Raw genomic sequence first — 144,179 nt, 5'->3', positions numbered from 1 at the left:
GAAAACTGCTCAGTACAAATCCCAGCTACCTTTCATGGGTTAAGAAAAAGGTTGCATTTTCCTACCTTCTGACACCTCAAAGGGTGAATCTCAAAATGTAGCTATGTCAGAGAAGGCTGAGGAAATGTCCGAGTGGGTCAAGCAGATACCAGTGATAAGGAGCAAGACGAGAGGAGGTTCTGGAGACTGTCAAGGGACTTCTCAAGTAGAACTGGAATAGCATCAAAGAATGCCAGCAAAGCAGCCAAGAGGACCAAGGGAACATAGGATACATAGTCACAGTTATAGAGATTCAGGCCAGAAGGAACCACCAGGTTATCTGGTCTGACCTCCCATCTCTCACGGGCCACCAGCACCACTCAGCCCCTGCACACTAAACCCAACAACCAAAATTAGAACAACATCTATGACCAAGCTAAATGTTTATATGAAGATTTCTGACCCCAACAAGACTCTAAACAGGGGCTCTATATCCTTTATAACAACCATTCCACCTCTGGCTCACTAAATATTCTGGGGCAGATCCTCAGCTGATGCAAACTGTGCAAAAAGCTATGACAGCCTACACCAGCCAGGAATCCGTCTATGCAGCAAGAGATCCAGAATCCTTGTGAATTGGTCCAGCTCATTTCTGCCAAGGAAACCCTGCCACGCTAGCTTTTAAGGGCTGATCCAAAACCCATCGCCATCACGAGGACAGACCCTCAGCTGCCGGCATTAAGTCAGAGGCACAGAGAGCTGATTTACACTGGCTGAGGCTTTGCCCCAGTGACTGCAGTGGACTTTAGACCAGACCCTAACAAAGCTTCACTGACGTTTTAGAAATGTGTTAATTTCATCAGTGCTGTTAATGCACATAGAATTGTATTATTTGAATTTACGTGAAGGTAAATTTAAATTGTGGCTACGTCTTTACTTAAAGAAAAGGAGTACTTGTGGCACCTTAGAGACTAACAAATTTATTTGAGCATAAGCTTTCGTGAGCTACAGCTCACTTCATCGGCTGCTACTCTGAAACCTATCTTTATTTAAGGCAGCCACCCATGCTTTCTAAATCAGCTGTTATATTTCAAACAATGAACGATGGTTGTATTTTCCTTTCAAGCTTTGAAAATTAACAGCTAATTATTCTTAACCTGAGGGAATAACACTTAAACAAAAAATAAATAAATAAAAGCTAATAATGTCCTAAACTGAATTTAGATGAGTGACCATCTCCATAAACGGCAAGGCTAGAATTAACGAAACACAAAGGCATTCATTCAAGCTGCAGGATGAATTAACATAAGAAAATCAAAATCCATTTCACAGCCGAGCCAGATACAAAGGAATCAGCCTCATTCCCTTGCCTCTCTATTAGTCTGGCTTGTAAGCAGCTGTGTAATATATCTCAGTTGCTCCAGAGCAAATTAGTATACCCAGAATGATAGGCTTGTGGAATTTCCATTGTCCATGGAACCTCTGGCTTAAGACTTCACTGAAGACCCACGGAAGAATTATTTTCCTTTTTCATGACAAGATCCAATGGCTGGAAGGAAATGTCATTAAAGTTCAAACTAAAAATAAGATGCATATTTTTAACTGAGAGGGTAATTTGCCATCAGAACAAATTACTGAGGGACATAGTACATTCTCCATCAGCGGGAGCCTTTGATTAAGACTGGACCTCTTTCTAAGCGATATGCCCCCATTCATTGTTGGACTTGATGCGGGAATGGCTAGGTGAATTTATAGGGGCCGTGTTGGCGCAGAGCGTAAATTTTTGAAAAACGGCTAAGCTATTTCAGAGTGGAGCTGTGCTAATCATAGATTTTTCAGTTCACAGGCAATACTTGGCGGGGGAGGGGGGGTGGAAGGTCAACCTGAAACCAAAATGTTGACATTGTTTGCATTTTGGAAAAAAAAAAAAATGTCATTCAATCCAAAATGTTCCTTTGACAGAGTATTTTAGTGTTTTAACATATTTTTTTAAAAAATAAATATTAAGGAAATCTTTATATAGAAAAGTCATTTTGAACTGAAAAATTGAAATGTTTTTACTTTTTTGGAATTTTTCCCCTCAACACAAACAATTCACAAATTCATCTCAGTTTTGCTGAAACATTTCAATGTTTCTGAATCTGCATTCCTTTCCAAAAAGGGGGTTTTCCTGAAAATTTTTGCCTTAGCTCTCCTTAGGATCCTAAGTTCCATTGAAAATCATTGAAGGTGCATCAAAAGTCAATGAAACTTAGAAGTCACTAAGGTGCATTTGAAAAATTTACCCCTACATCATCATAAAGATCCCTTCTAGCTTTAAAAAAATCTATGAAGCTCTTTTGCTCTTTCTAACTACACAAAGGCATAAATCTGTTTCCTGGTAGATATCCAATTCTTAGGGTCTCTCTCCAGATGAGACAGGTGCCTTTAATTCTTTTAATCAGCCCTGACGAGCATACAATCGTGCTATGAACAAAATTATGGCAATAAGACATCTGTCTGGTAATAGGACCAAAATCCACAGTCTGTGTATAACTTTAGAAACATCTTCATAAAACATAAGCTGCCCAAATACAGTGCCTGCTGGGGAAGTGATCCTTGTGCTTTGTAACTGACATTGTTGTCTTCATGGTCCCCATGAATGCTTCCCAGGAAAACATCCTTGCTGCACACCATTTGACACCTTAATTCTGATGTTAAAGCGGCAAACAAGACACTTGTCTTTTTCTTGGCTTCAGAGAGGTCTGTCTCAACCTTGGGATGCCAGGCTCTGTGAAACAAGCTGCTTCTGCATCCTTCCGTAGCAAGTGGCTGTCACTGGGAGACCTTTCCTGCAACAAAAAAACAGCATGTGAAGAATCTCCAGATCAGAGAAGACAGAGATGTATAACTGTGACATCTGTAGTTTTCTTTATTTCTAAATCAAACTCGTAGGCCGGGCTTGGTGCCAAAAGACTATTCTCAAAATAGGAGTTTCCACTCCCTTAACGTCAGGCAGCAAACTGCACTTCCAAACTGGGAGACGTGCTAATATTATCTTTTCAGATGTTCTGGAGCTCTCTCCTGAGTTGTTTTGGTTTTTAGACAAACTATTTTTAGAGCTAGCAAGAGGTTCGGGAGCCCAGAGACTGAAACTTTGATAGCTGCTTTCAACTACCTGAAAGGGGGTTCCAGAGAGGATGGTTTTGACTATTCTCAGTGGTAGAAGAGGACAGGACAAGGAGTAATGGTCTCAAGTTGCAGTGGGGGAGGTTTAGGTTGGATATTAGGAAAAACTTTTTCACTTGGAGGGTGGTGAAACACTGGAATGAGTTACCTAGGGAGATGGTGGAATCTCCTTCCTTCAAAGTTTTTAAGGTCAGGCTTGACAAAGCCCAGGCTGGGATGATTTAGTTGGGGATTGGTCCTGCTTTGAGCAGGAGGTTGGACTAGATGACCTCCTGAGGTCCCTTCCAACCCTGATATTCTATTCTATTCTAAACCATCTAAACCATTCTAAACCACAGAACAGCCACAGCCACCAAAGTAAGTGTGCTTCAAATTTCTCCTAGAGAGAACCCATCTAGGGATGATTGGGTAACTTAGAGAAGAAGAAGAAGGGATGGACTTGTGGTTACAGCATTGGATTGGGACTCAGGAGTCCAGGATTCAGTTCCTGGCTCTAACACAAACTTCGGCATGTGACCTTAGCTGAGTCCCATAACATCTCTGTGCATCAGCCCCTTATCTGTAAAAGGAGGATAATATTATGCATCGAGGGTGTTGGTTGCTGCCTGCAATTTTGTCTTAGATCCATGGGCAATCACAGACCTCCCTGAAGCTAATGAGTACTAGCCGCCTTTCATTCAGGCTAAATGAAGGGAGCAATTTAACACCTCCTTTGTTTAGTGATTGCTAAAATAACAGAAGCCACCACGCAAGGCGCTGGGCCAGATGGAAAGGCCCGAGCAAGAACTAACTCAGAGAATGAGAGGGGTAATCTGGGGAATGATTACAAATGCAGAGGTTGGGGCATCCACTGGTGAAGCTGGGTGTCTCAAAAGCAGAAAGCCAACCAGAAAGCAAGCAGACAAGAGAATCAGTGTGAGAGTGGCCCAGAGAGATCATAGGGCACAGTAGGGGCTGGAAAGTAAGCCAGGGGCTGGAAACTATCTGCTCCTTGTTCCTACGGTGTAATTCTTTGTAAATGAGCAGCATTACACGAGAGAAACACCTGACTCATAGAATCAATTTCTCCTCCTCTGGAAATAACCTGATAATGCCGCCAAATAATGGCTAACCACTGAGGCTGAGGGGCAACAATGGCAACACTGTCTCCCCCACTATTTGCCTGTCTCATCTCTTTAGACTGTGAGGTCTTCAGGGCAAGGAGGTATACACGGATGTACAGAGCCTAACACAAGGGGACTGTGATCTTTTTTATTGCCTCTAGGTCAGTGAAACTGAGGTCTGGTCTACACTGGGTGGGAGGATCGATCTAAGTTACGCAACTTCAGCTACGCGAATAACGTAGCTGAAGTCGACGTACTTAGATCTACTCACCCCAGTGTCATCATTTCAGTGAGTCGACTGCTGATGCTCCCCCGTTGATTCTGCCTGCGCCTCTCGCTCCGGTGGAGTACCGGAGTCGACGGGAGAGCGCTCAGCAGTCAATTTATCGTGTCTTGACTAGACGAGATAAATTGACCCCCGCCGGATCGATCGCTGCCCGTCGATCCAGCGGGTAATGTAAACAAGCCCTCAGCAGTTCAGCAGCCAAATTAGCAATTACCATTACCCAAAAGAGCCACAGTAGTGTGAATTCATTGTTTTGTTTACTATATATTCATATTTAAACAGTATGATGGGAAAATATTTAGTGTATATATTATTCTCACAGCAAAATGACTGACCAAGTATTATTATTTGATCAACGGCAATAGATTAATAACATAGTAAAAGCACCCTGACTGGTTAATAATTTACAGTAGATTGGTTAATCATTAAATGGCACAGTATTTTAATATCCTGGGCCGCTAAGAGCCGCAGGAGACACATTAAAGAGCCACTTGCAGCTCGCCAGGCTCGCTCTAAGTATCATTCCTCTAGGTGCTACCATAGCACAGGTAATAAATAGCAATAATAAAAATGTCCCCTCGCTGGTCTCACCGCTGCGATTCCCTGTGAGTGAGTCGTCGATGGTGGCAGCTTTAGAGGATATAAACGCTTCTCTACTACAAACTGGAGAAAGGATTATCTTGTGTTTCATTTGGCAATTATTAGCTGTCATAAATATAAAGGGAAGGGTAAACCCCTTTGAAATCCCTCCTGGCCAGGGGAAAGCTCCTCTCACCTGTAAAGGGTGAAGAAGCTAAAGGTAACCTCGCTGGCACCTGACCAAAATGACCAATGAGGAGACAAGATACTTTCAAAAGCTGGGAGGAGGGAGAGAAACAAAGGGTCTGTGTCTGTCTGTAGTCGTCTTGGCCGGGGATAGACCAGGAATGGAGTCTTAGAACTTTTAGTAAGTAATCTAGCTAGGTATGTGTTAGATTATGATTTCTTTAAATGGCTGAGAAAAGAATTGTGCTGAATAGAATAACTATTTCTGTCTGTGTATCTTTTTTGTAACTTAAGGTTTTGCCTAGAGGGGTTCTCTTATGTTTTTGAATCTAATTACCCTGTAAGATATCTACCATCCTGATTGTACAGGGGGTATTTCTTTATTTCTATTTACTTCTATTTTTTATTAAAAGTCTTCTTGTAAAAAAACTGAATGCTTTTTCATTGTTCTCAGATCCAAGGGTTTGGGTTTGTGGTCACCTATGCAAATTGGTGAGGCTTTTTATCCAACATTTCCCAGGAAAGGGGGGGTGCAAGTGTTGGGAGGATTGTGCATTGTTCTTAAGATCCAAGGGTCTGGGTCTGTAGTCACCTAGGCAAATTGGTGAGGCTTTTTACCAAACCTTGTCCAGGAAGTGGGGTGCAGGGTTTTGGGAAGTATTTTGGGGGGAAAGACGCGTCCAAACAGCTCTTCCCCAGTAACCAGTATTAGTTTGGTGGTGGTAGCGGCCAGTCCAAGGACAACGGATGGAATATTTTGTACCTTGGGGAAGTTTTGACCTAAGCTGGTAAAGATAAGCTTAGGAGGTTTTTCATGCAGGTCCCCACATCTGTACCCTAGAGTTCAGAGTGGGGGAGGAACCTTGACATTAGCATTAATCGTGTTTATTACAGTACTGCCTCGGGATTCACCCAGATCAGTGGTAGGCACCTCACAGACACAGAATAGTAGATTGACCTTGCCCGTCTCTAGGGGAAAGAGGTCTGATGTGCAAACCAAAAAACGTCTTTTTTTCTTTCTGACGAACAACCTGGGCTGAATTTGAACGCGTAACCTAGCAGGGTGAGGCTACCCATTATCCAAGTCTCTCAGCCATCTCACCCTCATGCTTTATTTGGCTGAGAACGTCAGCCACAATCATGCATCAGAAATCCTTAAGCACTACGTTACAACATTTTGCATAAAATGCTGAGGATTCCTTCTTCACAAGCCTCATATTTAACATCCTCATTATTGTGCTTTAGGTAATAACTTTCACTGTGGAAATCAGCTCTTTGCCTTTAGCTCCCTTCCTGCCGGATTCTAGGATTTTTAAGCCATATTTGCAAGTTCCAATAGCAGTTCCAGGAATCTGGGTGTGAGGAAACGTGTTTAAAATCACATCTAGTCTTTTTCATCTATATTTCAAGTCCAATATTTCCTGCCGGCAGTCATGCTGAAGGAGGCAATTTGTCTTTTAAACACAGCAATGCTAAGAAAAAGGGATAATCACCTGAGTTTATCTTTCTTCACACATTGTATTACCCAAAAGGGCAAGAAAATTGCCTAGAAATAACGCAGTCGGTGGGAGAGAGAACTTGCAGCAAATACTAATCCTGTGCATTTCTAAAGCATCTTTCACTGGAGGATTTGAAAGGGCTTTATAAACATTAAGGGTGGGGGGTTTAAAACTGCTCAGCATTGACCTAAGACTGCTTCTACTGAAGTCAATATTTAAACTCCCACGGACTTTGATGGGAGCAGCAGTAGGCCAATGCTGAGTGCTTTTGAAAATACTACCTTAATTAACCTTTATAGTACCCTGGTGATGGTTTTAATTTCCAGGACTCAGTTTCCCCACCTGTAATATGGGGATAAGCGATTTCTCCAAGATCAAGCAGTAGTAGAACCCTGGTGTCCTCACATTACACCCCAGTTCTCACCACTAAGGTCCTGCCTCTCAGTCCTCTAACTGCCAGCTTTCAGGAACAGAGACCCCACATGGGTGCAGGGATCCATGTCAGCCCATTGCATTACACAGGATTTTGGCCTACGGGGTCTAACAATCCTACTGAAATCAATGAGACTACTCAAGTGCTTAAAGCTAGGCACGTGCTTATGTACTTCGCTAAAATAGGGCCTAAAAGAACATTGGTCTATTATAGGAAATTGTCTTTAAATGCAAGTACCAATGACCAGTGTTCACCTCATTAAAACAGAATGCAGATGTAACTTTACAAAGAATTCAAACAAGAGCCTTGGGATGTTGGATTACATCCCGTTTCCATGGTTTATTCATAACATGGGTGTTTTATTCCAAACGAGTTTCTTTTTTACAGGACCTTTTAAAATCCATGTGACAGGTTACAGCTAAACCTAAACTCTGTAAATGTCAGGGTTTTGCAGTTTATGTTTCTGAGTTTAGATAATACAGTACAATGATTTCTTTTTTTAAAAGGATTTTTAGGACCCTCTCCATAGACCATTGAAGTCAATGAAGAGACTCCAATTGACTTCAATAGCCTTCTGGATCAGGCCCTTATGGACAGGCTGGAGGGTGATAGAATTCTAGACTATGCCTTGGTACAGTCACGATCAACTGGAGCATTCTGCCCTCTAGTGGTTTGTTGCACTTAATAAATGTAAACCGTGTCGTACGAAAAATTACTTGCAGCTGGCTTAGAGAAAAAATCCCAGATGTAGTCAGCAAGTTGAGAGAGGAAGAACCTCCAGTAACAGATAATGAAGGCTTGATTATTAACACAAGAACAGACTAACCCCACACTATCAGCAAGGGCAAAGTTATAATTGTTCTGAGTTTCTTTCCTGTGATGATTCCAGCTGTTGATCAGTTCAGCCGGACCTCTTGATTTTGGTTGGCTTTTTCAAAGCGGTGTAAATGAGCAAGCTATTGTTGTGATGTTCATAGGATCATATAGAGCTGTCCGATAACGCTGCAGTACCGCCCTGAACCTACTTTTAATGGAGACTAATTGCCAGTAAAACACAAAATTAGTTCCCCAAAAGGCCACAGGTCCAGCGCTCTAATTGGGCATCTCTCATTGAAGCCCTAGGTTCTGACCTCTGAGGCTTCTCCGGGGTTAAAGAAGTGGGAGTTGCCATGCTGAAGGAATATTCATGAAAGAGGTCATGCAAGGCACTGCAGATGAACTCTGGTGGATGTGATCATTGTTGTCAAAATTAACATGGGGATGTCAGAAGTAGAAAACGGGCTTGAACTGCAGACCCAGACTTCCACCAAACGCTGTGGTATTCAGATTCATGGCATCGATCTGGCCCCATAGTAATCCCTAGCTCTTATCTAGTGCTTTTCATCAGTAGATCTTCAAGCACTTTACAAAGAAGATCAGCATCATTAGCCCCATGTCACGCAAGGGGGAAACTGAGGCACAGAGAGGGCAAAGTGTCTTGCCCAAAGTTGATTAGCAAGCCAGTGACCGAGCTGAAATAGACACTAGTTATGCTGATTTCCAGTTCAGTGCTATATCCAGTAGGCATCTCTGCCTCCCTTAATTTTTCCTCCACTCCATGAGTCTGAATTCATACACCCCCACCCCCGCAAGTTTGGGAGCATAGGGGCGTCACAGGGTCCGCACAGGCTTCCACCTCCTCGTGCCTGTGCTGGCCAGCCAAATAAAGAGCCCCAGCGCCTTCTTTGGTGTTTCATCCTTGTGTCTTTATTTACAGTGCAAGCATGTAGTCCCTTTTATTCCCCCAACAGCTATTCCCATTCTGACCCTTCCCAGGGTCTCCTTGCCTTTGGTGCAGAGACAGAGCTGTAAGCCTCCTATCCCCTCCCAGGCTAGCCTCCTGCTTGAGCTTTCTCCAGGGCTTTTATAGCCCTTTCCTTCCTCAGCCCAGCTGCTGCTACTTAGCTCAGGTCATTGCTGTGAGCCAGCCCTCATTAGGGCCTGCAGCTGGGCTCTCTGCTCGCCGCCTGGGCCCCTGCACCTGGCTTCCCTACCAGAAAGCGGGGCTTAGCCAGCATTTTGGCAGGGCAGTCAAGGGGTTTTACCCCTGCCCTGCCACATGGGGTCTAAGGTTTCTATTCCGGTCCACCTTAGATTGGAAGTAACTACTGAGGCACACAGCCGACACATTACTTAAGCCCTTCTTACATTTTGTATGATGGCATAAATGCTACCTGGGCCTTGTGCTATTCCCTCTTCACAGCGTGAATTTCACCCAAAGTGAGAGAAGTTCTTGTTACAATGGAGATCAGGTGAGCAAGAGTCTGAAACAAGAGGTGTTCTTTACTCCATTTTGAGGAAGTGAAAAGTCATATAGAAAAGTCTTTCACAAATGACTCTTCTCTTCCATGTAAAACACTGACTCTCCCTTGAGGTCAGCAGAGATAACCCCACACACAGACCAGCCTTGAATTTGGCCCTAGGTATCCTAATGCCATCATCCTTTCAGGGCTACGCTATATGCAGTTTGAGCACTGATCTAACTAAATCGGTTTGCTCACGTTGGGAAGGACGTGACAAACTCAACTGAAATCTGCAGCAATTTTAACTCAAACGGTTTAGGTCCATTTAAATAAACCAGTTTAATTTGTGTCTAGACAAGAGGTCGGACATTCCAGCCCCTTAGCTCGGAATGAGCTGGGTGACTCTTATTCCCAAAGCTCCAGTAGCTGCTGTCATCTGATGACCGGTTCAATGCATTAAATTTAGGAACATGATGATTGTGTTTCTCAATAAAAACTAACTGAGGGGGGTTTTGCCTTCAATGGAAGCAGTAAGCAGTGCTGAGTGCTTTTGAAATACCATTTTCACTAAACAAATAAGAGGGGAGAAATGCATATGCCCCTGAAAGCATGTGCCCAGCATTAAACACATGAGGAGTTTCGCTAACGTCAGTGGGATCAGTCAGATCTTCGGTTGAAATCCTGCAGTGTGCGATCAGCCAGCATAGATCCCTGCACCCACTGCCTGAAAGACCTTTAATAACAGCAATATGTAGCTCTTACATAGAGCTTTTCATGCACAGATCTCAAAGCACTTTACAGAGGAGGTCAGAGTCGTATCCCCATATTAAAGAAGGGGAAACTGAGATACAGAGCAGGGACGTAACTTGCCCAATGTCCCCAGCAGGCCAGTGGCAGCACCAGGAATAGAATCAATAGCTGGACCAAAAAATGGGCACTTAGAGGATTGAGATGTATGGGTTAAGGTGTTACTTGTTAGAGCTGGGCGGGGGTCTAAGGGCTTGTCTACACTGCCCCGTAATTCGGATTGCAGGGGTGTGAAAAGCAGCGTGCACCAAAGTTCTGCACTATAGCTCCCTGGTGTGGACACTGCAGGTGCAAACTACAAGGTTCCTAGTTGGCATTACTGTAGTTCTGTTTGAAGAGGGTTTCTTTAATGTGAACTAGGAACCTTTAGTTCATGCCCACAACATCCATATGGGGGAGCTACTATGCGGTACTTCGGTGCACAGTGGTATTCACACCCACTTAGTCCTCAGTGCAGGGCAAGATAGACATAGCCGAAGAGTGAGGAATTCTGGGTTCTATTTTCCAAGCTCCATTTTTCCTATCTCCTCTTATTTGGGACAGGAAGATGAAAGGCAAGGTGTAATATAGTGGGTGCCAACCATTATTCTCTCGGCTCCCACGGGTGGAACATAATATGGTTTTATGGGCACTTCAAATACTTTACAAGTCAGCACCCGCACACAAATGCATTACAAAGAAATGATCCAAAATCAGATTTGTAGTCGTAACACGCGACGGATGAAAACGTATCTGCCGTAATAGCTGCAAGTGGAGACCTCCGTCACAGAACAGTTTCCCCCTTGACTTCACACCCAATCTGCCTTGCCAAGGCAGCTCCCTCACAGCATATGTATTTGTGGCCCAGATCCTTCTCAATAGCTCCTCCCAATTAAAGCCCATTGTGAAAGCATGCAGAGGGTCAGGTGTTGTCCTATTTGTTCATGGCCACTTCCTCTTTCACACCTGCAGCGCTGCATGGTTGTGGGAGTAATGTTGGCTCCCTTCCCTGCATGAATCATTAATGTTGGACAAAGAGGGTAAAGCTCTGGGTGTTAAACCACAGGACAAATGGATTCTGGAGGCGGTAAGTGATACTTTTGCTGCTAAAAGCACCATTATTATTCATGGCTTTGTTGCTCTCAGCTCTAACTGAAAAACAAACAGTTTAGAATTATTTTGAGCTAATTTGTTCTGGTCTAAGCCCCCTCCCCTCAGAAATGTTTAATAAGAGCCAGGGGAAAAAAGCCACAAGCCACATTCTATTATCAATCATAGTCATATACATCTGAATTTAACTCCATTAAAGCCGATGAACATTTACATCAACATAACTGAGATCAGAATGTGGTGTCAATCCAGAGTAGCTCCTTTAAAGCTGATTTACACAAGAATAGCTAACATCCAGTGTGAATCTGGATTAACTTTCATAAAGTCACTAAGGTTTTACAGAAGTATAACAGATCAGAATGTGGTGTAACTCCAGAGTAGCTCCCTTAAAGTCAATGAAGTAAGACACGAGACGTAATTCTTCCGCTCTACTCTGCGCTGATTAGGCCTCAGCTGGACTATTGTGTCCAGTTCTGGGCGTCACATTTCAGGAAAGATGTGGACAAATTGGAGAAAGTCTGGAGAAGAGGAACAAAAGTTATTAAAAGTCTAGAAAACATGACCTATGAGGGAAGATTGAAAAAAATCAGGCTGCTGATCTGTAACTTTGACCTGGTGTTCAAGAGAGGCCTCAGTACAGGAGATCAAGGAGCCAGTGTTAGGCTGAGCATCTGGGCTTAAACTTTACAGCCAGTCACCCCAAATGAAAGCATTACGGAACTGTGTCAGTACCAATTCAAAAAAATTAGAGCAAAAGGATGCTCTCGTAGTTAAGACAGGAACTGGGAATCAGGAAACCGAGGTTCATTGCCTAGCTCTGCCGTGGAATTTCCTGCATGACTTTGGGCAAGTTCACTTCATCTCTCCGGGCCTCTGTTCCCCATCGATAAAATGGGGGGTGGGGGTGGGGAGGAGAGCACATGACCACATAATACTTCTTTTGTCTTGTTTATTTAGATTGTAAGGTCATCAGGGCAAAGACTGACTCTCACTACGGTTGTGTAATGCCCAGCACAATGGGGCCGTGATCTTGGCTGAGTGCTACTGAACAACGAATATGTAATAACAACAACCTAGGCTTATACAGAAGCCTAGCTGTGCTTATTTTGTCCTATCCATGGCCGTCCCTTCCTTTATTCCAGAGTTGAAGCCAACACAGCTTCATAAAATCTGCACCAAAAATGCTCTGTGACTAGAACTGGACACGAAAGGATTTTCCCATCCTGAGGAAATTGTTGAGTTATCAAAAAAAATAAAAATTCCCCATCCTAAATTGGGATAGGAAGTTGAAATCTCGAAAATTTTCACAAAGCAAAAATCCCCCTCCAAAAATGTCAGTTTGGGTCAACAAACAGTTCATTTCAATAATTTTGCCAGGAAAAAATGCTCTAATTTGCTTCAATTTTAAACCAAAAGTTCATTTTGAAATTGCTGAACGAAAACAATCCCATATTTTTCGTTCAAATTTTTTTTTTTACTTTTTTCCTCCTTGAGAAGTTTCTCCAAATAGACCCTTTCCCGCCAAACATTTGTTTCAACCAATCAGCAGCTTTCAATGAAAAAACGTTTTGTCAAGAAATTCCCACCCAGCTCTCTGTTTGACAGACCTCTGAAATCCACACTGAAGCTACTGTTGTTCTTGCAAACATATTCACGGCGTTAAAAATCTATTGAACGTTCTAAAATAAAGGCACGATGTTCTGAGAGAGGCAGGCTGGTGTAGTGGGTAGGATACTGATGGAGAGGCAGGAAACCTGGGCTTGCCATTGACCTGGTGTGTGACTTTTGCCACGTCACCTTGCCTCTCTGTGTCTCAGTTTCCCATCCTGTGTCTATTTAGATTATAAGAGCAGGAACTCTCTCTTACTATGCGTTTGTACAGAGGGGGCTGATCTAAGTTGAAATTTCTATCTTGATGCTAAGGTAGTAGTACTTAAAACCCCAAACTTTCCAGTTACAAGCAGCAGAAGAATATTTATCCAATCCTCATCTTCTCCAAGCTGTGTTTGTCCTAAGGTTCCCCCATCAAGTGCTTGAATTTTAACAGGAAGCAGCAGATGAGCATAAGGTGCCATCTCCATAGCTACCGATGAAGACTTGACAGCAAGAGGTGATGAAGAGGCTCTTACCCCGAGGCAGCAGTCATTAACATTCACCATAACGGCCTCTCTTGAAAGGACAGGCCTACAAAAGAAGAGGAAAGAGATAAATCTTCTCTCTTGCCATGGGGAACCAAATCCTTCTGGGTGATATTGAGTCTACACGGCACCTTTCAAAATTAAAAAGGAGAGCTAGGATTCTGTAGTCCACCTATGATCGCTATATACGTGGCCGTAAGACAAGGAACATCGTGAATCAGACACAGGCAAACGATCACATTATAGCTTCTCATTCCCATATACATCACCTCTTTCCCCAGGCAGCAATGCCTAAGGCAATATGATTTAGTACATAGGGCACTGAATTGGAAATCAGGATATCGTATTTCTATTCCTGGCTCTATTTGCTGTGTGACTTTGGGCAAGTCACTTTTTCTCTCTCTGCCTCTGTTTTCCCCTCCCTTTGTCTTCTCTATTTAGATTGTAAGGAAGCAATGCCGCGATTTCAAAAAAAAACCTTCCCACCTGAAACTGAATGAAAACCAAAATTTCCTGCAAATCAAAATTCCAGAATGTTTTGGGCCAATGGGAACATTTCATTGATAGAAATCAAAACATTTCTTTCCAATTTTGACCTTTTAACAACATTTACAAAGGTTTAATCTGCAGAACAGTGAGTTTCATTTAGACAAGTAATTTCAAAATGAAACAGCAAAAGGTTCCATTCTGAAAAATGTCAAAATTCAACCAGGTGTTGCCCCAAGTTGGCCCAGATGGTGGTGGAGAGTATGGGTGCCACTTTCACTCGGGCTGGAAACCCTCCCACTTTGCAACAAGGATGCAGGCTAAACCATGCAGGGCCTTCCCACAAATCCCCCCGTGTGTCCAGAAGCGCAGACAAGTTCGCCCATAATTCACTGGGAAATAATCATAGAGTCACTCAGCTCACTGGAGTTCAAAGAACCTTGGGATATGCCCCCAAAATCATAGCAACACACATGGGGAAGCAGAGCACCAATGAGAACACAATAACTCAGGTAGGGCTTTGTGGTGCGGCTACTCACACCCAACCCAGGCTACCCTGTTTGCTCAGACCCAGTGCCGATCACCCCAGTTAACTCTGCAGTGTAGACATACTTTCACTGCCCTATCTACCCTCTCTAGAGGCTATTATATTTTTTTAGAAGTTCCAGTTCAGGGGGTTCATGATTTTAAACCTTGTGTTCCTTGCCCTTTCCTCCTCTTCAATAATATGTATTGCAGTGCAAGCTATGAAAATGATATGGGGCAATCAGCTCTCATGCTTCAAGGTCCATGCTGGTCTCCTGGAAGGAACATACCTCTCAACCTGCCAAAGCCCAAATGTATGGACAGTCCCAAAACGAGGAATGTTCCCTCCCAAAAAATGTTCACAAATGAAATGTTTGGGGTTTCTTCCTGCCGTGTAAATGACTCAGCCTCTTTTATTTTTAAATGCCTAAGGTACCTAATAATCAACAATGGGAGTGAAGGGACACCAAAGGGCAGAGTCTCAAAAGAGCCAGCACACTGGGTGTTGACCTGTTTGGAACAGCTGGATGTAAGCGTCACAATGGCACTGAGTCCCATTCCTCACTACGGATCCATCTACGTAGCACCTGGGAGGTGTAACTCCCAGTGCACGTTAACCTATATGCACTCGCCTGAGCAAAGTACCATCCAGCCCGACCCGTTAAGTACATATTTGGGCAGCTAGCCCAAGCCAGCCTCTGTGCTGCTGCAGCCATGCTGATATTTTGAGGCTCTAGCTCATGCAAAGCTAGCACCGGTATGTCTACACACGCTGGGAATTGCACCTTCCAGCTGCTGTGTAGACATCATCTGAATCCTATTTGCTCAGTAATGGTCAGGAAGGAATGCTATGGGATGTAGACGGTGAAAATCAGCCCCGTGGAGAGAGCCAACAGAATGCCTTTTGCACCACATAGATTTCTCTTCCTGTCTACAAGCTTCCAGCACAGACATGCAAAGCTGGAGACAGGATGGGAAAAAGAAAGCAACCCAGCCCTTTGAGTAATTTATGAGACATGTTTATAGCGGTGTTATTTATAGAGATCCAAGGGGAATTCATATTGTTCTTTAGCACCTGCCATTGTTTGGCATGCTAGTAGTGCCTGACAGGAAAAAAAAAATACAGCATCTTTGATTAATGCTTTCAAAAGCTAGGGGTGTCAGCAAGTCCTCCAAAAGACTGTCCCTGCTCTCCAACAATAATTTATGTCTGAAAGGCACACGGCTCTGATTAAAAGCTCTCATCATTGTAAATCTAATAGTGCCTCTAGGAAGAAAGGGGCATTTTTTCCCCCTTTCCAAATAACTTGTGCTTTTCTGGCATTCGGTTCTGCACCCACTGCAATAAGGAATCAGTGAAGATTACTGAAGTGCCTTGGGGGGGTGCTTGGTCTGGCTTTGCGGCGAGATGGAGAGTTTCCTTTCAGGCCTGTGCGTTCAATTTTTATTTTACAAGATTAATGAATTCCGAAGCAGTCAAAATGGTCTTCTGCAAACAAACACCATCCCTCTTAGCATACTGGAAGGATAAAGAATGCCATGTGTACAAGCACACGCTAAATGCTATGAACTAACCCAGACTGGTCTGTGCTTGTTGTAGCTATTTGAGGTAGCATTGGTCTAGACCAGCATAAGGTCAGCTGTACTTGTTTGCAGTTGTTGAACCTGCTGGAGAATATTCAGTGGGTTCTACTGACTCAGTGAGGCAAGCAACTTCTCTGGGATCTGACTGCAGAATCAGGAAATGATATGGGTGGGTGTTAGTGTGTCTATCCTACAGGAAGCCTACACAGATAATAAAAAAGGCCAATTAACCTTATAGGCAGCATCTGGAGGAGACCCCAGCCTTATAAAGCTTCATGGCTGATAAAGCCCAGCTGTGGGAGGAGTGGGGCTAAGTTTATAAAAGACAGGAAGTTGATGAAAATGAACAGCTGCACAAAGGAGCTCTGTAGTTGTTATTTAGAGAGGAGGAAGTTGGTCCTGGGATTTTGCTTTGTAATACAGACTCTGGTAAGAAGCTAAAAGGGGAGAAGTAGTCATGGAGAGTGGTGGATGCTCCAGAAGTGGGTTGGAAGAAAGGTAGGGAAGAGCCCAGGGAAATAGCAGCAGAGTTTGAGCAGACTGTGGTTGCTGGGTATTGGGTCCCTGAGATACAGCCTGGAGTAGTGGACAAACCCAGATTACTCCACTGACCACTGGGAAAGTGGCACAGACTTGGAGGTAGATCAGAAGACTGCCTGAGACTGCAGATAGACAGTTTGTCCAGTGAGAATTTCCTACCCTAGCAGAGGAGGACTATAGTGAGCTGGCCAGGGAGCTAGTCATGAAGAGGGAGCACCTTGAGAGACTATAGGGTGAGCAACTGGAGGAGGTGGCCTCAGACTGGAGGAGAGCTATTCCCCAGATGTAGCCCCAAGGAGGCACCTAACTGTGAGTGTTACCCATCATAAGGGGTAATCAGTGTTCGTGCTTCTAGGCTTCAACTGATTGTCTGAAGGGGTTAGGAAGGGATGTTTTCACTTTGTACAGCTTTGCATCATGTATGCATCATGGAATGTTTTCTACTTTTTTTTTCTGAACCTGTAGGTAATCTGAGTTCACCTGGTTTTCAATTATCACCCAAGAAGGCTTTCACAGTCAAAAAGCTTAGGATATCCTACTGGGGGGGTATTTATTGTAATGTAATCCTTAAAAGGCAAAACCATGCAGCTGTTCAGGCCAACTGCGCGGCACCTCTGTTGCTCAGTGTTGCCTGTTCTTCTGATTGTGTTTCAATTAGAGTGACCACTTAGAAAAAAAACAATTAGCACTGTGTAGTCTGGCAAGGTTCTGCCTCATGACCAGACCCAGAAGTTAGAGTTATTACGAGGACACCAGGATGCATGAGGGAGACAGTCGCACTTGGGAAAGGCATTCTGTCCTTGTAACATCTATTAGCACAATTAGTCAAATGACTAACCCGCTAACCCAGCAAAGTAGGTTGAGATAATACAGAATGGTTAAGAGGTCTGGCATCAGAGCAGTCCCACACTTGCACCTTCCTTTGTGGAATGGCCCAAAGTATTTGTCATCACCCTCAGCTTTGTCACCACCCATGGTTGTCATCCTGGTGTCTCCCAAGGCATACAAGCTGGGAGACAGCTTTTATATTGTGTGCTGACTCCCACTATGCCTAATGAATATTCAGTAGGCATTTCAGCCCTTCTTGCTTATCTGTATTTCCTCACCCTACTAATGGCAGAGTGCTCTTTTCTCACAGGTTACTAGGCCTTTTCTCTCGTGCTTATTAGCATATGTGTTCATTGATTACCATAGTATTCTTGTGGTCAAACATCTGCTGATGTTCCTAACTTAAAATAGCTAAAGCTGGTATAGCCTGGCATCTTGTGGTTACCTGTCAGCCGTTTAGCAACACTTGCGTATAACATCACTTTCTTGTGATCTAGAGTCGCTTATGGGTTAGTTACTTCATGTTTTTAGGCCTTGGACCTTAGTTTGGCTAAGCTATTGTCTTTACAGGCTTGAGCCCTATAGGCCTTTGCCTTACTGCCTTAATCCATACTCATATCTTACTTACCTATAGGCTATATCAGGCCTCTGCTTTGCTATGGAATTGAAAATAACATGCAGCATCGACCTTCATGTGATGGAGTCTGTTCTGTATGGGTTCTTGAACTGCACTCCTCACCATCGGTGCTCTATGCTTGTTGGAGAAGGCCAAGAAAAGCCTGGAACTTGTAGTGGAAGATGGGGAGGCTTGAGGTGGTCCTTAGTGGGAGTTCGGTCCCAGACTGTGAATCTGCCCCCAAGATGGTGGCTGTCTCCCGGGACACACTGTGGGCGGGAGATCAAAGCTAGCTCAAGTAGCTATCACAGTCAAGCCTCAGCAGCCAGGCACTGACTGCTTGTGTAGTACCAGGGATGCTGAGCAGGTAGGGCTAGCCTATAGCTTTGCGGCTATTGTTACTCGAGCTAGATCAAAACTAGCTCAGGTACAGCTACATGTACGGCAATCACCCCTCCTGGTTGCAGTGGGGCTGTACCCCTGCTCAGATCGCTCTTACCCATATGGTAGAAATAAGTTCTGCTGGGCCAGAGGAGCAAAGCTGTCAACCCAGATCTTCATCCCAGAGGTTTAGCTGGATTTTTTTTTAACACTCTGGGCCCAGGCTGTTGAATGACTTGTTGCCAAACCCTTGTAAGAATAGGTGCTCCCACGACAGGGAAGTCCTCTATGAATTAATAAAAGCTTTTGAGACTGTCTCCCACGGTATTCTTGTCAGCAAGTTAAAGAAGTATGGGCTGGATGAAGGCACTATAAGGTGGGTAGAAAGTTGGCTAGATTGTCGGGCTCAACGGGTAGTGATCAATGGCTCCATGTCTAGTTGGCAGCCGGTGTCAAGTGGAGTGCCCCAGGGGTCGGTCCTGGGGCCAGTTTTGTTCAATATCTTCAAAAATGATCTGGAGGATGGTGTGGATTGCACTCCCCGCAAATTTGCGGATGATACTAAACTGGGAGGAGTGGTAGATATGCTGGAGGGCAGGGATAGGATACAGAGGGATCTAGACAAATTAGAGGATTGGGCCAAAAGAAATCTAATGAGGTTCAATAAGGATAAGTTCAGGGTCCTGCACTTAGGACGGAAGAACCCAATGCACCGCTACAGACTAGGGACCGAATGGCTAGGCAGCAGTTCTGCGGAAAAGGACCTAGGGGTGACAGTGGACGAGAAGCTGGTGCCCTTGTTGCCAAGAAGGCCAATGGCATTTTGGGATGTATAAGTAGGGGCATAGCGAGCAGATCGAGGGACGTGATCGTTCCCCTCTATTCGACATTGGTGAGGCCTCATCTGGAGTACTGTGTCCAGTTTTGGACCCCACACTACAAGAAGGATGTGGATAAATTGGAGAGAGTCCAGCGAAGGGCAACAAAAATGATTAGGTGTCTGGAACACATGACTTATGAGGAGAGGCTGAGGGAACTGGGATTGTTTAGTCTGCAGAAGAGAAGAATGAGGGGGGATTTGATAGCTGCTTTCAACTACCTGAGAGGTGGTTCTAGAGAGGATGGTTCTAGACTATTCTCAGTGGTAGAAGAGGACAGGACAAGGAGTAATGGTCTCAAGTTGCAGCGGGGGAGGTTTTGGTTGGATATTAGGAAAAACTTTTTCACTAGGAGGGTGGTGAAGCACTGGAATGCGTTACCTAGGGAGGTGGTGGAATCTCTTCCTTAGAAGTTTTTAAGGTCAGGCTTGACAAGCCCTGGCTGGGATGATTTAATTGGGGATTGGTCCTGCTTTGAGCAGGGGGTTGGACTAGATGACCTCTTGAGGTCCCTTCCAACCCTGATATTCTATGATTCTATGAAAAGCAACAAGGAGTCCTTGTGGCACCTTAGAGACTAACAAATTTATTTGGGCATAAGCTTTCGTGGGGGTTCTAGCCACAAGGACTCCTTGGCGTTTTTGCTGATACAGCCTAACACGGCTACCCCTCTGAAACCTGTGAATTAACAGGGATGCAACTGACCGGGTTCTCTAAGAATCACTCTGAACGATAGACTCCAATAGAACTATAGTCCTGCTGTAGAATTCTGTAGATCAGTTTAAGGTCAACTGTCTATTAAATTCCACAGGATTTTTCCAATAAGGATCACATGATATTTCAGTTGCATTTAATCCAGAACTAAAAATATAAGAACCTGGTCCAGCAAAAAAGTAGCAGCAGAGGGGCTGAGTGCTGAAAAGCCCTCTCTTCAACCACCTGCTTTGGGAAGAGGTTTTGAGGCCGATCTCTGTGCATATATACATGCCAAAAACCACTGATTTGCTCTTGGAAGTAGTTTTACTGAAGTCAATGGGAGTTTGGGGAGGAAGATAGGAAGGCATCCAGGTTAAACAATGTATTTATGGTGCCCTCTTGTGAGCAAACGTCATAGTTCAGTCTTGCTTGGAAAAGGCAGGTTTTAAGATAGCATAAGTCCTTGCCCTAACAAGCTATTTGATCTGTTTGTAAAGCGCCTAGCAGAGTAGGTGGCTGGCACTAGGCACTACCGCAATAAAAACAGTAATATAAAATTTTAGCATGTAGTCTTATGGCCAAGTTGCCTACGAACATACAGTAGAATCTAAGTGTGATTAAAATAAAGCTTGTTTGTTTTTCCTGAAAATAGAACAAAAGTGGCATTTATGGCAATCTTCATTTTACTGAGCTGTACTTCGGGTGGCTTCATCTCCTGGCAGGAAGAAAAGCAATTGACCTAGTCGCTTTGGAAAGCAGTAGGTATCCTCATCTGGCAATGGTGTCTAGTTAACCACACAAGTTCAATTTGATCAACTATCCTTGCACTTCCATCACTTGACATATTAACAGTGCTGTGCAAACAAACAATTCCATGTCAATTCCCATTGACTTCGGTGAGAGCACAAAGTGGTTGTCAAACTCTACATGACACGTATCATCACAATGGTTTTGTTTAAACTGGACCTTAAACAATCTTCCCATCTTATAAGGATCAGGAAAAGTAAGCAATGTAAAGCTCTCGTTTAACATTTTGAAAAAAATAAATATTGCAGTAGCAACCAAAGGCCCCAATCAGGATCCGGGCCCCTCTGCCCAAATGTGTATAAAACTGTATGGGGAGACGTCCGCAAACCAATCAAGTGCCTGAAACCACTATGGCTTCTTGCTAAAAGCAGCCAAGTCAGCAGGCTGTAAAGTGGCCATGTAGCAAACTCAGCTTGACCAAGGAAGGATGGGAGGGGGTTTTGGGTGCCACAGAAAAGGCAGCTTGACCCCGCCCATCCTTCCTAATAAGAATTGTGTTGAAGTTGCTGATGCACGCATTTTAGAGGAGCGGGATGTGCCCCACAAATGTCTATTGGGGCCTCAGGGCTGCAAACTCTGGAAAAACCCACACCTGGTTAATTAATAATCAGATGAAACCTCTTGCTTGACCATTGAAACTGCTTACTTAACAAGTTTCCTTTAAGGGACATGTCATCCTATTGCTAATGTATTAATAAGGGGGAGAAAGTTTGAGGTAGTGGGACTCTCTTTGGACTCTCCCTCTGCATACATCTTGGATTCCCCACCGGCAGACGGAAGATTTGGCCACCGGCAGCCTGCTGTTGTGTCTCTCGAGAGCCACACTCAGCTTTGGTAATTATCAAGGGTTGGGGGAGTTTTACTAACCTGTTGCCAACATATGTAAGTGCTTGAGACTCAGTAAAGTTTAGCTTTAAGTAAAAGCACTCTGGTGTTGTTCTGTTTGTGCCAGCCATCTATCGGTTGGATGGCCGTGTCTCCCCTGATTGACTTCCTGACACCACCTCGCACAGAGTAAAAGTTCCCAAGAGCTTTGGGTTGAAAGAACCCTGGGTAACACAACGTGCTACATAATCCACCAATGTGCAAAAATTCCTTTCTATGCCCCTACGTGCGGAGGCTACCACGCTGTAATTACAGAGTAATTACTACAGACCAATCAGGGTCTGATCCTGATGCATAGAAGTCCATGGCAAAATTCCCAGTGAGTTTATTGATAGAGGATCAGACCTTACTAAAGGCATTTGTTTGCAGGGATTCTCTGAACTTGCTTAGCAGTGATTTGTTGACAATAGCAACATTTTGAATTGTGGGATTCACTTGAACCGGACTCCGAGCAGGGCTGGTGTGAATGCGTCTGGATCAAAACCAGAGTAAACATTCCCATGACCCTCTGGGCACCAAAACCACTGAGAATCTCTCAGCCCTCATAGCAACAAGTGTTGAGTACTGAGATCTGCCAGGCCTGCCAAATGGCTGCTTCTGTCTGGGTGCAAGGAGAGACCACTGATAGCACCCAACACCTCCCACTTTCCTTCTGGGCAGTGGAGACTAGGCAGAGAGAAATCCTCTCCCTTTCTGTGCTTTGATATTTAATCTGCTCCACCCAAAGATCCAAGAACTCCCTGGCAGCTCTTTGATATATCAGCTCAGACACCAATCCCCTAGGACACTTGCTCTGTCCTTCCCACTAATCTCCCCAGGGTTGCCAAAAAGACCCTTGTATATTAAACCAGTGTCTCATTACTCCAGGCTAGGATCACTATAATTCAAAGAAATAAACAGGATGGGGTTAGCAAGCAGGAGTTCCAGCCTTCATCAAAGTGCATCATGTGATGAAGCTCATAAATATTCAATGCAATTTTGGTGGCGGATCTATTTCTGTCATCACACAGCATGGTGTTCATCTCTCTCTCCACAGCAGGTACAGAGTGGAATAAACCCCGAATTCTCCTCTCCTAGCTCAGAAGTTGAACCTACCTGACTCAAACAATGCTAAACTTAACTCCAGATAAAATATCGGGCTCCTTAATCTGGCCAAGAAAGACATAACACAAACCAAACGCTAGAAACTAAAGCCATGCAAATTCAAATTAGAAACAACTTAATTTTTAAGTGAGGGTGACTTCCTTTGGTCCCTTGTTCTAGTGGTTTGTGGTGGACTCTCTCTCAATGTCATCAGATCAAGAGCAGAGGTCTAGTTCAGTGGCTTTCAAACTTTTCCACCTACCATCTGTGATGAGGTTCACTCACCACCATGGTGCTGCCTCCTGGCTATCCCGGGGATTAGTTCTGCTAATCACTGTACCCTTCTGGTGGTGTCTCACCACCATTACTTCTGCTCTAGGACCCACGTCACTCCTGAGACCAGAGTTCTTTTCATGACACAGCCCTCCGGCCATGTCATGCTCTGTTCTCCCCCCTTCAGGGGGAACTGCAGTCCGCTGTCCAGCCACTTTGCTGCGGCTATGGTAACTACAGCCAATTGTCTCACCACTTACTCAATGGTGAGGTGGGGGGAGTGGGCGGGCACCCACCTGCTACTCTAGGTCCTGGCCCAGGGACCCTGTAGATGGCCACCATTTGCTGCATCCCCTCCAACTCCTTAGATCATTTCCCTGGGCTGCTTCCCCATGGCCCCAGCACCCTCTTCGCCCTTGCCTCAGGGCTCAGCCTACGAATCCCTGTAGCCAACCAGGAGCCGTCTTTAGCTCCTCCCCCGGTCGCTGCTAGCAGCACTGCTCTGTCCAGGGTGCTAGTTCCCTTCTGCTTGGCCGGGAGCTTAGTCTTCCCTCACTGAATTGGTCAGCTACTGAACTTGCTGTGCCCTGCAGCTCTTCTTAGGCGGGCCTGCCCAGCCCTGATTGGCTGCTCCTCACAGCCCCTTTCCTATTGGCTGCTTTTTGCGCAGTCGCCCTAGGGCTCTATTAACCCCTCAGCAGGTGCCCCATCCCACCATCTTAACTAATTAAGCCAACCGATGACACACCAAGCTGGCATCCAAGGAGTGATACGTGTACTGTAGTTAGAAGCACCAATCTAGTTCAACCACAAATTACTGAGCTGAAGACAGGAAAAAATAGTTGAATTTCTCTGGCCTGCATTCTACTGGAGGTCAAATTAGATGATCTAATGGTCTTTTCTGACTTAAAATTGATGAATCTAGATCAGATTTAACTATTCATGGGCACCTTGAGCTCTTGGATGAAATTGTGGCTGCTTGCGGCCACTGCAGATCCCACAGCACTTTACAATGTTAGGCCAGGGTGGGAAGAGACACAGGACCAGGGGTGCTGGAATATTTTTTTTCGTGGGGGTGCTGAGCCATTGAACCAAATTCTAAACCCTGTATATAATGGAAGCCACTTCAAGCCAGGGGTACAGTAGCACCCTTAGTTCCAGCCCCTATGCCCAGGACACTAGTTTAACAAAAGCTGGCTGAAAATGGTGTGTACTGCTGGCTTTAAAAATAACACTTTAGCTTTCTCAAATATTCCCCAAAAAATTGTTAAAGTAAATTTCTGGATATTTCAAGGTTTGGCTTTTCAGTTTTTGGGGAGGGGAGGGAAACCTGAACCCCAAATTGTGGTTTCTAAAACAATTTTGTTTCCAGGAAAAAGCCATTTATTGTCAAACAGTTAGCATGAAAAAATTCAAGCAGCTCTAAATTTAACTTTATCTAAGATTGCAAATGCAACACTACCTCACCCTGTTTTAACTAAACTGAAGACCATTTGAGGCCATGTTTTGGGGTTTTTACTCCTGTTTTAGCACACATAAAACTGTTAACTAAACTAATTGTGATATTACACAAGGTTTGTTCCTAGCTGCATTTAACTGGCTGCTTCTAGGGTTAAACATGAGTAAAATCAAACTCCTGTATCCTGCCCACACTAAAATTAAGTCTCATCTACACTGTTTTGCCAGAACAGTTATACCAGCCCACTCTTCTAGCATAGACGCACTTATCCTGGCAAGAATGCTTTAGTTGCTATATGTTATACCAGTTCCCTATGTGAAATAAGCCATAGGACTTTCACGCCATACAAATGCTGCCCAAAAGAAAATCACATCCCTAACAGACCTTGTCATTCCAGCAAAAATCTCTAGTGTAGACCTGCCCTTACAATCATGCTTAAAGCGTGATTCAGAAGTGAACATATCCTGATTTGCATGGGGAATGGATTTTCATTTGTTTTCAGGATTATTTGCAAAATTCATCTATGGTCAGACACATCATATTAAGCAAACTGTGAAACAGTCCAGAGAATTAACTATCCTTGGAAAATGCAGTCTCTCCAGATCCGTTTCACTTTTACTCTAGGATTTCATCAGCCTCTCCGTGACATAAATGAAACCTTTGTAAAGACACATCTCTTCTGTAACTAGTCAGATAGCGAATGCTTATAGCAGCCTTTATTTTATTATAGGAGCACACTGTTGGGGCTTAAATTTGAATAAAACACAAGAATATTAACCTTTCAATACAATGAAATAGTACTACGAGAAATGTGGTGCATTTATTAATGTATGCATGTGTAATCTCCCTGTAAGAAGCCACGTGCATGTTTCTGCATTTATTATGTACTAAATGGAAGGGATTCCTAGTGTTACACATGCCCCAAAAGCCTAGGTAATTTCTGTTTTAATGTCTTGCTGCCATCTAATGGTATTAGTTGGGTCTACAAAATTCTTGAGCTGAGGATTATATCGGAATAGAAATCTGCTCAAAAATATTAAATCTGTGTAGCTACATGAAAAAAATAAAGTGAAAGCCTGGAAATTAAAGTTGGGAAAAAATCAGGAAATTCACAGTTAAGGTCCACGAATTAGCACTAGGCTGTCATCATGGCACCAACAAGTAATCCTATGGTGTACATACACATACCAATTGCAGCGCTGGTGAGAGAGATCTGACCTGTAATGTGGTTCAGATAGGCGCTGATTTGGCGGAACACGGAAAGCGCAGTGCTGAAGGGTCATGAAAGTCGATAGAATGCAGGCATGTGCTTAAATGCTCTGCTGAACCAGGGCCATAGTTCACTGAGTTACCTGGCTAGACTGGAAAAGAGAGGTTAATAGAATGAATGGAGGGAATAACCAAGTCAATCCTACACTGCATGGGCAGGAGAGGAGGCCAGAGCCCAGATCCTCAAAGGTATTGAGGAGGATCTGGGCCTGGCTGGCTCTTGCTGCCAATAGGCAGCTGAAATACAGGGGAGGGGATGGCGATGAGCCATGAGTGACATAGAAGGCTGATATATCTGCATCTAGCCTATTTATGGTAGCTGAGGATTTACAGTCCTGTTAGAAATGTGAGTGATCTGGCAGGACTGGTTAAGGAGCCTGTGGTGGGTGCTTCACCGGAGCATGATGGGTGAAGGTCACACAGTAGGTTTCCTCCATCCACAGTAAATGACATTCACCAAACAAGCACAGATTTCCCTTCCCCGGGGAGGCAAGCCAAGCAACCAAAACAACTCTCGGCCTTCCCAGGCTGAAGACAAAGCTCTCAACAGCCTGCAAGCTGGGCCATCCAACCTTCTGAGTTGTTGAGACCAGCATGTTTCTTGCCAGCCATAGCTTTCCTCTTCCTTCTGTTTGTCAGCATGGGAGCTGAAATGAGCCGCAGCTGGATGTGTACTGGCCCTAGTGTGTGACCCTGACCCAACCAATGGGAAGTCTTCAGAGAACCAGAGGGGTAGATATACACGGTAAGCTGTGGGCTAGAATTTCAGCTACTGGAAAGCCGCATAGCTCCACTGACTCCAGTAAAAGGACTGCTGACATCTACACGCTGGAACTGACCCAATGGATCCATCTAATCGATCCACTGGTTTCCTCTTACTATACTCAAACATTTCCTGCCTTAGATTCACGCAGACAGACCGTTGACTTGATTAATCCACATGGTCATAGAGCTATAGCACACTGCATTACTTCACTATTCTACCATGACTTATAGCATTACAATTGTTCTAATACGGTTTTTAACCCATCTCCCATGGGCTTTCTCTTCCTCTTTCAGAATTCTGACCACCTTTTTTGAGCAAATAGCAACTTTCTAGAGCTATCAATGGAATTTTTCAGTCAATGCTGGTGAGATGAACCAAGATTAAGGACGGCAGTCATGTTGTTTCAGTCCTATTCTAGCTCAGGGGTTCTCAGACTGGGGGTTGTGAGCCCTCTTGGTGTTGTGGGATTATTACGTGGGGGGCTCGCAGCTGTCAGCCTCCACCCATAATGGTGTTAAACATATAAAAAAGTGTTTTTAATTTATAAGTGGGGGGGTCGCACTCAGAGGCTTGCTATGTGAAAGGGGTCCTCAGTACAAAAGTTAGAGAACCACTGATCTAGCTCAGGATGTTTTCATCAAATAAACTGTCCCACATGACCAGGGTTTCTTTAAATCAACACTTTGAGACTCTCACTGCTACGCTTTTTTTGAGCTCTCAATCTGTTTAGTTTATCAAAAAGAAGATTGAGCAGTGACTTGATTAGTGTAGAAGTACCTCCCCAGGGAGAAAATACCAGGTTAAAAAGAGCTCTTTAACCTAGCAGGGAAAGGCATCACAAGAACCAGTGGCTGGCAGTTGAAGTCAGACATTTGTATTAGAAATAAGGCACTATATTAAGTGAGGATGATTATTAATCTACTACGGGAAGTGGCAGATTCTTCTTCTTTCTGACTTCAAGCCCAGTCCAGATGTTTCTAAAAGACGTGCTTTAGTCACCATAGGTGCGGGGCATGCTGGTGCCCCCTGGCTTGAAGTGGTTTCCCTCATCTACAGGGTTTACAGTTAGGTTCAATAGCTCTCAGCATCCCACTGTACAAATTGTTCCAGCACCCCTGTTAGTCTCACAAGTTGTTGTGCTCAATACAGGGATAATGGTGATATTTAATGGCCTGCATTATACAGGTCAGACTCTATCTTAATGGTCCCTTCTCCCTTTCAAGCTTCTGTCCCTCAGTTATTAATAGAATTTATTGAGCATGTCAGATCTTCATGAACACTCCAAATCCTATCCCGGCCTATGCTGGGCTCATTGAAAATCCTGGGATGGATTCCTTGGGGCCAGCCTTTTCTGTGGTTGAGGAGACTGGAAATCCCAAAATGACCACTCACTAGGTGGAAGCCCCACCAATGTGTGTGAACTAAATATTAATGCTAGGGGCTGGCTTCATAGTTCAGCCCTACGTTATTGTAGAAACACTTCAACAGTTGAGTTTATCTAAACCCATCTTCAGATAAATCCATGCCAGAAAAAACACCCTGGAAAGGTGTTTCCATATGTGCTACTGTCTAGTGTAAGGAGGTAGTAACCAAATTGTTGCATTTTGCTGAGACAAGAGAACATAAGCAAATTAGTCGAATGAAGGTCTTTGCTAGAGGGCTTTTTCCTGCCCACCTGCCTTTTTCAATTCCCAACACAATATTGTTAAGCATTGTTTTGCGCGTAGCCGTCCCTCTGTGCTTGAGAACCATGGGACTAAGACTCATAGCACGACTGGGGCAAAGTCTGGCCCTGCTGACAATCAACGGGGGTTTTGCCATTGACAACAATGGGGACAGCACTTCATGCTTGTGCTCAATTCCTATGCTACACTGTATTACCCCAGTGCTATATTACTACTGTAATAAAGGGTAGCTGCACTGTTAGGGACGGTACCTTTGATCTGAGACATTAAACCAGGGTCCCTCCTTGCCCCCGTGGAAGTTAGAGCCCATGGCATATTCTGAAAGAGATGGAGAGAACATAGGCAACCGAAAGATGAACGGACACCTCATGCTTCCTAGAGCTGCGTGGAGAAAGGTAATTCTGTTTCGTGGAGGATTTTGACATGGAATTTCATTCCCATTTGGAACAAAAACTAGCAACTTTGAAATTCTCTGCAAAATGGAAAGCGCTGGGATCGGAGAGTCAGGGCAATCTGCCTGGCTGGCTGCCCTGGAGCTCTGTACCTTGGAAGCTTCCCAGGCTTGTAGTTCCTGGAAGCCTGAAATCCCAGCTTGCTGAGGAACTGGGCTGGTCAACTGCCACAGAACCAGAAGGATTTCACAACCTGCCTGGCTTGCAAGATTCCACTGGAAACCTGCCTGGGTTCTACTGCAACTTTTAAATTGCACCATCTCTGCAAGCAGTTCAACTTTCATTAAAAATGGTTCATCAGCATTTTCCCCACCCACTGTGATGATTCTAGCTCAGTTCTCTGTTTGTTTGCGTGCTTCACTCAGTGTCTGTATCCTGCACACGGTCCAAATGGGCGCCTGTTGGAGGCTTGAGAGCTGTGCCAACCGCTTTCATCTCTTTGGTTCCCCTTTGATCAAAGCAGATTGCTGTAGATCATTGGCCACTGCTTAACTATGTAAACTGAGGGTGTTGTTTTCAGACGAATGATGGTGGGAATTCACACTTCTCTGCTTTGCCAGATGCTGCGTTTATCAGACACCTGGTATGAAAAGTCTCTTAAATAATGGTGTGAATTTGCATGTGAAAGAGGCTGGCTCGAGCACTGTGGAGACAAGGCCGCGAGTTACACAGTTATAGTAGAACAGTGCAGGGAGCAGTGGTGCAAACTGTCCCTTACTCACGTGCCTCTTAGGAGAGAGTGGTTGATTCAGTCTCCATGGACCACTCAATCCTTGGCTTCCCCACTGAGATGACAGAACGGAGCGCCAGCGGGATGGGTTTGTTTTGGCAATTCTTGTTGGCTAGGACTCCATCCCCTCGGGCTCCCTTCAGCTGTGACAAGCATGTTCCAAGACATGTCTAGCACGGGGCAGATCCTCAGCTGCTGTAAATCAGTCTTGATGTCAACAGAGCTATGCCAATCTATGCTAGCTGAGGGCTGCCCTCCCCACCCCCGTGTACACTCATACAACACTGATCACCTCAGGACGCAGACACACCTAGTGGAACCACAACATTTTGTCTTTATTAGGCGTTCCCATGGTAATATAACACAGTTTGTAAGGAATAAAACACAAGACTTTGGGGTGGGGTTTACCATTGTGACAATGGTCAAATATCAGTACTTTTTGTCTACACACATGATCATCTTTAGCACTTACAGCTCCTCCTCTCATAGTTCACAATCACAAATCCAAGGGTTAAAATCCAGCTAGTATTAAATCCTACATTGTTTATTTTTAGAGCTTCAAGTCACTGCGGTTAATAGTCAGTCTCATTTTTTTCTTTAAGCATTTACATATGACATCCATTAAACAGACACAAAGCAAATGAGCTCCCACAGAAAAACATGCTTACGTAGCCTGCAAAAATCTTTTTTTCCCCCCTTGTAATGAATGAACAAAACTACCTGAAAAGTCAGTGGGTGAAGGGAAAAAAAACAAACAAGGAAGACTCAAGTGAATACTGAAGAGCTGCGAATGTTTCGTAGAACTGAAACGACTGTTTTTTTTTTTTTCTCCCTAACTTGTTCCAATTTATTTTAAAGCACAGGTGGAAAAAACAGCTGCAATATATATTAGGTTTTACTGATTACTTTAACAAAAGTGCAATCTCTGTGAGGAAAAACGAAAGACCCAAGAGTTAAACCAAAATCAAACATGGCTGGACAAATAAACATACTGTCCTGTTTTTTTTTAAGGCTGATATTTTTGAAGGCGCCTGAAGGAGTTAGGTGTTGAGATCCAATGGGACTTAGGTACCTAAACTGCTTTAAGACCACTGGAAAATCCCAGCTTTGATACTTGACAAAAGCAGATTTGGTTTTTAGTTTTTAAAAGCCTGCATATATCTCTTTCCCTTAAGAACCTGTAAACATCATTTTAAGAGTTAAAACGTGGAAAATTAAAGTGAATGCACAAGCAAAAATACAAACAGAAGAAGCAGGTGACACCCCTGAATACCAGGGGACAAAAAAGACACGGTAGGTGAGGTAGTATCTTTTATTGGACCAAGATATTACCTCATCCACCTTGTCTCCCACATATCCTGGGACCACCAGGGCTCCACCAATGCTGCAGGGGACAAAAAGGAAGTGAAGATAAATGCTGTGACAATGGGTGAAAGATTACCCTCTGTGCAAAGAACCAGACCAAGGCCCCGAGCCCTCAAAATACAGCTTGAGAAGGACTTAAATGATGCATGTGAACCAACTGCCATCTGGATCTGAAATGAGGATCATCCATCGCTTGAGCTAAAAGATCAGCACCCAATTCCTCAAAGGCATCTAATGCTCACTGATTTACATGGGAATTAGGCACCTAAATTCCTTTGAGGATCTGGGCCTTAGCTCACAGGCACTAAGCAATCTCTATATGGGATTTAGCTAGTATGTAAGGACAAAGAACTACCACTGACCCTAAATTAGGGTGGGTTAAATAAAGGCCTTTTCCTGGGTGTTTCCGGTAGGATGAATTTTGCCCTTGTGCAATGATCTATTATATAACAATGTCATAAATCATTGGCAAAATCCTCAGCTGATGTAAATCAGCATAGCTACCACCAAGTTGCCATTTACACCAGCTGTGGCTCTGGCCCTGTAATTGGAATGGCCCTTAGTAAGACCTTTCTTGTCTGCTTTCACGAGGGGTCTTTACACGATACTAACAAAGTTTCTTTCTATCTTAAATGATGGCTCTTGTGAGGGCTACTCTTCTTCTGATCATCAAAGTGGGGGGCTGCGATTGAATTTAACATACTGCCAAATGAACCTAGTTTATTGACTAAAACCTCAGCTTCTGGAGTTTCACCTCCACAAATGAAAAGCCTGTTGAGGAAATGTTTTCATGAGACTTTGTTCCAGATCCTCAGCTGGTGTCAATTAAGTCTTAGCTTAGCTTCAATGGAGCTAGGCTGATTGACACCTGCTGAGGACCTGAGACTTTTTGAGGGAGATCATAGCTTCGCTTTGAGGCCTAGAAGCATCCATGAACTAACACAAGTATCAAGTGCTTGCTGAAATGATGCTATGAGCTCCTACTACCAAATGATTGTGGTGACGGTCAGAAACTATGACACGAATGGGGGAGGGAGGTCCACTCCTGAGATGAGACTGTGCAAACACAATGGTACAAAACATTTTAAAAAGTACTCCATTTTTAAAATTTCCTCAATGATCTAATTTGCAGAAAAATCCAGAAGGAAAAACAGCAAAACCTCAGCCCAACTGCGTAAGATGCATCTTGTCAATTTCTAACACCGGCTTCCTATTTGTACTAAGATACCCGGTGAGATCACAGAATGATTGTGAGGGGGGAGAATGTTGATATAAGTTTAGACTTGTGTTCCTCTGCCCTCATTTAGCGGTGCTGTTGCAGGTCAGGACCCTAAGGAATATCCAGTTTAAAAACCCTTTGAATGACTGCTGTGTTGGGCATCTCAATTTTTATTTTTTAAAAAAGGCAGCTCCCGGGAAATTCACTTTATCCTTCCTTTGTCAAGAGATGTTTAATGGGAGCAGAGGCCTCATCTCAAACACCCTCTTTAAACTGATTTTTTGCATGTCCAGCGTATCAAACAGGGGTTGTTTCTGTAAATGTGATGGGATTGGGGGATGGGGAGGGGGGAATTGAGTGGGATCGGTGACGATGAGGAAGATGGATTGAGGGGGACTGAAGTGGCGCCATAGCACACTGGTTGCCCGCAGTAACCGTCACAGGCTCTAAAAGAATCGAAAGGGCCTCCAGGTACCCTGCCCCCTCCCCTGGTCCGCTAGGCGGCCTCAGAGAGGTTAGTTCCTTAACCCAAGCTGGTGATGTTGGCACGTCCACCAGGTGGCGCCACTATGCGCTGAGTAGTGCGGCGGGGGATATTGTCATCGATCTGCGCACCTGGAAGGAGACAGAGAAGAGGCCATGTCAGTGCAGTGCTGGAGTTGCGTAGCTTTCAACGCAGTAACATAGACCCGTGACATTGCCGGCTGTCTGTGGGCTGCATTTAGCCCGTGGGTCTAAAAGGATGCAGCTCCACTGGAATTGATAATAGCCTCTTTGGCCAGGTTGAATTAAGCCCTATGACCCAGTTCCTCAGAAAGATATGTAGGCACCTGATTTCCACGGAAATCAATTGATTTCCAGCCTTGGGGAATCACGAAACAGGCAGCTGTTCTGCAAGGTGGGGAATCATTAGGTCCTGAATTGCTCTAATCCAAACCCACAGAGACCAGCACTGGAGAGTACAGCACGTTCTCTAGTGGAGTGAGTCCTAGTCTTCTCTGCTGAGGCCACCCCATTAATTAAGATGTTGGGTCCTGAGACGTGGATTAGATTGAGAGCTCGAGGTAGGTTGGTGGCCACTGGCTATCCATGCTAATGGTTTTGCGGGGGAGTGAGCAGAATGTTGAACTGCCAACCTAGAAGAGAGGTTCTCTATCCCCATGCCACAACGAGGGAGCACTATCTGGCCCACAGCGAAGCCCACAAGAGCTTTAACCTCAGCTCACTTGTTCTTGCTGCATCAGGTGCTCAGTGGAAGGGCTCTAAATTGGCTGCTTGGGATATAAAGGGGGAGAGACTGCTGAGCAGGAAGTGAAGGCTCTGTGCCCAGAGAATGGGGCTGGACATCGGACTGACCCCTGGGTTGCAGAACAGCAATACTAAAAACAGACAAGACTGTGCTACTGTTTCAGTGGAAGCTCTGAGCAGCAGCAGCGGCCCTGGAGCTGCCTGCAGATTCAGGGAAGGGGCACCGCATCGGTTCACGCTGTTTTGTGATGGTTCTTTGTGATCACAAGGGGCTAGGTTAGACTGTGCAGAAGCAGAGGGCACTGGGAAAGCTTTCAAGTGGCAGGCTGGTGAGTGGAGAAATTTGTTAGTCTTTTCCCCTTCTTCCCCCCTCCCAATGCTAACTTGGTTTAATTGCCGATTAGAAGCATCATCTTGGGAGGAAACTCCCTCTCCTAGCTTTCCCTGTTCTGTAGCTTCTGCCGAGGCATGCTGCTGGCTTACTAGCCCTTTATCAAACACTTGGTCCACCCACTCCTCCCAGCTAAATTAACTTAGTGGGAGACCTTGCCATATTTGTTGTGGAAGGAGGGATCTCATTAAATCATCCTTCTGATCCTCAACCAATTGCTTCAGCACAAAATGAGAGAGATGTGTAACACTTGCCTATGCTGAGAACCTCCAGCCACAAGTGAGTTTCACTAGAACCATGTGGAAGTACTGAAATAACTTTTAATGCTTGCTTTCAAGTCCACTAAAAGCACTGCAAGTCTCTCTGAGATGCCTCTCACTAAATAAAACTAATGCGTTCCTCTAAACTGCAGGCAGCCCACCCTGGTTTTGGTGAGGTGATTGCTTTGCTTCAGGGAGCAGAACCAAAGTAGCCGCACACTGCTCCACCGGCCAACATGAACTTCCCAGCTGTCTCATCAGAACTGCCCTCCTGGTTTCCATAACTACATCTTCAAGTTCAAACCCATCCTATTCTTTCATTGAGTTGTTCCAGCTTCCACCCTGTAATTCTGGCCTTCTAAGTAGATACTCTGATTTTGGCCTTCTCTGACCTGGACACCCACCCCACCCCCAAAATTAAAACTTTCTTTATTCCCTCGCTTTTGTCAGAAAATTTTGGATTTTCATTGAATTTTTTTTTCTTTTTTTACAAATCCAAAAAAGTTGAATAAGTTTTGGCTTTAATCAAAAATCTTCCATGCAGAGAAAGTGAATTTTCTGATCAGCTCTCAATTTAGCAGTAAGGCAGCCTTACCCCTCGTCTCTGGATCTATTATCTCCCAGACACTGAGTCACTGTCTCTTCATACTTCATCATTAAACCCTCTCTTCCCAATTCAGGACAAATCTTCTCTCTGCAGTATCCTGTGATGGTACACAAAACTGCCCATGCCCTGCAAAACTGCCCCGCTCTGCACTATATGGGCCAGATCCCACATACCTGGTGTACTCCAGCCTGGCTCCATAAAATCTGGCCCTGAATGTCAATCTTTGGGCCACTCAAGATCCATAAAGGAAGCTTGTGTAATTGTCTCCCATTCTGGCCAAGCTAATCGTGGCTGAAAAAACTCAGCCATAGACATTGCAAGATAAAAAGTGAAAAATACAAAGTGCCAGATCCTCAATTGGCAAAAGTCTACAATGGTGCTACCTAACTTGTATCCCAGCTTGGGGCCCTGCCCTTTGAAGTGGATGGAGATATAGATTCCTTTGCTTTGGCACTGAAATAAATCAGAATTCTAGCAGGGCTTCTATCCAGATTTTTCCTTCTGCTGTGAAATGAATCTCACTGCTGTTAACCCTCCCCGTCCCCGCCTCCTCTTGTTATTGCAACCGAACCCACGCCCCCACAAGAAAACAACCAAGATTTCAACGTAATAATTTAGCCATACATAAGTATGTACCAGACAAGCTAAATCCAGACTGGTGCAGGTTCCTGACAGGTGGGGCCTGCTGTTTGGCTGGAGACGTCTTAGCCGAGGATGCTGGTGTGACAGTCTTCGGTGTCACAGATACTTCGCAGACGGGCCCATCATACAGGCCCCGGGGGACGCCCCGCAGCTCAGCCAGCTGGAGAAAACACAAGCAATGAGCCTTCAAACAGCAAAGCTAAAGGCGGCATTAGGAAGAGACATGAACTGGGTCCAGATGTCACCAAGTCAGAGATGTTTGATTCAAGGTTCAGTTTTTGCACTAGAATTTAAAAGTCACATCTCTGCATGGTGCTGATGCTGATTGTGAACTATGGCTATTCAACTGCACAAGTGAAAGGGAGACCAGCCTTTGCCCCTTTGGCTGCAATAATTTATTTTGCACTGAATGTAATTTCACAAACTGTGAGAGAAGGTCAACCAGGCCTGGACAGGAAATCAATTTTTCTGGTGACCCAAGTATCCCAAAATCATGGGATTCCACATTAATCCTCCTGGGCCTCCAGTAGTATAAATCCATTGGCTTCAAAGCATTGCAAATCCATTTTTTCCCCATCAACATTTCAAAACACATTCACAAGGAGTCTCGCTTGCAATGAATACTTTGACAAAGTATAATCCCAAGCAAACTCCTCTGATTCTATCCAGCAGAGGGCAGTGTTGCAGATACATCAGTACAGCATGGAATATTTCCCTTAAAGATTTTGACAAGTTAACCAAAACATATAATTACGCGACTGTTCCATTTTGAAAGGCTCTAGGGACCAGATCCTCAGCTGTTGTAAATCTGTATAGCTATGCTGACTTCAGTACAGCTATGCTGACTTCTACTAGCTGAGGATCTCTCTAATTGCTTCTGTTTTGGCTTCGTATATCCTTTGAAAACCAATTTTTGCCTCAGCCTAAATTCACTATTTTTCAAAAGTAGAAACCCTCTCACTACATTTGTTTCAATTCAGAATAGAGTGTCTGGCTGGAAGGGACCTTGAGAAGTCGTCATGTCCAGCCCCTTGCACCGAGGGAGGACCAAGTAAACCTAGACCATCCCTGACAGGTGTTTTATCCAGCCTGTTCTCAAAAACCTCTAATGACCAGGATTCCACAACCTCCTTTGTCAGCCTATTCTAGAGCTTCGCCTTCTTTTCTCAAGACTAATTATGCAATTTGTAACCTTTCCCCATAGGTCAGGTTTTCTAAACCTTATATCATTTTTGTTGCTCTCCAATTTGTCCATCTTTCCTAAAACGTGGCGCCCAGAACTGGACTCGGTACTCCAGCTGAGCAGAGTGGGACAATTACCAACCGTATCTTACATACAACATTTCTGTTAATACTCCCCAAATTTTTAGCCTTTTTTTCCCCCAACCATCACATTGACTCATTCAATTTGTGATCCACTTTAACCCCCATTCCTCTTCAGCAGAACTATTGCCCAGCAGTTACTCTTCATGTTGTAATTGTGCATGAGATTTTTCCTTCCTAAGTGCAAAACGTACTAAATTAAATCTTCCAAAACTTTTGAATTTAAACCAACAATGCTGCAAACCAAATCGCAAGAGAATCAAACTATTTGCCTGAAACGAGCGTGACTAGCCTAGTTTCATTGTTTGAAGATCGATAAAATGCAAAGAGAACAAAGTCAACAACATAATTAGTTTTATTTTAAAGTGTAAATTTATCTGGATGATAGTGTTTAAGTTGACTATTTTCTTTTCCTATTGTGACAGGATGCTAGTACCTTGCAGAGTCATTTTGTTGACTCACCCTGCGCACCAGACCAAATCATTCTTACTAGTTCTTCTTACTCCTGTCTGTCTGTCTGTCTGACAGAGGGAATTTAGGAGCAGAGACAAAGATTCTGCAGGGATAGCCAAGCTCAGACTTAGGTTACAAAGTTACTTTAGAAAATAAAAGCCAACTCAGGGAAGAAAGTAAATTTGGACAATACCCACTGTTTTCTCTATGGAAGAAGTGGGGTGGGGATGTCACCTGTTCACCAGCTCCGTAACGTAGAAGCTTCATGAGCTAACTAGCATTCATGGACATACTCACCCTGCTCCTTGCTTTGATGCGCTTATAAACAAAGTCAGGGAATGGCTTCCTGGGGATGTATCGTCCAGAGCCCTCAGTTGCATGGAGGTTCCCATCCTCCAGCACAATCTTTCCCTGGCTGATAACCACCAATGGAGACCCACGGCATTCCATGCCTTCAAAGATATTGTACTCCAGAGACTAGAACAAAAAGAAGACATCAGGACCAAGTGTTCATCCCAATGCAAGATGCCATGTCTTAAGCTACCGCCGAGTAACAATTCCCTCCCACCCCCCACCCCCTGTTTTTTGTTTTTTTTTTTAAATAACAATCCACACTGATTCCCAAATTTTAGAGTTCAGGTGAGAGAGAGGTGACAATGTCGATGCACTCACCGCCAATATATGCGGTGACATAAAAGCAATAGTAACTAATGTCTTTACGCAGGCAGAACTCCCAATGGGGCACAAATTAGAATGATGAACAAATGCCAACAAGTTCAAATTTGGATGCACTATAGTTTAACACCTCTTAGGCTTGGAACCTCACAGGGCCTAGTCCATGGCTGACAAAGGGATTTAGGGGCTTGATCCAAAGCCCATGGAAGTCCTTCACTGTTGGGCCTGATTTTCAGAGGTGCTGAGTACCAGCCCTTCCTACTGACCCCCCCATCGTGGAACAGAAGGACTGTCACATGGTTACAGCCCTTGACAGGGACTCTGAAGGGTTCCATTCTCAGTTCTGCCACAGACTTCTGTCACCTGGACAAGTCACTTTAATCCCTCTTTTTGCCTCCATTCCCCCTCTGTAAGATGGGAAGGGTAAGTAGCGTTGCTTGTAAAAATTCAATTTAAAAATGCCAGGATCACGTTTTTCCTTACAAATTTTTCCTGTTTCATTTTGACCCACTCTTAGGAAGTTTGGTTTTTGCCCCCCTCCCGCCCTTTACTTATGTTGGTTTAGATTGTAAGCTCTTACTGTGTTTTGAGCAGTGCCTAGCACAACGCAGCCCTGATCTCGTCGGGGGCCTTGAGGTACCACGCTGATATAGATTAAGGCCTACATTTTAAAATAGTCATTCAGACACTTTTTTTAAAAACCAGATCCTGCCTGATTTAGCCCAGGATAGACCTTCCTACGCTACCTATAGAAATTCCTGCTATCTTCCCAGGTTTTTTTTTTAAAAAACTTACTTGGATATCATTAAATAGTATAAAGCCCTGAGGGATTAGCCTAATAATAAACAATATTTAGTAAATCAGTCCCTCTGACATACTCCTGCTATATCAAACCCGAACAAGCTTTTATTCTAAGTACATGTGAATAAAAGACAAAGATCATGTAAGAGAGAAGTAAGTAACACCCTGCTTTATGCTCAGAGTATTGTATGCATTATTATTAATCAGATTTGTATTCTATTATTGCCAATCCATCCTGTACCAGACCCTCTGAGACCCCCTGCTGGAGACCTCATGGCCCTGCCGCACCCCGTCCCAAAAAAGGGCAGTGGAGATGGTCCTCCAAGCTGCCTAGAGTGGCTGTGTGGGACACAACCAATCAGGGCCCAGCAGCCTAGTATAAGAAGAGCTGCAGGGCCAGAGGGAGTTCAGTTCCTTGCTGGAGCTGTAGGCATGTGGATGGCTGATGGAGCTACAGAACCCTGGACAGGGCAATGCTGCCAGAAGCCAGGGAGAAGAAGGAGCCCTGAGCTGGTTGCTGGGACTCCATTAGGACAAGGCCCTGAAGTAAGGGTGAAGATGGCACGGGGCCACAGGGAGGTGGCCCAGGGCATTAGAGAAGCCATGTGACATAGTTAAAGGGACACAGCGAACAGCTGCAATCTACAGGGTCCCTGGGCTGGGACCTGGAGTAGTGGGCAGGCCTGGGTCCATTAGCCAGTGGGGGGAAGTGGCCTGGACACTGAGGCACCCCAAAGGGGGAACTGAATTGTCGTGGCCCAGCTGGAGAGCTGAAGCCAGAAAGCCCCAAAGAGGGTGCAGACGTTGTCTCCAGGGAGGGAGCCCTAGGGCAGAGCAAGGACAATCCAAGTGTGTGCAGGCATGCGCACTTGGCCAAGCGGGCACTCACGAGAGGGGAGTGCACCCCATTACTGGTCCCAACTGAGACCAGAGCCCTATTGTTTTAGTTGAGATGCGTATCCTTGAAGCACACCTTCTGCGTAAGGTGAACAGGCTGTGAGAATTTGCTCCCCAGGAGGAGGGCACTGATATCGCTTTTTCCTAGTGTACTGTTTTGTCTTCAGGCAATAAAATGGCTAAGTTCAGTTATTTGATGTTTTGAGAATGAACCATGAGTGTAGTCAAACAATTGGAAACACCTCTGAGTCACTAATACATAGAGCAGAAGTATACAGATACTGCTCAGTGATGGTTAAAAAAATATATTATATATATATAAAATATATATAAATATATATATAATCCTAATTAGATTAAAGATAAATTTTGAGCTTTACAAAATGGTGTTCGTGTCAACATTTTGGTTGAGTTAGGGACGAGGGCGATCTTCTTTTACTCTAATAGGATTGCTCACTCTCAATTAACGGGATTTGAAATATTTGACTCGGGAGTGGCAACGGGAGGAAACAGGAATTCCAGGAGAATCACTGGAAAATGCTCCACCCCTTAACTGTACTGGCAGGAAGGGGTCTACTAACACGTTGTTTGGGAACAGGTATTCTTGTGATCATCTCGGCGGGGGGAATAGCAACTTGATCCAAGTCACTTTTGTGGAGTTCATGATGGAGTCTGCGCTTTCAGTGTGTTATAACTATGGGTGGGTTTGACTGCAGCTTTACCATTCGAATGGAGGGTAAAGCAAATGGGATCCAGTCTGAAAAAAGGCTGTGGCTGCCCAGAAGAGAGCTAGGATAAAAGCACAGGAATTAGGTTCGTTCCAAATACAACAGGTTCCCTCTCAAGCTTTAATGTTTCCTTGCCCGAGAGGGGCACAGCTGTGATTTCCTGAGAAATGCGGTGTTGCTCTAACATGTAAAAATAACAGAATAAGCTGGTGCCCCATAATTACTAGCTCTGCTTCTGCAGCAATTAATAGCTTCTCCTGAGTTTCAAACCAGCTTTGGTTGAATCTTTAGTAAAATGTTGTTCCTTTAAAATAAGGGATACTAATAATTCTGCACTTGTATCACTTTTGCCTCCATCGCCAAGTACATAAGAGGTCCTACGGATGCAAAATAACTAACAGATGCTATGCAGGGCAAGGCCCTGACCTGGAAAGCTTAATCTTCTGTCAAGATGCCACTGGGAGGGGCAAGATAAACAGAAGAGCATTACAATCATGTATGAGACACAGCAGTCACAGTTCACGGGGGCCAAAAGTCTATACAGCATGTAGTACAGTGGGAATGGGCTGGGGCTTCCAGTTGTTACTGTGACCCAAATAAGGGATGACAAAACCATCTAAAAAGTCTCCCTACAACCTCATCCTCTTTTCCCCCACCCCTCCATCTTTTTATAACCAAGTGTGGAAGCCTTTAAGGCAAGGGCCACCTCTTTACTTCATGTTTACACAGCACCTAGCATGATGGGGATTTGATCCCCCAACTGCAGCCTCTAAGTGGTATTGTAATATAAAAAATATTAATGCCTCCTGGGAGACTGTTGAGGCTATCAACATGCCATTTAGAAATGAACGTCTACTTAGGTACAAGCAGTACATAATCTGGACAGTGACAGGATCTCTGGATGGGTAGATACCTGCATGAAAATTAGATGTTTGTTGCTTATGAGTTAGTGGTTTGTGCTGTTTGTCTTCAGTTGAAGTCTCTTCTTTCTTGGGGTTTTAAAAGGTAGCTTTTGAGAGGTAATGGACTAGCAGCCTGAGAGAATGAAGCCCAGATTATCAAAGGTACGTAGGCACCTATCTCCCATGGATTTCAATGGAAGTTAGACCTAATTACCTCTAAGGAGGTGGGCCTGAGGTCTTCCATCTGCAGAGCTGATAGGGCAGTCTCACAAACATGCTTTAACCTGATATTGAGAGGCCATCTTTGGGAAGCATGAGGGTCACTCACTGGGCCCTTGACTGCCGACAAAGCCAGAAATTCACACACGCACACTAGTAAGTAAGGTGAGTAAGTCCTGTTGAAAAATCAAGGGGACTTGTGCTCCTAAATCAGTAAGTCTTCTGAAACTCTCTCCAGGGTGGGTCTGATTCTCCTCTGCTCTATTCTGGCTGTATACTACCCGAGCTCTCATGGCACTGGCTAATTGGAAGGAGTTAATCCTGATTACACTGCTGTAAATCCATGGAAAATCAGGCCCTGTATGTTTTGTGATATAGCCCCATGCCTTTTGGGAACCCACCATACTTGCATCATATAGACAAAAAGAAGCCATCGGGTGGCAAGAATTTTCAGATGCTACCAGCCAAAGCAGGACTTGATCCAGCCCCTAATCATCTATTGAGCCACTCAGTCCTTGTAAACTGTGTTTTATATAGGCTCTTTCATCCATCATAACAAAGCTATTAGCCCAGTTACCAAGTTAGACCGTGTTAAGGAATACAAAAGCAAGCCAAACTTTTTTTTTTTTTTTTCCCAAAGCCTTTGTTAATGTACCCAGGGATCCAATCTCTGGAGGAAAATTTTGCTTCTCAGCAGTGGAGTGAATAAAGCCATTCATGGAAAAAGCACAAGGAGGTTTTTCCAAGGAAACACTCCCTAAGTTTTTAGCCAGCAGCTAAACCAGTGGTAAACAGACCCACACAGTGGTTGTTCTCTCTCCTGTCCTCCTGCAGGGCCATGGGGAACTTCAGCTGGCCCTGCCTGCTGATACTGGTCCATACTCTCTCATTTAGAATATGAGACCTACTTAGTCAACTGCTGGAGCGCAGGCTTAAGGAGCTGGACTCTCAGCTGCTGTAAATTAATATAGCGCCAGGAGAGCGCAATTGATTTATTCCAGCTGACAATCTGGCCCATAGACTTTCAGGCCAGAAGGAACTACTCTCATTCAGCTCGTCTAACCCTTTGAATCGCACAAGGCACAGAAATCCCGCAGCCAGCGTGAAAGCTCCTGGTTAAACTAGGCTGTGTTTTTAACTGAGAGGAGTTCAGTCTGCAAAATCTGAATCTGTCATTCAAACTCTGCAAAGTTCAAGAGTACGCTTGGATCCAGATGTCTGATTCTGCCCACTGTAATGACTAGGAAGCCACTGGCAAAACTTAAGTCTCAAAAACCAGTTCATAACTGTGCTCATCTTAGGTTTAACTGAACACCCCTCCACCCCCATCCGCAAAAGAGACATTCCACCATTTATTAGCTGAAAAATGACCCCCAGAATGCAGACCGTCCTAAGTGTGAAACCACTGCTCCTAGTCCTATGTTTGTGGGCCAGCGAACACTTATTTGCTCCTTCACGCTACGGGTCCTGCTGTGGCAGTGTGCACATGGGGTGCATGGTCTCAGGGGGACACTACACGACAGTCATTGTAACGGTGGGTGTAAGTGTGAAGGATGTGGCTTTATGGCAGATTTTTCACCTTCCCCTGGAGTGCCAAGGAGGGATCATGCATCAGAATCAGGTGTGCATCAAACACTCTCAATCCCCTTGGATCAGAGGGAGCTGTTGGGCACATTACGGAGAAAACCAGACCAGACCAGAATTCTCACTATGCATAGTGCTCGGCTACAGAGGCCTGGTCTACACTTTAAAAATTAGCACAACCTGGCTTTGTTACCCAGGGAGGTGAGTATTTTCACACCCGGAGCACTGTAGTTAGGTCAACCCCTTGTGTAGCTGCGACTACGTCAGTGGAAGAATTCTTCTATCGACCTAGCTGTGGGAAGCCTCTGTACTACTGTACTACGGCCGGCCAGCTGTAGCGTGGTGCAGAAGGGAGAGCAGGCAGGGCTCAGCTGCAAAAGGTACTCACTATGTTATGAGTCTTGGCCGAGATTGTTTTGATACAGTCAGGATCCCAGATGACAAGGTCAGCGTCAGAGCCCACGGCGATGCGGCCCTTCCGTGGGTACAGGTTGAAGATCTTAGCAGCGTTGGTGCTGGTTACAGCCACAAACTGGTTCTCATCCATTTTACCAGTCACCTGGTGAAGGAGCAAAGACATGACTGCATTAGCAAAGCACAAACCTGTACTAACAGCATCTCCGGCCAAAAGCAGATTCCTGAGGGCCTTGTGCTAGGCAGAGATTTGTTACCATCAGATGGAGGAGGTGGCTGGCTTTGTACAGACAACATTACTTATTAATTGTAACAACCAAGCTCTGTTAATATCTTTCCTTCAAAGATCTAAAAGCACCATAATACCTCGTTCTTATTAGCAGTAGATCTCAACACATTTCTTTTCTAAAAACAAAAACAAAGAAGGTCACTGCTATTATCCCCATTTTCCAGATGGGAAAACTCAGGCACAGGGCAGGCAAGTGGCCTGCCTAAGGTTACTCAATGAATCAGTGGCAGAGCACCCTTGTCTCCCAAGTCCCAATCCAGTGCACTATTCACTAGAACACACTGCCTCCCTACAGCAGTGCAAATCTTAATCAAGCAGCACCCAACCTGCCTGTGGGATCAGTTTATTAGACAGTTTACAGAGGAGGAATCTGAGTCAACACAGAGAGAATAGAGGTGGAAAGAATTACATTTCCTCCGTGAGGGCTGGAGAACTTTGAGCCAGATTTTAGTCTCTGATTCAGCCCCTTGAGAAGGGATACCTAGGGCCCTACGTTCGACTCCTGTGCAGCCCTGGTATAGTGGCATTGTTGGGGCCGGGCCACAGGAGACATGCAAGGGACCAGAGGAAGAGTCACCAGCGTGCTCTACACTGGCAATTCTAGTCTACAAAGCAGCCTACAAGCAGCTATTAAGGGTGCTCTAACTCACACCAGCCCCCTATTGCAGCCCAGAGGTGGGAAGGAGCAAAGGTGGGCAGTCTACCTCTAGGCAGACAACGTTCACTAGATTCTGGTTTAAAGGTCACTTTCACTTTTTTTTTTTGGTTAGTGCCCTTTTTAGATGCTAAACAGGGGAATAAAAAAAGATGGGGGGGGGAGGCAAACAAAATGTAACCCAACCATGTAACCGAACTCCTCAACTAGAGAACGGATGGGAATCGGACCCCTGAGTGACCTACCACAGCCTTATCCCAGATGATGGACATTCTTTCTTCAGTCCCATTGGTTCCTTCAGGGATCAGGGTAAAGTTGTCCTTTCCAACAGCTTTCTGGGCAGTGTTGAAGGTGCAGTGGGCACTGCCAGTTACCTGCAGGTCTCCGCTGAAACCCAAATGGGGGGGGGGGGGAATTACTTTATTTTCACAGCAAATTAACAGCTCAAGTCCTCAGAGAGCCCTGGACCTCCTTCACCAGAGCTCAGCACTCTACCCCTTGAGCTCAAGATGGGGCTCGGTAACCGGAAGTTAGCTTTGGTGACCACCCACGAACAGAGTGTGCGTCCTGTGCTTAGGCAACATGCTCTGCGAACGCGCAGCCTCGTCTACTCACCAAGCCAGCAGGGAGTTGAGAAAATCAGGAGTGGTTGGGTCAGGGCTCAGCGGTGGGGAGGTGACAAAGGCTGCAGCCTTGACCCAGTTCTTACTCCAGTAATGCGATCCATCGGTCCCCAGGCTTGCTGTGATGGGCTCCCCATAGACCACGGTGCCTGTGGGGCAGAGACACACCAACAGGACAGCTGTAAGCGCCACAATGCCAGCAGAGCAACAGGCATCTCCACCCTCTCCGGGGGGGCGCCTGCCATCCTTCTCATTAAGGGAGAACAGGGAGATAACTTGCCCTGAAGGGACATTGGCCCGTAACTACAGCAGGATTTCTTACACCTTCCTCTGATGCAGCTGATTGTGGCCCCTGACAGAGGCAGGGGACTGGACTACATGGTCTGAAGCAGCATAGCAACTGCCCCACCCTATCGTGCTGCGAGACCCCAACCCAATCGATTTGTTACAACAAATTACATGATGCCAGGTGCTATAAATGCCCCAAAATTAAGGCTGGTGAAATCTGAACCAACACAAACTAGATGGTTTGGCCAAAAACTTTATCTGAAACAAAATTCTGCCCCTGCTACTCCCACCCCTTGTTTGCAGCATCTCCAGTATCCTGGAGTGTATTCAAATGTTAACATTTCATTGGTATGGACAAACGGCCGCACTCCTGCTAGTGGAAAAACACGATGTAAATAATCAGGTCAGCGCTGTGTATGAAATGCATATTTGCTGATGAGACTACAACCATACCATTCCCGTTTCCACAGCATCTCATGCTTGAGGGACCAGCTTAGATCACCGTCATTAGACAAGGCTGCCTGGTTGAGAGCTCCCTCAGAAGTACTCACCGCTTGCCATTACCTTACCTATGACCTAAATTTTTCACAAGCCACTGGTGATTTTGGGTGCCCCACTTGAGAAACCTTAATAATGATACCACCACCTACCTCTTATATAGAGCTTTTCATCAGGAACTCTCAAGGGTCAGTGTCATCATCCATTTTACAGATGGGGAAACTGAGGCACAAAACAGGGACGTGACTTGCCCAAGGTCACGCAACCGCCCAGTGACAGCAGAGATGGAAACAGAGTCCATGCCTCCTGCGTCTCAGTCCCCTGCTCTATCACTAGGCCTTTGGGTGACCAGACAGCAAGTGTGAAAAATCAGGACCGGGGTGGGGGGATAATAGGAGCCTATATAAGAAAAAGACCCAAAAATCAGGACATCTGGTCACCCTAGGCCTTATGGCCTCACAGAGGCCTGATTTTCAGAGTGTGGGTATTCCGCATTTTCTGAAACTCAGGTCCATTTATGGCATCTCGGGTCAGGCACCCAAAACTGTCAGTTACTTTTGAAAACATAGGCCTGTCAGTATTTGTGAGTTAACAGTGAAGGTCTTGTTCCTGAGGAGCATTCAGAGCAGCAAAAGTTGCCAGTTTATTAGATCCCTCATAATGGGACCGTACAAATAAGAGCTGGGGGGGTGGGGGGAGGGATCAGAGTGTCTGAAGGCCCATGACAGGATAAATCAGAAGGGATCGGATAAAAAATGTAGCAGAATGAAGATTTTGTTATATTTACAGTAACGCTGTCATAAACAGACTGGGGCCCATAGTGCAAGGTGCTGTACATACACACACAGAGAATCTCTTCCCAGAAGAGTTTAGAGTCTAAATAGAAAGGACAGACAAAGGGTAGGAGAAAGGAAGTATTATCCTCATTTTACAGAGGGGGAACTGAGGCACAAAGAAGATAGATGTTTTTCCCCAATGTCTGTGGCACAGCAAGGAAATGAAACCAGATCTCTTGAGTCACAGTCCAGTACTTTAACCACAAGACCTCTTTAGAGAAGTATTTTTAACCACAGGCGGGAACAGCCCATGTTTCAGGGCATGATGCTTTACGTGGGTGGGATACACGATCTGCATACAGAGCACATACTGGAGGCTGCAACTTCAGACGCCCTGACAGCTGCTAGTGGCTCTGAACTACTAACCAAATAAACCCCTCTGAGCTCTATCTATTGCACCCCTCACTGCAGCATCCGAGCACAGATCCTTATTGTGCTACTACTCATGTGCAAAGAAGGCATCTGGGGCTCTGTGGGTTTTCAGACACCAAGAATAGGCAAAAAGCGGGGCGAAGACCATCGAATCTGGCCACTTTCCTGTGACAGAGCACTGAAGGGTGCATCCTAGGAAACAGGCCTTGAATGTGGATCGTAATGGCTTGGCCTCCTACCCTATCACTGGGACTGTTTAAGAGACAACTCTCCAGCCGAAGAAGAGCCTGCCAGGGAGTACTTGCAGCAAACAGGGTCAGGGGTCATGAAACTGGAACAAGGCAAAGGGCACGCTGGATGTGAAAGGGAAGCCTGTTTATACCCAATACATTGGAGGAATTGTTCTCGCAAGCTATCTTTCATCTTGCAGGACTGCCAAGGACAGTGTCTGCAAGGAATATTCACCATGCAAATGCCATCATGTGCATCTGGCTTGACAAAGTTCCCCCCCATTAGGAAATCAATTACCTTTTGTTCATTCCTCTGGATGTTCTTCAGTGACTCACTCTCTACCCTCTCAGGATTGTGGGTGCCGGCTGTGTGGCTCTGTTGTGCAACTCTGCTTTGCATGCCATTTTTTTAAGCTTGTGTAAGGTATATAAAAAGTCACCTACTGGGGCAAATGCCATTTGCCCTGGAATTGTACATAAGCTACCACCAAAGAAAAAGAATGGCGTAGTAGTTAGGGCTCTCTCCTGCAAGATGAGACAGACCACTTCAATTGCCTGCATTACCCCAAACTTTCTGTGTGACCTTGGCCAAGTCACTTAGCCTCTCTGTGATTCAGTTCCCCAGCTGTAAAATGCGGATAATAATTTTTCTCTACCTCCTAAGGGTACTATGAAAAGACGGTGAAGCATTCTAAGATCTACTGAGAGCTAGCGAACAGGAGCAACAACCAGGGGAGTTTTGTGAGGAGCGACAACATGTTACCCTTGACGTGACTCTGAATGTTAGCTTATTTGTTGCGTGCTTGCTTGCCATGTGCCTGCTTGACGGAAGACTGTAGTGTTGTCTGTTGGTGGGGCTGGGTGCTAGGCAAGACTCAGAGCTTCCTAACAAGGCAGTCGCCATCCATCCATTAATCTCTAATGCCTTTCGGATCCCTTGACAAGGGGCCGCAGCTAACTCAGGGAAAACAGGGGCTTAAAAAGCCACCTCCTAAACCACCAGAGGAGCTAGTGAACAGGTGAGTTTTATGAGGAGGTTTAAAGAAGGAGTGGGAGAGCCAGATACACCTAAAAAACACTCTAAACTTAGGTCCATAAACACCACAACCCCCCGAAAAAGAACTAAAAGCCTGCAAGAGTAAAAATAATGCAGGCAGAAGTCTAGCAGCAGAGTGGGGACTATCCAGTTTATTGCACCGAACACAGCACATATGATTACCTGCCTGGTGGAAAGGTGGCATATGTCTGCGTTCAGTGCAAGCAACTCCAGGCCCTCAGAGACCGTGTACGGGCTCTTGAGAGCGGCAGAACTGGAGGAACTAATGGAGACAGAGAGGTACACAGACATGGACACATCAAAGTGGTCCTACCTCTGGGCTGCTGAGAAGGATGAAAGTCTCCAAGGAGAACATCAAGCTGGAGCAGAGGAAAAGGATCCCATAGTTGGGAGCCTCCCTCCAGATGATGTCATCATATCCTCTCTCACTGAGGATACCCCTCCACGGGAGGGGACCCCAGTTATTAGGAAGAGCCAGGTAATAGTAATGGGGGATTCGATCATTAGAAATAAAGATAGTTGGATTTGTTACAACCGGGAGAAATGCATGAACCGCCTGTCGGGTGCAAAGGTCGTGGACCTCTCGAGACATCGAGACAGACTTATGTGCAGTGCTGGGGAGGAGCCAGTGGTCGTGGTACATGTAGCTACACAGGGGCATGGGGAAAGATAGAAGACAGGTCCTGGAGGCCAATTTAGGCTCCCAGGTAAGAGATTAAAATCCAGGACCTCCATGGTAGCATTCTCTGAAACGTTTCCAGTTCCACATGCAAGGCCAGTTGAACAGGCAGAACTGCAGGGTATCAGTGCGTGGATGAGACTATGGTGTTTGGAGGAGGGATTTATGATTATTAGGAACTGGTGAACCTTTTGTGAAAGGAGGAGCCTGTACAGGAAGGATGGGCTCCAACTAAACCAAAATGGAACCAGGGTGCCGGCATGTAAAATTAAAAAGGTTGTAGAGGAGTTTTTAAACCCAGGGCGGGGGGAATGTCGACAGGGACAGAGGAGTACACGGTTCGGACAGACATCACTTAGGCAAGGATTTATTAAAGGGAATGCTCTATATCCTAGTAAACAGGAGAGGATAGAAGCTGATAAAGTACAGGTAGGAACTGAAGAGCAACAGTCAAATGAAAAAGAGTCCGATTCACTATTGACCAATTTTTTGAGTGCTTGTATTCCAGTGTTTGAAGATGGGTGAACTTGAGTGCCTGGTATTAAATGAGGATATTGATAGAACAGGCATCACAGAACCTTGGTGGAATGATGACAATCAATAGGGCCCAGTAATAACAGGGGACAAAATATATAGAAATGACAGAGGCTGGTGGGGCAGTGGTACTATATGTCAAAGAAAGCGTAGAGTCAAATACAGTAAAAATCTTAAATGAAGCAAACTGTATCACAGGATCTCTATGACTAGAAATTGCACGCTTGAACAATACGTCATTGGCACAGTATAGCAGTAGGAATATATTAGTGAACACCTGACCGGGACGGTGACAGTGACGATGAAATGCTCAGGGAGATTAGAGAGTTTACAGAAACGGAAAACCCAATATTAATGGGGAATTTCAACTCTGCCCATATCGACTGGGTGCATTGCCAGAAGTTGTGACCGGACGACAGAGGGTAGAACTCGATAAATTGCCCTGTTCTGGTCATTCCCTCTGAAGCATCCGGCACTGGCCACTGGTCCATCTAGATCAGGATACTGGTCTAGATGGACCACTGTTCTGGATGGTATGGGACATTAGTAACAGCCCCCAGAGCCTTTAATTTGTAGGTTGTTGGTTCAGTTCCAGGCCAGTTCCACAGCCACTGAAAGACTGTTTAATGGCCTGAGTGCAATGAATAGGCAGTTTTTATGGTCTATCAACCAGATTTAAAAACATGCTTTTGTCAGTCAGGCTAACCCATCAGCTAGAAAAACTTCACTGCTATCACACTGGGCACATATCTGGTGGTCCTCACCAGAGCGGAGGAAGATGCTAGAAGTGGTGCAGTTTTCTCTGTCATGTAATGTTTAAATGTTATCGGGCATCCAATCTGGAAGAACCTTAAAACCACAAAAAGGGCCCTAACTTGAAGAAACAGTCTAATTTTGACCGAAATTGGTAGAAAGCTTCTAAATACAACTGATCATGCAACCACAATATGATAATGCAAAATATTGGTCATTGTTTGTAGAGTGGACGGATTTGAGAAAAAGTCCAAAGACTCCTGCAGCAGCAGCTGATGTTAACGTGGTGTACGCCATGATGAAATACCTTCAAGATACGTTTCACTCTCTGGGCCAAAACTGGACCTAAGACGCATACGATGAAGGACTCTACTGCAAAGCACAGTTGATTAAATGGAGGAATCACAACGAATTTGACAATAATCTCCTTGAGGTGGAAGGCATGCATCATGCAAAGAATTTCATAGATCAAGCAGGAAAGTGAGTTTCAAGACACCCACATGGAAGCCAGCATCCACGATGCTTCAGTCATCAGCCATGCTTTAAGAGGAGAAGCATGTAAGTGCGGCGTTAGAATCCACAAACTTATGAGTGAGGCAACGAGTTGCTCAGCGATTCCATGAACAACGATGTTCTCCCAAAAGATGCAAAGACGTGCGTCTTAGAGAAAGCCTGAACATGAACTAAAGCATCTGAAGATGTGCAGAAGGCACACACAGGAACCAGAGTGGAAGCACAAAATGACCTGGCAGACTTCATGAACCATCATTCCACCAGCTCGTGGACACTTATGTTATCCGAGGAAAAAACTATTCAGATACATTTCTCTTCTGGAAAAACTATATAGGAGATTTCTCCCTTCTACCGATAGATTTCATAGCAGTAAAAAGAGACAATAACAAATTCATGGAGCTTGAGACATTTGCAGAAACAATTCCACTTGATGTCCAGTGTGGTCATATGAATTGGGCTAGATGGGATTGTGTAAAATGTAGCAGAAGCCAGACTTCTGGAGGAGGAGAAGCCAGATATGTATCATGCCCTGGCTGATAGTCAAGAAGCAGTATACTGGACTGCCAGACCCTTCAGAGGTGTCGGGTATGATATGGCCAAAGAGCAGTCTCTCAACAAGGACCATGGGAAGCATCAGCATCTTTGCACAAAAGGTAAGGCTCTGACCAGGGAATACCTGACTGCACATTTTATGGCAGCTTTAACAACTATGGCCAAATAAATGTGTGGAATGCAGCCTTCAGCAACAGAGCTCCACGAAGAAGCTGCCCCAAAGTGCACGGTTGCAAATGAAACTGCTGTCCGAGATATTATAAAAGCCGTGACTGAAAGAATGACAAATCCGTGTTGCACTGAACCTGGAAGAAGTCCAGACAACAGAGAGCTGCTTGCGAACGTTGCAACATCTTCTGTGGCCCCCACCTGAAACTGCACGAAGTTTGTGTGTGATAAAGAGAGAATGGCACACAAGGAATGAAGTAGCCTATAACCAGTAGGCTGAAAAGGGTTGAGGCAGGCCTCTTTGATCCCACAAAAAAGGCATAATCTCAAATCATTTGGTAACCTCAACAAAACAGATGAACAAAAGAAGAAACAGACAGCACAATCAATAACTATTGATAGTCAGCAAGCTGACAGGTATTGTCCAGTCCAGAGATGTTGATATCCAGGGTTTGATGAAGTATATCCTGGCACCTGTCCCACTTTCCCTCTTCAACTTGGATGGATCTCTAAGAACAACCCAAAAGAGCAACACATTGTCTGAGTGGAGAAAAATCTGTCAATGGTTGAGCTAGCCAACGTTAGCAATTATTGACCCCCTGATCCCTCTGCAGATGGCATGCCAACACTGCCAAGTGCAAAACTTTTGGCGAGCTGCTTGATCAGCTGCTAAACCTTATCCCTAGCCTAACATGGCAATTCACTGCTGCTGTTGGTGACAACTATGCAAATGAAGCCTCAGCCAAATCTGGTGAGCGAGCCTACGGGGGGGAATGTCCAAATGCAAGAAGTTTGAGACCCCATTGTGTTAACACCATTACCAAAGCAACGCTTGAAAAGCTCATCAAATTCAAAGAACAAATCTAACATTGCAAACTTCCTCTTCAGTGACTGGGTCGTGAAGTGTGAACAGAGTTGGCTGCCTGGTGCTGAAGTATACCTTGCTGGTGGGTTTCACGACCTCGCACGAGCAGTGAAAGTAGTGCCAGGCAACCATTCTGCAATACCAGAACTTGAGGCAGATCGCAAGGAAGCAGATTTGCGCATGGTTTTTGCATGTTGCTGATGAACACTTGGACTAAACAGGGTGCTAATGAGGAGCTTGGTCTCAGAGGTTGCATCTAGGCGCCCAAGACAGTGTTCTGTTCTTGGGGTAGATAAATTCTATTTCAAAACTGGAGTTGGCCCAAAGAGAGATTCATTCCCATGCACAGCGTAGTTAGGGTACGGGGAACGGACGTGTCTTATGTCACCATTCATGCTGTCAATGGATTTGACTCTACTTCAGCTTTCGGTAACATGGGAAAAAATTGGCTGAAGCTAGCAACGGAGCATCCGGAGAAGTGGGTGGAGAAGGAATTTAGAGCTCTTCTCTCCCTCCCCTCCCCCAGCCCTGGACAGCAGGAATGTGCAGGAAGGAACGCTCCAGAATGCCTCTCAAACCCCCATTTGGACACCCCAACCCTCAGTCTCAGGGCTCTGTGTCTATGGCGGGCATTGAGACTGCTTGATCTCAATTCCTCACTTGGTCTTGGGTGCGAAGGTGTGGCCTGTGCTGACGGTGTCTATTCTGCATTCCCCACCCTGTGCTTGTGGCATTCACAAAGCATGCCCCTTCTCAGCTCTCTTACCGTTAGAGATGCGTCTGTGATATGAACCAAGCACATCCACTCTCAGCAATCCCTCTCCTCTGGCCTCGGGGCTAATATGTCTGTGGCCTGCCCATTCTCAGCTCCCTTTCGGTCACAGTGCTCTTCGTCACGTCTCTCCCGCTGCATTGCGGACTGTTACACGCTCTCTGGCATTCCCCCACCATCACACCGGGGGTCACGGCCCACTCCTCGCGGGCTCATGCTGCCACGGCAGTTTTCCTTGCAGACGTCCCATGGCAGGACATTGGCCGGGCGGCCACTTGGTCCTTCATCCATACCTTTACAAACCATTATGTCCTCACCCATGCCGTGGTGGCAGATGCGGCTGTTGGCCATATCATCCTTCAGACTGTGACTTCTGGAGAGCCCTCGCACCCGCCTTCACGCTGAGTATTACTTGGTACTCTCCCAAGTCTGGAATCCACATAGGGACCAGCACTCAAAGAAGAGGAGAAGGTTATTTACTGTAACTGGAGGTTTCTTTGAGATGTGTGGTCCCCGTCTGGATCCCAATCCCCAATCCAATCCAATGCTCCATCCCCTCTGCTCCAGGCTCTCCTCCTGCCTGGTAAGAGGGAACTGGAGTGGTGTCCACCCCCATGGCCTCTTAAAGTCTTGGACACGCCACGCAGTGGACGCACGACACACGTGAGCGTCAACCAGCACCACTGTGAACAGTTGCGGCTCTGGCACCTGGCAAGAATGCGCACCCCACATTTGGAATCCGCACAGGGATCATCACTCAGAGAAGAACCTAGGAGCATTACTTTGAATTCATGGCATGGACTGAGCTGACCTCACCAGAGAGTTAATAAAGAACCAAAGAGTAGCTGAATCAAGTAGTCCTAGCTCAGTAGCAAGATTTGAAGGGAGGTAACTGCAGCTTTTTCAAAGTCAACAGTGGTATCTTTGGTGTCTCAGTGGTATCTTTACTATCCTGTGGTAAGAAGCTAGCGTCTAGATAACGTGTGCTACGAGTTCTTTCCCAAGAAGAACAGAACAAGTGAGCAACTGCCATCAACGATGGCCTCCTTCAGGCTGCACAATTAGGTGCAAATTATCAGCTATACATATGGACTCGTGCAACAGTTCAGTATCTTCAAGTGTCCCCTGTCAAAACCAGATGGGTGAGAAGATAGTACGGGACATCTTGTTCCTCAAAGACCGTCTGCCACCTGCACCAAAAGTCATCCTCACCTTTTTGGAAGCATAGCTGAGGAGATGCAAATGCCGCAGGGAAGATTTGATGGGATCCTATGCAGGCAACTGTGACAATGACGAGTGTAGAAACACAGTATGGAACACATCGGACACAGGTTGTGAGGGACAATAGAAAGATTTCAGCTATCTGACTATTTTTTTAAAGTAAATTATAGCTCAAAGTGGTGTGGCATTAAACATTTAGTAGCTCATAGTTAGTTACATGTAGGGATTACATCAGAGTACATGTTATTCACACAATATATTCATGCAGAACATTCTTCTGCTAAGAATCATTACTGTAATATAAGTAGTTTACATTTATTGTCATTGTATTCAGTGATACGAGTTTGAGCATTGGCCTGCTAAACCCAGGGTTGTGAGTTCAATCCTTGAGGGGGCCATTTAGGGATCAGGGCAAAAATTGGGGATTGGTCCTGCTTTGAGCAGGGGGTTGGACTAGATGACCTGCTGAGGTCCCTTCCAACCCTGATATTCTATGAATTACAGTTGTACCATGTGGGCATGAGACATACAGTTTTGGTGTTCTGCTCGGCCTGAGGCATGTTTTATAATTAGGGGGTAGGGGTCTTATTACCTGCATCATTTGATAAAAGCAGCAGACAGAAATCAGTCCATTCTACAAATGACGACAAATATTTTGTGACAGAGAAAAACTGACCCACTTCCAGCACCTACATCTGCCCGGAAAATCACCACCAGAAATGGACCGAACATGGTAGCAATGAACGTTTTTTTACCTGATGGGTTACTCCTTAATGCCCAAAATGGGTCTGGGCTAGTAGACTGCTAGCCCACATCCCCAAAACTACCACCACTATTGGCTGTCTTTACCGTTGTGGCCAAGGGAGGGGGGATGCTTTTTGTGGTTAGTGCACATGACTGGGATTCGAGAGAACCAACTTCAGTTCCTGATTCTGCCACAACCTCCTTGGCCAAGTTTTTTAATATCTCTATCACTCAGTTCTTGGCCTATAAAGTGGAAATCACACTTCCCTATCTCCCAGGGGTGTTGGGAGGATAAATTCAGTCATTTGTTGAGTGCTCAGACATACAGTCTCATCGCTACGTGAATTTATGCTCTCATTTCTAGGTGATCCCTCTCGGTCCCAAACGAGGCCTGATGCTGCTTGTGGATGAGGAGCTTGGTCTCAGAGGTTGCATCTAGGCGCCCAAGACAGTGTTCTGTTCTTGGGGTAGATAAATTCTATTTCAAAACTGGAGTTGGCCCAAAGAGAGATTCATTCCCATGCACAGCGTAGTTAGGGTACGGGGAACGGACGTGTCTTATGTCACCATTCATGCTGTCAATGGATTTGACTCTACTTCAGCTTTCGGTAACATGGGAAAAAATTGGCTGAAGCTAGCAACGGAGCATCCGGAGAAGTGGGTGGAGAAGGAATTTAGAGCTCTTCTCTCCCTCCCCTCCCCCAGCCCTGGACAGCAGGAATGTGCAGGAAGGAACGCTCCAGAATGCCTCTCAAACCCCCATTTGGACACCCCAACCCTCAGTCTCAGGGCTCTGTGTCTATGGCGGGCATTGAGACTGCTTGATCTCAATTCCTCACTTGGTCTTGGGTGCGAAGGTGTGGCCTGTGCTGACGGTGTCTATTCTGCATTCCCCACCCTGTGCTTGTGGCATTCACAAAGCATGCCCCTTCTCAGCTCTCTTACCGTTAGAGATGCGTCTGTGATATGAACCAAGCACATCCACTCTCAGCAATCCCTCTCCTCTGGCCTCGGGGCTAATATGTCTGTGGCCTGCCCATTCTCAGCTCCCTTTCGGTCACAGTGCTCTTCGTCACGTCTCTCCCGCTGCATTGCGGACTGTTACACGCTCTCTGGCATTCCCCCACCATCACACCGGGGGTCACGGCCCACTCCTCGCGGGCTCATGCTGCCACGGCAGTTTTCCTTGCAGACGTCCCATGGCAGGACATTGGCCGGGCGGCCACTTGGTCCTTCATCCATACCTTTACAAACCATTATGTCCTCACCCATGCCGTGGTGGCAGATGCGGCTGTTGGCCATATCATCCTTCAGACTGTGACTTCTGGAGAGCCCTCGCACCCGCCTTCACGCTGAGTATTACTTGGTACTCTCCCAAGTCTGGAATCCACATAGGGACCAGCACTCAAAGAAGAGGAGAAGGTTATTTACTGTAACTGGAGGTTTCTTTGAGATGTGTGGTCCCCGTCTGGATCCCAATCCCCAATCCAATCCAATGCTCCATCCCCTCTGCTCCAGGCTCTCCTCCTGCCTGGTAAGAGGGAACTGGAGTGGTGTCCACCCCCATGGCCTCTTAAAGTCTTGGACACGCCACGCAGTGGACGCACGACACACGTGAGCGTCAACCAGCACCACTGTGAACAGTTGCGGCTCTGGCACCTGGCAAGAATGCGCACCCCACATTTGGAATCCGCACAGGGATCATCACTCAGAGAAGAACCTAGGAGCATTACTTTGAATTCATGGCATGGACTGAGCTGACCTCACCAGAGAGTTAATAAAGAACCAAAGAGTAGCTGAATCAAGTAGTCCTAGCTCAGTAGCAAGATTTGAAGGGAGGTAACTGCAGCTTTTTCAAAGTCAACAGTGGTATCTTTGGTGTCTCAGTGGTATCTTTACTATCCTGTGGTAAGAAGCTAGCGTCTAGATAACGTGTGCTACGAGTTCTTTCCCAAGAAGAACAGAACAAGTGAGCAACTGCCATCAACGATGGCCTCCTTCAGGCTGCACAATTAGGTGCAAATTATCAGCTATACATATGGACTCGTGCAACAGTTCAGTATCTTCAAGTGTCCCCTGTCAAAACCAGATGGGTGAGAAGATAGTACGGGACATCTTGTTCCTCAAAGACCGTCTGCCACCTGCACCAAAAGTCATCCTCACCTTTTTGGAAGCATAGCTGAGGAGATGCAAATGCCGCAGGGAAGATTTGATGGGATCCTATGCAGGCAACTGTGACAATGACGAGTGTAGAAACACAGTATGGAACACATCGGACACAGGTTGTGAGGGACAATAGAAAGATTTCAGCTATCTGACTATTTTTTTAAAGTAAATTATAGCTCAAAGTGGTGTGGCATTAAACATTTAGTAGCTCATAGTTAGTTACATGTAGGGATTACATCAGAGTACATGTTATTCACACAATATATTCATGCAGAACATTCTTCTGCTAAGAATCATTACTGTAATATAAGTAGTTTACATTTATTGTCATTGTATTCAGTGATACGAGTTTGAGCATTGGCCTGCTAAACCCAGGGTTGTGAGTTCAATCCTTGAGGGGGCCATTTAGGGATCAGGGCAAAAATTGGGGATTGGTCCTGCTTTGAGCAGGGGGTTGGACTAGATGACCTGCTGAGGTCCCTTCCAACCCTGATATTCTATGAATTACAGTTGTACCATGTGGGCATGAGACATACAGTTTTGGTGTTCTGCTCGGCCTGAGGCATGTTTTATAATTAGGGGGTAGGGGTCTTATTACCTGCATCATTTGATAAAAGCAGCAGACAGAAATCAGTCCATTCTACAAATGACGACAAATATTTTGTGACAGAGAAAAACTGACCCACTTCCAGCACCTACATCTGCCCGGAAAATCACCACCAGAAATGGACCGAACATGGTAGCAATGAACGTTTTTTTACCTGATGGGTTACTCCTTAATGCCCAAAATGGGTCTGGGCTAGTAGACTGCTAGCCCACATCCCCAAAACTACCACCACTATTGGCTGTCTTTACCGTTGTGGCCAAGGGAGGGGGGATGCTTTTTGTGGTTAGTGCACATGACTGGGATTCGAGAGAACCAACTTCAGTTCCTGATTCTGCCACAACCTCCTTGGCCAAGTTTTTTAATATCTCTATCACTCAGTTCTTGGCCTATAAAGTGGAAATCACACTTCCCTATCTCCCAGGGGTGTTGGGAGGATAAATTCAGTCATTTGTTGAGTGCTCAGACATACAGTCTCATCGCTACGTGAATTTATGCTCTCATTTCTAGGTGATCCCTCTCGGTCCCAAACGAGGCCTGATGCTGCTTGTGCTGTCCCAGTTCTGTGACTAAAAAAGAACCCCCTCAATCCTTCTGACCAGCTCTGAATTAATTTAAAGGGAATCATGGGGTCTAAGCACTCATGAATTCTCTCCCCCTGCATTGGAGTTTGCTGCAGTAGGAACTAATTCTTCCAGCACCTTGCCCCCACATGGAAACTGATGTCATCTGTGTATTCGTTTGGTTTTATTTAGACTGCATCAAATTAAATCCAATCCTTGAATGCAAAGGGGAAAAAAATCCTCCTGCTTCAACGCCCACCCTAGATGATTTAAATGGAAAGTAACAAGGCTTTGGTAGCAGAATAAAGGGATGAAACCGGAGCTCTCTCTGCTGTTTAACTGTAATTCCACTGAGTCTGGAAATCAGTGATGTCATTTGCTTGCCTTGCTTAAGCTAATGCCCTGCTAAAGAGCAGCTCCACTCGCTTTTTCCTCCCCCATCTGTCTGAGAAGCAGAAGACGATGAGCCAAAGCCAATGCCAGCGCTGAATTTGGCCCAACGCAGCAATGTGGAGTATGGACATCAGGAAGGTGAAAATACTGCTCTCTGTTGTAGCTGCCCCTGGAATATTGTGTTTATTTCTGGGTGCAGAAGAGAGCCGTACCAAAGAAAGACGGGGGAGTTGGAAGGACTGAGTTACACGGAAAGAGCTTTGTGTAATATGACTAAATGATTCAAGGCGAGGCACCTGATAACTGTCTAATGGAGGAAATTACTGAGGGTAATGGGACAAATATTCAGAGAGAGAACATTTGGGCTGAAGATCAGGAAAAAACTTTCTGACAGCCTATCAGGCTTCCCATGGGAACTGACGCAGAGCCAATTGTTTGGGACATTTAAACCCCAGACTGGACAACGCTAGAAAAATGCCCTTCAGCGAACAATCCCAGCTTGGCAGGGAGATAGGCTGGATGATCTCAGAGGACTTTTCCATCTATGAATAACTTACCCTTTTTCCTGGCCTGAGCAATAACATCTGCGGCGCTTTTGCTCATCACCTTGGTGATGTACAGAGGGCAGTTGGTCTGGTTGGCGATGGTTATTGCCCGGTTCACTGCTTCAGCCTCCACCTAAAAGATAAAGCCAGCTGTACGTTAGAACACGCTCGACTTAGCGTGGCCAGCTCTTCCGACTCGCCCAGTTACAACTTTGTTTTCTTAAGAGCAGAGGGTGCAGGGGACTCAAAGGAGTGGGGTGGGTTTGGTGGCTTTAAGCCATTTAGATTCCAGGTGCTATAGGGATTGGATTGGCCCTTGCCATAAACCGGGGCAGCCTTGAGAGCGGCTCCAATTTAGAACCTCCATGCACAGAGGCTGCTCTGCAGCATCTAAAATCCCCATAGCTGGTCCAGGCTACTGCACCCAGTCCTGCCCCAACTTCATCCTCCCATGCCCCCTCCACTGGGGCTTTTCCTCAGTTCCTCCCCAGGTTGGATCCGGGCTTTACAGCTGTCATGACACTCTGATCCCTTTACTTGATTTACAGGAGCTGGGACCACAATGACAATTTCACCCACAGGATTTTTCCATGCAAGGACAGATCACATGCCTAATATTATCGTTATTGGTTGAGTGCGCTCAGTGTGCTCAGCACTGCACCCAGGTGATCCCTGCCTTGAGCACTTTACTATCTAACATCACGTCCTTCTGTGTTTCCTCTGGAAATACCTGAGGCATTGGAGAAAAGCATGTTTCTCCATAAACGATCCAACAGTCATTAAGTGCTCTACATGGGAGAAAATTCCTTCCTGACCCTTGCTGGCAACACACCCTGAAGCATGAGAATTGATTGCCCTTATTATGCATTACTACACATTTTAGTCAGTTTCTTTATTCAATCATAGGCATACTGGTGAAATTTGCCCTTGTGCAGAGGGCCAACACAATGCCAATGCACCAATTAAGCCCTAAAATTTCATCCATAGGAAAAAGGACACCCAACAAAATAAACAGCAACCCATCCCCTTAACGCCGTACCGGGGAAAGGGACAGGCCTTGAAGACGGCAGGCTCTGGTAAGCCAGTGGGAGAAGTCAATTCTAGAGCTGACAGCCCTGCCACTAGATGGTTACATCTTGCAGGAATTAGGTCAATGGTATAGACCAATGGAAACTTCAGCTCCCCAGCCCCTTTCAGGATCAGGCCTGTCACTAAACCTTTGTTGTTAATGGGCTTGCAAGGGAGCAGAACGTGGCCAAGGCACCATTAACTATACTGCAGCAGCTGACCTCAAGTGCAAAGGTGGCTCCCTGTGACTTGGGCTGATTCTCATTCTAGGCAGCAGCACGACTGGCAAAGCATCCTAATTACGCTGGAGGAACAACGAGCATCTGCGCATCCACTTCTAACTGCAGGAGGCAGATGTAACGAACAAGCCAAATAAGGGAACGGCCCCATCCATTACATCAAAGAGTCTGATTCCTGCTTAGGATGCACGTCGAAGGCCCGAGCTAATCCTCCAGGATGCTGGGCATCCTCTTTTCCCTTTGAAGTCAACGGGAGTTGCGGGTGCTCAGCACTTTGGGCCCAAGTGTCATGCAGTTTTCCTCCAATGCCACCATCTGTTATTGTTTTCCTTATGCAATCGGGAAAATATGTCAAGGAATACAAGGGTGGATGGGAAATCTGGATGCAGATGTTCGCACACAGCATAAAGGAAACAGTCCCCATCCCCAGAGCCAACAATAGGGGGGGAAAAGGAGAGGATTTGTGTTCCAGTCGGGCTGGGCATTGCTCCTCTCAATCCGCAACAGCATTTGAAACTGGAAGATTTATGGCTGGCATTAAAATGCTTTTGGATGCTGCTTGCCTGAACAAAGCAGAAGGAAAGTAAATAAAAAGAGGAGGGAGCTGTGAAAATGATCTCACCCACCGGGCTTTCAGCAGCACCACATCTGGCACCCTTAGCAAAGCCCCCATACTTTGGAGGAACAATCAGAATCTCCTTGTACAGAAAGGACAGCCCTCACAGAGCCAAGATTCCATGGGGCAACGTCCAGCCCAGAGATACTGAAAGCTCAGAGGAGCACAATACAGAGGGAAGAGAATTTAGGACCAAATCCTGTGTTGTTACTTACACAACAATTTTCAAAAGGACCCTAAGGGATTTAGGTATCCGCCTCCCACTGAATTCCAGTGTGATGTGGGCACCTAATCCCAGCGCAATCAATGGGAGAGGAAGGATGGTCCAATGATTAGGACACCAGCCTAAGTGCCAACTCCGCCACAGACTTTCAGTGTGACTTTGGCCAAGTCACTTGGTCCGCCTGTGCCTCAGTTTCCCACGTGTAAAACAGGAGCCTTAGAGCTTCCCTACCTCCCAAGAATATAAATACCTAAGATAGATAGAACTTTGACCCTATGCACAAATTCCCACCAACTTTTCAGGAAGTTTTGCCCAAACAAGGACCAAGTAAACAATGAACAACAACTTGAGGGTTTGGAGCACAGAGAACTCAGCTATAGGGAAAATCCAATGGGGAGTCAAATCCTGAAACCATTACTCAGACAAATCTCCTGAGTTAATGGGAATTTGCTGAGGTTTAAAATATGCAAGAACCCCAGGATCTGGCTGAAGTAAAATCAGAATAAGGGCTTCCGGATCAGGACCAGAATGAAAGAGAAGCCAAGTTCTGAATAGTTTCACTTTGCAAGCTGCAAATAGCAATTCCAGTTATAGCTGAGTGAAAATGAGTTCTTTTCAGTGAAAACGAGGATGTTCCAGGAGGGAAGAGGGACTACCGTGACGTTTTGAGGAAGCACAATCCAGTGGCTGAACCAGAGAGGGATGAGTCACATAATCTGGGTCCTCCATCATCAACAGCCCCCGCTGTGACACCTTGGGCAAGGATCTCAAGCCAAATTTTTCAAGTGTCCCCTAATTTGGGCCTTCCGGTTGGAAATACCACAGGCCTGATTTTCACAGGTGCTAAGCATCAGCAACTCCCATTGACTTGAGAAGTCATTATGAGCTTGCAGTGCTTCTGCTCATGAGGCCAAAGCATTTCAAGTTGGCTACCTAACCGGTGAGCCACCTGAAGCTAGTGAGCATTTTTGAAATTTGGAGCCGTTCTGGCTCCCAGTTACCAAGGCTGTAACAGGGGGCTAATGATACTTATAAGGGTCTTCAGCTTGAGATCTCCAGACTTCTGACACAACAGAAATATCTTTGTCACAAGCGCCACAGTAATTCAAACAACATATAATGGACATCATCATTTTCATCTTAGTATTTATTGCACGGGCAGCACAAGCAAACAAGAACTACCAGTCACAAAATCCTCTTTTCCCTTCCTCCCTTCTGTCTGTGAAACCAACATTTCCTAGGGCACACGACGTGCACTATTTTTCTGGCCACATTAATCAAGGCATGAAGTTCTTACTGGCAGTATATGACATGACCCAGAATAGGCGGAATTAAGTGAAAAATGTGAAACGTCCTCACCTCTTCAGGTCTACTCAGTACATGCCCTTCAGGGCCTGTGATTCCCAGTTCCAGGATCCTTTGCTGCTCCTAAGGCAGAAAAAAACAGGAAGATGGCTCAAAACAATGTAGTTTCTCATTTCAGGAGCTGGACATATTTGGAAGAGATGTAAAACTGAGATCCCTGTCATTTTGTGCTCTCTAGATATCCCACGGTACTTTCACAAAGGCAGGAGCAGTAGAACCAGCGTTCAGACTAACTCCCCATGTCTGGATAATTACCAAAGCTCTGCAAATCCTGGCCATTTCATTCGCAGTGTTGTCATGCCAACCTTTCCTTTGATTTCACTTCACAACCCTGCACGTTTCAGGTTTGAAAGAACAAAATAAACTTCCCACAAAACTAGCAGGCCACGTGTTGAAAACCTGTTCAACTCCAAGTTGCATGATCTAGGCATGACGTGTAAAGTAAGTATGGCATCAGTAACAGGACCCAATTATTGACTTATTTATTTATATTTCTATTGCGATAGTCCCTAGAGGCCAACCAAGTCCAAATCCCATTGTGCTAGGCGCTGTACAAAATGTATAGTAAATGTTTCTTCACTTCCTGTCCTAAACTGCTGTGTAATATTACTATACACGGGGGCTGCCTTCCACCCCAGAGGTGGCTGCATTCAGTGATGGGCGAAGAGATATATAGTTTGTAACTGTTATGGAATAAAAGCTAGTAAATAAACAAACCTGAGGCATTGTCGTTCTCTTACTGGGAGTTACAAGGGCTGTAATTTTGAACTCTCTCTGCTTTCTATATGGAAATGTCTATGCTACTTGAGACAGCGCCTTGACATGGCTTAGTGATTTCCTGCTGTGGGTTTTAAGAGCGGGATTTTCGAGTTTGAACACCTGACAGCACAATGCAGCTAAAATTCCACAGAGCGAACAGATACGATACCTCAGCAACGATGTCACCATTCTCAGCATGAACTTGAGCTATGGCACCTATATCACGGATTACGCTCAGGACCTCGTATATCTAGGAGAAAGAAGGCACACCGTTTGATACATACCTTTTGGTCTTGCAAATACTCCAGTGTTCTCGTCGCTTAAATGTCCCTCAACTTAAACTGTTATGTAAAACTGAAACAAAAGGGAAGCGACCAAGACAGACAAGCTCTCTTTAGCTTGCCTTAAAAGATAAGGCAGTAGACTGGGACTCGGAGCTGGGTTCAGTTCCTGCCCCGGCCATTGATTTGCTGAGGAGCCTCGAGCAAGTCCCTTCACCTCTCTGTGCCGCCGTTTCCCCATCCGTAAAATGGGGATAACAATAACGGCCTCCTTTCTAAGGCACTTTGAGACTCACAGATGAGCAGCACGATATAAGAGATAGGTATTATTAATTATTATTATAATGGAGCATAAAACAGGAATTGGTACATTCTCCAGGGCATCATCGGTAGAAGCTCTAAAGGCCCAAATTTTCAAAAGTGGCATCTTTAATGCCTCAAGTTGTGGGTGCCCAACTTGCCCCGATCCTCAGCGCCCACAACTCCCACTGCCTTTGATGGAAGTTGCTCCACCCCTCTGACAACGAGGTGCACTGGGTCTCACGCTGAGCATCCACACATGGGGGGGTTCACAAAAATCCGTGACCACTTTTGAAACCTCTGACCATATTCTTAGATAAAAAGAGGCCAATTTTTCTGTCACCTCTTAACTCAGTTCAGCTCGAACTTCAGACTCGGAGGGAAACCTCCGCCACATCACGGTTGGAAGCAAGCGCCTTCTGCAGGTTGGACAGCCCAACAATGAAACGCACCCGATGACGGACGAGTGCGAACAGAATTTTTTCTCAAGGTCCCAGTGATTCCAATCGCAAAACCAAGAAGTGCTTTCCTGGTTAAAATCAGGCCCTAGGTCCCAGAATCACTTGCGTAACACAGACTAACCCAGCGTGGCTCTGTGTCTCCCTCTAACGACTTGACCACGTCGAGAGGTTGATGAGCCTCGTGCTGCCTCCAAATTGAAAGACCTGGGGTAAAATCGTGGCCTCGCTGAAATCAATGCCCGTTTTGCCATTGACTTCAATGGAGCGAGACTTTTGGCGCTGCTCTTTCACCTCCAGCGGCAGAAGCGCTTGCTTCCGGATCCAGAGGCGTCTGGTTCGATCCCAGCTGATGGCACAAGCTGAGTAACTGATACAGGCACAAAACATTGATTCATAGAGTTTAAGGCCAGAAAGGACTATTGGACCATCTAATCTGGCCTCCTGTATAACACGGACCATTAAACATCACCCAGTTATTCCTCTTTGAACCCAATAACTCCTGTGTGGCTAAAGCATGACTTGTGAACGTAAAGCCCTCCTACCTGAGAATCTGTTAGCTGGAAGTGATCTTTGAAGGCCATGTAAACCAGGAAGGAATTCACACCTAGCAGAGACAAAACAAAGAAAACGCCCAGGATGTACAAGTAATAGGCATAGATAACGTCCACGTTGACGTTAGAAGCGAGCCAGCCACAAGTTACATAAACAAAGTGATCCACACAGAAGTTAAGTTAATAGATGAGCTGTTACGGCCAGACAGTCCAAGAGCCTGATTCTCCTGCCACTCATGTTGGTGTAAATCAGGAGGAACTTCAGTGAAGCTAATGGGAATACACTGGTGTGAGTGAGAAGAGAATCAAGCACAAGGTTCTTAGCGCTAAAACTGACTATACGGTTTGGAAACTGCAGATAAGACAGTCCTGGCCCTGTAAAATTCCACCTGCCTTGAATAAAGAGGGCTCTCCCCTTCCTGCCGGAGTGGACCAGATGCACCATTGAAACAAGTATAGACATTGGCTGGCTTTAAGAAACTTTTAACTTCTTCCCATCAAAATGAACTGATTTTGCATCTGTTCAATGGAACGGTCTGCTACAGACAGCCCAATTCTTCTTGGCTCTGAGGGCCAGATCCTTGGCTGGAGTAAATCAAGTTACTGCCAATCAAATGAATGGAGCTATGCTAATTTACACCACTTGAGGATCTGACTTTTTGTGCCTCCTGGGAAGTGCGCAGCATCCTCAGCTCCCATGAAAGTTCAATGTCAGGTTAAGGAACTCAGCACCTGGCACTATCAGCCCCTTGGACTGTGTGCCACGCATGACAATGGACCGACCCCCCCCTGGAGTCAATGTGAGTTTGTCATTGGCTGCACTGGGAGCAGAATCGATCCCACAGCATGTAATGTACTGAAATATACCAGAGTATGACCCTACAACTGACGAGCCACGGAGACACACCTGGAAATAAGATGTGGCTCCCCCAGAGAGCAGAAATAAGAAAGAAAGAAATTCAGTGTGCTGTGAAACACACACAACACTTAATAAATCACAATTAAAGGCCACCAGCTTCTTAGCCATGTGACATTTAAAAACTCCACTAGTAAGAATGATGGAGCCCAGCTTGTGGCAGAAAGGAGAGCTAAGCCTTCAGAGCTCCACTCAACACCAAAAAGGAATACGTCTTTCAGATTCAGCTTTGTGGGAGGCTGAGCAAAAAATGTAAGAAAAATACCTTCAAAATGGGTCCTGGCTGCCTGGTTTCCCAACCCCTCCTGCTAGACGGCTGGGGAATTACTAACAGAGCGTTTCTACAAAGCATTGTGCTGACCAAACCACAGTGTTCACAGCCTCCCCTCCCCTGCATTCTACAGACATGACAGGGTAAAAATTCTTAACCAGGATGTGTGGGAAAACCACCATTAGGATGTAAAAGTTTGTTGCTGTTGTTTTTTCAACCATAAACAGGATGGAAAATCCTTCCAGCCCAGGGATGAAAGGTCACGGAAATCAGAGATGGGAAAGACCTATTTGATCATCTTATCTATCTTGCCCTCCTTTCGCTGGCCATTGAAGGATTGTTCTTCTTGAGTCAGATTCTTTTCTCGCTTACGCTAGTTTAACTGGGATAGCCCAGTGGTTTGAGCATTGGCCTGCTAAACCCAGGGTTGTGAGTTCAATCCCTGAGGGGGCCATTTAGGGATCTGGGGCAAAAATTGGCGATTGGCCCTGCTTTCAGCAGGGGGTTGGTTTAGATGACCTCCTGAGGTCCCTTCCAACCCTGATATTCTATGAACTCCATGAGTTACTCCGGACTTGCACCATTGCACGTGAAAGCAAAGTCAGGCCACCTCTATCTCCCCTGGATGACTTCCAGCTCTCTTGCTGACACTGGCCAGTGGGGAGAGATACGTCCTACAAGAGTGTGTCTATCACTCCTTTAGGGAGATGCCCATCTCCAGAGAGGGTCCAGATCCTCCACTGCTGCAGTTCACCAAAGCTCCATTGAAGACAATGCAGCTATGCCAATTTAGACCATCTGAGGATCTGCTATGCCTTGTTCTGAATGACCCGGGTCGCTGTCCATGGCAGCCCTGGGCAGTACCACCCCAGGCATCACATCTTACCCCCTGCACACGGTCAGTGCAGTCTTCTGCCTAAACGCCACTCCAGAGGGAAGGAGGCAGAATGGCAAGACTGGATTCCAGTCCCACCCTATACACTAACCTGGCTTCTCCAGCCCCCCTACAACACTGCCTCCTGATGTACCAAGCCGCCCCCCCCCCCCCCCCCCCACCAAAAAACAGACACCATTCTGAACCCTGATCTGGCCGGTAATTTGACCAAAACAAATAAAAAAGAATAAAAAGTATCTACAAGGGCCAGTCTTCAGAACCAAAAAAAAGAAAAAAAATTGAATCAGTAAAAACATATCGATTTAAATGATCCCGAAACTTACCATGGTCTTTCACCAGGGCTTCCATCTCCTCCTGAACCCCTTTATGCCACTCCGTGATATCCACATGCAGAGAGTAATCGCAGCAAGACTTGCTATCCGCCCATTCTCGCCACTGGTCAAATGCAGTGAGTAAGCTGGTCCCTGGTTCTGGAACTACGTGATCAACTGGAAAAAGACAAAGCATTTGCACCCGTGAATGTGCGTCCAAAGGCCTTTAGCATCCATCCAAGACAGACAGCGCTGACTCTGTGAAACAGGATGTCCCCCCGCCCAAAGAAAAATTGGATCTGTGTGTTTCCCAAAGCCCGGGGTTCGAGAACCCACTCTGCCATTTGATTACAAGCAAAAACTAAAGCAGGAAATAATTCAGTTACTAGCGTGTGTTACACTGCAACTGTATGTGATTGGAGCAGAGGAAATTCCTAGTTCAAAGCCAGTGCAAATTCAAACCATTGAAGTTATACGTACATTTATGTATACAGTTACTCCTCTGCTTCCTATTAGGCTTACAAACAAACAATGACAGACAATACTCCCCTGCATGAGCATCAGTGAGTAGTTTTCCAGTCAAACTGAGGGACATCTTTCTCTACTCTGTGCCCTCTGAGATGCTGGATAAGGTACCCCAAAGGGTTTGGAATGTATTTTTGTATTATTATAACATCTAGCAAGCTCCAGTTACGGACCAGGACCCCACCGTGCTCAGCACGGTACAAACACAGAACAAAAGGACTGTCCCTCCCCTAAAGAGCTTCCAGTCTAAATACAAAGATGAGATTAAAAGATACCCTGTCTGCACCTATTCTCTGATTTGCTGCTACCATAATCCCACAGCTAACATCAAAAGGCGGAGCAGCAAAGCCTCCAGCGAGCAAGTTCAGCTCTTCTTTAAATCCACCACACTAACTAAGGCTACAATTGTCTTTAAAACCTGCTAATAGACTCCCAATTTGCACACTGCAGTCAATGCAGAGACCATGGCAATTGGTATGTATTCACGCACCCCCTCAATGAACTTCTTTTAAGGTGCCATTTGTAGATCCAGGGTGATAGTTACCCGTGTGCAGAGGGGCCCAGCCAAGATCAATGCAGCACTTATGTCCACCTTCAGCCCAAGGTTCAAGTGGGGCTTAAGTGGTGTACAGTAGACCTTGCGATTGCTCTTGGCACAAGGGTGACCTTCACCTCAAATACGTATGCACAAGGGAGGCCTTCCGAGTGTCTCTACAACTTCAGATTGGAGAAAAGGAGCCCCTAGTCTATTGTTTCGATTTTTTTTTTTTTTTTTTTAGCACCAGCCGTATAACCTAGCTGTTAAAAACAACAGTCAATGCAAAAACTTCAGATTAAAGCCCTGTCTGAGCTGCCGATATTCTGATATTAGCCCACCAATAATGACTCCAACACAACCCCCCTACATCCCAGTTCATCATCGCCCAAGGTGGGTTCTGCAGCATGCCCAGGGAAGTTGGCAAATCTGGGTTCCGGTGGATGAAGGAGGGGCAACTTCTAAACGCCTTCACGGAGAATGTGCTGCCAGCCACCTCTTCTGAGAGGACTCCAGTTCAAGGGCCTCTACTGATTGCAACTGGAGCAGCATCAGGGATGCAGGTCCGGAGCCATTAGGGACTTGACAGATTAGAACTAACACCAATGTCGTAGGTACAGGCATGGTCCAGTGAACTAGGAGCCAGGAGATCTGCATTCTATTCCTGGCTCGGCCACCCAGCAAAACACTTCCCCTCCCCGTGCCTCAGTTTCTCTGCCTGTAAAATTGGGATAATGATATTACCCTCCTTTGTAAAGAGCTCAGAGATCAACAGGTGAAAAACCCTAAAACCCTGAAGCATGACGTCTAATATCTCCTCCAAAAACTGTTTAACATGCAAGTACTAAGAGGAGCTCTCTCTGGATCCAGCAAGCCCTGAGGACAGCGCAGTCAGAGGGCTCCTCATTCCAGAGAAAAAACACGAGCATGGAACAAGGCCACAAAGCCAGAGTCTGAAAGACTGGGCAGCTGTTCAAGGGGGAAGAAAAAAGACAATCTCATGGTTTCAGAGGTCACAAATTGAACTTGTGTTGGGGTGGAGGGGGAGCAGGGAGGGAGGAGAGCTTGGCTGATTGTACATTGGCCAACAAGGGGGGAGAAATTACATGAATCCTGCTTAGTTATCAGCAGACAAAACAGAGCAGTTTATTTTTAACTATATTGTTAAGTATCAGGATTGCAATCAGCCCAGCATCTGGCTCTAAATCTTGATGGAAATGCTGAAATGAGAGACAGAGTCCTCAGGCCTCTGCCGTATCACAAACCATCCCTTTGCTCTTACTCAGAGCCAGCCAAACCATCCAAGATTTACACGAGAAGCTTGGTATAAACAGCGTCGCTTCCCTGAACGCCTCATTAGCCACAGCCAGCCGTCTGAATCGGTAACAATGTCCCCAAACGGCCTGAGATGAGCGAGTGTTCCCGGAAGTAAAGAGGATTACGTAAAGCAACCATCTTTGTTGCACGAATTAAAAGCTTTGGCCATCGCCTCCATTTTTGTGACGGGTGGCTACGTGACTGTCCGCAAGTAACGGTTACAATATTTGTGCCCTTCGGACGAAGTTGTGCCTGCTGCTAAATGGAGCAAGTAATTGTGCCCGGGAGGAGTGTGTGACGCCGAATGTTTGGCCTCTGCATCGCAAGTTCAACTCCAACTTAGCTCTGTAGCCACGACAGCTTCAACGGCAGCCTTTTGTGAAATTAGTTGGTGTGTCTCAGCCCGTCGTGAAAACCAGCTGCTTCCGCTCTGAATAGATGACGCCGTATCGGACAGCCTCGTGAACATTTAAAAATTTAACCTCCAATGCCCTGGTGAGATTGTGTCCCCAGTGGGAAATGAGGCACAAAGACATTAATTGACCCAGGTCACAGAGAAAGCCCGTGAAAGGGACTGAAATTGCAGCATAATCTCCCGAGTCCCAGTCCAGTGCCCTTACCACAAAACTGTTCTTCCTTGGGCCACTTATTTATGTGTCTGAATATGGATTCGGGCATTTTACTTTTAGGCACCCAAGTCTTAAAATGTTGGGCAGAGTCTTCCTGAACCTCAGTCTGCACAATAAGAAAAAGGGAACAATTATTACCTAAGATGCCGTGATGCGGAGAGGCTTACATTGTTGAATGCTTGGACGAAAAAGGGCTACAGAAGTGCAAATTAGAGCGCAAAGGGATCATTAAGAAATCTTGCCCCCAGCACGAAAGGGCTAAACACCACACAGCTGTAAGATCTCGGCACAAAGGATCTACTCTGATGTCTCGAATCAGAACTTTAATCGCTCTCTTATTTCATGTGCTGTCCAAGTGTGAGTAATCAGAGGCGGGGTAGGGAGATGGAGAATCTCTATCTGATCTCTGACAAAGTCCAACCACCAGCTGGTAATAATAAGGCCATAAAAATGGAGACAGTGGCACATCTGTGAGGGAAAAAGTCAGCACTAGGGATTAGGAACATCTAGCATGGAAGCAGCGTTGCCGACGCATCTTCTACAGCTTCCTTTAGCTCTTTGATGGCTTGAGATGACGCAACCCGAATCTTGCTCCCTTTACGCACTCAGATCAAAAAGCTGCTGTCAGCTGATCATCATCATCATGGAGACAATACAATGCCTTTTGCAAGAGTATCTCAGGCTGCTTTGCAAACCACATATTGCTAATTACCACAATGCCTAAGGACCAACTGAGAACGCAGTCCCGGCCCTGCACAAACGCAGAGTGATAGGTGGGCTCAGCCGCAAAGAGCTTACAATATAAATGGACAAGAGACACAGAGTGGGTATAACACAGAGTAAACAGCATGACAGTAACATGGGTATAGTAGCAGTCAGAGACTATGGTAATGGGTACATTAAAAACACTGGATAGATTTAGATTAGACAGCAACACCAGACAAGACATATTTGCAACCAAGCGCAGTGTTACAACTGGTCATTACGGCCAGGCATCAGCAACAAAAGGGCAGAGACCAGACAGATCCGTTGGCTGTTTATTAGGATGGTGCCCTTTTCTCTATTTAAGTTCTCAATTAAAAAACTATGCCCTTTGCCACAGTGGAGAGTTGATCGCACCGAACAAAGAGACCACATTTACTGCAGGCTACCGCGTGATGGTCTGATTGTTGTAGAGACACAGCAGGAATTAAAAAGGCCCCAAACTCGGAGTGGAAAACAGATCTGGAACCCCCTCTGAACGCCTTCAAATTTCCAGGAGGGGAAGGGAGTGGAGACTCAAATCTACCCCTACAGTTTTGGTTCCAAATCAGACCTAGGCGTAACCTACACACAGGTTTGTACTGATGTAACTATTTTGGTTAGAGGTGTGATTTTTCTATCAAAATAGTTGAAATCAGTACAGCCACAGTGGCCACACAGTTATACTGGATAAAGGTGCCTTATGCTAGTATCCCTGCAGGTATAACTAGAGAATCATAGACTATCGGGGTTGGAAGGGACCTCAGGAGGTCATCTAGTCCAACCCCCTGCTCAAAGCAGGACCAATCCCCCTACTAAATCATCCCAGCCAGGGCTTTGTCAAGCCTGACCAACTATAATAGTATATGGCAGCTTTCTAATCGATATAATGTGTCCACACTGGTGGGGAAGGAGAAAGACTCAGTATGTTTTGTGCTTTTTGGGAAGAGGGCCAACTGAAAACCAGACCATTGAGGTCATGGCACAGTCCCCCAGCCGCTAGAGGCTCCCTCAACTGTTCTTCAAAATGAAAATGTAAGAGGCAAAGCTGCAGCTGGTATTGATGAGCCTATGTCCATCTAAGTCTTTTAGACATCAGGGTCAGCCACCAGAATCAAACAGGATCGGCTCTTTCACACTGAAGGGAAAGAAGTAGGCACTGTCCCTGGATGAGTGCGTGACAATTGGCCCTTGCTAGACGACCCCCCACTCCCATTAGCCCGAGCAGGAGTTATGCACATGCATCAAAATAGGAAGATTTACTTCCAGGCCTCAGACAGAACTTGCTAGCACGGAGGGAAACAGAAGCTTTTTCTTTAAGGTGGCCATGCTTCACGTGTCTACAGAGAAGTTTACGAAAATCCATCTGCCTCTTCCTCCCTTTTTCCCACACTCCTAGCTTCCCGCAATGACCCTTGGGTATTACCTGCTAGCAGACCACGGATGCAAGGGTTCCTGACCCACTAGAAAATGTAGAAAACCCAGTCTCGCAGCTTCACATGTGAAATGCAGCATCCCATTCTGACCTTACTGAACAATTTGTCTCTTGGGAACCCCACTGCTTGTACTGTTGTTAGTTTTTTTCCTTTGTTTTGGAAGCAACGGATGTTCAATTCCTGAAGCAGTATGTGGCTTAGCTACTTCAGGATGGATTCAGAAAAATGCTCTCAGCAGATGCTGTTATCACCCGCTTATTTTGCATTTGTTTATTGCTTTGATTTTCTCCCTTCCCTGACCCAAATCTTTTCATCCTGGTCTCCATTATTACTACACAAACAATGCCAAATTCTAATCTTTAAAGAGGACTGTGTTCAAGATCAAAGTTGAAACAAGTGGTTGATGACACAGCCCGAAAGCACTAAAATTTAAGTTCTCCCCCGTGAGGCACAACTGCCTGCAAAACAGGACTTGAGCAATGCATGGACTTTGTGCTGGCTCTCTGGAGTCAATTTAATCTCTAATTCTGAAGGCCGCAACTCCTACTGAAATCAATGCGAGTTAGCTGCCTCAATAACTCTGAGGATCTGCAATGACGTTCCGACTCGTTTGTAAGTCAGGTCTTATTTGGGCCCATTTCCGGTGAGGTAAATGGAGAACCCAAGGTAAGGGCCTCAAAAAGTGGTCCACTATGAACAGAAATCATTACATGCATTTAAATTTTAACCTTCTCCAAAGCGGAACTGGGAATCCCAAATGCAAGAGTGTTGGGTTACTGCCTGGGAAGCAAATGGTGAAACTGACCAAAATCAAAAATGAAACTGACCAGTCTCTTCTTACCACAGCTGAAAAGAGCAACAACAACAAAATTCTACACTTAAGTGCTTAAATATATACATATGTGCCCAGATAATCTGTTTAAAGCTCCGAGGACTGAATGCTCAAAAGACAACAGGAGGCTAAGTAGAAGCTAGGAGCCTAACTCCTTTTGAGCATTCAACCCCGACAGGCTGATTTAGCACCCTAATTTAAGAGTCTGAGAAAATTGCTCCTTTAAGATGGAGAGAGTGACTTTTGTGAGGCACAGCTGGGGAAACCCCAGCAGAAAGGTGAGGAATGAAAACAGGCCCTACTGAAGTTAATGGCAAAACTGCCATTGACTTCTAAGGGGCCAGGATTTCACCCGAGGTCACAAAGGAGGAAATTTGCCCAAGCACAGAGGGCTAGCACGGGCCTCTGTGCACCACTTCAGACCTCAAAATAAGACTTAAATAGGACTTAAGTGGTGCGTCAGCCTTGTAACGATCCCGTCCACAGGGGTGAAATTTCACCCGCAATAAGTGGCAAATTTGGGACCAGCACACTGATCCCCAGACTCCAGGCTGGTGCATTACCAGCCATCAACTGGTCCTTTTAACCCATGTCTACAGCACTGAGAATAAGCAAAGCTTTTTTTTTTTTTTTTTTTTTTTTTTTAAAGCAATTCAAAGCTTTTCCCTCTCTTCTTATGGCAAAACCGAGCTATACAACAGAGCACCAGCTGCTGTAACCCAGCGTAGCTCCGTCCAAGGGGCAATGCTTTTTCATGCCAGCGGAGGAGCTGCCTTAGAGATGACAGTGTTTTCGTTTCTAGCATCAGCGGGGTGGCCGTGGTAGCCTGTATCCACAAAAACGAGGAGTCCGGTGGCCCCTTAAAGACGAACCGCTTTATTTGGGCCTAAGCTTTCGTGGGTAAAAAAAAACAAAACACATCGTCTTTAAGGTGCCACCGGACTCCTCGTTGTTTTTGTTTCTAGCAAATCTTTATATTTCCCCCCCTATGTTCGTGGGGTGTTCAACAGCCTCTGAATCTGAAGCATATTTTTCCCCTGGGCAAACAAGCTAGAAACCCAATTCCCACGGAAAACCAATGGGATTTAGGCACCTACCTGTTCTGAAAATCCCAACCACAACCCTTAAGACAGTCCCGTTAATTGCCCAGGTCTTCTCTGTCATTCTACGCAGTTTTCACTCGGCTTACAAGGTGCATCTGTTCTTACTCCCAACCCATTCTGACCGCCGCCCTCCTCACCCGCGTATCCACTGCCGCCTTTCTGTCTCTGTCATGCTCCCTTCGCTCCCTCCTGGTGCAAATTAATCAGCTCAAGCTTAAAACCAGACAATAAGCCAAAGCGAGACAACAACACTAACCACTGTTAGCTTATCTGTGTGGCTTTAATGTGCCAGAGCTGGCATCTAGCCACGGTGAAATGTTGTGCATCCTGCAAGCATCAATGGTGGAACGCTGTGAGGGAAGACATAACAGCCATTAATGTTTCTGACAGAGCAAAGCAATAACAGAGCTCTGTGCTACATGAAGAAGGAAAGCAGAAAATAAGAGAAGCTGATCTGAAGGGAACATTTCAAACACAACCATTTATAAGGGGGTAAAAGAAAAAAGAAAACATAACCATCAGAAGAAAATCCAGGTAGGACAACTGAGTTAGGATGGCAAACATGCCCCTTTGCTAAACATGACCATGTACTTAATAAGGCATCGATCAGTTAACAAAACTGATCAGTTTCCCTGTAACAAAACTTGTCATTGACCAAGCTGCATTGTTTTTCCCCAGCCCTATCAAAATTTGAAAAGACACAGTGATCAAAGGGTTAAACAACATGTTAAAATAGTAAGGATACGCCAGTCTGTTTTCAAAGCATTCAGCTCATAATATGTTAGAGCCAGGACATGGAACCAGAATGTAACATAGAGACCCTAGGGTCTCTTGGGGCAAGTTATTTAGGGGCAGATTTTCTCAAGTGCTCAGGCTCATATAGGTCTCTCATACAGGCACCAAAGTAAACGGCCTGATTTAGATCGTGTGCGCCAACTCATAGAAATTCTGGCCTTTAGGAGACACTTCTGAAGATCTGAGCTCCGTTGTCTGCCAGGCGTCCATCTATGGTTCTCAAAGTGATGAATAAAGATGAATGAATCATCCTGCACTGCGCCCTGAAATTCTCTCCAGTTCACACAGCTTGGAGGGGGGGCGGGGAGAGGGGGGAAGAGGCACGAGTGATCACCAAGACTTTGCCTCCACTAGCTCTTTTGTCGGCAAAACTTTTGTCAGTCCGGGTGTGAAAAAACACCCCCCCGACCGACATAAGCTTCACCGACAAAAGCACCGGTGTGGACAGTGCTCTGCTGGCGGGATATACTCTCCCGCCGACATAGCTACTGCCACTTGTTGGGGATGGATTAATTATGACGGCAGGAGAGCGCTCTCCCCCTTCGGCATAGAGCTGCTACACAGGAGTTCTTCCAGTGGCACAGCTCTGCCGCTGTAAGGTCTGGAGTGTGGACATGACCTTGGGTAAAATTTTCACCATCACTAAGCAACACAGAAGCCCAAACCCCCCTGAGTTTCAGTGGGACTTGGGGCTCTTCTGAAAATATTAAACCCAAATCTCAAGAGGAGACACTGAAAATTAGCTTTTGATTTTCAGAAGAGCGGAGAAAGCACAACCCCCACTCCTTAAATCAACAGGATCTGCAGGCGGTCTGCAACCCTGGAAAAACATCAGGCCCTGAAGCATCTCAAGTTGGATACCTCCCCGCCCCCACTAAAAAGAAAACAGGAGGCATCCAAAATTAGTGGCCACTTCTAAAAACGCTGGCCTTATACAGTTTGCACCTTAGTTTCCCCAGCTGAAAAATGAGGATAACACTTCTCCCTCTCAGAGGGGCTTTGGGAGGGTTAGTCAAGATTTATAAAGCCCTTTGAAGAAGGAGGGGCACATTCATTCCTGATACAGCCTGGATCTATTTGGCCTGGAAAGCGTTAGCTAATGCTATCTTTTTCTGCATGGCAGCGGGAAGTATTGGCTTTCTTTTAACAAAACAAGTTTTATTCAAGTAACTGCTGCACTCTGAACGGAAAGGCTCGTTCTGCAGAAAGACATGGATGTTAATCGGATCACCTCTCCGGCTATGTTTTCAAGATGCCACAGGCATGACTATGTACCATTCCACCTTATATGAAACAGAACAACTCATCTGTGACATCACAGAAGGACTGCCGAGAATCATCCAGCCCTCTGACTACTACCCCATGCTATTCTCCCATGTGGGCACTAATGATACTGTAAGGTATGACCCCGAGCAGATCAAAAGTGACTACAGGGCTCTGGGTGTGAGGGTGAAGGAGCTGGAGGTGCAGCTGATGTTCTCATCGATCCTTCCGGTCCCAGGCAGAGACAGACACATCCTGAAGGTGGATGCATGGCTGTGTTCACCAGGAGGGCCTCAACCACAGGATGCTGTTCTGAGAAGAAGGATTGCTGAGCAGAGATGGGGTCCACCTATCAAGGAAGGAGAAAGTATCTTTGGATAGAGACTGGCTAACCTAGTGAGGTGGGCTTTAAACTAGGTTCTACAGAGACAGGAGACAAAAGCCCACAGGTAAGTCCAAACCATGGAAACCTGTGAAGGGTCAGAATCTGGTGGGGAACATGGGCAATCATAACAAAGGAGAGACAAGAGGGAATATAGAAGGGAAATCTAATGAACACCTTAGATGTTAGTATATTAATGCAAGAAGTGTGGCGAATAAACAGGAAGAACTAGAAATACTAGAGAATAAACACAATTTTGACATAATTGGCATCACAGAGACATGGGATAATTCACATGACTGGAATATTGGTATAGAAAGGTACAGCTTGTCCAGGAAGGACAGGCATGGGGACAAGGGAGGAGTTGCTTTGAAAACCAACGATATAGTCATCTGCACTGAAGCTGAGCTAGAGGTGGAAGGCAGACCTGTGAAAAGTCTCTGGGCAAATGCAAAAAACAAGGGTGATGTCATGGTCGAGGTCTAGTGTAGAGTCAGACCACCTAACCTGAAAGAAGCACAGGAGGTGGGGGTGATGGGGGACTTCAACTATCCAAACACCTATTAGGAAAATAACACAGCGGGGCACAGATTATCCCACAAGTTTGAAGACAACTTTTTATTGCAGGAAGTGGAGAAAAAGACTAGAGGAGAAGCTGTTCAGATTCTCACAAATACAGAGGAACTGGTTGAAAATTTGAAGGTGAAAGGCAGCTTGCGTGAAAGTGATCATGAAATGCGGAGTTCCTGATTCTAAGGAATGGTAGAAGGGAAAACAGTAGAATAAAGACAGTGGATTTCAAGAAGACTGATTTCAGCAGTCTTGGTAGGTAAGGTCCCAGGGAAAGCAAGTCTAAAGGGAAAAAGAGTTCAGGAGAGATGGCAGTTTTTTTAAAGAGACTTTAGCGAGGGCACAAGGGCCAACTATCCCAATGTGCGTAGGAAAGGCAGTGTGATAAGAGACCACCTGGCTTAACCAGGACATCTTCAATGACCTGACACTCCAAAAGGAGGCATACAAAAAGTGGAAACCAGGTCAAATTATGAAGGATGACTATTTAAAAAAAAAAAAAAAAAAAAAAACCAACACAAGCATATAGAGACAAAAATCAGAAAGGCAAAGTCATAAAAGGAGATTAAACTAGCTATGAACATCAGGTTAACAAGAAAACTTTTTACAAATACATAAGAAGCAAGAGGAAGACCAACGGACAGGGTAGGCCCATTACTCGATGAGGAAGGAAAGACAATGACAAAAAATGCAGCAACGGCCAAAGTGTTAAATGCCTTTTTTGTTTTGGTTTTCACCAAAAAGGTTAGCAGCGATCGAAGGACTAAGTCTATGTCTACGCTACCGCCTAAGTTGGCGAGACTTATGTCGCTCAAGGATGTGAATATTCTACCCCCCGAGCGACAGACGTTACGCCAGCATAAAAGATACCGTGCACAGCGTTATGTCGGTGGGAGAGCGTCTTCCACCACATGCACTGTAAGTGTAGCCATGCCCCAACATCGTGAATATCAGTTTAGGCAGGGTAGGATGTGAGGCTAAAATAGAGAAATATCAAGCTAAGAATTATGTAGACAAGTTAGATGGCTTCAGATCGGCAGGCCCTGAGGAAATACATCCTAGAATACTTAAGGAACAGGTTGTTCTAAAAAGGAAGGTGATAAATTGTTCTCCTTAGCCATTGAGGACAGGTCAAGAAGTAATGGGCTTACACTGCACCAAGGGAGATTTTCGTTACACATTAGGAAAAACTTCCAAACTATAAAGGTTGTTAAGCAGTGGAACAAACTACCAAGGGCGGTTGTGGAATCTCCATCACTGGAGGCTTTTAAGAACAACTTAGACAAACACTTGTCAGGGATGGTCTAGATAATACTCTTAGTCCTGCCTCAGTGTAGGGGACTGAACTAGATGACCTCTCAAGGTCCCATCCAGTCCGACGTTGCGATGATTCTTCTACACAAGAGCATGGATTCATACAACGGTGCTAGAATATTTCTAGGTACTACCTACATCCAATTCATAAACTTAGCTCCAGGGACCCGTCTCTTTAAGGCCTCGTCTACACCTACCGGGAGATCGACGTGTGGTGATAGACGCATCGGCGGTCAATTTAGCGGGACTTAGACCCACTAATATCGACCGCAGCTCACTCTCCCGTCGACTCCTGTACTCCACCTGAACGAGAAGCGCAAGGGGAGTCGACGGGAGAGCATTTCCAGTCGACATCGCGTAGCGTGGACCTCACGGTAAGTGGATCTAAGTACGGCGACTTCAGCTACGTTATTCACGTAGCTGAAGTTGTGTACCTTAGATGGATCTCCCCCCGTAGTGCAGACAAGGCCGTTGGTACTTATGTGGTATCCTTTACCATAGTATCAGAGTTCCTCACAATCTATAATATATTTATCTTCACACCACCTCTGAGGGGCAGGTCGGTACTATTATCCCCATTGTACAGATGGGAAATTGAGGTACACAGAGGCTAAGGGGCAGATTTTTTAAAAATATTTAGTCATCTAACTCCCATAGGGAGCTAAATACCTTGAAAAAAAATCTTGCCCTAAGTGACTTACCTAAGGTCCATGGTGTAGCAGGGGTATCTGGGTCTCCCATGTCCTTTGCTCGATCCCCTAACCACTGGGATATTTTTCCTTTCAAGGCCTAGCCTTGGCTGATCATGGAAGCCACACACTGCACAAGTGTAAGTGACAACACAATGAGCAAAGCAGTGGGGAAGCGAGGCCCCAGGAGTTGACACGTTTTAGGATCCAAGCTATGGTCTCTGTCTGTAAAGCACTTTGCAGAGCCCAAAGGAAAAGCAGGGTAACACCCAGACCATTTTTACTTCCGCTGCCATGAGTGAGCTCACGAGAAGCCCAATGGCCTCTCCAAGTCTTGGAGTGACAGATATTCAGCTTCTTTCAACCCCAGCCCTTTAATCAGCAGCACGTATTTTTGGTGATGGGTGGGGAATAATGGTTTTATCATTTCCTGCTATTGTGGCGCACGGGTTTTTATTTTTTTAGCAGCCTGCTTCGTTTTTCAGAGACCTTGCTTGGCCTAACCACCCTTTCCTAACATTTCTATTCATAGCGTTCAGTTCGAATTTCCACCCACAAGTGCTTTTCAACCAGACTAAGCATCTGTCATCTAGGCCTACGCTACTCAAAGTGGTGGTCTGCGGACCAGTACCAGTGCAGGCCCGCGAGCCAGCGGCTGCCGGTCTACGCACACATTGGGGGAAAAATTTTGCCAGTCCCCCACATTAGATAACTTGAGAAACACGGATCTAGAACACACGTGAAAGTTCCCCCAGTGCTGAGCTAATGAACAACACTGACAGAAGGGGGAGTGTGGGGGACAGAAACTGCTCAGTACTAAGGTAGAAAAGCCCGTTAGGATCTTCAGTTAGGGATCATGTCAAAAGTTTTGCACATAATAAAACCACAACTCTTGAATTTCTATCTCCCGTGTTAAAGACCTTCCTCCCAACAAGCCAGCTCAAAGCTCTAATGAACTACATGGGCATATTGCTTAAGAGGAGTTGATAATGCGCAAATCCTTCACAGGCATGAACTAAACTATTACCAGGCATCCAGCCCCAAACCAGATTTTAAAGAGTGGCTTGGTCATTATAACATCCACATTTAAGACTGAATAATGCTGCTTCTTGTTCCCAGCAACAGTTCCCGCTGCAGCTGATGAAATTTGGTTATTTTACTGGGTTGCACATCTTGCTGCAAGCCACTTCATTGAAAAGCCAAATGAAAATCTCTACTGCTAGTCCGACGACTCCATATTCGTGAGGCGGGAGCTGCCGCGCCTCTCAGAGCCGCAGGCATGATTCTGATGAAACAGAGCAGTGCAAAAACAAGGTGTAGCTCCGGGAAAGTTAACAGACCCACCCCAGCAAAATTGGGCCCCCACCACCCAGTTTCTAAAGTGATTGGCGTCTCAAATTTTTGAATGTTTAGCTTGACTAACCTTACAGGAGCCAGATTTTTGGAAAGTGCTGAGCCTCCACACCCCTTTAAGGCATCAGACGTCGGGCACTCAAAACTTGAAGCCCCCAAAATCACTCGTCACTTCTGAAAACTTAAGCCAACATCTTTTTTGAGACCGTGAAAATACTTTGCACGTTTAAGGCCAAATTCTAACATAAGATTCTTTCATGGGCACCGAGTACCTTTCACCCAGACACGTCAACCTCTGTACTAACACATCTTCACTACACCTTTATGAAGTAGGCGAGTACCACTATCCCCATGCTCCAGATCAAGAAGCTGAGGTATGAAATCGCCCAAATTAGCACAAAAGCCAGGAAAACCTCTCGTTCTAGCCACTGGACCATGATTCCCTCCCAGCGCCATTTAGCGCCACAAATATTGTGAACGGGGAGCGATTCGGCCACCTTTGGCTTAAAGAAGTGATAGAATGCAATTTAGCACAAAGTCTCTTCCCCAAAGAATGTGTAACTAGACACGGGGAGGCATGCCAGGGGTGAAGCAATGGGACGTCTTCCAAATAAACCCACAAAACAACCACCATGGCACGAACATGATGTTTGCTGCCATCACATTGTATGCTCTGTGTTATACCCCTTTCCCTCCTCCTCCATCTGCCTTGTCTATTTAGACTGTAAGCTGTTTGGGGCAGAGACAGTCTGCTACCCTGTATTTGTGCAGTGCCTAGCACAATGGGGGCCCAGTTTTAGTGAATGCTCAGGCATCACTGTAATAAGCATGATTAATAATACACTTCTGAGACTTATAAATCACAGGCCTGACCCTCAGCTGATATAAATCGGCTTAACTCCAGTAACTTTAGTGGGATTACAGCGATTTACACCACCTAGAGATCTGGCCCAGTATTTCTTACGAGGCTTCCCAAAAGTTTTTAGTGCTCTGTTACAGCTTTGCAGCCTAGAACAGAGGTGGCTTTTTAAGTTTATCTATATCTTATATATTTGACTAATTTACACTGAATTCCACAGTGGAGAAACAGACCCACACACAACTTTCTCAACATACCGTACCGCAAACTGCTTCCCACTCATTGCCATTCTCCCGCGGAGGCCCTGCTGAGGATCTAACATAAAACAACAGGGATTTTTTTTTTTTTTTTGCACCTTTCCATTTCCAAATCATTCAGCCTAGATTCCCATGAGAGTTTATTAAAAGCCCTAAACATAGAGACATTCGCTGTGCTAATATAATTGGGATACAACTGTTTGTTTGTACGTCTCTGATAGCTAGTCCCAAGGAAAGAAAAATAAATTATGTCACTTTGTTTTGTGTCTGCTTAGAGCCAAAATTAGACCTTTTTTTTTTAAATCAGGAACTGGACCAGATTCAGAAGAATAACACACGTCTGAAGGCGGAGAATGTACCATAATGTTCTGTTATCCCCTAGCCGAAGACATAATGGGCAGTGGATATTTCATTTGTCTTTTCAGTTGTCTGATTAGATCCAAAATACAAGAATAATAATGTAATGCCTTTTGGACCCAAATTGAAAGAGTAATAGGAGGCCATATGTCCAACCAATTAATAACCCTTTTCAGCTGTGGAAATTATTAAACATTCAGATCACAGGCCAAATAAATCCCTGGTTTCTTTAGAATAGGAATGTACAGTGTCTCCAAGTAGGTTTTATCTCTCAGGGGGTGATCGTGCTAAAAAGAGCAGGGGAGGCACGTTCAAATGGGACCTGCAAGGGATTCAACTATTTCTTATTTTTAGGCATACTCCACAGTTGAAGCTCATGAAAAAGCATGTAATGCTTCAAAGGATAATTCCAGATAAAATGGCCTGCAAACCTAGGGGGGACAGGTAGGAGAAAAAGCGAGGTATTTACTGTTTGTGGCCTTGGATTTAAAGTCAAGGTAAAATACATTTAACACTAGCCAGAGGGCAAAAGTTTGCTTTGAAAGAATCAGCCGGTGTAAAAGTCCGTGTCGCTCCACTGAAGTCCACAGAGCTTTGCCAGCTTTTTCCCCAGCTGAGAATCTGACCCTAATTTTGCTTTCCATCAGTGGAGTTGTTCCGGATTTAAGGCAGTGTGACCAAGAACAGTCTCCTTGGATTCCAATCTCCATTTCATTCTCTGGTGTTGCCTCCCGGAGCATTTGAGCCAAAGAGGGACGGACAAGCATTTTTACAACGAGAGTTTTAAATGGTTCTGACAAGGTTTTAGTTCTGCAGCAATAAGAAAATCAAAATTATTTCTAACAAATCCCCCAAGTCTCAGGGAGATGTGAGGCACGTATGGCATCGCATTTTACTGGCAACGTAGGAGGTGCTACAAAGAGATTTTATTATCGGAACATTCCCTTGTCTCTGTACAATCTCCACAGAAATCTTCCGTCACCGCACAAAGACCAGAAAATTCCTCTTTCTGTGATTTTGGTTAAGTGATATCACACTTTAAGGGGTTCTGGAAATGTGCCAATATCAATCTCTGCTTCTGTTAACAGATTCAGGGCCCTGGTTCAGCTCTCAATTAAACCAGACTTCAGTGCACTTAACACCCAATTTACACCAGGGAAAGCCAGAAAATGGACCCAAATTCTCACATGTGCACAAACGTTGGAATTTTGGTCGGATTCCAGCTGTGGGTGCAATAAGAATACGCGGTATAAACAAAGCACAATTTTCAACAGGGGGGGCCGTAGGACAGTGTCCAGCCCAACACTTAAGCATCGCAAATACCCATTTTCTGCACCAGTCAGCGTATCCATCACCCTCTGGGAGCTGGTTGCTGAGGACACCCCTCTCACTCCATGCAACACTGCCACCGTAGTGATCTTTGGAGGCACTTTAATTGGGGCGCCCTCAGTTAAAACGGAAAGGGGTCGCTGGCAAGACACTTTCTGTGACATGCCCTTGACTCGGGAGCTCACATCTCCCTTTTCTGAAACAGCCTGAATCTCTTGGCCTTTTGAGCACACACGTGTGTTTTCTTAGACTCCTGGGGAGTTTGAGGAGAGAAAGTTCCATGATTTCGGTATGGGAAGAGGATTTGGTCCTGCAATTAATTTGATCTGATTGATTTAGGGATACAGTTAAACATGGATGTGGCTCTTTTAATTGATGTACAAGCCCCTAGAACTGATGGGTAGAGCGTAAGCTCTTTGAGGCAGGGAATATGCCTTCTTCCACCCCCCACCGCTCCCCATCTTCTCCCACTTTACTTTTTGCTTGGGTATCTCAGACTATAAGGTGATGTCTCAGTTGTGGCTCAGTAGCCCTGACTGATTAATAGCAGTTCTGAGCACTTGACAAAGGCTTTATTTTATGCAACTCTCATTCTGGGTGAGTTGCACCAAGTTCTGCGTAGCCTCCCCCAGCGTCTCTTTCGTGTTGCAGACCTTCATGCCGATGCCCATCTACTACGATCCTGGACTCCTCTCATGCATTAAAGATGATCAGGCCAAGTCAGTACCTGGATGGAGCTAGTGGATCCCCATGTCTGCAGAGAATGGTGCTAGCCAGCGTCATGCGATTGATGGTACCATCTTTGTATATGTGGCATGTACCAGAGATTCTAAGTACTTTTAGGAACTAAGGATTCCATGAAACTTTTCACAGCAGTAGCAGGCATTAGTTCTGGATCCTGGCCAAATTCCAGGTTGGGTAAGTTTCCCCTCGCAACCTAAGCTGCGTTGTAGTGTCCTGATAAAAACATTGCTGTTTCATCTTACTGCTGGATGCAGTGATCCCTCTGCATTCCAGAATGTGCAGAACCTAGGGCCCCATTTGGAGAAAAGATACTAGATAATGGGCTTAAGTTCTCCTCTCACTTACACTGGTGTAAATCAGGAGTAATTTACCTGAAGTCAATGGAGCCATGTTGGTGGGTTGCATGGGTAGCTGAGAAACTGAGGCCCAGAGGGGCTAAGTGACTTGTCTGATGTTACAAAGGTAGTCTGCAACCGAGCAGGGAATTGAACCCAGGTGTTCTGAGTCCTATATTAGCATCCTAACCGCTGGAGCATCCTTCCTCTCTAGAATGCTCAGCTGAACTCCTGTGAAAACAACACAGCACTGCCCTGCCTCACAGGATGGGGTGAAGAGAATCAGACCCTTTGTGCTATACTGATCAGAGTGTAATTACACTGAAACTCTCCCCGCTTCCTTGACACAAAGTGGTGTTGTGTAACAACAGAGGATCATTCTCAAGAAACTCTGACTGATTTACCCTCACGTCGCAACTGCAGCGTGCCAGAAAATTTCATTCATTTGTACAAAATCGTGGAGTGCCCAGGATTCCAAATATATACACCGCACATAAGCAACTGTTTGCAGGAGCAAAGCCATCTGGCTAACACTAGGACTATAGGCCATTAGGAAATGGAACTTACCATAGCTGAAGTCTCTTTTCAGTAGGCTTCATATTCAGACAGAAGCTTGCCATTAGAATTCACATATTAACCTCACATTTAAAAGGATCCTTAAGATTACTTAAAATCATCTTACAGAGCAGCTTTCAACTACAGGGACCCAGAAGCATTTTAAATACCCGGGATTTGATTCGCTTCTCACTTACACCAGCATTTACATCCAATTCTTGTTTCACTTTACCTCACCACTGTGGCCCCAATTCTGCAATGCAAGCTGCACAGGCAGATGGGGGATCTGCATAGAGCACAATGCAGGATGGAGGCCTTCGACTGTAACTTTTTAGGGGAAGGGACCTTATCTGATAGATATGCGTATGGTGTCTAGCGTACTGTGGCCCGGTAGGTAATTCCACCATGCAAACAGTCAGACACCACCAACGTAGCTCGCTGACTTCAACGTTTCCCTATGCTCCCTCTTCTGTCTGTACCCAAGTGCTGTCTCTCTTCATTTGTCCGGCACCTAGCACAAGGTCCCAATCCATGACTCGGGTTCCTAGGTGCTACCACAATACAAACAACTGATGTATAGTAGCGGAGGATCTGGCCCAAAGTCAGCAGAATGGAACAAGTACCCTGGAATAGCGCAGCTCTAGCTTTCTACCTATGCTCCATGTTGTTCATAAGAAGAGGGGAGCAGCCAAAGTACTTGACAGCAGCTCTCTTTGAACAACACAGCATGATCCACCACCCCACACCACACAGTGAGAAAGCAGCTTTAGTGATCCAGACCATTAGGGATTAAGTGCTATTGCATAAACACACAACATCAGTTACTTCTCTACAGCAGTTGCCAAATCCCTCTTTTCGGACGCATGGAAAAATCTAGGTTAGCTATCCAGCTGCATCTGCAGGAAGGCAGCTGCACTGTCAGTAATGTTGCCATTTCAAATGTTCCTAGCTAAAAGCAGAGGTCCAACTACAGTACACATGACACAGATTTCAGTCATTCCTTCTTATTCTTCCCTATACAATTAGGCAGGGCCGTACCAAGCCCTGAACAGAGCTGGGCCAGTCAGAAACGGAATTGAGGTGAAATTCACCTGCTCTTTAAAATGTGATGACAAACCTAAAATTGGCCAAAGGAGTCACAACGCTTTTAGAAGATTTTTTTTTTTTTTTGGGGTGGGGGGGCAAGATTCCAGGCTAATTGAGGGTGTGGGAAAGAGGAGAGGAAATTCAGGAAAGGTAGTGTCTGATTTATAAGCAAATCACACTAAACTCAGTGGTGTCACAGGATTTTGACCCGAAACCAGATGCTGTGTTGTTTTCACAGGAGTTCAGCTGAGCATTCTAGAGAGGAAGGATGCTCCAGCGGTTAGGATGCTAATATAGGACTCAGGACACCTGGGTTCAATTCCCTGCTCGGCTGCAGATTACCTTTGTAACATCAGACAAGTCACTTAGCCCCTCTGGGCCTCAGTTTCTCAGCTATCAAACTGGGGAGACCAGCACTGCCCTGCCTCACAGGATGGGGTGAGGATGAATACATTAAAGATTAAGAGGAGTTTGGATACTACATTAACGGGGAGCCAAATAACGATCTACATAATTGTGGGGTTCAGCTCCAACCCAAAATTCAAGGCAAAACATGGGGTACAAACCCATGCAAAGTGAAAGCATAAGGAAACGTTGCACTAACCCCTGAAAGGCACCGAGCCTCAAGATCTATTTATCTAGAGCTGCCGTCACTGCAGGTAACCACTAAGAGACTCTCTGATCCGATCCTCTCCTTAAGAGCAATGTTTGAAATGGACAGGCTGCCATCAGAATCCTCGCATGGCAATATCCGATGTGCTACCACAGTCCCTTTCATATGAGCAACCTCACAAACTCCTCCTTGCCGCGGGCTGAAGGATGGAGCCACAACGAAGACTGCACATGGCCCGATGCAAGAAAAATACACACAACGTATGTTGAGGAATACAACAGCTGCTCCCTTCTGTGCTAATTGGCAAGAGCCACTAAGGGCTCGGTGGATTCGTACGGTCATCTCCAAGGGGGCCCCTCAAGGAATTCCCACCATTAGAATAATACATACAATTCCACAGGCTGGAAAATAAGTAGTCGGAGAGATTTTTGGATGCACAAACGACCTCAGCAAGCGCTCTGCTGTCTTTGCACGAGCTGTGTTACTTAAAAGCAGCACTACAGCCAGAGACTCCTAATAGACTTGGCAGGGTTTAAAAGCTTGAGACGGCAAGAGCTTACAATGGGGAGGGCCCGGGTCTGGACACGGACAGGCTTCGGTAGTGAACGGCTAAAGGCTGCTTTGATTGAAAGTAACACATACGTCAGCAGAACCTGGAAGTTAAGTCACGGCAACAGGCAAGGTTGAGTGTGAATCCATGTGGAGCCCAAATGGAAAGAAAATGAAGTCACCATGCTCCAGTCAGTCAATCTGGGATCTTCACTGTTCCACACTTAAAGGGACACTGACCAGATAAGTCTCAAAATTTAGCTTCTGTACAGTTTTTTGACACCCTCAGAATAAACATTTTCAGGCAATTTATACAGAAAGATTTAAAAGTTTCCTTTCAGCACTGGAACCTCAAACACAACAACTCTGTGCTGGTGCATAGCTGCCAGAAAGTGAACTGACTGGAAAGTGCAGGGCAGTGTATATTAGCTACCGGTTCCCCCTAGACACTCAGCCAGTTCCTCTCTTGTTTCCGAGACTCTACCATGCAGCAACAATGCAGAGAAAACAAAGAATGTTGGTGAGACACTGCTGTCTAGTGGACAGTGCACTGGACTGGGACTCAGGAGAACTGGGTTATGTTCCCAGCTCTGCCCCTGACCTGCTGTGTGCCCCTGACCAAATCACTTCATCTCGCCATGCCTGTTTCCCCACCCACCCTTTCTCTCTCTTATCTATTTAGACTGTTAGCTCTTCAGGGAAGGGAAGGGAAGGATTCTTACCATGTGCAGCACCTAGCTTGATAGGGGCCAATCTTGGTCAGCCTCTCTAGACTATCATAACATTATTAATACCACCCTTGCTTAGGCAAAAACTCCCAATGCTTTGCTTGAGTAAAGTTGCAGGATCAGGCCCAAAGAGTGAAAGTGACCGATCTAGTTTCACTGCCCAAATTAAGTGACGTGCAAAGATTTAAAAAGAAAAAAAAAATGAAAAATTAATTAGAAACTTTGCAATATATACATCTTGGGTGTTTATTAATTATCTATGGTAATAATAATTTCCATTAATAGTCTAAGGTGTTATTAGAAAAGCACAGGCAAAAATACATATGTATGGCTTATTAATGCACTGCCTTGCATATTGTGGAATCATGCAAACTTGTGCAAAAACACTACCGTCATTTAACAGGGAGCAGCATTTACTATAGATTTGTACAGTGCCTAGCACAATGGGGACACAACCTCTGTGTGCTACTGCAAAAGCAGTAATATTTAATACTAAATAAGGAGCGTTGGGTGATCACGTTTTGCACCCTTGTGGAAGTAAGAAAACACAGTGCAAAGCAGGGAAGAATAACACCGATGACTGTTAACCTCCTTTGAAGCTCTGATGCCCCTGTGCATCAGCTATTGTAAAGCAAATGCTTCTGCCCGCACTTCAAACTTTTCATCCTCATTGACCATGCTACTCCTGGCAGGAAATAGCTCCGAAGTGATTTAAGATGGTGCAACGATCACTAAACGTGATCATTTTAATATCACGATTCAACCTGAGAGCTGATCCTGCAACCCTTACTCACACACATAACCCTCTTTTGAGCAGTCCTTCCCGACTTCCTTTGCCCCGCTGCTGGCTCTCCCTGCTCCCGTCTTGCGTTTGTCCCTGTTCCCCACTGCTTCTCAGGTGTTCACCCTGTTAGGATATTAAGAGCCTGATTCTGAACTCATCTGGTGTAATTATATTCACGACAACTGCATTATTCCTGGTTGATACCAGTAAAAGCTAAGGGAGCATTCAGACTTAAAAATCCCCTTGGCATTAGTTAAATATTTAGGGGTTTTCCAAAACAGCCTTAAGGATTTAGGCACTGAATTTATTGCAAATCAATGGGAGTTGACTACCTGACTCTCGAAAGTCACTTCTTCGAGGTACACCGGCCCTTTAATTGGAAAGCAGGCTACAAACCATTTGAAATTTTATAAACCTCCGAAAATGCAAGAGCTCATATCCCCAGTGTATTTTCTCCATATTATTAGAATAACTGGTAGTCAAGTTCAAAAGGCAGCTGGCTTCCAAGTCACCAAGCCAGAAAGAGCTATAATTCCTACTCACTGTAATTTCTCCCTGTGATTATAACAGTGGTTGACTGAGTCAATGCATGGAATGTCAGCAAATGATTTCACTCAAGGACAGCAAAGATACAGCAAGAAGTAGAGTCCTCTTAAAAAGAAGAAAGAAGAACCGCCTCAGCTGAAATGCGTGTGGGGGCTGGACTGGATAGTTTCAGTTCTCGTCAGGATATGAAATAGGCCAGGTTTATCAGACGGGCAATAAATAGATGTAATTAATCATAATGCGTCAGAAAAAAATAAGTGTGCCAATAAACAGGGTGAAATCATACCCCTATTTGAAATCAATGGCAAATTCCCCAATGACTTCAACGGAGCCAGGATTTCACCAGTCAAGATCAATAGGCGTTTGGCAAGGAATCCTTTGAGCTGATACAGAATCTTCTCAAGACGACCCTTGTTCTCAGTGAGTAGTACCTTATTCCATAAGTAATCCCATGACTGTTGTGTCGTAAGGTCCCACTCAATCTCTGGGGGTACAATTAGGCCCAAAGTTCTTTGCAAACAATGGGCTGGATTCTGATTTTTGTACATTCAGAGTAACTTCAATCAAGTCAGTGGAGTTACTTCCAGGTACCCACCCTGGGAACTGAGATCAGACCCTGAAATGTTAATTGCATCTGCTTCCATTTTGCAGATGGGTGAACCAAGGCCCACAGAATCCTCAGATGGTTTCATTTGTCACAGTGACGTCATCAGAGCTATGACACATTCCAGCAGCTGATGATCTGGGCCATACACAATGAGTGACTTGCTCCAGATCCATAATGAATCAGTAGCTGAAATGGGAATACAACGCTGGAGTCCTGACTCCTTCCTGTAAATACTAGACCAGTGGTTCACAACCAGGAGTATGGGGCCCACTGGCGGGCCACGAGCCGGTTTCAGGGGGGCCACCAAGCAGGGCCAGCAGGGTAGAAACTCAAAGCCCCCATGCATAGGGCTGAAGCCGAGGACCCTGAGCCCCACTACGCAGGGCTGAAGCCGAAGCCTGAGCAACGTAGCTTCATGGAAGCCCCTGGCAATTGCCGTGCTTGCTACCCCCTAATGGCGGCCCTGGCTTTTATGTGCAGAAAACCAGTTATTGTGGCACAGGTGGGCTGTGGCGTTTTTACAGCATGTCGCAGGGGCGTGAGGGCTCAGAAAGAGAAAGGTTGAGAACCCCTGTAACTAGACTATGCTGGAACCATTCATCCAAACTCAAGGACAGATGAAGAGCACCTGAATGCTATTTGGTAGCATTTGAAAAAAACAGTAATCCAAACCTCGACATGGGTAAACGCCCCCCATAATGTGCCTGTTTTGCCTTTGTTTCCCCACAGGACTAACATATTCCACAAAACAACAGGGGTGCAGCCAGAAAAAGGATTGTGCAAAGAGCATCTTTTTATGCCACCGACCTGCTCCATGAGTGCATGCAAATCATACCACATTATGCTTTCCCATCTATTCACCCTGGAGAGTGAACACAGCTAGGAGAGAGCAAGCAGTATTCTACTCTGCCTTACAACACCCGCGGCGGACTCGTCATGAATCTTTCCTGCTGAAGATGTCAGAGGCAAGAGGATCGCAGCCAGACTGTCAGAGCCCACAGGATAGCTCTGCAGGACCAAAAGCTAGAAAAAGACATCTTTGACTTTCACACTGAGCAAACAGGGCTCTGGGAGAAGGAAGAATTATGGAACCCTGCAGTGGTTTTTGTAAAGTCTGCCTTCAGCGTACTGTATGGCAGAAAGGAAAGGGCCATTTCAGAGATCATTGCGATTAACCATTCTTCTTCCTTTCTACTGACCAGCGGAGGAGTTGAGATGTAGAGAACTGGAGCCAGATCCTCAGCTGGTATAAATCAATGGAGATAAACCAATTTATTCCAGTGGAGGATCTGGTCCTTAGTGCCGAGACACTATAGTAAAGAGTGCATTAAGAAATGAGAACAGAAATCTATGAGAAGACAGTACAGCCTGGAAACAATGCATGACATTTTTGAACTTGTCTGTGCTTCACTTGTACGTGCTTCATGTGAAAGAAAAAGGGACATCATCAAAATAAATTTGAGAGGAGAGGAAACTTAAGTTCAGTGAAACCAAACCAAACACAGCGTGAAATCCTGGCCCCACTGACATCAAAGGCAGAACTACCTCTGACATCACTGGAACCAGGATTTCATCCACAGTTTTTACAAAACCCAAAACCAGTAGAAATGTTTCCAAGATTTTTTTTTTTTAATTCCACTGGAACACACAAACACACGCACTCTTGCAACGGATACACTTCAGCCTTGGGGTACCCTAAGTGCAGGAGAACTTGAAAGTGAACTTGACATGTGAAACTGACCGATCCGTTTTCTCGGCCAAAGCTGTTGGATAGGTATAAAAGGAAACAAACAGCGTAAGTGGCAAACAGTGAATTAGACTTCCAAAATTATTTCATTCTGAATCATCTTGGATGCTGTTTATAGCATAAGTAAGGATATTTAGATGATCTTTAATCTAGTCTGGGCCTCTTGAGGAAGGGATTTCCAAAGGAAGGTAAAGCAGTTACACACCCAACTCAGTGAAATTTAGTGGGTGGCTAATTTTCTTAGGCTTCTTAAAAAAATTCCCAGGCACAATGCTTGAAATAAACAGATACAATTATTGCATGGTATTTACAGACTGAAATGTGTTTGCAATATTATAAATCTGGTTTATTAAACATAATCCAATTTAAAAAGAAATCTTGAAATGAACAATGGCTCCCACCTGCTTTGGAAAAAAAAAAAAAAAATCAAAGACCACCCACAGGGAGGATGTTCATGAGGGCAGCAATTCCATGCTTCCTTGTGGAGAAAACTTTATGCGAATGTATAATTTTGCTGAGACGAGAACAGCTGAAGCAAACCAACATCTACAAAGCTTTGAAGTGTGGTAAGATTATTCATCCTTTTTTCCACTGTTCAGCTCCAGTGGCTTAAGTCTGCCAATTAGAAATGTCTCCCTAGCCTGAAGCTGTGTGAAAATATTAGTGCAGGGACAGAGACAGAAATGATGCAACATCAGCCATTCTTTCAAATGTGGCCATTGATTTTGGGTGCGCAACTCGAGATACCTCAGGAGGAAGGACGGCATAGCGGAAAGGACTCTGGCTTGGGCTCAATACACAGCTCAGCCAAAGATTTCCTGGCCACGGGCATGTCACTTAATCTACACTGTGCATTAGCTTCCCATCTGTAAAATAGAGATAATACTTCCCTACCTCACAGGGTGTTATCCGCATAATATAATGAGCATCAGTGACTGTGAGGCACTCAGATACTACACTGATGAGGGTTATATAAATACATGGATGTAACAGAATAGGGACTTACGTTTCAGAAATATCGCTCCCCTTCACTTCTACACAACTGTAGGTTTGGGGCTTTTCTGAAATATCAGAGCCTAAGTATCTCAAATTGGGCCCACAAAATCAGCAGCCACTTTTGGGGAAAAAATATTTTTAAATAACTACTCAAGCTAGAAGTGCTATTTAACATTTGTGTTATTACATGAACAGTCCATTTAACAATCTAAATGCAAATGCTATTTTCTACCCACCTTCGTTTAGCGAGATATAAAACAAGCAATAATGTGGACAAGGTAAGTCAAGTGCTCTCATAATACAGGTGAATCTAAAGTCAGCAAATATGAACCTTAAAAGGAAACACCATTTTATACACTGTATAATTACCCTGTGGAACTCATTGCCGTAAGGTATCATCGAGGCCAAGAGCTTAACAGGATTCAGAAAAGAATTAGGCATTTATATGTACGAAAAAATCCACAGCTGCTTTAGATAGGATAAAAATATATACAAGATATAAGCCTGTATACTTCACAGTTTAAGTCACCACACTTAGGTTTCGGAAGAAACTTGCCCATGGGCAAGTTATTTCAAAACTCACAGTGGCAGCATTTCGTGCACCTTCTTTGAAGCATCTGGTTCTGACTATGGTTAGCGACAAAATGCTAGGCCTGATAGAGTAGGGGGTCTCATCCGGTTTGGCAATTCCTGTGTTCTATGTATGGCATTTTCAACATATTAGCTCCTTGGGATCTAAATTCTTTGGGGATCAGGAATTTGGTTTTTTGCTTACCGTGTTTTTACCTCTGGTGCGTGCGACTATGCAAAATAAAAGCTATGTCCAGATTCTGCTCTCTGTCTCCCCGCCAGTCTGAAGGAAGGCAGTGCCATCAATCAGCGAGCACTATGGTCACCCCTGCCCCACTGGTGACTTTCTTGGCCGTTTTCCTTAGGCAGAAAGGGAAGTCAGGCATACTGAAAGTCCATGTTTCGCTTTGGTGCATGAGGAACAGACAAGACAATGAGGAAGATTTTCAAAGGCATAAATGGTGCCCGCTTCTCATTTGTGCCTTTGAAAATCATCCTTGATATAAGTAGTTATAATATCTTATCATTACTGCCAGTAATCATCTTCACACCCTGGCTGCTCTGCCCAGGTCGGTCCCCTCAAGCCCATCCTTTCAGTGCCCCCACGTCAACATAGCTTTGTAAACCATCACCCCATCCCAGCCCTCGTTTCCTCCTGCTTTCGCCGTTTGTCCCCATTTCCTACTCTTGTTTCTGTGTCTGCTTCCATGAAGCCAAGAACACCCTTCTCCTTTCCTCACACCAAATGATCCACCTCCACTCTGCCACGTGCACTAGGCATAAGCACCGTTCACTACCAATGTTACAACGACATGTTCCTTACACCCTGAAATGGCAGGGAAGACTTGCTTCTGGAGACAGGGAAGCATGACTGAAGTTTTTGCTCGGTTTAACTAACGGGTTGCTTAGGATCTAATGGAGCACCTATCCCTGGGTCTATACTCAGGGAAAGGAAAAGAACCGCCCACCCCTCTTCAGTGTGGGGGCATTCCTGGCCTAGAGACGGATCAGCCGGTAACCACAACAGAGCCAGTCTCACATTTTATTAGAAGACCCATGAGAAGGATTTAGAAACAGCTGGCGTTCCCCTACCCCAATCCCTTTCCCTCCACCCATCCATGACCCTCCACCATAGTACGCAGATTCATAGATATTTAGGTCAGAAGGGACCATTATGATCATCTAGTCGGACCTCCTGCACAACGCAGGCCACAGAATTTCACCCACCACTCCTGCAAAAAACCTCACACCTATATCTGTGCTATTGAAGTCCTCAAATCGTAGTTTAGAGACTTCAAGGAGCAGAGAATCCTCCAGGAAGTGACCTGTGCCCCATGCTACAGAGGAAGGCGAAAAACCTCCAGGGCCTCTTCCAATCGGCCCTGGAGGAAAATTCCTTCCCGACCCCAAATATGGCAATCAGCTAAACCCTGAGCATATGGGCAAGATTCACCAGCCAGATACTACAGAAAATTCTTTCCTGGGTAACTTGGATCCCACCCCATCTAATATCCCATCACAGGCCATTGGGCCTATTTACCATGAATATTTAATTACCAAAACCATGTTATCCCATCAGACCATCTCCTCCATAAACTTATTGAGTTTAATCTTAAAGCCAGATAGATCTTTTGCCCCCACTGCTTCCCTTGGAAGGCTATTCCAAAACTTCACTCCTCTGATGGTTAGAAACCTTCGTCGAATTTCAAGTGTAAACTTCCCGGTGGCCAGTTTATATCCATTTGTTCTTGTGTCCACATTGGTACTGAGCTTAAATCATTCCTCTCCCTCTCCGGTATTTATCCCTGTGATATATTTAGAGAGAGCAATCCTACCTCCCCTCAACCTTCTTTTGGTTAGGCTAAACAAGCCAAGCTCCTTGAGTCTCCTTTCATAAGACAAGGTTTCCATTCCTCGGATCATCCTAGTAGCCCTTCTCTGTACCTGTTCCAGTTTGAATTCATCCTTCTTCAACATGGGAGACCAGAACTGCACACAGTATTCCAGGTGAGGTCTCACCAGTGCCTTGTATAACGGTACTAAAACCTCCTTATCCCTACTGGAAATACCTCTCCTGACACATCCCAAGACCGCATTAGCTTTTCTCATGGCCATATCACATTAGCGGCTCATAGTCATCCTATGATCAACCAATACTCCAAGGTCTTTTTCCTCCTCCGTTACTTCTAATTGACGCGTCCCTATCTTATAACTAAAATTCTTGTTATTAATCCCTAAATGCATGACCTTACACTTCTCACTATTAAATTTCATCCTATTACTATTACTCCAGTTTACAAGGTCATCCAGATCCTCCTGTAGGATATCCCTGTCCTTCTCTAAATTGGCAATACCTCCCAGCTTTGTATCATCCGCAAACTTTATTAGCACACTCCCGCTTTTTGTGCCAAGGTCGGTAATAAAAAGATTAAATAAGATTCGTCCCAAAACCGATCCTTGAGGAACTCCACCGGTAACCTCCCTCCAGCCTGACAGTTCACCTTTCAGTAGGACCCGTTGTAGTCTCCCCTTTAACCAATTCCTTATCCACCTTTCAATTTTCCTATTGATCCCCCAGCAGTCCTGCTTCCCAGAGACTGCAGCTAGCCACAGGGCAGTCAATGAGTGTGTTGCCTCAGTAACAATCAGGCATGTTTCTTTGATCTTTACAGTTACGGCTCTATCAAAGTCAATTTAAAGCATATTAAACAAAAGGAGAGGGGAGGGGTGAGAAAAGGAGGTAATGAGGAGAACCACAGAGGCTGAAGATGGGACAGGCCTACCAGGTCACACCACGTACATCCAGCCTTTCACACTGAACACTCCCCCCCTCGAGCTGCATAACAGGAGAGACCACCACAATGGAGATGCATGTACAGGGGTACGTGAAAGAAAGAACAGGAAAGATCAGGCTCATGTCTGAACCCCACTTTGTGCCAGACCGGTTTGAGGATCTATTTATATACAATTACATATTTTGTTGAAGATGCTGGCTTCTTGCCCCATTCAAGGCTTGAATGGGGAAGGTTATGAATGGAGCCTTAGGCTGCATTTCTCCAAACCCATATTCCACAATGCTCTCATTGTCAAAGAGGAGAATTTGGGTGAAAAGCTTTGTCTAACGACAATAACGTTACTTTGCCATGCTGACATGTTCCCTTAATTTTTCCTCCAGATGAGAAGCATTACCTATATATGTTACTACTGGGGTTAGTGCAGAGCTCTGGGAATCAGGACACCTGGGTTCTATTGCCAGCTCTGGCCCCAACTCACTGTATGACAAGGACTATGTAGGAACAAGTCACTTGGGGGGTGGATAGGATTTCCACTGCACTAGGGCAGCCAACTCCTACTGCAAGTCAACAGGAGATGGCACTAACTCCAATTCATGCCTTTGAAACTCTCCTCCTCATCTTCTCTGTGTCAGTTTTCCCATCTGCAAAATGGATCTAATACCAAATAACTCTTAGCTATCCCCAAATGTATGTTCTTTCTGGTACTTACAGGGACCCCAATACTGTAGTATTGATCACCTCACAACCTTTAATATATTTACCCTCACACCACTTCTATGAGATGGTGGAAAAGGCGATCGTCCTCACTTTACAGATGGGCAACTGATCCACAGAGAGACTAAGGCCAGATCCTCAAAGGTATTTAAGCTCCGAACTTCCACTGGTTTCAATGGAAGTTAGGAACCTACATACCTTCAAGGGCCAGGGCCTAAAGTGACACGTCCAAGGTCACACAGAAGTCTGTAGCCTCCCAAGCCCTAGGCTAGTGCCCTAATCATACGACCATCCTTCATCCGGGGAGAGGATTAATTAATGACATGAAAAATAGCAGATTAAAAAAGTTACCCTTTAAAAAGTTAATTTCCTTACCTGCGTTACCAAGGCCTCATCAGGTCAGCAAAACTGAAGAGAGTTCGATAAATGTAACGTTCGCCATGTAGCGCAGTTTGGGCAACGAGAATAAGACTAATAATGCTAGTTAGCCCTGCTCCAGCATGTTTCACTCGTGGATCTCCAAGCACTTTACTGAAAGGGTTGTATTTTCCCAACAGGAGAAATGGAAGTCCAGAGGGGTGAAGTGGCTGGCCAATGTTAGTGGAAGAGCTGGTAATAGAACCCAAGCCTCGTGATTCCCAGGCCAATGCTATACTCACTGGACCATCGCTACCTGTTAGTACAACCCATCTAGTCAGTGTTTCTAGTGAACGATTACACAGCTGGTAAGCCGTGACTACTGCTTCTCATGCTGACCGGTATCATCTCATTGTTAATTTATGCTCCCCTTTCTGTCTATGATCAGTATCCATCTGTTGTTTAAAGAAATGGAGTACTTGTGGCACCTTAGAGACTAACCAATTTATTTGAGCATGAGCTGTTGTTTGTTGCCTTCTACTTGGACTGTAACTTACTCAGGGCAGGGGCTCTCTTTTGCTTCTGTGTTTGTACAATACCTAGGACCATTGCACCCTGGTCTGTGATTGGGGCACACAGGTATTGTCACAATGCAAATTAATTACAATAATGGTCAGTTTCGCTTTCTGGTTCTCAAATTAACTCAGGGCTTCTCTGTTTGGGTTGCAAACATGGCAGGGGAAGGTTTAAATCCAGACAAGAAAGCTGTTTTCACTGAAACTGGGTGAAGATGAGGGTTGGAGGGGAAGGATGGTTTTGTGGTTAAAAGGACAGCTGGGCTGTATTCCAAGTTCTGCTACTAACTTGTTGCATGCCCTTGGGCAGCAGGGGGGTACTCTGAACCAACACCGCCCACTGGCTGACTTCCCACTACGAAACTTTTTTTAAAGAACGCTCATGATAGGGGAAAAGGAATGGGTTTATAGGTTCTATATGAAAAGAAGTGCTTGGGCAGCTATTGTGGGACTCAAGAGACCCCGGTTCAATTCCTGGCTCTGCCACAGACCTCCTGCGTGGCCTTGGGCAAGACACTTAGTCTTGCAGTACCTCAGACCACCATTACAAGAATGGAGATAATACCACTTCCCTACCGCAATATCCTAGCATTTCACAATCTTTAATGTCACGGGGGCCCACACAGGCACCTAAGATCATCGTTTTTCAGTCAGTAGTGGACCCTCTACCGGCATGCACTCACTGTCACAGGCAGCGTTGATCTCATTCATAAGTTTGGATGCAGAATCCTCTTTCCCTTGCTAAAAAAAAAAATTTGTTCTGAGGGGCCAGAATTCTGGCAACATAGAAGACCTATGCTAGCACAGGGGTTCTCAACCTTATTGTTGCTGAGGCCCACCCCAATCTGCTTTAAAAACTCCACAGCCCGCCTGTGCCACAACAGCTGGTTTTCTGCATATAAAAGCCACGGCCGGCGTTAGTGGGTGGCAAGCAGGGTAATTGCCTGGGGACGCCTAGGAAGCTACGTTGCTCCGGCTTCGGCCCCATGCAATGGGACTTTGGCTTTCTGCCCTGGGCCCCAGCGAGTCTCACGCCGGCCCTGCTTAGCAGACCCCCTGAAACCTGCTTGCAGCCCCCAAGGCCGCTGCTCTAGCAGATGTCACAGCAGCAACCAGCAGAGGCAGAACAGAAGAGCTTGCAAAGCAAACGGTGCTCGCATAGGACAACAGACTGCAGGATGTCCTATGGCAGTTCACAAGCTCATCACTTGAACTGAGCTATATTTTACGTTTTTTCTCAGCTAGAACAACATAAATATGAAAGATTTATGTAAAGAATTATTGGGGCAGATCCTCAGCTAATGCAGATTGTCACAGGTACCAAGAACTTCAGCCATTTAGACCAGCTGAGGATCTGGCCTAGAGACTTTAGTCAGTTTCACTTCCTGATTCTCACACACTAATATTGTGGCATAATTCCAAAAAGCAGAAAGATAATGTTTAATTATTTGAGGGGAGCGGGGTGTATTTCAACTGAATTTTTTAAATCAGTTAACAAAACCTCGGGCCAAAAATTTTGAAACTTAGATGCTTAAAGCGAGGCACTTACATTTAGGCACCTAAAAAAGAAGTCTGATTTTGAGAGGTGCACCGTACATGTAATTTGCATTGACTCATTGTGCCTCGTCAGTATGATCAGCCTCTACCTCCCGTGAGGACTAAAATATTTACCCCAAGAGGCCCATGTGAAGTGTCCCCATAGTATACTTATACAGCACAGCACCTCATGCCCAAGAATGACAAAACACTTTAGAAACAATACACCAATTAAGCCTCACAACACCCTTGTGAAGATGTTGTTATAGCAACTACACAGATAGGGAGACTGAGGCACAGAAAGGCTAAGATCTGACCCTGCAGCCAGTGACATCAATGACAAAATCCCCATTGAAAATTCCTCAAGGTTCCACAGTCAGCCTAGGTGTAATCCTATCCTCATGGAAGTCCATAACCCATTGACTTGAAGGCTAGATGATCCAACCAGGAATAGAACCCTGGAGTCCTGTATTCCACTTCCCAGCCCTGAGAGGGAGTTTGCCCAAGGGGTAGAGGAGGGAACAGAACTCAGGAGACCCAACTCCCAGTCCCCCACTCTAGCCGATAAATGACACACACACTGGGAGGCAAATACCCTGCTATTTTCCATAAATTATGTTCCCCGCTTATAGATATGGTTTGTTCAAAAGAGCAAAGGGAACCTCTCCCCTCCCCCGCCCAACTCCCCAGGGAATACATATCTCTATCTTACTGATCATTGTGGTGCCTCCAGCCAGGGCAGCCTTGGTTCCTTGGAAGAAGTCATCAGCAGAGATCATTCCCTGGTCTGGCATCTGGAAGCGGGTATGGACATCAATTCCACCAGGGATCACCATCCGGCCATGAGCTTCAATGGTTTTCACTCCCCCTGGCACAATCAGATTCTCTCCAATTTGCCTGGGTAAACAGGTGTCAATCAGTAAGCGAGTCACAAATGTTATACCACATGAATATAATGAGAAACGTGTCTCAAGCGAGCGACATGGTCTGGATACGATACCCTTTAACAGGTGCCAATGATACAGCACCACAGAGCAATAGCAATACGTGGCCTCGGTATACTTCTGTGAAGCTGGCGTTCAGTGTATCACATTTTCTTTATTCTCTGTCTCGTCAAAATCCCACTGGAGTCAGTAGGAGTCTTGAAATTGACTTCAGAGGGAGTTGAACTGGGCCCAGTGCAATAATTCATTCTGGGATGGAACGGTGATTTTTAGATTTTCATGTTGCTTGGAAAGGACTGCAAGAATTTCTGCATGTAGCCTATCTACTTTATTTCACACTAAAACATATGTACAGCAACCACAAAAATAAACCTGCACATATGCTAGTTACCAAGTTCCTGATGAGACCCCAAAGCCCGTCAGTCTGGGTTTTGCAAGGATTTATTTTTAAACACCGAACTGTGGATGGTACATCACAATTAATTAGGTGTCTTTCACTTGCTCCTCCAACTTCTAGCCCTGATTAAGAAAGCAGATGTGCTGATTATATAGCCAGAACAAGCAAAATTCCTGGTTTGTAACCTTTGGCCAGTCCATTTTTCCCTATGAGTTTTATTCCAAGGAAATGTGTAATACATTTAATGTGCCAGAATTGCATGCGTAAGGACTAAAAACCTAAAGGTGAGCCTGAAAGGGGCCTGATCCAATGCCCCCTGAAGTCAATGGAAGTCTTTAATGGGAAGATTTGAATGAGATTTGGATTGGGCTTCAAGTCAGTTTGCTAGGCTCTGGATTGAGAATTTCCTAGGCCTCAATGCAGCAAGGTACTTGAACACATGACCAGCATAAATTAAGCATGCGAGTAGTCCCACTGAACTCAAATCATTCAAGCACTTAAGTACCTCGTTAGACCAGAGCTTTAATGACTATGTTAATTAGAACGTATAGTACTTTTTTATTATTATTTAAACACCTTGGTTTTAGATCCCTCCAGTCAAGCACCCCACTATGCATTACATATTCATTTCTTTCTGCATTCTACAAGACTGAGTTACTCTTGCAGTTCTGCAGTGCATTTACATTACATTTGCTAGTTTCAATCACATCATTGCATCAGGCTGCACTCACTTTATCAACCCATCTTCCATGTAAATGTCTGCATAGAAAGACTGGTCATCATTAACTATTTTACCACCCTTGATCAAAAGACGATCGCTCTGAAACAAAAAAAAACAGGGAACAATAATAATTAGGCTGTAAGAAAACTGACAGTTTGCAGCATCCGTTCACAGATAAAAGAGGAGAGGGAAACAAGCTTTGCATTATTCAAAGGGCATGTCAAAAAACAAGTCAATTACAGTACTTTCAACTGAAAAGATAAAGTACCATTTCATCTGCAAGTCCTTTCATCACTCTAATGATCCAAGAGCAAGCGATATTCTCTATTTAAAAGAAGTTTGGTTATGAGGCATGTTTGTTTGCTTTAACTACCCCAACAACCAATTAAAACAATATCGTTCACCCACCTACCACAAAAGTACTAAACACCATTTCTCAAAAAGCAGATTGTGGTTTTTAACCACGTCTCTTATTTTTAACCTTGTTGCAGGCGTAACTTCCTAAATCCACCCATCCTAAAGTCACTACTTGGCTAATTGAGTCACACTTGCAGTCGGAGAAATTGACCAAAAGTCTGTTGCCATGGGATACACAACACAAACAAATCCATTTTGTCCAAGTCTAGCAAGGTTTCAGTTCAGTGGATCTTTTACTGTGTTTCTACACAGCTACTGCATAATCTAATGAAAATAAGCACATATTAGCAAATTAACTTAAAGATAGGATTTAAGAAGCCATGTTATTAAACCTCCCTCAAATTAGATTGCTGTTTGGTAGAAACGGAAAGGTAATGCCAATGAGGCAGCTTTCAAGCCATTCCTTCTAGATATTCGCTTAGGTTACATAGCTCCTTTGCAGCTACGGTAAGTGAAAAACAAATGCATCATTTTGTAGTACTCGTGCACAATATCAAAACACATACTCTAAAGATCTTTAGGTGAGAAGGAACGTGGGACATTAGCATTGTATTCATCCTCTTTCCCCACAACACTAAGTGCACATATATTTAATACTGAATTCAAAGTGCACATGTATCATGCAGCACTAAATTTAAACCTCACAAGTTACACCTTACCTCTCAGAAATGTATTTGCACATCTTCTGAAAAGAAACTGCTAAAACTTGCCCCGTTTCCTTTGTACAGAATCAATGACATTTCATAACCCAAGGCCTGACATACTATTGTCCATAGAGGAAATCAAAGGCTGATTTAAAAGAGGGAAAAGTGCATGACTTTAACATGTAGATGCACAGACCATAAAATTAGAACACATGCTTTCAGAGGCATTATTTATTACTATTATAGAGGTAGTCAGGAGCCATAGTCAGAATTGGGGCTGCACTGTGCTAGGAACTATGCAGGCATATAGAAAATGGCAGTACCTGCCCCAAAGAGACTACAATCTAATTTAAGATAGGGGACCAGATTCTCAGGTGTTATAAAGTGGCATTGCTCTTTGGAAGTCAACGGAGCTACCATGATTGCACCAGTTGAGAATCAGGCCCAAGGTGTTTAAGATTTGCATTTACAGCTAATTTTATATCATTGTACAAAAATTATAAAAGCTTTTTAGTATCCAGTCTTTCTTTTCTTATTTAAGGGAAAAGTTAATGGAGAGTTTTGGCTCCGTAAGGATGCAAAAAGAAATCAAGATTTTTAATTTAGGCTCTGCTGTGACAATAATGCTTAACAGAGCAACATGGGGCTTGAAAAACTTGCTTGTTTTCAATGCCAGGTTCCTGTATACTACAGCAAATTGTCCCACACTTCCATCATTCCTAGAATCACTGCACTAATTCCCTCCAGCGCAGCCTTCTTGTGCCATTAAAGGCCTGGTCCTATTGAAATCCATAGTTTTGCTACAGATGATAATGAGAGCAGAAGAAAGTCCTCAACCCACTGTCACTTGGGAAATATACAAAAAATTACAAAATGAGCCTTGGACATTATAATGCTGTTCTATAACCTACTGCTAGTATTCAGAGTAGCAGCCAGGTTAGTCTGTATCCGCAAAAAGAAAAGGAGTACTTGGGGCACCTTAGAGACTAACAAATTTATTTGAGCATAAGCTTTTGTGAGCTACAGCTCATTTCATCGTAAACACCTCTCCCTTTGAGGCTGATCCACAGCCCACCGAAATCAACGGGAGTCTTTCCATTAACTTCAATGGGCTTTGGATGAAACCACATATGCAGTCTGTATCTGTGGGAAGGACTGATACCACACTTGTTCATATTTACCTTACTGATTCACATGAAAGTCCCCTACCCATTGAGCCAGATTCTGATCTCTTTACAGACGGATCTCAGTGGAGTCACACTGTGTTTATACCAGAGTAAATCAAATCAGAATCTGGCTCATCTCCTATTCTTTGTCTTGTTATCCACCCCAACCCAAATAACTGCAATGTTCATTCATGAAAAAAATACACCAGTTCGCTGAAGACCCACAGCACCATCCATCAGTAATATTCAGCTTCCTCTAAATCGGGACTAGCATTTTAAAACCTTAAGATACTGGAATCTCAGTGAGAGACCACTCATTTTTTCTACCAGTTAAAGGTTCAGTCTTCTCACATTCCAATCAGTGAAGTACACTGGGCTGCATAAATGCTTTTTACACACAGCTACCCAATTCACCAGCTCACATCCAAATGTCATACTTAATATCATCCATCCACTACCGCCGATCTTTCACTTGTCCACCTCTAAGGCTCAGGAACAAGATTTACGTCGGGTGCGTCCTTCGGTCTAAGAGCAGAAAGCTCTTACTCGGATACAAACAGTGCAAACTTGTATGTCAAAAGATAAACAAGGAGCATTTTTAACGGCCTCACTTACGCTGCAGAAAGTTAGTATCCTTGCCCCTGTGATACCTGCACTGATCAGTTTCCATAATAATGGGGAAACGTAGGGTTTTATGTCACCGCTCCTTTTCTTTTCCCTTCAGATTTCATTCAGGGGTGGACTGAATTGTGTGTTGCAAGAATATTCCTGGGGAAGAGAAATACTTCCTATTTCATTTCCACACCTAATCTTAAAGAGGGGGAGGCGTTTCTCATATACCAGTACCAAAAAAAAAAAAAAAAAAAATCCCACCACCACCACCACCAGGAGCTCTTTCTAAGCATTGTTTTCGCTGCACTGGGAAGGAGGATGGAAGATGAAAAGAACCAGCCCCATCTGCTCATCTCATCGGAGCAGCGCCATTACCTCCTGGAGGAACAGCACAAACACTGTCCCCAGCTCCTCACAATCACAGCCCTCTTTGTATGAGCAGAGGGGGGGAAAGCTGCTTCCATCATACCAGAAAACCAACAGAAAAAAACCCTCAGAGCCCAGCCAAATCTGCCCCCTCCTCCCAGCAAGTGGTGGAGAAGCTCTGCCCGGCAGATATTTCTATTCCTGAGCCATATTTTAAAGCCAGACTGTAAAAAAAATCTGTTTTTATGTCTATTTTAAAATCTCCCCCAGACCCTCTCTTCCCTCCCCAATCCTACCTTCTTCCACCCCACCCCGGCTGTCATTCTGCATCTACCATTCACTTCCCCACCCACCCCCATCCGCCCTGTGTATTACGAGCGGCACGGGCTGCCATAAAACATCAAACCGATACATTTTCAACTCCCCCCCCTGCCCCCCCCCCCACTCAGGGCTTCGGAAACCCACGAGCCAGCTCCCTCCGTCTATTCTTCCCACCCGTGCACGCCTAAACCTGCCATCCGTTTGCTCGGACCCATGCTAGGGTCGCAGCATCCCCGAGCTGATGAGCCACAAGACCAGCTCCGGTTCGACTGGCGTCCCACTCCTTGCAACTTCAAGGCAACCATTGTTCGCCCCGCATCCTCTGCATGTTTTCAGGACGTCTAGATAAGGCTTCCAGCGATGCTGCGGCAAAGGAGGGGTTTTTGCAGGAGAGCGTGATCTTATCATCTTCCTGCAAAACCCCTTGCAATCACCTCCCAAGCACACAAAGGGCTTAATCCTCCCCCTCCCTCTTTTCCTTCCTTCCCCATGTCGCTAAACTCACCGTGATCCGTGGAATATTTTTCTTCCCCTGATAAGACATGTCTCTTGGGAAACAACCCCCAAAACAAAAACCGGGAGGGGTTTGTTTATTGATTTTTTTTTTCCTTCTTGCAAACGCTTTATTGAAATTTAAAAATATGTAGATAGATATAAAATAAAATCAATTGCAATCAAAAGGAAGTGGGGCGGGGGTGGGGGGGGACGCTGGGGTCTGCAAGGGGAGGAAAAGAAGCTTGCCCGGCGCTTTGCAAATCGCAGGAACGGGGACCAACAGCAGCCCCGGCGCGTCTCCCTGTCTTTGCCCCGCTCCAAGCCCAGCCCCAGAATTAGACCGAAGGAGCCAGCGGGGGGAAAAATCCCCGTTGCAATCAAAGCCCGAGCACAAGGAGGCAGCGCGAGCGCATGCGCGCTCAGCCACTCCCTTTTCCTCTGCCGAGCGCGGGGGAGAGGATGGGGGTGGGGGGGGAAGCACCCGGCTCTGGCCTGGATTGGCTGGCAGCCGCCGGGATATGCAAACGAGCCCCGGCCGCTGTGCAATGGGAGGGGAGAAGAGCGGTAACATGCAAAGTGGCGCAATGGAGGAGCCGCCCTCCCCTCCCCGCGACAACCCAACCCCCGGGGCGGGCTCGAGCTGGGAGCTCGCGGCGCGGCGGTGCACGGCCCGGCTGCTGCCCCGGCTCCAGAGCCCATGGGGAGCAGGCGGGGCGGGGCGAGGCGGGGGGGCAGCGTTGCATTGCAGCTTGCTGGATGCTGCAGCGCCCTCCTGGGCTTTGCGCCCGGGCTCCCAAAGCCCCAGCCCACGCTGCCGGTGCAATGCCCCAGCTGGCAGACGTGGGGCCAAGCAAAGCCCCCTGCACGGGGCCAGAGCTCCGCCGCCGCCCACGCCCTTTACCACCAGCCACAGCGCAGGGGGATGGGGGGGGGGTTGTTCCCCCCCTCGCCGCCCTTTCCGCTGGCGTGGCTGGAAGATGCTGCTGCGGAAGCTTGCACGGTGGGCGGCTGCTGGGTGAGATCAGCAGCAGGTTTGCAAGGGAATTGGGGGAGGGGGAGTTGCTTTTTTTTTTTTTAAAGGGAAAGGAGAGAACCGCATAACCCTTGGCGAAAGAAAGCATTGCCCAGCAGAACAGGGAGCTGGCTTCTAACCGAGTCCTGGCCTGATGCTCGGGGATGCTGAGCACCCGCAGCTCGCCGTGGGATGCTCGGTGACTCTGAATTTCAGATCGTTATTTTGAAAGGAATATGCATGTGGATGCCACTGTTTTATCTCACACATACACACAGACCCTCCCCGCTGCCGCGCCAGTAAATCCAATAGGAAAATTCTTCCTGGAGAGCGGGCGCAGCAGGAAATACGGCACTTTCCCTCTTTGTCCATCTTGGCCCTTCCACCTTCCTTGGCGCTATGAAGGAGGTGCTGTTTGAGACTCAACAATAGCAACAGGGCTGAGGAGAGGGGGCTAAAGGAGGGACAATTATACCTGCAGCCTGAGCTCAGGGCTCCCCCCGAAAGATCTGTGAGCTGGGTGAAAGGGGAAGGGCTCCAGCAAACTTTTAAGTACCCTGCCCCCAAAATTCTTAACAGGCCTGCATAGCAACCCACTGCAAGGCAGGGTTCTGCTTTGACCAGGCCTTCCCCTTTTCGATTGGGAACAACACCTACATCATCTGATGGCCTTTTCCACCCTTCCCAAAAAATACACAAGTAGCTAAGGGGCATCCACGTTCTGCATCTTTGGCTCCCTGCAAGTCTTCAAGAAGCAGGGGTTACGCTAAGCGCCATTGGTCCATCCAGGTCACATTCATTATTAGAGCATTGCCAACCCCACGGGTTCAACTATTGGGAATCAGACCTCAAAAATCATGAGATTAGTTTAACAATCATGAGCTTTTATAAACCAATAACTCCACCCTCGTTCTATTTCTTTGCTTCCGCTTTCTGAGCCTTAAGACCATGCTCGGGTCATGTTTTCCATTTTTTCTCTTTGCCTAGGAACTGGAAACTTACTTTTAAAAAAAAAAGAAGAAAAAGCTGAGATTCTCGCATAAACATCAGACTCCAAGAGTTAGCGTGCTAGGGAAAACAATAACGAGCACGTGCTGGTGACACTTGTTAGGCACTGTACAAGACACAAAGGAAACATCCGATCCCTGGCCCCAGCATCTTACTCTCTCAAGCCATTGGAATCACCATTCCGTAGCATATCAGTGGCCTATCTAACCCAATACCCCATCACTGTCAGGGACAGCTGCTTGAGAGGATGAGACAAGAGACATTTTTCATGGACAGAGGACACAAATCCATCCCTGTTTGCAGGTCTGTATGGGCCAGGTAATGACGAACTAAGGATATTATTTAAACTCCTCAGTGACAAGCGAATTATACCTGTTAAATACAGTACAAACAATAAAAGCCCGATGGGTCTGAACCTGCAAGTCTTGTTACTCACACAAGTAACCCATTTGGGGCAGGGGGAAATTGCAGAAAAATTCCAGGGGGAGAGAGCAAAGTTGAGCTAGCATATGGACCATTGAGGTTATTATATTCTATCCTGCAAAGCTGGGGAGAGGGCCCAAAAAGTACAGTAAAAGACATAATGCAGCATATAGATCTGTGAAAAGTCCAGGGCGAAAACCCCAAGTTGGGGGGGCAACTGCCCCATAGCAAATGACACCTCTGATTTGGGGGCTAATTCCATGAGTAGGGGGTTGCAGGAATCAGGCCCTTTGGATCACAAGATCCTTCCATATAAAACATACAATGTACGAATGTAAGAGATTAAAAATTGCTTTAGTGTACCACTGCAGTGCATCTTTTTAAAGGGAACACCTGTTCCAAGAGATCCACACCAAGATCTCTCTTTTACATTAGGCTACAAGGTTGCAGGGAGAAGGTAGAGTGGAGAGAGAAAGAGACAGCTTTTCCTGGGTATACCAGGAAGCCTTACACTGGTTAATGCTCCAATCCACTAATACCTGACCAGTAACAAATGAGAACGCAGCTCGTTATCACATGATTAACTTGTTACTGCGCTGTTGAATATTTTGTTAACAATTTGAACAGAAAACACTAAATGTATCAACTTGCCCCTCCCTGGTCTGCTGCACTGGGGGAAGTTTTGATATCTCAGCACATTTTTACTGGAGACCTGGAAGTAAAATGCTGGCATCAGCAAGCCAGGAAGCTGTAAAGAAGCAGAAGTATGTCATTAGTGGCAAAGTCACATGCACAGTCTATCATACCTTGTCCAAATTAGTAGCCTGGTTTTATTATTTATTAAATTCCAAAGCACTCAGCCAGGTACAGGACACAATGTGTATAAAGCGCAGATCGGATCATTCCCAAAATTCAAGAGCTTTTGGATTTGAGATTCCTGTTTCAAGTCCTACATAAATTATTACTATGATAGCAAGGCCTAGAGGCTCCATCTGAGGTGAGGACCCTATTGTGCTAAGCAAGACCTAGTCTCTCTCCCCAAAGAGACAAAAGGTGGGAGAGGAAGCGGAAGCACAGAGGTGAGGTGTGATGCCAGCATCGTACAGTAGGTCAGTGGCACAGCCAAAATATGAATTCAGGCTAGTGCCCTACCTACTAGACCACACTATCTCTCTAATAAAGAAACCCATAATGCTAGTTTTCATTGGCACTTCTATTGCCGATATCATGGAGATGTTCAGAGATTCTTTCCCATCACCATATTATAAGAACCGTTATCGTACAGAACAACACAGATGAAGAAATTAGATAGCTGGTTAATAGGCTGATCCCAAACACAAGATCTGAACAGCACAAAAGACACCTAGATTCTCATCCACTCCCAGATCACAACCCCATCTCTAACCCTTATGGGCAAGGTCGAGAGGGCAGCCCCTCAGCTGGTGTAGCCCCATTACACCAGCTGAGGGTCTTGCCCAAGATTTTTCCTTCTGGGAAGTTAAAAGACTTCAGAAGATAAATGATTTTAAAAAACAATTATTAAACTTCCTTGAAGTAGTAACTTAGAAAAGAAAACGTAGCTTATGAACTGACAGCCCATGCCTTTCTTCACATTGACCATCTTAAAAACGATGCACCCTTGTTCTTAATGGCTCATGTTAATTAGAAACCAGTATTCTCCGAAAGATGTTTTGTATTGGAGTCTATTTTGTTTGTTTACAGGCCTTGGTTTTGCCTAAATCCACACGCTTTAAATTCAGACCAATAAATCCCAATGAAAAGTTAACTGCGGTCGTGAGTTACTAGGTTACAATGAATGGACTGGATAAAAAATTTGTGACGTCCTAGTGGCTTGCGGCATAGCCCTGTTGCGATACAACAATGCTATTACCAAAAAATAAATCCTGCCCATGCACTGTGGAAAGGGAAGGAATGCATCCAGCTCTGGAAGATTTAGACAGCTGAGGAATTCAGTCCATTGATTCCTTTTGTACTCCAGAGGTGTGGCTCTGCCTGCAGCAGGCTGGGAAACTTAAAATTAGAAGACACCGTAATGAACAAGCACTTTGCCAGATCCTTCTTGCCAAATGCTAAGCAGAGGGGAACTGCCAGTCAGCCCAAACCCTAAATGCCACCTTCCCGACAGCAGACAAAGGAGTGGGATGCTTAAGGTCATTGATATCACTCAAAGTCCTGGAAATTGCTGAGTGAGGGATGATGGAAGAATGTTAGTATCCCAGACCTATCTTTGCCAATGTGGCTCAATGCATCCCTCATTAAGGGTGGAATTACCCAATGCACAGAGCCTAGGCACCAATTAAATCCCAAATTAAAGAGTAAATCTTCTGCCTCTGCACCCAGGCTCGTGATAGGAGGAAGGATTCTTCCCCAAGATTGGGAATAGCTGCACTGCTGTTACATGGGAGCTATTCCTGTCCAATAGCTGAAATAGCCTCTGCAGGGCCCTATGCAAGCCCTCTTCTCCCCTCCTCACCACTCTCAGTGTGGTGGGGGATGGGAGAATAAACGCAGAAGCAGATAGTTGTGCCTTGCATGTTCCCAGGCCTGCCCCCATCCACCCACCCACCCCATGCCACACAAGGAGTCACGCCCTGCCGGGGGTTCGTGCCCGTTGACAGCCCCGACTAATCCTGCCCACCCTTTGCTCAGCACAATCACAGTGGTTTATTGGCCACTGGACCTGCCATGGCTGCAGTCAGGTTTTGCCTCTACAAGGCTTAAAATGGTGCATAAGGGCTTGTGCAGGTCCTTTGCACAAGAGTGCATTTCATGTTAAAGGACCACTGTCCAGTAGGTAGGCCAAACCCTACCCGGAGTTGGAGGTGCCCACAATTCTTCATGACTCCTTCCGGTCCATGGCATGGGTTCGTACATCTTCAAGTTCCAGGCCTTTTCTCTTCAAACTTCCCTTGACAGAGTTTCCATCCTATCCTCCGTCTTCCATGTCTGATCTTGCTGTCCTCTTCCTCCCCTGCTTTCTCTGCTGGTCGTTCTTCTCCCATTGTTATCACATGTCCCACCCACCTCCAACACGTACTCTCCAGGCTATCAGTGGGCGTGACAAGTTCATCTTCTTCCTAATTTCTTCCATGTGTACTTTGTCTACCCTCTGCTTGCTTACCATTGTCCTCCTCAGTATATCATTTCGACCTCCTGTATCTTCTTTTCTTCCATCTCTGTAAGACTTCCTCTTTCCAAACAATAGAGCAGGCAGGGACAAATACATGCAGCATGCACTTCTTCCTTTCAATTATTTACTTAATTGCCAGACCCACCGTACTCCTGCCACCTTTTTCACTGCCACCCATGCACACTGGGTTCTTCATTTCCATTCCCCAAATCTCTCTGATGGCACTACGTGTTCTTCCCAAGTGCCCAAAATCTTCGGTTTCTGCTTCCCTCCTCAAGCCTCACTCAACAGCTCCTCTTCTGTATCCCCAACTTGCATAACATCAGTCGTCTTCGTGTTTTCCTTCAGACCACCGTCTTCAAACACACATGCCCGCTCTGATACCATCTCAGGTCCTATAGATAGAATTTAATAGAGAATGAGCATCTCTTTCACTTCCAGATCCTCCGCTGGTGTAAATCAGCATAGTTCAATTGACTTCAGCGGAGCTACACCTCTTTATACCAGCTGAGGATATGGCTCAATAGGGGTTTTGGACTATCCTAGCAAATGTAGGAAAGCAGTGTTTCCCAAAGTGTGGTACGCGGACCCCTGGGTTTCAAGGGGTACGCGGCAGAATTTATTTTACTTTATCATCGGGTTTTTTTAGCAGCAGAAAACAATTCACTAAAATTTAATATATGAGAATGATGTACACTTGTACAGTAGAAATACGCACAGGTGTACATTGTAACTAATACGATAGCATGTTCAGTAACATCGGATAGCACAGCAGAGCCGACGCAAACCACGCGTGCGCGTTACCGCGGCTCGGGCAATACACTGGCCTTTGTGGCACGTGCAGAAGGCATGTTGACGGATAAAAGATAAAAGTGAATAACTACTAGTAGTAATCTAAAGATCGTAGCAAGTACATACTTGGTGTGTATTAATATACACAATTTCTCTTTTTGTTAAAACCATTTACAATGGATCGCTGGCTAAAACCAGGAAGTTTGAAACGTACAAAAGAAAATTACGAAGGAAATACGAATGTTAGTGACAATTATGCTGAAAAATGCAGTGATATGGCGACATCAGACAATTGTGATGACAAAATCAGTGAACCATGTGAACCATCTGTAAGTTTATTGAATGCAAAGAAAACAAAAAAAGCCCGCAAATCTGCTGAAGAATATCTTAAACTGCGATTTTCATGGACTGGCGATGAGGTGGAGCCCGCTCCACTATGTGTGATTTGTTACGAGACTCTCACAAATGAAGGTATGAAACCATCCAACCTAAAATACTATTTCGATAGCAAACAAAGAATACGAGGGAAAACCTGTAGAATTCTTCAAAAATAGGCGCAAAGATCTCCAAAAGTCCCAGAAAACAATTCGTAATGTGACGGGAGGTGAAAATATGAAAGCTTTGGCAGCTTCCGATAGTGTGGCGTACTTAATTGCAAAGTCCAGAGCTGCTGAAGTGATTGGCGAGACATTAGTAAAACCTGCAGCCAAAGTAATGGTGCAAGTGATGATTGGAGACAAGGCTAGCAAAGGTATAGATTGTGTCCCCCTCTCAAATAACACGGTTCATCGCAGAATCACAGATATGACCGAAAACATAAAGCTGCAATTATTGTCAAGAGTACAGAAGAGTCACTACTATCCACTGCAAGCGGATGAATCCACTGATATTGTGAAGTTAGCTAATCTTTTGTTGTTTGTCAGATATGAGCTGAATAATGAAGTCCACGATGATATTTTGTTCTGCCAACCTATGCCAATACATACAACTGGAGAAGCTATTTTTAAAGCTATTGATGACTTTATCAAAAACAATGACTTGGATTGGAGTCGTTGTGTTGGAATAAGCACAGATGGCCCCAAAGCCATGACTGGTTCGAAGAAAGGAGCTGTTGCACGTATTCAAGCTGTTGCACCAGAAGCAAAATCGACTCATTGTTGCATTCACAGGGAAGCACTCGCCATCCAGAACATGGAGGCAGATCTAAAGCAAGTACTGAGAGGAGCAATGATTACACACAACTCCTATTTCACACTGAAGTGCGTTGGCTTTCACGTGGAAAAGTTCTGAATCGCCTGTTTGAGCTGCGAGAAGAACTGCAAGTTTTTTTACGTGAAACCTTTAACCTGCAAGACTGTATACACAACTGGAGATGGCTCTGCAAACTAGCATATATTGCAGATATCTTTGCTCATTTAAACAACCTCAATCTATCTTTGTTGCAAGGGAAACTCATCTCCATATTCCATGTTCAAGACAAAGTGAGCGCCATGGTTGCAAAATTGAAACTGTGGCATAAACGTCTTAGTTGTCGTGAACTGGATTCCTTTCCATCTCTTCATGACTTAGTAATAAACTCAACTAACGAACTTGATAGCGATGTGTTACAAACCATGAAGCAGCATTTGGAAAGCTTGCAGAAAGATCTTTGGAAGTATTTCCCTGAACCAGATGGCACCTTTGAATGGATAAGGAACCCTTTTATCATCAATGTTCAAACATTGCCAAATAACCTCTCTGCTTCAGAAGAACAGCTCTTGGAGCTGGCTTCAGATAGCTTCCTGAAAACGAAATTTGAGCAAAATACACTGACGTCATTTTGGTTGGCTGTTAGCTCTGAATATCCAGCTCTATTGGACAAAGCTGTCAAGAATCTTCTGCCTTTTCCCACCTCGTATTTGTGCGAGATCAGATTCTCTGCACTGTTGGGCATCAAAACAAAAAAAACAAAATTGTCTTATTGATGTGGAGCCCCAGCTTCGTCTTAAGATCACAAACATGGAGCCAGATATCCCCGCGATAGTGTCTGGTCAAAAGCAGTTCCAGCCCTCGCACTGAATAGTTTGGTTTGTACTGAAAATTTTTCAAGACTGAAAGAGTAAGTATTAAAACTAGTGCTTTCTTCACGAACCTAGCCAAACCAGCGTATTTTAATTTCAGAATTATACAAATTCACCATATATATATTATATATATACACACACGCGGGCGCGCGCTGTTCTGCCAGACTGTTGATTCGCTTCTATTATTTTAATTATTTATAGTACAGTTTCTATATGTAATTATTATTTCTATTAAAATTTTTGTTTCAACTGTATGTAATATAATTTTGCATTTATTTCTAACAAACATTTAATACAGAATGAAACAAATTAGGAGTGCGTTATAAAAATGTGGCGACCACCCCCCATCCTCCAAATTATCCTCACCGGAGAAGGGGTATGCCGGTAAGACAAGTGTCTCAAAAGGGGTACACAACAGCTGTAAGTTTGGGAAACACTGTAGTAGAGAATTACATTCCCACTATAAATTACAGGATGGTTCAAGTGAAAATCTATAGAAAGGATCTCTTTCTCTATTTAAGTCTCTAGGATTTTTGAGTAATTGCAGTTGAACCCTGCTGAGTTTCTACAACATCCTGTTGGTTTTATCCCTATTAAATTCTTTACAGGTTTTCCATAAGGACATTTTGTGATGGCATGAGAACAGAAACATATATTTTGAAGTGGAATGAAAGGAGGGATCGGGGTGGGTTTAAACCTTCCCTGGTAGTTCTGGAAACTCCACAACAGCATCAGCTTTAGTATGTGAGAAGCAAGTTAGAAACAGATTGGTTTCACTCAACCAGCTTTATATTTTTTTCCTAGGAAAACAGACATGTTAGATGACAGATAAATGCTAATACGCCACCCCCATTAGCTGCTCCTCCTGTCACCTGAGTCAACGGGAGTCTTTTTATTGCCTTCAGGAGAAGCAGGGTTAGGCCTATAGAGATTTCACTTATTCATAACTCAGGCCCTCATCAGCACGCGTAGATAGCTACACCAGCACAGAGCCCCATTGACTGGCATGCCATGTGCGTACAACATTCCACCCACATGCCATCAAGTGCTGGAAGGGTTAGAGGGGAATTGGTAAATATCTGTAGGGATACATTTGTCCCTCCCAAAAGGTGATGAAAGAAATGTCTACCGTTAATAGCTATAAATTACAAAGGGGAACTTCTGTCACTAGTGGGATGGGGGGTATTTTCTTTTGACCACTAATAAATGTTACAACTTAAGTTAAATGCACACGGGGGTCAAATAAGCTATGATGATGAGGTACAATCTTATGACTATTTTCAGCCTCTACAGACAGACATTCTGAATAAATAGTATCTGAAGTTTTGAGTGGAGGGTTTATTTTCCATTTGCGCAAACAAGTCAATAAAAGCAAATCAAAGTGTTTGTCTCTGGATTAAGTTTTCGTTGTTGCTCTTAATATCTTGAGAAACATAAAGACGGTTCTGACTGAACCATAAGGGCTTACGTAAGGGCTGTTGTCGCCAAGGTTTGAACCTACAACCTCCAGAGTTAAAGCCTGAATGAACTCCCAGAGGTTGAGCTGAAGCACTAAGGCTAGGAGTCAAATTTTCTATGGCTTTCAATGGGAATGAGGGATCTAGCTCCCTTAAACCCCTTCGAAAGTCCCAGCCCCCTGGCTGGAAGCTTTCACAGACATATATGGTCTTTGGATCAGGCATAGAGGGGCATACATAACACACACAGAATGGTTTTTATGCTCATATCCCGAGGACAAATGAAGTTTATCCCAAGCATTTCAGGCCCACAGCTGTACTAAGATAAGCTCCCACACTTTCCTAACTGTTGTTATTATTACTACGACGTACTAATACTTTGTATTAGCTAGTAGGCAAGGGGTAGAAAATAAGACAGAAAATATCACAATGCTACTAACTAAATCCATGGTGCACCCACACCTTGAATGCTGTGTCCAGTTATGATAGCCTCATCTCACAAAAAGAACATAGTGGAACTGGGGAAAGGTTCAGAGAAGGGCAACAAAGATGTTCAAGGGTATGGAATAGCTTCCGTATGAGGAGAGACTGAAAAGATTACGCCGTTCATCTTAGAAAACAGACGATTTAGGGGGGACAGGACAGAGGTCTATAAACTCGTGAAGGGTGTAGAAAAAGTGAATTGAGAAGTATTATTTACCCTTTCACACAATAGAAAAACCACGGGTCACTCAAAGAAATTAATAGGCAGAAGGATTAATACAAATGAGGAAATACTTTCTTCACATAATGTAACCTGTGGAACTCATTTTCATGGGTTGTTGTGATGGCCAAAAGTATAACTTGGTTAAAAAAAAGAACTGCGGAAGTTCATGGGGGATAGGTCCATCAACGGCTACCAGCCAAGATGGCCAGGGATGTAACCCCATGCTTGGGGCAACCCTAAACCTCTGACTGCCAGAAGCTGGGAGGAGAAGACAGGGTAGATCTCTCCAAAATTGCCCTGTTCTGTACACTCTTCCTGGAGCTCTGGTACTGGCCACTGTTGGAGGCATGATACTGGGCTAGATAGACCATTGGTCTGGCCCAGCATGGCAGTTTTTATGTTCATACAGATTGCAGAAGCACCTCAGCGTCCCAGTCAGGGATCATGGCCCCGTTGTGCTAGGCGCTATAAAAAAACATAATAAAAAGATGGTCTCTGCCCCGAAGAGCTCACGATCTAAGCACTCTAAGGTTATCATTTTGGTCATCACTACAACTGAACATAGGCCTTCCAGAGCTCAAGCACATGCCCCTACAGCTTAACCTAAAGAACGAGCTAGGAAATGTAGCAGACTCATGTCATCTGTGAAGATGAACAGTGGGTTCAACTACTCTTATTTCACTGGGGGAAATTCTGACTGCATGACTGAGAAAAAAAAAATCTGGGTAGATCTTGCCACCAAAAAACCATTTGGTATCAATACCATGGAGCTTATCTTTTCTCTCGGATCTTCTGAAGAATGGGAATCTCCTTTGTGCTTGAAAATTGGTTAGTCTCTAAGGTGCCACAAATACTCCTTTTCTTTTTGCGAATACAGACTAACACGGCTGCTACTCTGAAACAGAACAAAGGTTGTTGATTCTGGCTATATTAGGCCCAGATCCTCAAAGGTATTTAGGAGTTGGGCCTTAGATCCTTTCGCAAGTTTGCTCCCAAATGAAGACTCCCTTTAGGGGTTCAAATGAGGGAACCGTTTATGTAGAACAGCCATATTAGCGTTATTCTAGCTGGGATGCAGAGCTTGCTGACAAAATAATGTCTCACCTCTCCAACAACCTAGTGGGTACGGAATCAAATTTAACATACTGCAGATATGACAAAGGATATGAGGAATTAGACACAGCCTTGTCTGCAACAGATTTGGGCCAGACCTGGAAGGCTGCCTTGTAGCTGATAAAACAAGCTAATCATTTAAAACTATGTTCCTATTATTTGTATTTCAGTGGCACTCAAAGCACTTCCCCATTGTGCCCCATCAGCACTGTAAATACACAGGAAGACAAGGAGCATCTGGCCCAAACAGTGGAGCCTCTTTAGTCCAAATGGTATTTGTTGGCACCATATCAAAGACCCTGGTTCTTTTCTGCATCAGAAGGAATGATGAGCGAATTGGTAAATTCATGATAAGCACTTAATAGAAAACTATGCTCTCAGAATGTGTGGCATCCCCCTACCATGTGGATTGGTGTCTTAAAGAGGGATCCAGGAAGCTTGCAGGCTTTTATTTGGTTTTCCAGTAGCCAGACAAATTATTATGATCCATTGGGAGAATATGCAAGTCATTTCTCCGTGTAATTATTTTGCAAGTAGTGATTATCGAATCAAGGCTAGAGAAATTACAGGAATTGTAACAAATTAAACTTGGAACAGCATTTCCAGCTGTTTGGAACAACCTCTATTGTGCTTTGCACAACGGCTACATTAGCATTCCAAAGTCTATGATTGTTTGTGCTCTGTACAATGTCCTGTTAGTCATTATTTGTTGCAGGGATGGGCAAGCATGATCATGAGAGCTTGAGGATTTTGCAACAACCCCAGTTATTTTGCAGGTTTGCAAGACTGTTTCTGGAACCTCTTTTTCCTTGCATGTTAAATCCACTTTAGTCCCTCCGTGTTGATACAGTTTTAAAATAGAATTGCTTTCCCAGTCGGTGTTTATTAACTATTGTTATTCTTGGGCCCCATTCATGCCTCAGGGCCCCATTGTGTTACTTGGTGTACAAACACACAGTATGAGCCAGTCTACGCCCCAAAGAGCTAACAGTCTAAACAGATAAGAGAGAAAAAAGGAGTATTATTTACTCCCATTTTACAGATGGGGAACTCAAGCAACGAAAGATTAAGACAATTGCTTCAGGTCACCCAGGAAGTCTGAAGCAAAGCCACAAAGGGAGAAATAAACAACCTTCATCTTTATTTGGATTAGATTGAACAGAGAGATCACTCGTCTCAATCTAGTGCATTTACCATCCTTCCTACCTATGCTACATACCGGCCTGGCAGGTGCTATGTGTAAGTTATTTAGATTAATGCCCTGATTTTCGGAAGAGCCAAGCACCTCAGAGTCCCACTGTAGTCAATGGGACCCGCAGGTGCAAAGTGACTCTGAAAGCCAGGCCATGTACTTATGTATTTATTTCCCATCCCATTTCTGCTCCTTTACCCTGATCATCACCCCTTGATCCTTTCTCCTCCAGTCGCTCCTAATTAAAATGCAAGCCCGATCGTATTTGAGTGATGCTAATTAGCTGTGTGGCCTTGAGCAAGTCACTTCCGGACTCTGTGGCTCAGTTTTCCCACCTATATAGTGGGGATAACAATACTGACCCTCCTTTGTTAAGCACTTTGAGATCAACAGATAAAAAGCTCAATGTATCAACTCTTCCCAAATCAGGAGTAAAGTAAGGTGAAGTTTTTTTAGCCAAAAGGTTTAGGTGGAAAGTGCAGATTCAGCAACACCAAAACAGTTTGTGAATTTGGGTCAGTTTTGATAAACTGTGTAGAAAAAACCAAAACCCAATTTTGATTTGTTTGGTTTGAAACAACTTTTTGTTTTGAAATTTCCTTCAATTTTATATTTTAAAAAAGTCAAAACCCTTTCAGATGTTTGAAATTGAAATAAAACAGTTTGTTTTAGGTCAAACAAAGCATTTAGTTTGACAAGAAAGGTTTTTGGTTTTAAATTTTCAATTGACTGAAAATTCTGAAGAATTTTGTTTTTGGCTCAATGTGAAACTCTTCCCCCCCCCGTCATTATTTTGGAATTGCTCCATGAGCCAAAAAATACATTATTCGCACACTCTAATCAGGGGCCCACCAAAGCTGCTGAATTCACAGATCCCAAAAGGTGGATGTGCCAAAATAAAGTGATGGTCTAATAACCCCTGCAGCTAGGATAGAAGTTTTGGATAACTAGACATCCGGACTGGAGCATCCAACTGTCCTTCGGTCAGCACTCAATATGCCCGCTGACTTCAATGGGAATAAAAGGACTGCCAAGGTAGATCCTGAGTCTCTGTCTAATGACAGCTTCTTTCATAGAGTGCAAAGGGAAGAAGCCACAAAGGGAGAAATAAATAACCTTCATCTTTATTTGGATTAGAAGCTGACCTCCATTAGTAGCAACATTTTCACCGTAATAGTGCTTTGCTTCATAAAGTGCTTGGATATCTTGGGACAAAGAGCAAACACTGATCACCTACAACCTCTCCCCCCTTCTGAGATAGGGAAGTATTATTATTCCCCTTTATAAAGGAGGAAACTGAGGCACAAAGCGGTCACATGGCCAAGCCAAGGAGGGGCAGCATGGTTCAAGTGAAAGGGGCTCTGGAGTGAGCATCAGGAGACCTCAGCTTTATTCCACCAGTGACTTTGGGCAAGTCACCTCACCTCTCTATTTCCCCTTGCACTCTTTGTCTGTCAGACTGTAAGCTCTTTGGGGCAGGGTGTGTCTCTTACAACGTGTTTAGACAGTGCCTAGCACAATGGGGCCCTAGTCTTGGTTGGGAACTCTAGGCACTAACATAATAATTATTATGACAAAAGGAGTTTAGAATTTGCCTCACAGGAAGACCAGAGTTGCAATGAAACCAGATTCAAGCAGTTGTTAATTTTAATTAACATTTCCAGTGTGTTAGCATAACCGAGAGCTTTGGTAACAATAAATGGAGCTGCCTGGTATTTTTAGATCTCTCTCTAAGCAGAAAAATCAAGTGAGCAGCACACACAAGATAATCTATATTTTTAATGGCAGTTACATTGTGTTCTAATTGTCTGCTGCCAGTTATTCCATACGACTAATGAATGACTGATAGAAAAACTACGTTTTGTCTGAGAGTGACAGCGCGAGGTGTTGTGGGAGGCAGTGTGTTATAGCGGATAGAGACCTATACTAGCAGTCAAAGTACCAGACATCAAAATCGGGACATCTGGTCACCCTACCTGGCACAATGGGGCCCTGATCTGACAGGACCTCTTGATGCTACTATAATACAAATAATAACTATATAACCACTTTTCTGTACGGAATCATCACACATTGTCAACATATTAGCAACCTCAAAACTTCAAATTGGCCTTTTGGGGGTCAGATCTTTTATTCAAATGCCTGTTCTTTAAAGGACTGGAGCCAGTGGTGGAGAAATTCAAAATCCAACTGTGAAGTTAAATCAGAAGCCCTGATTTTTGATGGACGCAGATGACTGTACATAGGCCTGGGTTTAAAATGATCGTTAATAGTAACGATACCATGCACTTTATAGCACCTTCCATCTGAGGACCTCAAAGCGCTTGACATAGCAAGTTTAATAATTAAACACCTTAAATTTTAAAAAATTCTCAACATTTTCTTTTTTCTTAATCTCATTTACTTTGCATGGTTTTTGTTTGCTTCTACTCCTTGCACTTCACTCCACTTGGGCAGTGAAATTAAATTCATGATTTCACTCTTTGGGCTTCACCTTGCCGTCTTTATTCCAGCAAATCACTGGGACTTTTTACCTGAGTCGGGCTGCTGTTATTACGATGGTACTTTGTAGAGGCCCCTACCAAGATCGGGGCCCCATTGTGCTAGGTGTTGTACTAGCAGATGCTCAGACATATTGGATACATCTACACCGCAGCAGGGCTGTGAATGGCAGCTTGTGTAGACCTATCTGAGCGAGCTGTACTCCCGCTAAAAATTAAAATGAGGACACCGTGGCCCAGGCTTCCGTGTGGGATGCACAAGCCTGCTGACCCGCCTGGGTACATACTTGTTCGTACAGCTGGCGTTGGAGCCTTGTAGGGTGACCAGATGTCCCAGTTTTATAGGGACAGTCCCAATATTCAGGGCTTTTTCCTTACATAGGCGCCTATTACCCCCCACCCCCTGTCCCGATTTTTCACGTCTGCCATCTGGTCACCCTCGAGCCTTGTACCACAGCATCCTCCCTGCTATTTTTAGCAAACTAACTCAAGCACAACAACGTGAACGACAAATCCCACCCCTGGCTGCCATGTTGCCGTACCCAGAGCGTGAGTCATTCTCTGCCCAAAAGTTAACAAACTAAGAAGACAAAGAATGGGAGGGGAAACAGAAAAGTGAAGTAACTTCCCCAGGGCCATACAGCAAGTCAGTGGCAGAGCTTGGCACAGAAACCAGATCTCCCACAGTCTGCCCTGTTGATTGGGCTACACTGCCTCTAAAGACCTAACTGTGAAATGTTTTGTAAAGTATGATGGAAACTCTTCCTGATGTCTCTAGGGATCATTTTAAGCCAGGAAGCATGGAGCACCATGTCCAGAAGATACTACTGCGTTAGATCCCTGTGGAATACCATAGACCACCAGCGAGACATAGAGAGATTTCATTATTCTGCAGAACTACACATGCCATTTAATGGAGGACAATTAAATTCCTTTTTCATCCTCTGGATAGTTAAGAGTACAGAAAAATACCAGATGTACTGGTCCTAGTTGCCTCGCTAACAATGGAGGCTGAGAATAAGGCAGGGTCATTGTACACACCGGAAGAAATGATGACTGTGCTTTAACATATTTTGGATCAGATCTTTGGCTAATGTAACTGGGCAGAGCTCCACTAATTCCAACAGAGCCATCACCCACGTATACCACCTGGTGATATGGCCCTTGGATTTCTAGACCAAAGTACCAACCATCAAAAATAGATGGGTTCTTAAGAATATTGCTTGTGGCCATAATAATTCTCAAGTCTCCAAGCTAAAGCTAGTTGAGTGTTAGGACATCTAGGCTTTTGTTAGATAATCTACATTTTTCATAACTTCGGGGACCCATGAATGAATTTATTATTGTTTTATAGGTTGCACATTATCATTATCTATACAGAAATGTAGACAGGCTGTTCTTGGCTAGGTTAGACACGATTAGCAGTGTGCTAATAAAACTACGTTGTGCAACTGAGGTGTGAAAGTAAATAGCCAAATTCAGACCCCGGGTATTAAACGCAAATCCACTGAAGCCAATGGGCTTTTAGCCTTTTAACACAAGTCTGAATTTTGTCTCCTGGCTTGAAGTGCTTTCTTTCCCCTTTCTTATATAAATATATTGAGCCTGATCCTCAATAAGGAGCTACAGCCAGGTTATATCCGTTGAGGACCTAGCACTTCAATTCAATACAATACACAGATGCAGTCACCTGGGAAACCATAAAAGCTACAGCATTCCTGCTAATGAGGACCAATCTCTCTTACTTCATTTGCCACAGAAGACTTCACACCACCATTAGAAAAAAAAAAAAAAAAAAAACACCATATTGGTGCCAGCATTATGCACAGCTAATGGGACACAATTCAAAGATTCTAGTGGATCATGCCATTATTTTGTGCTGTCTTAATTAAAGGTAGAATGAAAATGTGACTATCAAACTGATAAAATGCTAGAGCTGTAGCTCACGAAAGCTTATGCTCAAACACATTGGTTAGTCTCTAAGGTGCCACAAGTCCTCCTTTTCTTTTTGCGAATACAGACTAACACGGCTGCTGTTCTGAAACAGTTCATATTCTGTTACAATTCCTGATTTTTCCTCCAAATAATCTCATATTTACTGTTTTCGAGTATTATTTGAAAGAGATTCTTTTTTTCCCCACCAGACAAAAACTGCACCTTTTTATTATTATTCAGAACACATGTCCAGTCCTCTACTAGTAGCATTCCAAGTTATCACGAGTTATGGTTTGTACGCAAGATGCCACATAAAATTAAGTCTTGAATCGCAAAACTTCCTTGAACCCTAAACCTGCAAACATTGATGCAGATGAGTAATTGTATTCCTGAGATTAATCTCACTTAGTTAACTGAACTACTTAATTGAATCAAGTCATTCACAGGCATCAATGTTGGCAAAATCAAGCCTTGGGTTTTTGCAGTAGCAGATGGATATGGGGTCTGATTTTCAGAGGTGCTGAGTACCCAAAGTTCGCATTCGATTTATCAGTGCTGAAGGTCAAGCCCAAATGGACAATCTCACCCATGTTTTTTTGCCTCGAATATACCATCCACGCCATTGGTGAATCAGCATCTGGGTACCAGCTGTTCAGATGAATTCTTAAGAGACTGGAATTGTTTCATAAGCACCTTTGGGGTGTGGACATGGGGGAATACTTGGAAGAACTCTTTCCTACTTTGCTACTAGAAGTTTGTCAGATTCCTGATCGACTCTTCATTCACCTGGACTCTTCAAAGCTTGTGTTTGTCAGAGGAGAGCACAGAGTGACAATATTTCTTGGCTTAAATCTAAATAAAGCTTGTTTGAGTTGATTTCCTTTAATTTACCTGGGAACAAAAGTATATGTGATCAGCCAAAGCTATGGCTTTGAATTATTTTGTTGTTAAGGGACAAAGAGGTCCTTAATTATACATGGATTGACACATTAGCAGAGAACTGGGACTAAAGGTCAAGACCAGGATTTTCAAAGAAGTCTATGGGAGATAAAATTATTTAAATGGGATTTGAGTCCCTCTTTGACAATCCAAGCCCAGATTCCTTCAGTCCTATGCAAGATTTTACTCAGGCAAAATGCCCATTTCAGTCAACTGGCCAATCCCTAAAATTCTTCCTCAGCCAAAATTCCCACGAAGAGCATTGCCTGGGTAAAAAATCTGGGCAAGGCCCTCAGAATTGAGCCCCAGGGGAGTTTTACCTTCAGTAAATCGGCAGGGATTTGGCCATCAGATTTTGCTGCCCAGTCTTTTGCTGACAATTGCATTTTATCTTGTGGTGAGCTGCATTCATCAGATGGGTGGGGCGCTGTGCTAGAGGGGTGCTGTTCAGAAACAAAGTCAGCTTCCATCAGCAGATGGAAAGGAAAGTGTGTGTGTGTGCGCGCGGGGGGGGGGGGGGGGGGGGAACGGTCCTCTCCCTAATTCTGCCAATCTCCCCCTCCTGCAGAAGAATGCAGGGACATTTAAAGTCTGGCGATAAGAGGCTAGGACCAGCTGCTGCCTCGGTGAGCACTGAAACAGGCTGAATGCAATGAGGAGGCATGATGCTGAATGGAAGCCTGATCAGAGATCACCTCCCCCCCCACTCCCCCCCCCAGTTTAACTCGCGGGTGAGTTGCAGATCTCCCTCTCGGACACACCCGGGGCCATCCGCACCCACCTTGTCATTGAGGTTCTGCAGCGCCTCTTTGCCAGCAGCCGCCCTGATCTCCACCTTTCCCCCGAATTCAACAGGTGGCTCCCCTCCCTTCCTGCCCTGCCTGGAAGACAGGGAGTGGGCATCCGAGCCCAGGTGGGCCACGTCCCTCTGCTGGGCCACGATCCTGCTGGCTCCACGTCCCACCGAGAGCGAATCGAAATCGATGGTCTTGTTCTCCAGGGAGCCTTCCACCGGGCAGAACATGCCGCAGAATTTCTGCCGGGGTTTGGGGCTGCCTGAGCCCAGGTTCTTGAAGAAGGCTGGGACCTCCTCTTCCTCACCCTGCCTCCTCTCGGCCATGGCTCCGGGGGGGGCGGGGGGGGTCTCCCTGTTCAAGAAAAACAACAACAAATAGGATCAAGATTTCACACACACACACACACCCCGAGAGAGAGAGAGCAACAGGGCTGCAAGATGTGGATTTCCTGCCCTCATAGAGGGGAGGCTGGCGAGCTCGCTCGGTGCATAGAGATGGAGATGCAATGCAAAGTTGAAGGCAAGGCTGCTGCAATCAGGAGCGAGGAGATTTCAAGTTCCCAGCCGCCCCAGATGATGAGGGGGGCGGGGGGGAAAAAATCCCTCACTCTGCAGCAGAGATTGGGGCCTGATCCGGAAGTGATGTGGGGCTGGCGAATTGGCAAACAGAGCCGAGCTGGGCTGGAGCAACAAAAAAAACCCGGACCGTGTTGCTGTTACAAGTTGCTCTGAGCAGCGACCCTCCCCCCTGCTTGGGGGCGGGGAGGGGGTCGTGTTAGCTGCAAAGGATCTGCCCCCCCCCCTTGCCCTACCCCCTTGCAAATGAAGCGCGGCCTTAGCCTTTTGTTCCTCACTTTCTCCAAAGGCAGCAGCTGGAGGGTGAGCACCGCAGGGGAAGGGGGCGAAATGCTGAATCATATTGGGGGGGGGGGGGTCAGCGGTGACCCGGCTCATGCAGCGTCCCCTGGCGTGGGGGGAGGCGGGTGGAGACAGTCAGAGATGGGGAAGAGAAAGAGACAAGGAAATTTGCCCATTAATCAGGACTTACCTCCGGAATTAGTGACCTTGCAAGACAGGGAAACACCCAGCAGTGCCAGACCCCCACCCCAGATCTCACTCCTAAAAGGGGGGGGGGGCAGAGGGGAGGCACTAAATGGCTGTTGAGATTTAATTTAAATTAAGGTTCAAGGCTAGAGAGCGAGCGCGATAAACCCTCCCCTCCCAGCTCCTCGCAGAGCCCCTGCGTTGGGAGCTTGGAGCGGGGTGGGAGACACCCCAGCCCCGCGGATCAGCTGCTCGCCCCGATAAAAGGGAGTCGCCCAGCCCTGCTCATCTTGGGGGGTTTGCCCAGCGCGGCTTTCCAGGCGCTGTCCCTTCAGCACCAGCCTGCCCTCTGCACGACTCAGAAGAGATGCGGCTGCTATTGTTAGGGGGAGAGGGCGGGGGGGAATCAGCCACGGGCAGGTACGATGGGAGCTGGCAAGATGATCATGTCCATATTGCAATGCTTCCATCCATCTCTCCACCCTTTTATTATTTAAGGGCGTTGCATTAGCTGCTGGGTTACTGTCCACACACACACCCCCCTCTCCCTTGTAACACACTGAAGTCCTTAGCTCCCATGCCTAGCCTCCCAAGAGAAGGTGAACAGATTTTAAAAAAAAAATCTTATTCCATCATTTTTCATATCTAAATGAACCGTTCAAAGGTCTAGAGAGAGAAAAAATGTTGCCCTGATAATTTCTCAATGATTGATTGCAGCCGACTGCACTGTGAGTCTGTGTAGGTGGGGCGGGCGAGGGGAGGAGAGATATTTCTATCACAAAGGTAAGTGGTACAACACACAATAGGTTTAATGTAGCTGTAACCATCTGATACATGTCGTTAATAATGCTAATCTGTATTAAGGCTAAATCCACATTCAATATTGTTCTGAACCAAACTCAGTTGCTAAGCTATTCATTGCTATGCATTATTCATTAATATGCATCTATGTATATGCATACATTAAATGTTAATTTAGAGGCAACTGTGCCCAAAAGGGTAGCAGGCACCTTAGTGAGAAACGCATTTTTTTAAAAAATCAATATATTGTCACTAATAAGGCAAAGTGCCCAAGTAACGCCAAGGTCAGACGCAAGAGAAAGCATAAAATAAATGCACAACCCATTTATAAAAGACTCAACTAAAAAGGAAAGAAGTAAGCCTGGAGTGTTGCCCTGAAGGATGATGGCGATGTGCTCTGGTGACTAATGAGTGGGAGAACAGTCCAAAGACACAGGTCCTCAAGGGAATAAACTCGACTCCTCCTTTTCCTCCCAAGGTTGTATCTGGGGATGGCCCTGGGCTGTAGCCAGGCCAATCTCAGGTGCCCTTATGGGACTCAGGGCAACATATGGTCTATCAGGTAAACTAAATCCTGTATTATTTAAGCTTTATAAATATTAATAGCCAAACCACTGCTGAATAGGCAGTCACTACCAGCCTCAGAGGGCACGGACAGAGCCTTCAGCCTGTTAAAATCGCGGAGCAGTTGTACTGACACATTCTGCAGTTGCTGCAACGTAAGTGATGCTTTTCAGGGATACCCCAAAATAAGGCTCATTTAATCGCTCAACGCATCCCTGGAAGGCGCTTGGATACCACAGTGATGGCCACCAAAGAAACATCTAAATAGACTGAAATTCCATAACCCAGCCTAGGGGGTCATGAAGGCATGGAGGGCTGGGAAGAGACCTGGGTCTTGAAGAAAAGTTCCCAGTTTCCCAGTGTTTCAGAGCTCATCAAGGCTACTCCTACACCCAAGGCTTCCACACTGTTCTCATGCTCAGAAATGGCCCCATTCTGCCTCACCACGGCAAATGCCAACGATGCATAGCGCAATCACAGATCAAGCAGCGTCCCACAGCCAGTTTCCCTTTTCCACAAGTAACGCCATCGTCTTTCCGCATCGGTATGACACTTCTGGGCACGTTCAGCGTGGACTTTAATTGCTGTGCTGTGTTTAGGTACCGTGGTGAGTGGTGATTTATGAGAATTATGAGATGCTTACCAAGATTTGGAAAGGATGCAGTGCACTATCAAGTGTCTAACTTTCTGGTTTCACATGTATACTGAACCACAGAGGCAATAAAATTTAATCCTGCAGGATTCCATCCATACAAAAGAAATTACAGAACCCCTCTGAAGCAACCCGATTCTAGATCCATCAGTCTATGCTGTCAGGCCTGATCTAACCTCATGATCAAAAGGTTCCCTAAGTAACTAACAAAACAACGTGGAGACCTGTCTCAGATTCATCATGCACTCTTCCGTCATGGTCTGAAATCAGACTGGAAGATTACAAAACTCTAGCTACCCTCGAGTGGCCCAGCCATCACCTCTGTAACCTCTTTCCCCCACCAGCCTATAAACAAAGGTTGATCTGACCTCAACGTTTCTTGAGCAGCACTCTCCACACATCAGCTAGTCAGGCATAACCAATGCCTCCTTTATCAAGCACGAGGTATCAGAGCCCATTCAATAGAATAACTCCCCATGACTGGCTTTGGGGAGCTGTGGGTGTGATCTTCAAAGGATCCTAACGGTGCTGGCATGACACTTCCTTTGAAAATCCAAGTCTATATGGTGCTATTCTTCAGTTTTGTTATTTCTGGGACCTTTGGCTTACAATTTTGTCAATTTATGATCATTTTATTTATATTGGAAAATGGGGTGTAATTTTTTTGAGGTTTTGTTATGACCTGTAAAATCAACCAAGAGTCAGGCCTTTAAAAATGATCCGTTACAATCACTTTATCTTCTTCGTTTTTGTAGGTTTGTATTGTAATTCTTTAGTAAACCTATGCAACTCCACAGTTTTATTGCTACTCCGTTAATTTCTTCCTTTATAAAAAGTGCACTCATCAACCTAAGTCTCTTTCACGACAGATCAGAGAGCTATAAACATAAATGTCAGCAGATCAAATGCCGCTTGTCGGTTTGTTTTCATGTTTACACAACAGAAAACATGAAAAGTAGTGACGGAGCAAAGGCAGGGAATCGGAGGACGTCTTGGTGAAGATGAAGACCAGTCATGGACCTCAGAAGTTTTGTCTGCATTTCACAGTTAAATCGACTGTGCTTAATTCAAGTTAGGCAGCTCAATGTAAGCCAACAGGCCTAAGCGCGTCTGAGCTTGATATTCACACACATGCTTAGCACGTTTACTGTTTGCAGTGCTGTGGTCGTTGTGTTGGTCCCAGCATATTACAGAGACAAGTTGGATGTGGTAGTACTTTTATTGGACCAATTTCTGTTGGTGGAAGATACAAGCTTTTGAGCGACACAAAGTCTTCTTCAGGTCTGAGGAAGAAAACAGAGTGTCTGAACTAAACACAAGTTGGGACAGATTGTGAAGCAGAAGACGTGGGAGGCAGTCACTTGAAATGAAGTGGGGAAATGGGGGTTATATAGTTAAGCACAAAGGGTTTGAAGTGGGCCATTAAGGGTGGTAGGCAATGTGGTGTGTCACAAATTGTTGTAATGAGCCATAAGACCAGCATCGCTGTTGTGCCCATGGCTTTCAGTGTTCAGCAATTTAAGGTCCCAAGGTCACCTTTTGATGATATTGTGCATGTCTCCTTTGAGGACAAGCATTGAAAGATCAGCTATGAAGCAATCGCCTAGTGAAAAGTGTTCGCCCAGAGATGATATGATGTTTTTCTTATCATTTTTCTGAGTGAGTTCATTTGAGGGCACATTAATTGTCTGGTTTCACCCACCTAGTTGTTATTGGGGCATTTTGATTCACTGGATGAGGTACTGGTACCCCATATTGTGATAAGCATGTGTAGGACCCATGAATCTTGAAAGGTGTGTTGTGGGAGGTATTGATCATCATAACAGTGGAAATATGTCTGCAGGTTTTGCATAGGTTGTTCTAACCGGGTCTGATGCCACTTTGAGTTTGTATGTCTAGGTCTGTGGGGAGCTTGCTCCTGATGGGTGAGTGCGGGTTTTGAAGGCTAGAAGAGTGGGGTTCAGGAAAGATCTCTTTCAAGATGTAATCCCCATCAAATATGGGTTGTAATAGTTTAGTGAGACCCTGTATGTGTTCCAGTGTGAAGTGGTAGGTGATAAAGCATCTGTGGTCAGGGTTGGGTTGTTGTTTTTTTCTGTATTGAAGCAGGTTCTTCTAGGGTATTTGGGTGGACTGTTCCATGATGCAATCTGCTTCTCTCTGGTGGAGCGTGCTTGTTTAGCGAAGGTGGTTTTAAGTGTGTTTAGGTATGTATCCCAGACTTTCTCTTTCGAGCAAATTCTGTGGTAGCTGAGCGTGTAGCTGTAGATAACAGATTTGTGTGTGTGGCTGGGGCCATTATTGGATCTGTGAAGGTAAATATGGTGATCGGTGGGTTTCTTGTGCATCATTGTTTGTGGAGTTGCATCATTTAAGCTAATCATGGTGTTGAGGAAGTTGATGCTGGTGTGGGAGCATTCTAGAGAGAGTTTGATGGACAGTTAGTAGTTGTTGAAGTTGTGGTAGAAATCTATGAGGGATCTTAGGTCTTCCGTCCAGAGGATGAAAATATCATCAATGCATCTCAGGTATATAGTTGGTTTTGTGGCACATTTTCCCATAAATTTTCCCTCAAGGTGGCCCATGAAGAGGTTGGCATATTGGGGAGCCATACTAGAACCCATGGCTGATTCCATGGTTTGGACAAAATGATGGTATGGGGGTTTCATCAAACAATTACAACCCATATTTGGTGGGGACCAAATCATGAAAGAAATCTTTCTCACACTCCTTCTTCTGGCCTTTAAACACCCCCCCTCCCCAGCCTGAGCACATATTTACTGTCTCTAGCACATTTACTGTCATGCATCACATCCACACTTGTGCAGCACCCAATTATGTTAGACACAATTGTACCCTAGTGACCAGTGGATGACATACATGTCCTCAGCATCCAGTCCAGTGAGGCTATGGGTCTTGTCCAGCTCTTGGTATGAGAACCTGGTTCTTTACCTCAAGCTGTAGAGACTCATGCTCTGGATGTCTTCAGTTCAGTGCCCAATGTTGGTCAAGATGTTGGCTGTCACGCAGGTGGGGACCTATCTTGGATCTCAGAAATCACAGCCTTGGAAGGATTTCAGAGCCTCCCAGGAGACCTCCTCTGTCCACAGGACGATTGTGGGAGGAAAGGTCAAACTCTCAGGTGTGCAAGAAGAATACACTTTTGACTTTTGGATCACCTAGCAGCTGTGGTATCTTCAGCAATGCCTCCCTAGACCCGCAAGCCCAGAACAGTGAGTGATGCCTGCTTTTTGTGTGCAAAGGGATTTATTGCACCAAACATCAGCTTGACCTTCTGTGACCAGTGTACCTATGGAGTGTTGTTACCCCCTCATCATGTATATACTGTATATCCATTTATATCTTTTACCTGCATAACCTTTGGTATATTCTCTGTGCTTCCATATCACTCTCCCTTTGCCTCACAAACGGACAGTTGTTTATAAAAAGAAGAAAAGGAAATGGCAAACAAACAAAAACAAACAGTAACTCCCTGAAAAATTGCAAAACTGTCATACAGGTACAATGTGATGTTCACCTGGACTGAAACCAGTGCGCCAATATGCAGATTCCCTATCTGTTACACATAAACCAGCATGTATGCGTGGAAGTACGATGGACCCGAGTCTGTTCTCATACCACCGTAAAGAGAGAGTGATGTCAGTGGCACAGCTTTGTAAAACTGGTGTGAGCTCAGAATCAGGCTCACTACGTCTAATTCACATAGTCTCAAATTCTGATACATTTACCCATATTACCTTTCTCCTCAGAGGATCCTATTGATTTCAATAGGACTATTCCAGGATGAAGGCACTACTCGGTGTAAGTAAGCAGTTCACAATCTGGCCCCTCGAGATTATGGGCACAGATCCTCAACTGGAGCAAATCAATTTAGCTCCACTGATTTACCCCAGGTGAAGCTCTGACCCAATCATGTACGCACAGTGAGGGACAATAAATCTTAACATTTGCCGTACCACAGCATTATCCTTTTACCCATATTTGTGGTATTTCCTGCACTTAACACAGGAGCTCCGTAAGCACCACCATAAATCAATCTGCTGCAAGTGGAAGTGTCAAGCTTTTTATTACTCCCATTGTAGCATATGTAAACCAAGTTTCAGCATGCATATTTTAAATACCACCTGATACAGGTCAAACCACGTGACTCGTCACCGAGTGGCATTTGCATCAAGAATATGAGGCCGTGCTTACAAATCAATGTACAATATCACATACACACATCAACCTGTTACCATATCCCATTAACCATGGAGGCAAAATGGGTGTTTCATCAAACAACTACAGTAATTAATAGACACAAACTTTTCTGTTGTCCATTCAAATCATGAAAGTGGACCAAATTTCCCCCACTTGCATTATGTGAAAACAGGGCAATGCTTACACCTAAGGCTGTGCAAAATGGTCGAACTAACCCCCAAACTGCAAAGTACTCACCTGGTTTTAGGTTTCCTTGCCAACTAAGTTCAGCCTAGGTTTGTCGGCAGGTTCCTGGATTATGATGGCAGGTCCTAGAGCAAGCCTGGTGCCAGTCTAGGATTTTGAATCAAAGTAATGTAAAATTAATGGTTTTACTTAAGAACAGCAATACTGGGTCAGACCAAAGGTCCATCTAGCCCAGTATCCTGTCTTCCGACAGTGGCCAATGCCAGGTACCCAAGAGGGAATGATCAGAACAGGTAACCATCAAGTGATCCATCCCCTGTCGCCCATTCCCAGCTTCTGACAAACAGAGGCTAGGGACACCATCCCTGCCCATCCTAGCTAATAGCCATTGATGGACCTATCCTTCACATGATTCTGATGTGAAAGCAGGTGAGCTTCCATCAGTTTTTTATGGGGGAATTTTTGTTCCTGCCTGAAACTCAGACTCATGCAAATCCATCCAAAACAAAAAAGTTAGCCCCAGCCCTTCTGAGGTGAAGCACAGTGATACTTAGAACCAGAGATCAGTCCCAAATATGGAGTTCAGAGCCTAATCTGAACAGCTCCAGAGCGCTCTGTTGCTCATATTCCTTGTTCACATTCTAGCCCCCCACAGAACAGCTAAACAGCTGAGTCTGGATCTAGAATCCAACTTCTCCAGAGTTCACTTTTGTTTGAAAGTAATTTTCCAGTTCAGGTCCATCTAACAGCACAGCATGTTTAAACCTGCGCCTGTGTGGTTCAAGTTTATCTTTGATACAATTTATCTTTGATACAATTTTACTTGTATGTATTATTTATTCATATTTAATAGGGGAAAACAGATACAGACTAACAACCAATACGCTGGAATATTTAGAGCAACTAATCAGTTTACCGAGTTCATGAAGAAGTACAGATACCATGATCCAGAAAGGCATGTCTATTAGGAAAGCATTTAAGTACATGCTCAATTTTAAGCACGTGTTTAAGTCCCATGGACTTTGACACAATTCAGTTCCTGAATAGGAAATTTAAGCACATGCTTAAAGGTAAGGGTAAATTTTTCAGATGTCCTTAATTACTAATGAAAATGGCACTTGGGCTCCAAGTTATTTTAAAGGATTGTCTACCTTAGTTAGCTCACAGCAAGATGGGGTGTGAATCTACCCCACACTAGCCTGCCACAGATTGACTGTCACACCTCAACAGTTTGTCAATGTATTTTGATCTAGTCCTCTTTGATCAAAGCACATTAACAAACTATTAATGTGCGTCAGCAGGATCCACACAAATGGTTAGAGCACGGCAGGCTAGTGTGGGGTAGATTCACACCCCAGCTTGCTGTGAATTAATTGTCCATGTAGACAAGCCCTTAGGCACTTAGGGTCCGTGTTTAGAAGCTTAGTTCACATTGAAATCAATAGAAGTTGCGTGCCCAAATACCTTTGAAAATCTGGTGTTTAGGAGCATAAGGGCTGGTCTACACTGGGAATTTACATTGGCGTAGTTATGTCACTCAGGGGTGTGAAAAATCCACACCCGTGAGCGATGTAGCTAAACTGACCTAACCGCTAGTGTAGACAGTGCTAGGTCAGCAGAAGAACCTCGCTACCACCTCTCGGAGAGGTGGATTATCGATGCTGACAGGAGAACCTCTCCCATCGACACAGGTAGCATCTGCACGGAAGCACTACAGCTGTGATGATGTAGATGTTGCAAATGTAGACAACTCATCAGACTTATTGAAATGTGTTAGGTGCCTAAGGCCTTTTGGAAATTCCACCAGGTGCCTTTCTGCATCTTTGGGCACCTAAATACCTTTGGGCCCGGACTTGGATTTCACGTATAGTGATGTAAATTAGGAGTAATTCTACAGCAGTCAATGAATCAAATTTAACCTTGGTGTCAACAGATGAAACGCCTTTAAAGTAAATGGAGTTACACAAATGTAAAACCGGCTTTGAGTAAAGAACTGGTCCCATTTGAGTTACACAGATGAGTAAGTGAGATTAGAATCAGGCTGTAACAGCCTTTAGCATTTATGCAGAACTTCCCATGTTCAAAGAGTTTCATGAACATTAATTAACCCTTGCAATATTGCTGTGAACAAGGTTAGCAGAGCTAACAAAAAAAAAATGTGAACAGTTATTTGCCAATAATTTATTTGCCAATCAACAAGAAACTTAACTGAATACATTCGTCCACTGATGTTAGTCAATGAACTAATAGACTTGCTTTAATAATGGAAGGGGAAATATTTGCTGAATAATTTAGGGAACAAAAACTGCATCGAAAGAATTTTTAGCCAATATTTTTCAACTCTCTTTAAAGATAAATAGTGTTATCTCCGTATCATAGATGGGGAAGGTGAGGGAGAAAGGTCACGTAACTTGCCCTAGGCTACAGAGTGAGTCGGTGGCAGAGGTAGGTTTATACTATTAATATTATGGTAGTGCCTAAGGCCCTAACTGAGATGAGGACCCCACTGAGCTAAGGACTGTACAAACAGAGAGCAAGATACAGTCCCTGTCCTGAGTTTACCATCTAAATAGACACACAAAGGGCTGCACAAAGACACACAAAGGGCTGCACAAAGCCCACTAGGGATTTTGCTGTTACTTCTACACGGAGGTATTGGACACTATCGTGATTGGTCAGAGTATAACGCTAAGATATATAGATGGGGAAACAGGAAAATTGACTTGCTCCTAGACACACAGTAGGTTGTGGCAGAGTGGGGTTTAGAACTTGGGGCCTCCTGACAGGCCAGTACCCTATGCATTAGACCACACTGTCTCAAGAAAACTCAGGACATACAACTGTGCACTCATTCTTCTAGACCATGTTGCATCTAGCTAATACCATGATCCTACATATTTCAGATCCTACATTTCACTAGATTGCAACAACCCACCTGACTTCTCAAGCACAAAACAATAGAAGTGTAATTTCTGCTTTATTAAATTCCCTTTCCATAAGTACCTACATGTGTAATGTGCAGCTGAACGATCAAACTTTATTTGAATTAATAATGCAATGCAATGCAATACAAGCTTTAAGTTACTTTAACTCCCCTGCAACCTTTAGGTGAGACCCTTGCCCCAAATACGTCATTTGGTTCATTGTTTAAAGATTAAGAACTCAGACAGAAATTAAAGCAGAACATTCTGCCTATGTCGCCATTATGAAAAGCAAATGACAGACTGCCTCAAAAGCTGGAGCTTTCATTATTAAAAAAATCAATTATTAATATCTTCAATGTATGCTAAATTTATCATGCAACATAGGACTTTGGCACCCCTCAAATATGTATGTTTGGGAAGGCAAAATTCCATGAAACATACATTTCTTCCTGTATATTTGCAGAAGACGGAAGGATTAATATGATGAAGCAGGGGTCAAATCCTTAGCCGGGGTAAATTGAGGTTTCATTAACTTCAGTGAAGCTATGCTGATTTGCACCAGCTGAGGATAGGACTCCAGCTATTCAAAGATTTTAGGGGTGCAATTCATGCTTAATTTGCAACCAAACATGAAAATTAGGCACTTGTCCATGTAAGTGCTTAATTTGTGCATTGCAAGCACAAAAAGCCATACAAATTCATGCACAGTTGCATGCCAGATTTCTTTGGACATCTGAGGTGAAACACTGGCCCCGTTGAAGCCAATAGTAAAACTTCCATTGTCTTCAATGGAAGATTTCATCCCCGATTAATTTATTAGCTACAGGAATACAGATTTATCCTAGGTTTACACCATTATTTACACCAAATATTTACACCATTAAAGCAATATTGGGATTTGGGCAGTGCCCATCAGGTAAAAGCATCTATAGTACACTTATTCTTATAGTACACATATTCTTGCTGAATTTGGGAGGGGGGATTTCTTTCTGACCCCTGTGAAGATGAAGATTGAAATTTGATTGCTCCATTTTAAATGATGCTTCAAGAAGAGCAGAGCCACAAAGCTTGGCTCTAAAGCCACATCCAAATCCAAACTTCCCCAAAGTTTGCAGGTGATCACATTCAAGGTTCTGATTCGAACCCATCTCCGCAAACAAACATTTTGCAGCCGTTGGAATTATCCACTTTTTTAATGCAGTTCTGTAACAGCCTATGAATGTTACTACCTGAGCACCTGCTATGGGAAGAACTATTTTCTTTTATTGGTTATCAATTTAGTTACCACTGATTTAATCAAGCAACCTCATAATTCTCATGTTATGGGGCAATGGCGACGTATCAAGAGGAAGAAGTGGATAGCTGTCACTACACTTCAGAATCATACACTAACATCAAGAACCAAACCCTAAAACGCTTGATTAAATGGGAACTATTCTGGCATAGCATGAAAACTGAAAGACCAAGCTGTAGCCAGAGAAATCATTAGCTAGCTTCCCTTTGGGATATGATAATTGCTGAACTGTTTGACAGCCTCTCCTGATACTGAGCACTCCAAAAGAGAACGATGGTCATTTGAAAACATTAAAGACCAAAAGAAAATGAGTTAAGTCTATTCAAATGCCCAAAGCTCATTTATTTTCCTGCTCCATTTTTTCTTGCTTACCCTTGTTTTCCTTTATGGTTTTTGTCCTCGGCAACCTCGACTCATGTAAACCAATCTTGGTGAATTTCTGCCAGTCAGGGTTTGTTGCCAATGAGTTTTAGTCCATGAAAACAGATTGCCTAAAAGCTACGTTGTGCCATCTTGCCCACAGCCAGTAGGACAAATATTTAGACATTTAGGAATAGATTTTCCAAAAGCATTTCTAAATTAGGCACCTGATTCCCACTGACTTTGGATGGGAGCTGGAAATCTAACTGCCCTTTCAAAATCTCACCCTTCAAAATGATTCTTTAAAAAATAAATGAATGTTTGTGAAAAGTGCCACACTACCGTCTCTGGAGTCTAAATTCTTTCATCTATCCCCGCAATGGTAAAGCATGAAGGGCAACAGTGCAAGCTCCTTCACCCCAGATTCTGCCTTTGAGATGAGACTTCAAACAAAAGTATTGACTGCATTTGGGTCATTAAATAGGCTCTTGACATTTTCACAAGGGCCAGGGTGTTAACCCCTACCATACCAGTCAAATTTCAATTCAAGTAAATACGTTATGTCAGCCTCAGATCTTCCCTGTATATGGTATTCTTTTCCACTTGTCTGAAAGATCGCTGAATGTTTGGTGTGCAATGTCAAACAGCAGCTCCGTTCCACACCAGAAGGGGCTGCATTTCAGTTGTCATGGAGGTGAACTTCAGGTTAGTCCTCAAATCAGTACATAAAGCACTTTGAGAGGAAGTTGCTATTAAAGGCTCTAATTCAGCCAAGTACTGAAGCACAGGCTTAAATTAATGGGACTACACACATGCTTAAAGTGAAGCAAATACTTAAGTGACTTGCTGAATCAGGGCCTAAAGGTGAGATCCTCATCTAAATCTCTACTCTTATACCTCCCATCTTCTCTCTCCCTCCACTTTTCCCCATCCTTCTGCCTTAATCTTCCCCTCATCAGCTCCCATTCAAAGCTCAAAGCTGATGCTTCAACCCCAGCAACCCTCCTGAATGGCCTACACAAATTGGGAACATTTTATAATCTTGCTATGGAAGAGTTTTAGAACTCTTCTGTCCCTGCTAGCCCTGAAACCGCATTAATTCCTGAGATTGTAACTGACTGCCCCTTTAAGAAACACAAATGCAAAGTAACGCCTCAAGGGAATTACAGTGCATCTCGTCAGCAGAAAGTGGGCATAAAAAGGCAGATCTCACCAAATCTCTTCATCTAGAATGCTACTAGCTCCAATCATAACAAAGCTTCCCTGGGAATACACTGCTATGCAAAACCAATGGATTTCCTGTGGATGGTAAGTTCTTTCCCGACAACTGAAAATAAAGATTCAAAAATACATTTGTGATATCAGAGATATTTGTTTTAATTACAGATGTGTGAATAACTGATTTTTTGGTTTACCTGCAATTCTGGGGAAAAAAAATCATTTCAGGTGAAACCAAACATTTCATTTTGATTTTGAGCTTCTTTTAAAATGTTTTTTTTAAAGAAACAAAGAAATTCCAAAAGAAAAATAAAGTCATTTTGAAGCAAAAAATCAAATCAGATCATTTTGAACAAAACCTTTTAATTCTTTCAGATTTTTTGTAGGTTTTTTTTTTTTCCTGAGTGAAACATTTCAATGAAATCAGCACAAATTCACCAGGATCAGATCTCAAGGGGGGAAAAAGAAGCCTGGAAACTTGAAGGATGTTATGACTGAATGTTTCAAGCGAGAAAGAAATCCACCAACTCTCGGTGCAAGACCCTTCTCCTTTGCACCTCTGGCCAATTAGAGCAGCCTCCCTGATTCTCTCTGTCTTGTCAAGTCTTTTGCCTGTATCAAAAATAAAGATTTTTTTTTCTCTCCAGTGGAAATATTTCACACAGCAAAACATTTTTGGTACAACTCGTCACAAAAAGTTGCATTGTACTCAGAAACTCACCTGCAATGGAACATGTTTATGCTCTGTTTATCTGGTTTGTTCATTGGTTACAAGAGGACCTTATCTTTAAGCTGCATTAAGCAGCTTCACCTGAGTGGCTCTACTGTCTATGATGGCCTTGACGGGTACTTTAAACTTGGCTAACTAACAGAGCCATGGCCTTGGAATGATGGGCATGTAGCAAAACAGCTCTGGGTCCATTTTTTCCCCTCATTGTTCATCTGAGGAATTCCTGGGGAGAGAGAGAGAGAGAGAGAGAAGGTGAAAGGTCTTGAATCCACTGGCAAAGGTAAACAGATTGTCATCCTTTATTTAGGGAATGGAAATGAAAACCAGAGACAATTCTACAGAAAAGAATGCATCCCTTGGCTAGAATGTTATTGAAGACAGAGTTAGATTGTCCAATCCTCCCTCACATGAGATGAGCACTTTCAGAAATAGCCAATGAGTCCCATGAGTAAGTGTTCACCAAGGAGTGTAAGGCTTCAGTAATCTGTCTTTTCCTGGCTCCATCCTTCTTCATAGAAAAAGAGCCCGATCCTGATCACAAATCCACCAGCAAGAGTCAGGTGTAACTCCATGGAAGTCAGTCGAGTTACACTGGTGTAAAACTAGCACAAATGAGACAGAGTCAGGCTGAAAGCTTCTCAATATATTTAGTTTTATTATAATTCATCAGTTATTTACTAAGATTGGGGCCTCACTAGGGGCTGTGCAAACACATCATAAGAGACTATATCTGCCCCAAAGCAGATTCCTAAAGCTTTTGCCAAGATTTTCAGAAGTGTCAAGAGATTTTGGGTGCCCAACTTGAGAAAGCTTTCAAGGGGCCTGATTTCCAGAAGCTATGCTCAGTCCATTCAGGCCCTTAAAGGTACCTCAAGCTGGGCACCCAAAAGCACTTGTTATTTTTGAAAATCTTGGTCTCACAGCCTGAGTAGGCAATGCAGACAAAGGAAGTGTTATTAGCCTCTTCTACGGATGAGGAATTTAAGCACAGAGAGATTAAATGGTCTGCTCAAAGTCATAGATGGAATCTATAGCAGAGTCAGAAATAAAACTCCGCTCTGCTGAGTCCTACTGCAGTGATTTAGCTACTAGACCCCTCTCCCTGGGAATATAAGTGCCGAGGAAAGACTATGCTAGAATAGAGGAGGAAGACAAGGTTGTCACAGTTCTGAAATGCCAAGCTTGACCTGGCAGACTGAGAAGTATTAAACTAAAATACCACCTCCTAACCCTACAATTCAGAAGGAAAAAAATCAGACCAGTCTGCGTTGCTTCATAAAACCCATTAGCCCTAGGTGCTTTTTAGCTAAGGTTAAACTTGAACCAATGCCTTCATGCTCTGCTTATTGAATACATCTAATCTCATTAAACCACATTATGACCTTTTGTTTTATAAATCTATGTGCTTCCCAGAGCTTCCGGAGAATTAACTCATGAACTCACCACCAAATGTCTCCCCCTATCAGCTCTGCAGTGGAAACTCTTCCAGCACTTGGGTTAGAATACTAATACCTTATGATTACATAGCACCCGATGACCAGAAGGATCTCAAAGCGCTTTACAGCTATTGCCTGGATCCAGCTGGCTGCTGCATGGCTGTGCTAGTCATTACAGGAAATCTCATCCAGCAGAAGGACAAGACCCCACTGTAATGCCTAAATTAGGGAGACAGATTGTAGCAGCCAGGGGGATGCAGAAGGGGTTTTCTGGCCAGGAGATATGGTGAGATGCCATGCTAACTAGCAAGCATGCTTTATACATACAGGGCCACTTTACCCACCAGTGAAATGTGGCCACCTCTGGGGCAGAACACAGCAGCTGTTTTAATGGCACACAGCAACGCTGCACAAAAGCTGAGGACAGGAAGTGAAGAAGTTGGTAGCTGTGATCCTGCCCTGGCTTACACCAATCTAAATCAAGAATAACTCAGGGTTACAGTTGTTTAAAGCCAGTGTGAGAGCAGAATCAGGCCCACTGTACTAACTGAAATTGCAGTTTATTATTATGGTAGCACACAGGGGCTCCAACCATGAATAAGGCCCTAGTGTGCAAGGCGCTGTCCAGACACATACATTTCAAGTGTAGATAATACGAAGTTTGCTACAAGCCTCAATATATTTCTATAGTTAATAAGTAGCTATACCTGAAATGTATGTGTTTGGCATCTGCTTGGAGCACTGGGTTAGACAGGGTCTACACAAGGGGTTTGCGCTGAAACAGCTATGGACCCCAAGATAGACAAGGCCTTGCTGTGAGCCGGTTTAATTGATGCGGGGTTTAAACACACCAGAGGCCATGGAAGCTTTTTTTAAACTACTGAGGATCTCAGTACAGCTAACATCACAGCAGTATCTAGCCGTGCTGGGTAACTGTGAAAAAAAAATTCCCTTTGCAGAGAGTGCGCATTAGTTGTCCAAATCTGACCACGAAACCCTAAGCAAGAAATCACTTTATTCTTCAGGAGCGTCAACATTAAAATTGAAGCGGGAAAGGCAACTGATGGAATCAATTCCCCCTGCATGATCTCTGGCTCTAACGGCAAACAGCCAGCCTGGAATACGCAAAGCATTTAAGCGTGTGAATAGTGAAAACAATGGGACGACTGAGCTCATAAAAGTTAAGCACGTACTTAAGCTCTTTACTCTATCAGGGCTACAGTGCTCAGCATCTTGCAGGACTGAGCCCCAGAACACAATGGAGAACTTCCCGGGTCCATTCAATTCTGTAGCATACTTAGCTTCCCATCTGGCTAGCTTTTATCCAAAGGCTTGCAGGGTGGGGGGAAAGCCATCCGCTAATTGGTCACCATTTTCTTTTCCTAACAGAAACAGACAAGTTAGTATTAAAGTACGACATGTGCACCAGCTGCTCTGCAATTTTTCTATTTGCTTTGCTAATGTGCGTAAATGTAACACTCTGGCACAGGATCTGATACTGCAAGCTGCACACACATTAGCAAACCCACTGAAGTCAATGGGAATATTTGTGTAAGGATTGTTTAGGTAATAATCTGTAGGGTTGGGCCCAGAGTAGTTTTCTCACTTAAGCTCAGATTTCTTTCCCCTTCTTCCCCACAGCCCAAAATCTGATTACGAAGGGAAGGTGCATTGTCTTGGGGCAGCAGTAGGGAAGTGAGAATCAGGACTCCTCGGGCCTACTCCTGACTCTGCCACTGATACACTTTGTGACCTTTGGCAAGTCACTTCACCTGTTTGTGCCTCAGTTTTCCCATCTGTAAAATGAGGATGTTACTCCCCATCTCTCAGGGGTAGATTGTAAGGATTAATTCATTCAGGATTGTAAAATGCCTTGAGATACTGGGATTAAAGGCCCATGAAATATTCAATTATGAAATCAAGTGACCTGAAGGCTCCTTGCATTATAGATAATTAAGCAATTATCCTCTTGAAAATTGGCTCCGAGGACTGTTAATGTTACAGTAAACGGTTATAGTCTCAAACTCAGTGTACTAGGTGTACGTATCATCCTCAGATGGATGAAAGGCTAGTCAGTTCTGAGGAGCAATGAATTTAAATCACATCCCTCATCAGAGGAGCTCTCGACTCGGAGGGGGTTGAGCTGGTGAGCCAGCAGCGTATTGAGGCCTTAGAACTCTAACCAGGCACAGCAAAATTGACACTACAAGAAGGGCACCTACCCCCCAGGGCAAATCCAGAATGTCATCTTACCAGGACCTGGGGCTGCGTAGGGAAATCAAGCCTCTTGGTCACACAGCATGGATGCTCACAGAGAGAACAGACTGCTGGGATTTTTTACATTGCAAGGGAAGTGTTACCATTCTCATTGGAGAGAAAAGGCTAAGGTCGAAGAACTCCGGAGATCTAGGTTCAGTTCCTGACTCAGCAACAGGCTTTCCGTGCACCCTAATACGAGTGATTTAATTTCTCCGGGTCTCAGTTCTCCATCTGTAAAATGGGGATAACAATACTCCTTCTCCCACCCTCGGTCTGTCTTCTCTATTTAGATTGTAAGCTTTTCAGTACAGGGAACTGTGTTCTGCACCGAGCACAATGATACCCTGATCTTGGCTGGGGCCTCTGGGCACTACCATAATCATCAAAATTATAGTGGTCTTGCCCAGTGCCAGGAACTCAACCCCCCGTGTTCTTATCCCAGCTCTGACAACGGTTCCCTTTGACCTTGGGGGAGTCACTTCTCGTCTGCGTGATTCACTTTCCTCATTTATTAAATGGGGCTAGTAATACTGAACGGCCACTCCGAAATAGATAGATTAAATAGATTCACCCCTGGTTTATGGTGTCTTTCAGCAGCATAAGGCAAAGGTCCACGGCGGCAGAAAATCCAGCAGGGACATTTCACTCCTGCTACAGATAAGCCACAGCCAGCTCGCCAGGCCTGATCCTGTGAGGTGCTAAGCGCCCTCAATTCCCACTGATCTTGGAGGATTGATGCTGTGAACAGCAAGCTCCCAAAAATGCACAACCCCTTTTTCTCCCCAGCATAGGTTTGTATTGAAAACTGGCCCTGATTTGCCTCCTCTGTGCAACGTACGCCGTAACAGAGAGAGCAACGCAAGCCCAAGCACAGAGATGCCTCAGTCGGAACCCACAAGTCTCTGGCGGGTTAAAAAGAAAGCAATCCTCAAGCATGTTTGAAGCAACAGGGTGTCAGCTGGAGCCTGCACTGAGGCTGCTCCTATCACCATTCATAACTAAATCAGGAGGTAGCAAGTTGCTATAGTAATGGCAACAGAACGTGGCATGGCTGCTCCTCAGAGGGCGTGAAACACCGCCTTCTTAAAGAAACCCTGGGGCCTGGTTCTCCTCTTTCCTAGGGGCTGTCTACCCGCACCTCTGCACTGGTTTAGTTAAACCACTGAAAACCCCTGTGTAGAAGTTCTTATTCTGGTTTAAGAGGGGCTTACTGCCGTTCAGCTTAACTGGCTTAAATTGACATGAACCTGGTTTAAGCCCAGGTTAAGTGCCCACAACAGGGCGCTGTGGTCAGGGGGACGCTGTGGTTAGGAGTCAAGGAGAGGGGTGGGCCTGGGTGTGAGGCCACGGAAGGCAGCTCAGGGCAATGGGGTGGAAGGGAGGCAGCCATGGCCAGGGAGGATGGGCGGGAAGCCCAAGGAGGCAGTGGGGGCCAGGGGCACCAAAATACAAGTTTGTCTCGGGCGCCATTTTCCCTAATGCCGGCCCGGAAGTATCTGGCACCGGTTTCATTAGATCAGTTTACAAATCACATCTTAAGTTAAATCTGCATATAGACAAGCCCTGATAGCAGTGAAAATCAGGAGTGACCCCAGTGAGATCAAGGGAGTTAAATGGGTGTAAGGGGAGATCAAAACTAAACCTGGTCTCCTTTCATATTCCCAGAGGTTATTTCCAGTTTCTATGAGTAAAAGGCTTGACGCTGAGCGGTACCCATCACGCTCGTAGTCCTGTTGACAAGTGCCCAGGGAGGTGTTCCTCAACACAAATGCTCCGTGTCAGAATCTGACCCTTCCAAAA

General features: G+C 44.9%; 1 protein-coding gene across 4 annotated transcripts; it reads right to left on the bottom strand.

Annotated features, from left to right (window-relative positions):
- Nucleotides 1–29,831: 29,831 nt before the first annotated feature.
- On the bottom strand, nucleotides 29,832–125,014 carry DPYSL2 (dihydropyrimidinase like 2). Of its 4 annotated transcripts, XM_077805843.1 has the most exons (15): nucleotides 124,814–125,014; nucleotides 124,676–124,753; nucleotides 101,592–101,680; nucleotides 100,232–100,416; nucleotides 67,409–67,573; nucleotides 64,995–65,056; nucleotides 63,580–63,660; nucleotides 62,646–62,714; nucleotides 59,153–59,273; nucleotides 44,780–44,936; nucleotides 44,410–44,551; nucleotides 43,195–43,365; nucleotides 37,298–37,477; nucleotides 35,219–35,384; nucleotides 29,832–32,691 (listed from the first exon to the last, which is right to left on the bottom strand). In XM_077805843.1, the coding sequence occupies exons 1-15, from the start codon at nucleotides 125,012–125,014 to the stop codon at nucleotides 32,600–32,602; spliced, it is 1,959 nt and encodes a 652-aa protein (XP_077661969.1). In that variant the 3' UTR covers nucleotides 29,832–32,599. The 4 variants fall into 4 exon arrangements, with proteins under 4 accessions (XP_077661969.1, XP_077661968.1, XP_077661967.1 ...); XM_077805842.1 differs by having other exon boundaries at nucleotides 35,207–35,384; nucleotides 124,676–125,014; XM_077805841.1 differs by having other exon boundaries at nucleotides 124,676–125,014.
- Between the last annotated feature and the right edge of the window lie 19,165 nt (nucleotides 125,015–144,179).

The sequence above is a fragment of the Eretmochelys imbricata genome, chromosome 26 (genome assembly GCF_965152235.1).
Source record: "Eretmochelys imbricata isolate rEreImb1 chromosome 26, rEreImb1.hap1, whole genome shotgun sequence".
Taxonomy (NCBI): Eukaryota; Metazoa; Chordata; order Testudines; family Cheloniidae; genus Eretmochelys; species Eretmochelys imbricata.
The sequence above is the reverse complement of the archived record's forward strand: the minus strand, read 5'-3'. Positions and strand labels throughout refer to the sequence as shown.

Excerpts from the sequence above, each read along its gene's own strand:
- DPYSL2 (XM_077805842.1), bottom strand. The coding sequence starts at position 125,014 with ATGGCCGAGAGGAGGCAGGGTGAGGAAGAGGAGGTCCCAGCCTTCTTC. Across the intron at positions 44,937-59,152 it reads TGCTCAGGCCAGGAAAAAGG|GCACCGTGGTCTATGGGGAG; the intron begins GTAAGTTATTCA and ends TCTGCCCCACAG. Across the intron at positions 32,692-35,206 it reads CTTGTCTGGTACATACTTAT|GTGCGCAGATCGATGACAAT; the intron begins GTATGGCTAAAT and ends GTCTCCTTCCAG.